This window comes from Athene noctua, chromosome 9 (assembly GCF_965140245.1).
Source record: "Athene noctua chromosome 9, bAthNoc1.hap1.1, whole genome shotgun sequence".
NCBI lineage: Eukaryota > Metazoa > Chordata > Aves > Strigiformes > Strigidae > Athene > Athene noctua.
In genome coordinates this window covers 1,482,987-1,624,084 of record NC_134045.1, presented here as the reverse complement: position 1 = coordinate 1,624,084, position 141,098 = coordinate 1,482,987, and the positions used below count along the sequence as shown (strand labels likewise).

Below are 141,098 nucleotides of genomic sequence, written 5' to 3'. Positions count from 1 at the left end.
GTTGTAAATGGAACAATAAAAATGGCCTAAATGGTTTAGTACGTGGTGTACTGAGCTTCATCCCAGCTGAGAGCTGAAAATGCCAGGTTGAGGGTTAATTCTGAATGCGTTTCTGTGTCGTTTTTTGAAGGAAAGCAAAGTCCCCCTTGAAGATGCTTGTGTATTTGAAGGTAAGTTTCACTCGGGTGCAGGCATTAACACTGGGTCTAGGAGCAGAATCTCCAAATCCGGCCACTTTTGGACTGTAGCCAGCACAAGGGGGCCATGCCCTGAGACAGGCTGGGGTCTGGGGCCAATGCCCATTTCCCAGGTGTGAACGCCTCAATCCCTGATGCTGAAGCGGATGCAATAACCAAGAGCCCCACACCCACCCTTGGGTTTTCACTCAGTGGAATAGAACAGTATGTCTTTGGAGGACGGACCCGTTTTGAAGGTCTTTCTTTTAAGGAAGTGACTTTACGGGGACCCAGGCAGTTGCTGTGAGCAGAAGCTATAAACGTGCCAGTTTTTTTCAGAATCAGCGTCATGTCACTCGGTTAAGAAAGCGCTGGGTGATCTTTATGGACGATTTTTAACTTTTACGTCTTCCTTGAGTATCTGAACCCCGCTCACAGGAGGAATTGTCTGTAGTTTAGGTTATCTTAGCTCTTAGCACTTGCAAAAATCAGCAGTTTGATCTACAGGTGCTGCCATGACCCAGAGAGAGGGACATACCAACTTCAGACGAGATAGTAAGGCTCCCTTTCAGCACGGTGTATCAAGAGAGTCAAGGTTACAAAGCCCTGTAAAATCTCCAGCATTTACCTGTGCGTAGGGGGGATGAAAACGGAAGTAGGGGTCATTCCCAAGTGCTCCCATTTTCACCTCTTAGGCTGCTTCTCCTCTGTGCTGCTAACGGCAGGCAATCTTATCCTGAAAGCAGTAGTTCCTCTCAAAAACTGGACCTTTGGAAGCTGGTCTCTGCTTCTTTCTTGAAACAGAAACTCCAGCCAGCAGTGAAAGAGTCTTGAAGGGAGGAGGTGGTACCTTCTGCAGGCTTGTTGAACCAGCCAAGGCAGTTGCTAGGGGCTTTAGAATGTTACCCTCCAGCGGTTGCCAAGGGCACCTCCAGCGCGTGCCGTTAGCACCATGGCGCTCTGTAACCTGCCCACCTTGAATCCCTTCCTTTTTCTCCCTTGCTCCCCAGTAAAGTCGGGAAAATCGAAGCCTTTCAGAGAGTCTCCCGTTCTGGTGTTTCTTTAACGTCAAAGGGAACAAACCCATTTGGCGGGGCTTAAATAGTGCCCCACTTCTTGCCGTAGGAACTCACAGTGTCTTGGAAACAAATCTTTGATACCACAAAGTATTATTATATGTATTCTTTGTCTCTTTTTTTAACCCAAATCCTTGCACCCAGTGTTTCTCTTACTCTCCCTCCCTCTCTCTTTGGATTGAGAATGTTGCTGTTCCCTGTTAGTACAGGGTTAGCTGTTAGCTGCTTCCACTGTTGGGGTGCAGAGCTGCTTCTTGCTTCTGCGATGTCCACTGGCAGGGCTAAAGCAGAAAGAAGAGCGTACACCTGTGTCCCTAACGAACACCCGTGGTCCCGTTCAGGTCCTAGGCTGCCCCCGCACAAAAAGTAGCGAGGGGGGGGAAATGGAGTTTTAGCGTGGGAACAGGGTGAGGCATCCTGTTCTCCTCAGGCCGTGGGGTCCCATTTACCCCAGTGACTGCCATCCGTGACTGGGAGATGAACGCTTGAGAGCACTGTTAGGGCGAAACCTGGGAACTTAGGAGTAAGAAGTCAAAGCAAGGGCAGAAAGGGAAAGGCTCCACAACCTCCAAAGAGAGGTTAAAGAGTAATAGGATAGAGATGGAGCTCAAGAGAAGGGAGGGAGATAAAAGGCAGAATTCAAGACAGAGACTAGTGGTTCATAGCATAGAAGGAAAATTTGGGAAAGCAGGTGATGGCCATGAACGATGAACTGTCAGTGGGCAGCAGCAGCAGGCACGGGCAGGATGTGTTAACCCTGCCGAGAGCTTTCCACACAGGGCTCTTTGTAGCTGGACAGCTGTGCCTGAAGGAGGCACAGAAGAAGGTACGGTCAGGAAGAATTAACTGCGGATGGTGTTTGCGTGACACGGTTTTGGTAGCGGAGGGGCTACAGGGGCGGCTTCTGTGAGAAGGGGCCAGAAGCTTCCCCCGTGTCCAGCAGAGGCAATGGCAGGCAGCTCCAAGATGGACCCGCTGCCGGCCAGGGCTGAGCCCATCAGTGCCGGTGGGAGCGCCTCTGGGATGACATATTTGAGAAGGGGGGAAAACTGCTGGGCAGCGGCAGCCGGAGAGAGGAGCGAGAATCTGCGAGAGAAACAGCTCTGCAGACACCAGGGTGGGTGTCTTTCCCTTGAGCTGGGCCTCTCGCGCAGCCTGATCCTGTGCTGGGCGTGTCGGCACGTTAAGATGCTAGAAAATGATTTCCTTTGGGCTTTGGCTTGTTGGGGTGGCTTTACAGGGTAGGGTGGTGGGTGCAATTGTCCTTCAGCTAACGTCATACTGAATTCACCTCTCAGGCTCAGAGAGTCTTCCCTGCCATTGCCGCTGTCATCAGGAAACAATGTCTGTGTGTTTACTACAGACAAATCTACATCAGAAGCCTCTAACTCAACAACTTGGTACTACCCTGATACCCCTAGGAGGATACAGGGGAAATGAATCCTTTTGAAAGTCATTTGTGTGTCTTTCTGAAGTAGTGATTGATCGTGGCTCAAAATATTTGACTATGAAGTGTATTGAAGTCATGAAGATACAAAACCAGATGAACCAGGATATTTCTGAGGATTGTACTGATGCTCATAACCACAGCCCAGATATCTCTGTGGATTCCATCTCGTACATTTGCAGGAGGCTGAGTTCGTGCCACTGCCTCTGTTTTAAGTAATTCCCCTTCAGGGGTCTGTTGCCTGGCTGTGGGGTTTTTCTCATACCCAGATAAACTGCACCTGTCACTGACCTCACAGCAAGCCTCATCTGATCTGTGAAATGGCCTGCTCCAAGCCACAGTGTTGTCTGGGGCAGAGGCTGCTCAGGACACAGCGGCCAGTTACAGACCACACAAGGGCAGCCAAGAAACCCAAGGGAAACGAGTTTTTGCATGCAGGTTCCTAGGTCAGGCAGGTGCCGGCTTGACAGATAGCTGTCTCTTGTCATGTATGTCTGTGTTTCCCTACAGCTGCAGGCTGGTGTGTCTCTTCTGTTCCAGTTTGGGGCTGGAAGACTTCACTGAAGCCTGTTACACCTGGTGTGGAGTTAGCCACAAGGAAGCATCACAGCTGCAGGTGATACAGATATTGTGCCACTTTCATTAATAGGCGTTTTTATCCTGAAGTCATGTTCTCGTTCTCTAGTAGTGCTGTTGATATAAAGCCACCCTAATCTAGGAAGAAGCGAGCACAAGCTCTAAGCATACAAAACTCTTACTGACCTGACCACGTCCACTGCAAGGGTCATACCATGTATTTCTGCTGATGGGAAGGCTGGCACTCTTGATGGACTTCATTTAACTACTGTAAGGTGGTGTGTAACACATCTAATTTACAGTATCCACTGCTGTCAGACTCTATATACAGCCGTGTTGTAATCTTGGAAACAAAGTTCTGTTTATTCTCTATCAAATAATTACCTATAAATTTCTTTAAAATGGCTCTTTTGGTGCATGTTCCCATTTTCTCTCACAAGTGTGTGTTTGACTCGGGGAGATTCTAAGCCGATATGAGTCTTTACAGTTGCATTTATTTTAAGTGAAGAATCGATTTTCCTCAGATGAGTTGGACCTTTATTCTAGGAACACAGGAGTGAAGACTTCCAGCATCTGAACATCAGAGCCAGACGGCTGTTGTAAATTGGATGGAGGGGGAAGGAAGGACTGAATACAATAGAGATCTCTGCTTGTGGATTTGTTGTAAATTTGAAATGGAACATGGAAATGGTGGTGTGTACTTATGCCCTACTCAGCCTCTTCTCACGGGTGCTTAAGGTCCAGGCTTCTGCAGTCACTTCTTTGGACCCAAGTCATGTGAGAGAAGTTATGGTGTATGTATGAGTGGAGTCAGAGGTGACTTTTGTGGATGGTTGTGTCAGAAATGAGAAGTAGGAATTCTGCTGGGGTGTCTGAAGAGCTGTTAGGAGGCATGTGCCGAGTGGTGTGATTGGCAAGACTGCTGCAACTCGTCTTCCTCCTTGAGAAGCTGAGGCATCACTAATCTGCAGTGGTTTGTCTCTGCAACAGGCTTCTCAAGTGTGTATGTGAAAGAGAAGGATGGGGTGTTCTTGTGTTGGTGATATTGGAGGGGTTTACATCTCTAAGCCGGTTTTGTTCATGTCAGAAAATAAAAGCACAGCCTTGCTACTCTGCCCCAGGTAAGCCACTCCTCCCTTACGAGGTGGCTGGGTGTGATGAGCAAAAGGGAGGATGGAACTTTCTTGGTAATTTGTGGAAATTACCTGCAGCTTCCTTACTTGGTGTCATTTTCCGTGGGGAAATTATTTGGGAATTACTGCGGTTCACTCGGATCAGTACTTTGTATTTGTGAGTGACTGGAAGCTTGTGTTTCTGAGAAGGGGACAAAACCCCTCTGAGGACAGTTATCGAGCAATTGTACAGATGTGAGGCTTTTTTCTTAACTAGACCACTTAGTGATGGTGCTGTGCTTTGCAGCATGTACTTTCTTCCATTAAAAATTTGTAGCAAGTGTTTAGGGATATTTCTTCTCTTCCTGAAAATAATTGCATTAGAATTCATATTTCTGCGCTACTGCAGTGGCACTACTGTTGTTGCTCCCTATTCCTGTTTGTGGCTTATGGTGGAGGGTGCTGCACAGGCAGGTTGCTATCACTGGTTTGCTGTGTCTCTGCTCTTGGCCGGTCTGTGCTACCCAGTGCAGGTGTGAGCTTCTGCTGCTTCAAATGTGAGAGGAAAGAAAAAAATAAAAGAAGATGCAAAAGATAAAAGCAACTCTACCAGCAGCACGTGTAGGTTTTTTGGGGGCCTTCTATAGCTGATTGAGACCCCTGGCTGTTCCGTGGTAGTGCGTTTCCCATTACATACTTCTAAAGATCAGAAAGGTTTGATTAACAACATATTCATTATATATTTTTCCATTAGCACTGACAGAGCTAGTTCTGCAGATGCACACGAGCCAACTTTCCTCTCCCCCAGATGAAACGACTGGGCGCAGACATCCCCTCCCGTGCTAGGAAGGGGTCTGTGCCTCCTGCCTGCGGGGAAACCCGCCGAGGTGTTGGTGGAACCGACCTCGGGCCGTTGTTGTCTTGTCTCCCGCCGTGGCCCCATCCCAGATCCATGCCCCCGCTCTCTAGGGTGGCTGCGCACCCTCACGGCATTTCGGGGATGTGGGAGCCATGGCCGTCGGGCAGGAGATGGCCCACGGTGCTCTGTGGCCTTTCCCCAGCGCCGGCCGGTGCAAAGAGAAGAGCGTAAGAAATGGATGTCCGCAGAGAGGAGTGACCCGGCCCATGCGGGGCCCTTGTAGCTTTGGAAAATCGGTAGCTATGGGTTTGTAAACTCAGGCTGCTTTTCCTCTTTCCTTTTTTCTTGACTACATGCATGCAAGATGCCTATCGGTAGAAAACTGGATTAGGCAACGTTGTAAATGGGGTCAAACCATTTGATTTGGCTCCAGTCCTGAATTCAAGATTTAGCTGACCCAGCAGGCACACGTGGATCTGAGCAGGGATACCTGAATTTGTCTAGCAGATGTAGGCAGCTGTGCATGCTGTACTGCATGTGTGTCCTGCATCAGCAGGGGACAGTCATTCAAAATTGTTGACATAGTAGGTTAATTTGTAAAAATAATCGTGTGTTATAAAAGCAAACGGAAGAGGCTTTGCCTTTGGAAGGATTAATAATTATAAAGCAGTGGCTGAGTTTTCTGCAGTGAATTGTCTTAGAAGCAAACTAAGCGAGCATGGATAAAGCTTACCCTTCTTGAGTATGCTTGCCCATTACTGAGAAGTGTTTTACATAATTTTAGGAGTATAATTATATCTGTTATTTCCTGGAGTAAACAAGTTCTCAGTAAGACTTTAACAAAAAATCAAAACGGGAAAAGTACTGTATCACTCCAGTCTAGTAATGAATAATAGCGGGGTATTCCTTTGCTCTGTTGTTAAAGGAGTTAATGCTTAGATTCAGTGTTTATTAAAGCAAGTTCCTAGTTGCTTGTTAGACCCTCTGCTTTTCTGGAATGTTTTCATTTCCAAGAGAGTTGCTCCATGTGGAAACAACTGGCTTAATTGCAGGTGGGCCAGAGAATGGCACCCTGTTGCGGAATTGTTGTGTACAAACACTCCTTAGGAAACAAATATAACGGAAATTTAGACTGAAATTGTGCATTGTTTTCCATTCTAATGAAACTTTGTGACATTTGATTTTTTTTTTGATGATATTTTTCCTCTTCTCTGTCAGATCCTGCAGTGCATCTTCTCAGTGGCTTACCTGTTTCTGTGGCATCACTCTGCAATGATTTCTTTGTGTATTTTTATTTCAGAAAAGTCTACACAGAAATATTTACTATATTTCATAGAATACTGCAGTAAAACCCCATGCAGCTCTGTAAATATGCAGCTTTATATATACACTCAACTTAATGTATGCAACACTTAAAAATGTTGCTATTGTTGCTGTGTTACTTATCAGCCCAATAACTCCAGGTGTAGCAGAACAAACTCTTTAATAAAACATTCTCTGCTGCTGTTTTACTTCCACAGCAACAGCTCAACCTGCAAAGATCACCCATCCTGAGCTACCAGCTGGAGACTCTTGCATTTTCAATATACTTGCTATCATTATCTGTTATTCCAGGAGATGACAATTGTGAGAGTGAAGGATTCATTTTCAACCATGAGCATCCTCTGGTGAACTGAGTTGCTGGGGTCATTCTTTGACTCAGACAGAACATTCTATGTGAGACGAGATACAAGTCTCCCTTCACCTCGCTGAGCACGTCAGAAATGTCAAACGGAGCAACCTGTCTCTTTGGAAACAGCCGCCTGTCCCCCGCACAGCTCGGACAGGCCCAGCAGCGGTGGCCCCACTGCGGTGTGCTCAGGGGCTCTGGACACAGCCGCCCCCACGGCAGCGAGTTTTGGTCTCGGCCTGTTCTGGGACCTCAGAACCATTGAGGATCCAGGTACTTGAGTGCAGCTGCAGAGGGGACCGGAAGGGCCCTGCAGTCCTTGGCACTGATGCTCCCACATCTAAGGACCTGGCTTTTGGGGAGAAACTCTGTCTTCGCAGAATCACAGAATCATTCAGGTTGAAAAAACCCCTTGGGGTCATCGAGTCCAGCCCGCAGCCCCACTATGGTGCAAAGTTCTCCCCTGCACCACAGCCCCCAGCGTCTCATCGGAACGACCCTTCAACCCCTCCAGGGATGGTGACTCCAGCCCTGCCCTGGGCAGCCTCTTCCACTGTCTGAGCACTCTATTTGGGAAACCTTTTCTCCAAATGTCCAGTGCAAACCTCCCTGTTGCAGTTGAAAGCCATTCCCTCTTGTTCTGTGGCTCATGACCAGTGAGAAGGGACCAGCACCAGCCTCTGTACAGTGTCCTTTCAGGGAGCTGCAGAGAGTGCTGAGGTCTGCCCTCAGCCTTCTTCTCCTCAAAGTAAACAGTCCCAGCTCCTTCAGTCGCTCCTCACAGGATTTATTCTCCAGGCCCTTCACCAGCTTCGTTGCCCTCCTCTGCGCTCGTTCCAGCACCTCAAGATTTCTCTCATATTGAGGTGCCCAGAACTGGACACAATACTCCAGGTGTGGCCTCACCAAACAGGGTGTCTTCATGCTGTTGTTAATGGTGGCTGTGTATCCATCACTGTGTGAGAAGGGAGCTCTGAGCAGGTGCTGTTGTCCATGGGGCAGCTCTCTGGGCTCCCTGCTAAATGGCACCAACCTGCGCTGGAGCCGTGTCACCACAGCTGCGCTGCCGCTCTTCCTTCTGTCAGGGTAACAGGATCACAGAGGTGTATTTTTCTTCGCTTCAGGTACCCCGTAGCTTTATCCTTCATTGCACTAACTAATTGTATACCCCGGGTATTTCAGTCCTTAGGTGTTTTTCAAACCAGCTTCATTGGGCAGAAAATGCATGCATACTTTCCCTTGGATTATTTAACAAGAAACTGCTGATGTGTGTATAACCTACAAAATGTCATTTCTTGGCACCATCAGGCAGATAACTTCAGATTGCTCTCTTACTGAACCCTCTGCCTTTGTGGTTCCCCAAACCAGTACAGGTAGCTGGATTTTTTTGGATCCTTCCCTGCATGGCTCAGTGGGCTGGGTTACTGCAGAGCAGCATAGGAGCTGGGAGAGTTTCTATTTGTTTCCTTATGTGTGGTCTTGGTTCCATATGCATACAGGGAAATTGGTCCATATCTGGAGACATGATTTTTTTGGAAATAACAAATTTTACTGTCTGTCAAATATCCAGTGGCTCGCACTCATCTTCATAACAGCAAAAAGCTCGGTGTTTGTCTCCCATAGAAGAGGATGATCTTTAAATCTTCAGCACAAAACCCACATAGATAAATAGTTGTTTATTCTTTGAGAAGATTTAAAAAATTATACTAGATAGTAATTTTGAATGAAATCTCCTCTCTGAAATATGGAATTGTTTATAGAAGAATTGATGCAAGCAGTTATGTAGCAGAAAGTGCTGAGTGTGTTCAAGAACCGTATTTGTGGAAACCTGAAAATTGTCTTGAGCAGTCAAATGAGGAAAAGTGTAATTGACCTTAATTTAGAGTGGCTGGGGCCATGCTTGGTTGACAGCAGATCTGATACTGAAATGGGACACTGTTGTGACATCCTTGGATTAAAAGTATGTAGGGGGGGGTGGGGGTGGGGGAGAGGAAAGGAGCATCCGTATTCCCCTTGGAGGAAGCAGGGGGGGAAGCAGGGCACAGGTGGGTACTTTTCCTGAGACAGTGGGAGGCTGATGATGAGCTGGCAGCCTGCAAGGCAGGATGATGAAGCGGAAGCTTAGAGATGAGTGATCCTGGTACACCTCTTTCTTATCCAGACTGACAGCGTCCTGTCATACCACATGCAGTGCAAACCGGTAGCATTTGTGGGATGTTGAACATTGTCCCTAAACCTGCTAAAGTCAGTGGGATCATAAACACTACAGTTCAGTGTTTAAATTAATTAAAAGAGAATCAATAATGACTGGAAATACTCTTCAGAGAATGTCCTGGTGATGTCTCGTCAGAAGGCTGCCAGCATTTTCAGAGGTTAACATACCCACCAGAGCAGTGTGCATGTATGTACGTGCCGGAGTTTTAGATTCCCAGTTGTTGCTTTACGCTTTACGGTGCTACGGAGCTTGGGGTTTTGGAAGAAGTAGACTCCTGCCGTGGGCTTTACAGACCAAATCCTCTCCGAGTGACCTGTAACTAAACACTGTGCAATGTTCTTGCAATCTAATGTATTGTAACCTACCTGACTGTTGTGAAAAGTTTATTTTGCCGTTGTGAATAGCTATGGTAGAGAACTCATTGCTACAGTACACCACAGTGGCTATGTATCTGTATGGATGAGGAGATCTTCTGTAGTCAGGAAAGTAAGTATTCACGATGAACATAACCCCAGGGCCTGGGCAAACAAAAAACCAAAAATTCTGTGGTATATCAAGATGTGGATGAGGGAATCAAAAACGTTCAGGGACAAAAATCATTTGGTCTGCAATTAATAGGGGACCTTGTAAACTTCTCTGTTGTGAAAAATGCAAGACAATTCCATAAGTAAAATGTGCAGTGCATAAATGGTTATGTGATCTCTCGGTGCCCTTCAGTAACTTCTTCAGATATTTGTGCCATTGACCGAGAAGCGCCGTAATGGAAGGACCTAGGAAGAAATCTTCCGTAGGCTTGTCCCTTTTGCTTTGGTATTATTTTTTCTTGGTTTGCTTGATAACCCTCCCTAACTGCTTAAAACAGGAGACTTATTAGTAGACTTGGGGGAACTATTAAGCAATAATTAAACAATTCACGCTTCAAGTGTGAAATTACAGGTCCTTACTGGTGGCACCTCATGGCACATAAAAGCCACTGCTGGCTCTGTCTGCTTTGTCTTGATACAGGAATGTAATGGCATGGTGTCGGCTGGGCAGTCTGCAGGCTGCCTTCCTCCTCTCTGCTCTGTAGACTGACAGGCCGCCTCCTACAGGGACAGGGAGTAGAGGCATCAAAGGAGGAGAGAAACCCTGCACTGAAGTAACCTGTTCTCAGGAATTGTTTCATTGCATTCAGTGGGGCAGAAGTGCTAGAAAAATCTGGGGTTCATGCTTGAGAGCACCAGCAGTAGGTTCTCACACGTGATTTGACTTTGGTTGGGATGACAGACTTGTTCTGTGTTGTACAGATTTCTGTCAGTCTTTGGTAGGTGATGTGTGCCAGAATTACCAGGAGGTGGTTCTCACTACCTTAAATTACATCATTAACACAGGAAAAATGATGGCACTGATCAAAAGCCTCCGAATACAGAAATTATTAGGAACACCCCCCTCTGTGTGTGTGTGTGTAGTTTGTACATTGTGAGCATATCTTTGTCATTGATGAAATGACATCTTTGAACTTTGTTTCTTTAAGCTGTTCTCACATAAAATGAAGTGCTCATGTAAAACGTACATTTCTGTCCTTAATTCTTTATTTTTTTCTCTTCTTACTTGCATTACAAGGTATAGGAACTAGCTAAGCCAACTTTTGTATGGGATTTAAACTTCTGAATTTCAAAAGGGAGACCACATCTCCTGATTTGTTTTAATCACAAGAAATAGTGCTTCTATAACTATGTGAGAGATGGTAGCGTAGCAGAAAAAATTGAATTATTTTACAGTACTGATCACTCTATAAATGTGTTTTGACTACAGTAGCCAAGGGTTTTTTGGCTAACTTTTGACACGCTATAGTTGTTTCTAGAGGTGCTGGGGAGAAGAAAGGAATGTGAAGGGGAAAACAGGAGAGAAGATGAGTGTAGAATGTGAAAATTTGCATACAGGTTAAAAAAGTTGCTTTGCAACAAAAACTCTTTAGAAACTTGCTTTCTTTTAAAACATCCCCCAGTAATTTCTGAAGAGAAAAGGTACAACGAGTAAGCGTTTTCTTCCACTTCTGTGTAAAAGAATAACCCATGACTAACTTCCACAGGAATACAAGTAAAATCTGAGTAGATCTGGACTTCAGAAATTTTGTAGCAACACGGTAGAGCTGTGAGAGGACAGGCTCACCCCACGCTTTTAACACCTCGCCCGCCCACAGCCTGCAGGCAGGCAGAGCCAGAGATGACCAGAACCAAGATGGTCCATATAGTGAGACAGCTGGGCACAGGTGGAATAAGGTTTTCTTTCCCACGTGCATTACCTGTTTTGAAAAACATAAACTCTTCCCTCCTCCTTAATGCTTTCTTTCAGCACTGTCTGCTAGCTACTCACTTGGCCATGTCAAGACAGCTACAACTGTGCTTTTTGGAGCAGTCGGGACGCTGTGTTTTCGGAATGGAAGATTCTGTTATTTTTGTAAAACCTTGTTGGGGGAAACATTATGACATGTCTCCAGTGTAAAAGTTCTCCAAATTACTCTGTCGGTTTGATCACAAGATTTTCTCAAGCCTGGGCTGAGCATCCCTCAAGCCAGGCCACAGTCTGATGTTTTCCCTGCTTGCTCTTTGTGCAACAGCACTAACCACTTGTTGGGTGATGATGTTATCAAGCATGTAGCCAGCAGGCATGAAGGAAGTGTTTACACACCTCTCTCCAGCACTTCTGAGGCCATATTTGTAGCAACGTGTCCAGCTTTGGACTCCTCAGTACCAGAAAACTATTGACGCACTGGAGTGAGTCCAGCCACCGCAATGATGGGGGCAGGGGTGCACGGGACATGAGAAGAGGCTCTGGGAGCTGGGTTTGCTTAGTCTAAAGAGCAGAAAGCTCAGGTGGGGTCTGACAGCTGATTTCAACTACTTAATGAGAGGTTACAGAGAAGACAGAGCCAAGCTCCTCTTGGAGCTGCACAGCGATCACGAGAGGCAATGGACAGAAGCTGCAACATGGAAAATGCCAGTTCGGTTGTAAGAAACTCTTTAACTGTGAGGGAGGTCAAACACTAGAACCAGGGCCTACAGAAGTTGTGGTATGTCCATCACTGCAGGTATTCAGAACTCATCTGGGCAAGTTCATGACCAACTTTATCGAAATATGAAGTTGGATCTAACATCAAAATTGGTCCAACTCTGCAAGATGAAAGGAGATACTGAAACTGCTTAACCAAATGACCGCCAGGAGTCCCTTCCAACCTCAATTAATTCATGCCTCTTCCACAGGCATGTCATTGCTTGCTGTCAGTATTGAAAACTAACAAGCCCGGAGTCTTCCACCTTGACTTGCTTCTGGAGTCTAGGAGAACAAGCCCAAATCTGACATTTCTGCTGATGGTTACAGACAATGCTGTGGCAAATCCAGTTGTGTCTGAAGTAGATGTGATTGTAACAGGGCTGTTGTAGCACCGCTTTGTCTGGAAGCAGTGAGAGCAACATCTTTGTTGCTTCAGTCTCTTTTATGCTGCTGTGTGCAAGTCCTAATGCTATGGTGTCCTAGTATTCTGGAGCAAAACCAAACCTTCATTGATACGAGGGCATGGTGGTTTTTTTCTGTGCAGAAGCCGCTGTTGAGGAAACTCCAGGTCATAGCACTCAGAGTAGCTGTGTTGTCTTGAGGTATGAATATTTTTCTTCATCCCCTGATTTTCCAGATGAGCCAGTTGAATCTCAGTGGTCTCTCATCCTGGTTGCACCTGACAACTAGGGAAACAGTGAACACTGAGGTTGAGCCGTTTAGCCATTTTTTCCCCTCCAGTCTCCAAAGTCCTTAGTTCCTGGACTGAAATGAAATGTGGGTTCCTGCATGCCAAAAGGGGTTGTTTTACCCGGGTTTTGTGGAGGAGGAAAGGAAGAGGTTCTGAATAGGGATTTAAAACACACTCAGAATAGCCGTTGCTTGCAGTAGAGGGAATTGGATGCTTCAGTCATTTTGACCTTAGGAAACAGAGTATGAGGAGGATTTACTCCTGTGTAGAATACTTTTGATTTGTTCACTCTGCATAGATATATAAAGGATATAAAACTGTTCTTAAAACTTTGGTTTGAGGGGTTACAGGGGATAATATGTAATAACTAAATAGATCAGTCTCCCTGGGGACCATTTGCATTAATGAACCACCTGCTACCCTTACCTCCATGAAGTATCATGGGCAGCATCATGCTCTTTCTGTCGTGCAGCAATAATGGGATATCCAGGTGTCTTTGTAACAGGAGCGTATTTGACTCATTTTTGCTTGTTACTTCTCCCTCCCCAGTGACCGCCTCTTGTCTCAGGCAAGCCGGTCCTGTTGGTTATTATCAATGTGACCAGAGGTGGAAGTAACCAAGATGTCTCAGGTCTCCTTGGCAATATGGTGAGCACGGTACAATGACGTGATTCATTCACAGAGCAGGTGAGTGTGGAGTTGTGAATGCTTTGTTTACGTGGCATTGCAGCATCCAGTCACGTACAGCAGGTTGCTGCTACTTGTATTGCCTTAAGCATCTCCTTCTGTTTAAAGAAACCTCCACAAACCCAACAACAACAAAGAAAAACCTTAATTCTTTACTGATTCTTACAAGGTCTGAGGCATCTGGTCATCCCCTTGCCTCGACAGAGAAGTACGCACACTCGCTGTGCTCAGAGAGGATTATCCTAATGAATTTGCCTATCTGCAGTTGTGCTATGCTGTCCTCAAACACTGTTTCCCTTTCCAAGCAGGGCAAGCAGAAGTGAAGGATTCTTACACCCATTTAAACAGGATGGAAGTTAATTCTGATTTCTGGGAAGTTATTTTGACTTTACACTGTCTTACCAAGGAGGGAATCAGTCCCAGTCTCACCGCAGTACAGTGACACAGGGAGATCATTGGTTGTGGCAGGGAAAACTTGTTTGTTTATGCATACTGCGCTGAAGCTTAAACTGTGCTTTGGTTTGGTTCCTTTGGCAGCAGGAGATGCTTAGTTATCAAGGGGGCCGTGGCAGGGGAAGAAGGGCCAAACCTTGCAGTCTTGTCCATGTTGGCTGGTATGAATAGAGGCTGTACCTCCTGGTAGTATCAAATTCAGCTTTTTTGTTTTAGCAAAAGGTTAGTTGGGAAGAATATAGCCTCACACAAGACTTCTCTCTGCAGTGCACAAGAACGACAGACCCAGACTTTTATTAAACAGGAAATAGTTGTCTGTTGAAAAATGTCTTCTGCTTAAACACATGATTCTTTACTACTACTTTATCCTGAGGCTCTCCCTTACCCAGTTTCATCAGTCAGAATGTCTTTTCCAGATGGCAGCTGTTTAATGGTGTGTCAGGTCTTGTGGCTGCAGTGGTCTTTAGTCTTTTAAAGTAAAAGCCAAGTCAGTTACTTAATTCCTTCCTTGTCCCAGGGCATGAATCCTCACAGCATGGCTTTTCTTTAGTAGCAGCTCGCAGGCCAGGTAATAACTGATAGAAATCTCTGATGCGTTTGTCACTCTTGTCTGGGATGCATGTGTTTTCAAGGGGAAGCCATCATATGAATGGCTTAAACTACCATTTTCCTGTTTTCCTTCCCCCACCCTCATCCATTCAGTGTCGTTGGCCCCTCTTTTTGAAAATACTGATAATCAAATTAATAAACCGAGGTAATTAAATCATGAATTCTTTCCCCCAATACCAGCTGTTCTACCAGGTTCTTCTTCCTATAGGTGCTCATAAACAGGCAAAACTTCCTACTATATTAAATATCCATATTGTTGGCAAAAGGCAAAAATCTTGTTGTTTGCTACTACCTGAATATATTAGTCATTAATGAAGAAAGTCAGGTGCTTGCAGGACAGCTGGTGCTCTGCATAGTTCTACTTGCTGGCAGCTATCCCTTTTCTTTCTCTTGATATTGTGCAAAATGAAGTAATGAAAAGGTTAAAGAACATTTCTCAGCACTGAGAAGTGATAAACTAACATTGCAGGAAACTGAGAACAGGATGGAAACTGTAAAGTTTCTCCATGCAGCCTCGTCAATGTCGAATTTCCCCCTCCTCCTCCACCCCCTTGCCATGTTATGTATTTTTTTGAACTATTTGCGTACATAAAGCCTGTTGGTAGACTCCTGTTGCTCTGGGGAGATTTGTGCCTGCTTATAAAAAGCAGGGCAAGCGTGGCTGGTTCTTGGGGATGAAGCGGGTGCAGGAGGGAGTGCTTGCACAGGCATGTCAGCAGCCGTGAGCTGGGGCTGTCCCCTCTCCGTGGGCACAAGCTGGGGCTGTCCCCTCTCCGTGGGCACAAGCTGGCTCCCGTCTGAGCTGGGGAGCTGTGACAGCATGGCTGGCAGCTGCTGAGAGGAGGGATGTCTGCCCTGGCACCCCACCGGAGGAGAGGAAAATGTGTCGGGGAAAGTCAGAGAGGCAAGTTAAGGCCTTTTCCTGAGAAGAGAGAATAGCTGAACTTGTGCGATGTGGATGAGGGAGGCTGGGCGTTTAAAAGGTGTTCAGACTCCTCACAAAGACGATTCAGACTTTCTCAGTTAACCTCACCTGGTCTTGGGGAGGGCTGAGGGGTCAGCAGGGTTGAGTGTTCAGGCCATATCCTCTCTAGCGATGAGCAGGGTCTGGTGATTCCTCCTCTGACTTCGGGCACCCATTTTGAACATCCCTATCCCCCATCTGTAAATTAGTTAGTAATTCCGGTTTCTTCTGTCTAAAATTCTTCGAGTGGGCAGTGGTATTTCGGTGTGTTGCAATTAAACAGCTGAAGAGAGAATGGTGAAACCTGAAAGTGACCTTTTGCTAATGGTCCTCGAGAGTGTTGGAAAGGATTTGTTTGCTTAGACTGTGATCACTCCCTTGTGAGCAGCTTCAACCTAGTGAGTTTAATTTGTCTATAGATGTTATTCTCTTGGCTTTATTTAGTTTGGGTAGAAGATGATGAGGGCGGGGAGAAGCTAGATGGACTACTTCATACCTTTACATCTTCTTGGTTTTTCCCATATGCCAGGGTTTTCCATGCTCTGCAGAGAACATTGAAGTTAAAGTATAAGAAACGGAAGGACAGAGTAAGAGAACTCTGTTTGAAACCTGATTTGACAGAGATTAGAAGGGAGAGGAAATGTGGTTATCTCTTTGTCTATAAATACCTTTTTTAAACCTGTTTACCTGCTGGGATCTTGGATCACATTCCAAATACTCACAGCATTTCTCCACGCCAGGAAAGCGCTGTTATCCCTCTTGTACAGGTAAGGGCTGTATGTTGGACTCTCTGGTCTGTACCACCCAGGCTTGGATTTTTGCACTGAGAGTTGGAGAGCCTTTTCACTTGTGTCTCTTGATTTTAAATGCTCTCAAAAAGGTCAGTAACCCTTTCAGGTAGTCAATTACATGGTTCAAGACAGAGAAGAATTAGACCCAGAAAGCTTGTCTGGACAATTCAACGGTGATTTAACGGAGTGGGGAAGAGGAGAGGCAGGAGGCTGGGCAGTGGATATTCCTCACTTGGCCATGAGCACACAGTATGGTATGGGGATTTGCCATGCTGGTGTGGCAAATGTGATGAAACCCTAATTCCTTCTTCCACTTGGCTCTGCTTTTAGCCTGTGTCCAGCTCAGCTGGGGAGAAACCCCAGGGCTCTTAACACCCCACCTTCATAGCCTAATACTCCACCCTAGGTGGGAATCCAGGCCTGTTGCTTGTGAAGGGTGGAGAGACAGTGTTTGTACTGGAAAACTCAGCAGCTGGCACCCCTGAGTTTCATTCCCAGTGCTGCCCCAAGCTCCTCCAGCTGGTTACTCACTCCTTTTGTACCTGTGGAGGGCCCTGCGCAGAGTAAGGCACTTCTGCTGGGAAGGGAACGTCAGCTCTGGGTTCAAGGAAAAGGGGTAGCATGAACACAGGAGAACCTAACCTGCTTGCTCTTCTCCAGAGAGATGTAAGAGCTTCTAGTAATAGTCCTCTCCTACTGAGATTTGATTTTTTTTTTTTTTCTTGCGTCATTGCCAAGTTTACACTTTAATTCTGTTTAGTAAAAAAGCCCCGTATGTAAACTCAACCTTGGGGACTTCTATGTTGATAACAATGGCTTGTTTGTGTGCATTATGTTTAGCTTCCACTGTAAGGGATGGGGTCAAACAATCTGCAGACAAGGGGATGGATGAGAGAAAGGTCCTGCTTCGTATTAAATTCTGCAGTCAGAGTCAGAACTTTCCGAACTTTCCATTTATAAACTTTGTTGGAAATCTCAGCAGTCCTTAAGACACAGTGAAGCTGAAGACCACAGATTCACTCCGCAGAACCCAGCCGGTGTCTGTTCCTGTTAATGCCTTACCCTTTTTGAGGGTCCTGTGGCAATCAGATATATGCTCAGGTTAGATTATTTATGCCGTATGCTGTTGGACCCTGAAATAACTTTGATTTTATGCATTAAATATATAATCATGTATTAAAGTTCCTAATCAGATAAAAATCTGCAGGAAATTAAGTAGTAAACACTTTATGCACCTTTTTTTCTGTCACAAAAACTTAACAACAAAATGTACCACATCCTCCCTTTTGTAATGACCGTTCTTGCTTGGGGTTTGTTCTTGCAAGGTGTTGATTGCTCTGGCTGTCATCCAGCAAGACTTAAGCATGTAATTTAACTTTAAGGATGTAAGTAGTCCCACTTTATTGAAACCATTAGAGTGATTAAAGGTACGCAGGTGGATAAGTGCTTTGCTGGATGGAAGCCAGAATGCACAGAACCTTCCAAGATCAAATCCTTAATTATTAAATTGATTCAGAGCAGTTCTTGTATCCAAGGCAACAGGGACAATGAGATGGTCATGTATTAAACTCTCTATACATCTCAGAGGAATTTTGTTAGTTAAATTATGCTCAAATATGGGTGGACATGGTCTGCTGTAGTATGTTCTCCTCAAACAGGCAAAATCTGTCTCGATAATAGCGTGCTGGTGAATACAAATGGAGTAAATCAGTCATGCTATAGGTCCTCTATGTAAATGTGTATGGGGTCTTTTTGTTTGCTTACTGACTTAACTCAAAAACCAGTCTTCATATTACCTCTTCTTCCCTCAATCATTAGGTAATTTGTCCGGATGATTAGCAGGTTTTTTTCATCAGATAGATGTTGCTCACCCTCATATGTTATCTGAGAGCTTTTGAAATACGCATTTCTTTTGTCTCTCCTTCGTGGATTTCATTTAAATGGGGAAGAATGTTTTCTAGCTCTTTTATTCCACAATTTCATTTACCTGTTAATATGCTAAACTATTAAGTAGTCCAGAACTCTTAAAATATTGAAAGACGAGTAAAAAACCCTCCCCCTCCTTGTTCTATTTATGTTTAAAGAAGCTCTTGATTCTGGAACCTGTCTCATTATTTTTTTTCAATACCTAAAACTAGGATATCACTAACATCATAGGTCAGACAAACCAGTTCAGACTGAATCAGTTCTTCAGTATTTTCATTCAAAAACTCAGTTGCTTTACAACAGCTGAAACACAGTTTACATCAATGGCTGAGGCACAGAAGAATGCATCCCAGGGTCTTTCATAGGGAAGGAAAGATGGGGGGAAAACTGACGTTTTCCGCAGTCCTGTTTGGTTTTGCATGGTCTTTCCACCATCAGTAAGGTGAAGAATAATCTTGTTTAGGGTGAATACGTTGCAAGAATTTACTGTATCTTCTGAGGTTTCTGTAGTGCCAGGTAGCTGTTGATTTACGTCAGCGATGGGTCATTTGTAATCATACACTATGATCTGTGTTTATTTCCAGTTTGCTTTGATACTGTGTTGTATCTTGTGTGACTACATGTGCTGTAGAAATAGCAGACCTATATTTTTTTTTAAAACTAGTAGTGAAGAGAGCAATCGGTTTCCAGTAAGAATGTCCTTTTGTGTCATTTTGTGATTTTAGGAAACAGAAAAAATGTGAACTTCAGAATACCTCATTTGTGATGCCACCACAGGGGAGTTCACAGTTTGAGAAACCTGGGCATCAGTTAAAACAGTGCAGATAATATCAGACTGTAAGCTTCTGGAAAACTCCAGGTGGTAAAGGTGTGATGAATTATTCATCATGTGAAGATAAGTACAAAGATAAAGCTATTTTTCCATGTTTGTGGTCCTACATCACCCTAATTTTAAATTCATTTTTGGTTTAATAGAATATATTCCTACAGAACTTCTACAAACTGTCTTCACTTTGTAGCATTTACTTTGCAAGTAAACCCTGAAGTCCTCATTCTTCCATGCTTTGCACATGGAGCAATGATTCCTGTCGCTGCAGAGGAAAGGCATTTAACCCACACTGGTGTAAATGGTCAGTGTCATGGACAAGGAGGCTGGTTTCTTGCATCTTCCTCTTTGTGTTGGTTCTGCCTGTTTATTGCAAACTTTAGAAGAATCGTCTCCCGCTTTGAACTGCTGCAAACTTGATTGCACCCAGGTTTCACCAATGAGAGGGGACCATTAGCAAATTTAAGGAGCAGATGCACATAAAGTAGTTCTGCTTGGGGGCTAATGTAAATACAGTTGAATAATATGAAGCAAGTGTGGTGTTCCTTATCTCTAGCAAATCTTGTGATTTGGTCTGGGCTTAAAATGTTTTGTAGATTAGCTGTCAGCTAGAAATATGCTAAAAACCAAAACAACCTCCCACATCATGAATGAAGAGAGCTGTGTTGGTAGAAGTTCTTAAACGGACATAATTATATTGGCAAGGGGAAGGAGGAAAGACCCCTTTGCTATCATCTGGTCCATCTGCGGAGCTGGCAAAAGAATTAGAGGTGTAGATTACACCTGTATAAACTCCCTCTCCCAGTTTGCCAGTAAACTGGATGGGTAAAACTCAATGTTTGTCAGTGTGGGCTCTTCCACAGTTATTTATTATCTGATAAAACCCAGCATGTGATCCTTGCGCAGCGTTTTGCAAGCTGGCAGTGTTAGGACCGTTCTGTCCATAGCTGTGTGTCTCACACCCCAGATCTGTCTGATGCACTGCTGCTATCGCAGGGCAGCAGGATTTTCTCTTGGAAGCCTGGCACAGTGGCCATGGTGCCGATGCCGCCTGCTGCGGTGGGCGGAGGAAGCAAGCAGTCAGTTCAATGTGAATGATAGAGCAAGCTTCAATTCTATTGAAAGAAATCACACCTTATATAAGCACTAACTATAATTATGCACACTAATCATAAATCTATTGGATACCTCTAAAAGGTTACATTATAATATCCCAGCCCCTTGTGGCATTTCAGGTATGTCACAACATCTTCCCTCTTCTGGCCTATTTCCTTCCCAAAGCTGTTTACCATCATAATCAAGGCCGTTCTGTACCTCAGTTTCTCCCTTTGTTAACATAACAGTCCTTGTTAGTGTAACTGTACCCTGAGTTTTTTCCTTTGTTTACCTCAGATAGCTGCAGTCAGCTCCTGCACAGACCCATGGCCTTGTTCTGCAAGCCGTTCTCCAACAATTCCCCCTTCTTCTTTTTGTGCAGGCTGCACAAGCATAAATTTATTAATATTTCTCATTATACAACTATATGCTATTTTAATAATTACTACAATCAATAATACTATTCCTAGTCACTGCAATAAATTGTCAAAGGTACCCTATGAAGTACAAAGCATCCCATACTATCCACATGCAAGGGATATGACTAAATACTACAAAATAAACAGTAAGGAAAATACGGTACTAACATTCAGATCCGCAGTTGCTGGGGAACCCCGAATACAGTGAGAATTCAGAGTGCCCTTCCTCACAAACTGGAAGTCCTATGCGATGGGTCCATCCGTAGGTGAGGCATCCAACATCGCTGCAAGCAGGTCCGGCCTCTAAATCAACTGGCCAAAATAACTGGCACTTTTCTTTGAGCAGAAACATCTGATTTCATCCTCCTGTTGGGTTCCACCTGGAGCCTGGCCAGCACTCCAGGGGGAAACCAAGGGAGTTTCTAAATAAGGTTAAACACTTGAGCTTTTAATTCTTAATATTACTAAACAAAGAAAGTTGAATACACATTCTTACAGCATTTCATCCTTATTAATAACTACATTTTATCTAAACTACATCTTTCACTAGTGACTAGTAAGCCTAGATATTTCATTAAGGAGTTGCAATTACTGTTAGCATTTTCTCTTAAAAGAATTGGCAACTGTAGTGTAGTTTGTCCTGTTGCAGTAGCAAACATTACCCAGACATTCTGCTTAAATGATCAGTCGAAGAGATCACAAACTGTCAGCACAGGGGCACCCACAGCACCCACAGCTGGATCCTGAGTGCTGGCTGCCTCTCACCCTCAGCTGTGGTTGCACACACCTTGCTGGTGACCACTGGAGATGAGACCTGTGGAGACACCAGCATAACCTCTTCCCCAGGTTATTAAAGGAAATGGTCCTTCCCAGTTACCCCTTTCTAGGTTTTTGTTAACACTTGAGCTTTGCTCTGGACTTCTTGTTGATCTGGTATTTGTGATGAAAAACGACACAATATTGGTGGCACCTGTAACACAGGGGAGATGTTTAAAAGGTTTGAAGAGATGGAGTCTGTCTGGTATTCAGGGCAAGAAGAAAATTTTTTAAATTCTTTTTTAAAGAAAATTGGTTTTGTATTGCCCTGGCATTCTGGTGGAAAAAATGCATGTGTTTTTCATCCCACTGAAACAGCAGAGCATATGGCTGACCTGGAACCAAGATCTCTCCCCCCTTTTTGTTTTTGCCAAAGCACTTGTGCTCTTTCTACAATGGCTTGTCCTGTGGGGGAATGCAGTGTACTTGCGATGCTTGTTAGCTATGCGGTGAAGATCTTGTTTTGCTTTCTCTGTAAGTACTCTGGGTGATGTCAGTGAAGGATCTTTTCACAAAATATCAAATAAGCTATGCAGATCATCATGAGTTAGGCCCACAACGGCTGTAAGCAATTTATGGTTCCTAACAGTGTCTGTAAATCTTCTAAAGTCTTAATAACAGTTTTAAGTTGTTGCAGGACAATGCACACAGGTGATTCGGTTCACAAGGTTAGTGTCAGGGGGGGTTTCAGGGTGGGTTGTGCTACAGTGGTGATTAAGACAAATTTGATGCAATTTGAGTTCCTCATTGAGTCATACAGTCATGACCCCAAAATGCAATAGGGGTTTCCAATATAAATGGATGAATATTTGCTACCCAGCTTTCTGGGCCCCTTACATGAATGAGATCCTTGCTTTAAATCGTTACAGCATGACACCAACCCTGAAAAGCATTTGAGTTACCAGGGCTAACAGCCAGTCTGCTCACAGATATTATGATCACATCTGCACCAGTATCTAAAATGTCTGTCAGGTCGACAGATCTTTTAGTTTTAATGAGAGTACATTTTACCAGAAGTTAACCTTGTGTCACATCTAAGTCCAAAAAATATTTAAGGGGTACCTGCTGATCCAAATCCTGAGTAACTGCGGCTTCTTGGTATACTATTAGGGGGAGCCACAGTAAAATTAACAAGTACAGACCATAATTTTGATTTTTCTCTTCATAATCAGCATCTACGACCCCTGGTAAAACAAACAACCCCTGTCAGGTTGCAGATGATTTTTTAACAATATTTTCATTAGGCAGATGGTTCAGAGGTGCACTCTCCCCGCAGAGCATGCACCTAAATTCAAGACAACAATCAACAGAGAATGACTGCCTCCTGCTAGAGGAGGTATTTCACCTGTAACTCTGAGAACACTGAGCCCAAACCAACCGCCGCACCGATGCCCCAGCGGGCGGGCACTAGGACCCTGCAGTTCCTGGCCGGCGCTTCCCTGGGCAGAGAACTCCGCGGCTGCAGCGGCCGCGGCGCGCGCTCGCTCTCGCTCGCTCTCGCTCTCACACACACACACACACACAATCACACAACTACACAAAGGAGCTCCTGACAGTTAATACTGACACAACATAAAGTGACAGCTATCACCAATACGAGGACTCCGTTAAGAGCACTAAGCCTGTGCCGCATCCCCCTGCCGCTTTTGGCGGGGGGTGCCGAGCGCGCAGTGCCGGGCTCAGCCGCAGGCGGCCGCTCCGCGGGGGGGTCGGGGAGGCCCCGGGCCGCCGCCGCCAGCTCCGAATGTTAAGCATGGAGATCCACAGCTCGGTTTTCCAGGTAGAGCACTGTGCCGGCGTGAATGCTGTTTTTCTCTTAAAAGTGTTAGCCAGTTTTTGTGGGGCCAGTCGATATCCCTGAGCCATCGCCTCCAGTACAGCTGTTGTGGTCTGAGTTTTTGCAGCCCGTTCTTATTAATGCTTTCCTCTAAATCTTTAATAACAGAAAAATGCCGTTCCTCCCAACGTGGCTGATGGCCCAGCTCATAGCTCACAGGAGTAAGAATCTTTCTTGCCATGTCCATATTCCGTTGTGCCAAGGTTTTTTCGCCTCACTTTTACCTACGGATCATCCTCAGTTAAGGGAGGACAGAGGACAGATTCTTTTTCAGGATTTACAGTGTCAGGGTCTAAAAGATTATCACACCATTCTGCTTCTTTAAACAATAAATTTGGCTCTTTAAAGTGTCCCTTAGCCTTGCCTAGACTAATCAGCGCAGCTAAGTCTTTTATCAGACCTATTCCTCGCTTTTCTAAAAAGCAAAAAGTTTTTGGGCTACCTCACGTGTAATATTCCTGCCTGGGCAAATTTTCTTAATTTCCTGTCCTGAATCGTGTAGCTTGACGACCTTCTTTAATATCCGATCAAGTAGCTACCGACCAGTGCTGGCTTTTCCTAGGTTTCCCCAAATTCAGCCTTATTCCTGTAATTCCTTGTGTCCTTTCCTGGTTATCCCACTGCGGCCTTTCCGGGGTAGCCCTTCTCGGGTGGCAGTATCTCCTGAAGCAATAATTTGGATCAGCTGCTCCGATGTCAGTCTTACGATCCTGGCGCTTTGGAGATGGCATGCATCTGCTGCTCTTTCTCAGCGATCTTGTCGCCTTCCTGCTCCGAGTCCGTCCGCCGCTTCCCGGGTTCCGCGTTCGGTGCGCCACTTGCGGAGGAAGCAAGCAGCCGATTCAATGTGAATGACAGAGCAAGCTTCAACTTTATTGAAAGAAATCACCCCTTATATAAGCACTCTGCAATAACCATGCATACTACTCGCAAATCTATTGGATACATGTAAAAGGTTACATTATAATATCCCAACGCTTTGTGGCATTTCAGGTATGTAACAACATCCTCTTTCTTCTAACTTGCTTTCTTTCCCAAGGTTGTTTTTTTACCATCAAGGCCATTGTGTACCTCAGTTTCTCTCTTTGTTAACATAACAGTCCTTGTTAGTGTAACTGTACCCTGGGTTTTTTTCCTTTGTTTACCTCAGATAGCTGCAATCAGCTCCTGCACAGACCCATGGCCTTGCTCTCTGCAAGCCGTTCTCCAACACCACGCATCCCTCTGTTTGTTTTTGAGCGATCCAGACCCCTTTTATTGTTCGGTCCATCGTTTTCTCAAAACACTTCCACACAGAGCTTAACATCATTAAAAGATTACAATGACAATCAAAACTGTGATTCCATATAAAACCAAACCGTTTAACCATCTAGTAATTGGTAACCTTTTAGCCGAATCATTATTAAATACTCTTCCTTCTTCAAGATGTAAACTCATTGTGTAAGCATCACTACAAAACCAAGTGTCATTTACCGGTACTGCTGAAGGAGTCATATTTTGCTATCCTAGCTAGACTGTCTGATTATACCAACCATGTGTCAGAGCTGTATAAGGCCGATGCCTCCCAGATCTCCCCTTTCTTGGTTTTGTGGTGGCACCTGCAAGGCTTGTTTGAGAGCTGTATCAATCAGGGCTTAGACAAACTTCAAAACATAGCGTACTTAGAATAATTCCACAGAAGGCTAAAAGAATATAGCAGTTACAATTATTAGTTAAAAAGAGTAGGCTAATTTCACTACCCATAATTAAGGGTTATGACTAAATACTACAAAAAATAAACAGTAAGGAAAATACAGAGTAGCACACTTAAATATTAGGTGTACTAACATTCAGATCCGCAATTGCTAGGGAACCCCGAATGCAGTGAGAATTCAGAGTGCCCTTCCTCACAAACTGGAAGTCCTACGTGATGCGTCCATCCGTAGGTGAGGCATCCAACATCGCTGCAAGCAGGTCCGGCCTCTAAATCAACTGGCCAAAATAACTGGCAACTTTCTTTGAGCGGAAACATCTGATTTCATCCTCCTGTTGGGTTCCACCCAGAGCCTGGCCAGCACTCCAGGGGGAAAACCAAGGGAGTTTCTAATAAGGTTAAACACCTGAGTTCTTAATATTGCTAAACAAAGAAAGTTGAATACACACATTCTTACAGCATTTCATCCTTATTAATAACTATATTTCATCTAAACTACATCTTTCACTAGTGACTAGTAAGCCTATATATCTCATTAAGGAGTTGCAATTACTGTTAGCATTTTCTCTTAAAAAAATTGGCAACTGTAGTGTCTGTTATGTAGCAAACATTACCCAGACATTCTGCTTAAATGATCAGTCGAAGAGATTGCAAACAGTTGGTACAGGGGCACCCACAGCACCCACAGCTGGATCCTGAGTGCTGGCTGCCTCTCACCCTCAGGTGTGGTTGCACACACCTTGTCAGTAATCACCAGGGACTGTGACCTGTGGAGACACAAGCATAACCTCTTCCCCAGGTTATTAAAGGAAATGGTCCTTCGCAGTTACCCCTTTCTAGGTTTTTGTTACCACTTGAGCTTTGCTCTGGACTTCTTGTTGATCTGGTATCTGTGATGAGAAATGACACAATATTGGTGGCACCTGTGAGACAGAGGAATGTTTAAAAGGTTCATGACATATAATGCCTTATTTAGCCTTTCGTGAGGTGTAGATTGATACTGTGCATCTCCCCTTTTTTGTTGTTCTAACAGATGCTTTAGCTTTAGTGAGAGTACATTTTACTAGTAGTCAATCATGTCACTTTCTGAGCCCAAAATATTTAAGGAATAGCTGCTGATCCAAATCCTGAGTAATTGCGGCTTTTCGGCATACTATTAGGGGGAGCTGCAGTAAAGTAAGCAAGCTGAACAATTTTTGACCCTTTTGTTACAGAACACAGGGGTTCAGCCCATAATTCTGATTTTCCTCTTCATAACCAGCATCTACGACCCATGTAAGATTGTAGATGACCTTTTGACAATATTTCCGTCAGGCAGATGGTTCAGAGGTGCACTCTCCCCGCAGAGCACGCACCTAAATTCAAGACAACAGTTAACACAGAATGACTGCCTCCTGCTAGAGGAGGTATTTTACCTGGAACACTGAGAACACTGAGCCCGAACAGACAGCAGCACCGATGACTCTCTGCAGCTGGGTCGCGTCTCACACACACGGAACAATCACAACCACACCAAGAGGCCCCTGACACTTATTACTGACACACATAAAATGACAAGTACTACAATCTTGAGAACATCATTAAGAATATTTAAAGCCGTTGCTGCATGACAGCGTCAGCACCTTCTCTGTGGAAAAACTGCCGCTTTAGTCGGGGGTGGGGGGGGCCGAGTGCGCGGTGCCGGGCTGGGCCGCAGGCGGTCACTCCGCGGCGGGGGGGCTCGGGGGAGCCCCGGGCCGCCTCCACCAACTCCATACTGCGCCCCGACCGCTGCCGGACCCCGCGGACTCCTCCGATGCCGCCTCATTCTCCTTCCTGAGGGCATCAGGTGCCCTTCTGGTGTGCTCAGCTCTGGCCGCGCAGCTCTCGGTTCAGGCCCCGCTGCCCGCCGCGGACCTGGCGGCGTGACTGGCAAAGTAAACAGGTTTTTTCCTGAGCTAACGCGACGGGAGCCGCTAGGGGCGCAGGCATCGGGGGCGGATTGTCAGAATGAGATGCCGCTGCGATCCCTAAAGTCTCTCGGATTTGTTTCCAGAGTGTGCTGTAGCTGCTCACTTCTTTTGCTGACCTTCCTCCATCACTGATCGAATCCCAAAGCTGTTTCCCTATAGATTCCCAAGTAGATACAAGTCCCTTTTCTAGGCTCCACCTTAAACCTTCCAGAGTGAATACTTTCCCCCTCATAGAGAGGACACACTGGAGGAGTTTCACCACTGCCTGTTCGTCCTTGGCAAGGTAGCCCCATTGCTCCCCAGCTGCCGCCTTTCGTGGGTCTGTTATCTTCAATCTCTCCCTCTGTCTCTCCCTTTTAAAGTTAGAGTGTGCTGCTTCTCACCTTCAGACACCGGGGCAGTGTCTGGATATGTCGACCGGCTTTCTCCCCCTCAGATTGCACTCCGACGAGTCCTCCTCAGTGAAGACTTTGTGCCAATCCTGAGGCCCCCACCCAGGGACGCCACTCGCGGGAGAGCTGAGCACGCACACGACCAATGGGATCAAGCAATGCCCGTTTATTACAACTAAGAAAGCCCTTTTATAATGTTCTCCCGCACACGTGAGTAACATGCAGTACAAGTCCTCAAGATTGGACAGTTAACTTAGCCCGCGCTTTAAACCTTCTTATGATTGGATAAAAGGTGCCACATCAGCCGTGCCAGGCTGCCTGCCCTGTGGAACCTCCTCTTCTGTCCCAACCCCTGCCGGGGGTTGTTTGTCTCGTCGAGTTTCTCCCCCCTCATTCGGGGTCACATCCTTATCGCATTCTTGCTCGGCTGAGGCTCTTACCAGTCTTGTTCTCATACAGGATTGCTCACATGGCCATTCTCTCACAGAAAGCCCTCTAGAATCCCAACAGTACCTGGTATTCCTGGAAACTGACAGCAGTCCAGGAGGCTCTCTAGGTCTTAAAATAGAATAGAATCGTTACAATAGGTGGTACTTGCAAAGTAAGTCCAACAAACATGACTTCTTTTAAGTGCACTCAATTATTCTCCGCTGGATGGTATGAAATCTATTTATTCATACAAGATATTTTATAAATTGAAACATATTTAATGTAGTAATTCTATGTATCTGATGCAATTAATTAAAAAAAAATCCACACCTTTCAGATAACTCGGCAACATACTTGTTTTGTCCACATAGCTGAATAACTTGGCATGCCAAGGGCTATCTAGTTGTTCTGGAGTGTAAAGGAAGACTCGTTACTATAGGTTTTGTGGGTCTAGAATCAAAGCTTCAGTTACAAAACTTGTATCCTTTTCAGTAACAAGCACCTTTTGTTTGACATACTCTTTTCTCGAGGAATCATTCACCCTTTCTAAACCTCCAAAATAGTAAGAAATACAAAGTGATTTTTATTTCCAGCTCAGTACAGTAACTGCCCTAACTGTAATGCTTGGATCCACTACTCTTGGATCACACTGTTGTGAGCGCCCAATTTTCACTCATCTTTAGAGTCAAAGTTTTTGTATTTAGCTTACGTCTGCCTTGGGTGGGTATGCTTTGTGGTAGAGTACAGTAGAATAACTGTTGTGGCTGTAGTAAGCTAGACTATTCAGTTCATCTCCCTTTGAGTCCAGTGCCATGTGTCTCAGACTGTGGCTTGTGCTGACTGCATAGCGCAACCCAGGGATCAATAAAACACCGCAGGAAATAAACACATTTCTACTAACAGCTGTAGTTAAATATACAGGCAAATGAGTACAACGTTTTTCTGACAGATCCAAAGGTGAGAATGATACCCAGTTTCCCACTGTAATTCAAACACAACAGAATAAATGTGATTGTGTGACCAAAGCTTTTTAACAGGAGTTCACTGGAGGACAGGGACTACTGAGGTCTTGATCAGACAAGAAAGGCCCCGTATCTCTCCTTATGACCATCACAAAAAGCTTCAAGATTCCTTTGATAAAAGTATTTCTGAGCCTCAGTGTGGACCCACTCTCAGTGAAAGCATTTTGTTCTTAGCTTCTATCCTGTTCAGCATACGCTTTTGTTTCAGCTTACTTGTATGCCTTTCATCAACTAATTGAGGGAATCTAGTTAGAATAGGTTGATACTTGGAAGTTAGTTTGCTTGAGCAGGTTGAACTAGATGACCTCAACCAATTTCTTCCAACATGAATTACCTTGTGATACTAACTTTGGTGAAAGAAATCATGGCCCAGTCATCTTATCAGACAGCTCCGATTATTACTTATGCAGTCATTTGCAAGAACAAAAATAGGAACTGTTGCTATTAAAAAAAATCCCAGCAACAAATTGCATTTACTTTCTTCAGTAACATCTGAATGTAAATCACATACAGTTAACTATGCTGACTGAAACCTCTCTCACTGAAAATTAATTCTGAGACCAAAATTCTAACCCAGTTATGTTTTAACTCTGCTAACACAAAAAAAAAAAAAAAAGTGTACAAATGGTAGTTGCTTTGTTACCCCTTACCCACATTTGGCAGTTTGGTTTTAAATCTAGACTTGACAGCTAACAGCATGCTAGAAACAGACCTAACTCGTTAAAATATTATTCAGAAACTTTCACAGCTGCTATGACAGCAGAGAAACACCCAGAAGTCATCTAACCCAACATATTATTTAGTTCAATTTAGAGATGTTACCATCTGCACAGCACTGTTTCTGTTCTACACAGCACTGTTTCTGTTCTACATAGATATGTGCCAAATTCAGCCACACGTCAGTGATATCTGCTGTTGCCTCTCTCACTTGGGCAAAAACTTCATGAGCTTCACAGAAATATCCTTTATGTGCCAAGACAGCTCCTAAGGGGAGAGTAATATTTACAGTGTAAGCTTCCAGGTTCATGTACTATGTACTCTTACCAAAGAAAACAAAATATTGACTGAATGAAGTTCCCCATTAAAAACTAAGTGGCATAAATTGCACATGAAAGCCATTTTTTCCTGTGCTCCACTACATAGCATTCAGGCCCTGCAGAAACAATTCTGTACTAAAGCATGAAACATAAGAATATCATCACCTCTGAAGGAAAATTAGTCTAATATTCACGTATGCCATTAGCAGCATACACATTCGTTGGATCACTTCTGAGTACTTGTGTGTAGATCTCTAATGCACCATCTTGATGACGCTTCTCCCGCAGAATGAAGTACCTCAGTTGATCCCTCATGTCTATAATGGGGTATTAAAAGATCTACCCAGAAGTTTGACAGCCTACAAGATGCCAAACAGGCATCAAGGAAAGGCTCTGAGTAGCTAAGAGCCTGCAAAAGGTAAATAAATAAAACCACACACAGGGCAGACAGACGCCCATTACCTTTTCTCTGTCCCTTGTGGGTTGATGTAGCGTCTGGAACCAGATGTTGCCAAGAGCCAGCATGGCGTAAGTATCATTTTGTGTGGAGGGCTGTTTCAATATCATTTCAAATTCCTTCTGTACTGGACTCCATTCTTGTTTAGCCAGATGAAAATTGCCAATGAGAGACCAAGCATCTGGATGGTCCTAAATAAAAATGCAATTTGCAAAAGTATTATTTTCCCTTGCAAGGTTACTTTTTCAAGAATTAAATGCTGTTTTCTTAACTAGAATTTTAGAAAAGAACAACAAAACACACAGACAGCAGATTGCAGTAGTTTTTTCTTCTTCCCCTAGTTTATGTGAACAAAATCAAAACGTAACAAAATGAAAACAAAATTTGAAGGTAGTATTTCAAGTGTTTTAACTGTAAACACTTAAAGGGTTACAAACCAGATTTCTCCAAAGTACTTCTTTAAACCACTCAGAAGCCTCATAAAAATTCCCTTTATCCCTAGCCATAGCTCCCAAGCGCAAGTAGCCTAAAAATAGAAATGGAAAAGAAAATAAAAATCAGGAAACAGGTTAAAGTTATCTCAAACAAAGAAAATATTGGCCATGCATGAATTTCAAAAGCAGTCTTTTTCTTGGTGTGCCAAGGACAGCAAACGTCGAGACACCATTCATACCCTATTCACCATGAGACACACCCTGTGAAGAGGAATGTCCATCCTCAGTGTTGATACAGAAATCGTAGATTTCTGACAGTTAAAGTAATGTGAATGTTTTTCATTAGTTTCATAACTTAAAGACGACTGAGAAACCTCAAAGAATGGAGGAACTCTCTCTTATCACTTTAAACGGCTCTCCCATCTCCACAGTCTTTAGGAAGAGTATCAGTCAGCAGGCAACAACAGAAAACAAACAGGGAAAAGGCTGTAGATGAGGCTGGGGCATGCTGTGTGCTGCAGCTTGCTGAGCAAGGGCTACCACCCTGCCTTTGCAGAAGATACCACAGGTCAGCTACTTGAGGGCAAGAGGAAAAGCAATGTTTTGCGGAGAAATCACTCTATAACTTCTGGAGTTATAAAGTGGGTATGTTTATTCAGCGCTGGGCGCATGGCGGATCGCTCCACCACCAGCATGCACACCGTTTGCAGCTCCCGTCCGGCTCATACGTTACAGAACAGTGCATGTTCATAGAACGCCTGTACATATACAGAGTCTACCCCGCCCCCCCTCGCTTCTCATGGCAATCAGGTCTCCTCCCCTTGCGCCTGCGCAGTGAGCTCCTTTGGCCTTGTTCGGTGGTCGCAGATTTACGGGCGAGGGTCACATAGATGAAGTATCTCCTCTTCCTCGCTGATGAACTTTTCACCTCATCGTTCTGCGCAGTCTCAGTTGTTTCCCTGGGCCCTGGCCAAACCGCCAGGTCACTTTGTGCTAGAATCCAGGATGATTTGTTGCTGGAACATACAACCCAACATACAAGACCATAAGAAACTTCTCTTTGGGCTAGGGGATAGTCGCCTAGCAACATTATCAGCACCTGGTATGTCTTTTGTGAACAGTCCCATACGCCTCCCCTTGTTTTTGTGCAGGCCTTGCACCATCAATTTAAGATTGTTTAGACTCCCCGTCTCAGCAGAATTGAGGAAGAAAACCAGGATGTGCCATAGAAGCTGTGCTAACACCCTCAACAGCTCTTCTTCCCTGGAGGAGGGCCAAGGTCCAAGATAAAATGATTCTCCCAGAGGGTCTCTACTTCCACCCACACAGGCAGGGTTGCAAAGCCTGGGTGTATCAAGTGGATGGCCTTGATTGCACCCGAGGGCTGAGGTACTAAGGCTTTGTTAGGGGTGGGGCACAAGTAAGCAAAGGCATGCAAGTCTAGATAAGCTAATTTTGCTAGATTTTTGGAGTACAGTATGATTTACCAAGAATTAGAAGGCTTAAAGCTGAATATTAGACTATAAGGATGATGCAGGCCTTCAAAAAAGGAAAAGGTAGGGAAATAGCATGTAGGTAAGCCCCAAAACTACTCTGAAAAGAAGCAAAGACAGATACAAGGTGACCTGAAGACACTGTAAATGGGAAGAATTTTTGATATTAAAAGGAGGACTGTGAAACTAAAGTACCAAATGTTTCTTACGATGAGCGTAATTGGGATGGTCTCTTAAAATGTTTTTATAGAGATTTTCTGCTTCATGAAATTCAGACATCGCCTCATAGATTCTGGCAAGGTTATAGTTCGCTGTTACAGTGATAGCGTTGTAATAATGCTCATCATGTTCAGCTTCTGCTTTTGCACGATCCAGCAATGCCAAAAAGTATTTCTAAAGTATAAAAAGAAAAAAGGAATAAAGCACTCCAGAATATTCTTAAAGGCAACCTTCTAGGTGATCAAGAAACTCAGTTCAAACTTTGAGTAGTTACATACCTTTGCTTCTCCTAGGTTTCCCAGCCTGAAGTGCAGGGGTTGCAGGGAGGATCTGAGATTCCTAGGGGTCCCAGGGGTACCTGTCCTCCCCCTGCAGGTGCTGCTGCCCCAGGGGTACCCCGAGAGCCTCAGCCCCGACCCCCTCCAGTACCAGTGCTGGGACGCCGTGGGGGTGGGGGACGGTGCCTCCACATCACTGGGGCCACCCTCACCTGGGTGCTGCAGGGTGAGTTCCCCCAATCCCAAACCCCCCCTTTTCACCCCAAAATGGCCCTTGGTCTCCAGATCGATGTTTGACCACCGAATTCCCCAGTTTTACGCCAGAATTTCTGTTTAACCTGATTCGCGGAAACAGACTACAACTCAGAGAGATTTATAAAGCACCGGTCTGCCGCCGGGGTGCAAGGGGATTTCTCCACAAAGCTTGCACCATAACAGCACATTTTACCTGAAACTTATGGAGTGTGGATATCCATATTCATTGGGTTACATAACACAAACATCCGTATGCATAAGTGAGGCTGGGTGAGGTCTAGAGGCTGGTGTCAGCAGCTGATGTTCTCTTTGCACCTGCCCGTTGCCTCCTGGTGGGCGTCTCTGGGGGTCTGTTGGAGGAAGGCTCACAGTCCTTCTCACCTTGTACTTTTCCCCGGAGCATGCGCAGATTCTCTTGACCATTTTCTTGAATAATTAGTGTTTTCCAGCTGGTTTATTCATTCTGTCTTAACTAAGAGAACCAGTGGGACTTCTGTCGTCCGTACATGGCTATCTTTACTCATTGCCAGGACCCGACAAGTTAGAGCACTCCTGTTCCCCAAGGACAAAACCGTAATATTTTGCTGAACACAGCAGTTCTTGGTAGATTTTCACAGTTTTGATGGACACAGTAGTCCTTGGGAAAATTCAGGGCAAGCAAGATTCTTAGTAATATTCAAAAATACTATAAGTAATGCTATAACTTGCTATAAGTAAATAAACTGCTAAGCATTGTGCTATAAGTAAATAAGTCTCAAAGCAAGTAATCATTTCTCTGTATCCATTGAGCCAACTTTATTCCCTTCTTTCTCAGAAGAAAACAAGTACAAACCCTGCTTGGATTAGAGAGGATTATGAGCTGCCTGTTTGGGAGTTCATGATTGGGACTTCATGATGATGCAGCTGGGTAAGTGATCTCACTGCAGTTATTTGGTAGGAAACCTTTTGACAGCATCTAAAAGGCATTGAGTGTTGCAGTCAGTTCCTTCGCTGAACGCTGGAGTTCTTCCTTCATGGGTTAAAACGGGGGAAGGGAACGCTCTCATGGATGGTGTAAGGTGTCTGTGCCAGCACTGCCCTCCTCGCCCTGGGGCCTCACTGCAGCCCTTGTCTTTGCCTTTGCTGCAGCTCCGTGTCCCCTGCAAGACACCAGCTGTGCCCAGTTACTCTGTGGGTTTGATCTGGTGAGTGCAGCGCTTGATGCCAGGACCGATGTTTCTGATGTGCCTGTGTCACCCCCAGGGCTCTGGTCCTGGTGTCCAGAAGCTGGCAGTGCCTGTGCTGGGGCTTTGTGATCTCCTCTCCACGCCCTGGGCTGCCCCACATGTGTCCTCTTGGAGTCAGAAACGCAGGCAGCCAGCAGAGAGCCAAGTGTGACCTGGGAATGATGGCTTCAAGCTGAGCTTACTGGTGACAGCTGGATATTGTGCAGGAAAGCAGAGGGAGGTCATGGGGCAGGGAGAGTGTTGGCAAGGGAAGAGGGACTTGTGGGTCCCTGAGGGAGCAGAGGTGGCTATGTCCCAGCCCAGGAATGGAGAGGGGGCAGCGATATAAACCCCATAGCTCCTCCGAGTGCATGGTCCTGAGCATGGCGGGTGGTGTGAATTTCAGCTCCTGGGCTCTCTTTTTGAAAGCGTGGGTGTTCCCTGGGGGCGATGGCTGATGCTTCATTTTGTGGCTGGCTTGAAAGTCTTCTTGGAACCGATGAGGCCGGTGATTGCGAAGGAGCCTGGAGGAGACTTGGTCCTCCTGCACTTCCCTGTCTCAGCTGCACCCATGTACCTGGGCAGGGAGCTCCATGAGAGAGGGGTCTATCTGAGGACTTTTCCATCTCCAGGCATGGTGAGGCCCAGGAGTGGGTCAGAGAGTGGAACGGGGTCAGCGAGGGACTGTCTGTAGCCGCTGCTGCGAGCCGGGGTGACGCATCCGGGGCTGCGGCTGTGCTGGAGCCGGGCGGTGTGCTGGAGGCGGTCTCAGGGCCTGCTGGCTGTGCTCACTGCGGGCTTTGGGCACTGAGCATCCCTGTGCCCTCTGCCCCCATGTCACAGAGCTGCCCCCCCAGCCCCCACCCCCCATCCCTGCCGTTGCCATGGTGGTGTTGGGGCTGGCTGTGATGCCCAGTTGCCCTGGCAACGGGGGCAACAGCCAGTCTGGCAGTGGGGATACCAGCCAGTCTGGCAGTGGGGATCCTCCCGTGAGTGTGTCCCCACAGCCCCCGCGGAGTGAGAGAGGTGAGGGATGCTGCGGGGCGGTGTCTGCGTCCCCTCCACGGCCAAAAGCCGGAGGGTGGCTCTGGGTGCCGGTGCTGCCCGGGTGGCTCAGCTGCGGGCGGGGCGGCTTGGGAGCTTGGCGGAGCAGGGACCGGGGCTGCGGGGGAGCTCGGGGAGGCACTGACACCCCCTGCCCCACGCCGCGGGGCTGGGGTCATCCCTTGTGCGAGAGGGGGGTACCTGGGGCAGGGGAGTGCCCGGGGCAGGGGCCCTCGGTCCTGCATTTGAAATCCGTAGGTGATTTTCTGAGCAGCAGCTCCTGCGTACATCCAGGGAAAGGACCGGTGGGCTTGGCAGTGCTGGGTCTACAGCTGCCCTCGATGATCTTAAAGGTCTTTTCCAGCTTAAACGGTTCTTTGAACTGTGGTCCGGATGCCAGAAAAAGAGTAAATAAAAAGGGAGATGCAAAGTTGCCAAGCCAGAATAGCAGAGATCGGATGCTGGGAAGGGGAAAATGGGACTGTAAAGACTTAAGGCAGGAGCCACAGCAGTAAATGATAGTATGTGGAGCTGGGGACTCTCCATCAGGCTCCTGGAAGGGACCCTTGGTGCATCTCACTGTCAGCTGACAGCTGAAGTTCATGAAAACAAATAGTTGTGGCTCTTGGGACTGCACCCACAGCTAAAGTCTGTTTTGGCTCAGGGAGTTTTTTTATGGAGTTTGACTTCTATGAATCTTAACTCTGCCACTTACATATGGTCTAATCACGAAACAGTGTGAGGCAGCCTTATGTTCTCCACTTAGGAAGGATGCCACAGCCTGGAGACACAGGTGTATCCTTTGGGTCTGCCGTGAATGGGATTCTGGATTTTTAAAGTCTCACTGTTACTCCTTCCAGATTTTCCTAGTCGTGGCCACTGGCAAGATTCATCAGTCCATGGGATCCCCCAAAATGGCTGATGGACTCCAGAGAAAGGCGGCAGTACGCTGTTATCCGAAGCTGGTCAGAGAGGCAGAGCGGCGTGTGCCTGTAAGTACCTGCTGGGGGCCGGGTAGGAGCTGGGCTAAGGCTCCTTAGGGAAGCTGCCCCTGCCCCTCCTCTGCCTTCCCCTCGCGTTGTCAGGGCGCTGTGGAGCCAGGCACCACTCCCCACCTCTTTGCTGCCGTACTTCTGTTGGAGGGGGCTGTCATGGTGCAGGGGGGGTGGGCTGTATTGCTTCAGGGAAAGTCCAGGGTCTTGCCTGAAGGTGCCAGTGGAGCCGAGATAAAGGAATGTACTGGGCCTTGCACGGGAACAGCTGAAGCACAAATGTGCTGCCTTCCGTCCTCTTTGCTGTGTGGGCAGTAACATCTCCTGTCACAGGGGCATACCTGCCAGTGCTGCCCTGGCCACACCGCTGGGCTGCTGGGCATGTGGTGGGCTGCTCAAACCGCCTGGAGTCTTGAGAGGACACGGCTGTCCCAGATAGAATAGCTTCCAAAAGAGTTGTTTTATGGCATCTCGTGTCCTGTGTGGAGCACTGATGCAGCCCTGCAAACAGCAGTGGGGATTCAGGGCGATTCCTCCTTGCCACCCACAACTGTCCCGTTTGCTGGCTGGAGCTCCCTTCACTGGAGGTGACCCAGTGCTGAGGCTCTGTCAAGGAGACATCTCTGTATCCTCCTGTGGAGGGGTCTGTGAGGCCAGAACAGAGAGGAAGCAAGTGCTGATGGAAAAGAAATAACTAAAACTTGGACCCATCCCTCTCCACCTCTGTCTTGGCACAACACTGCTCTTCTGCTTTCCTCTGACTCACCCAGCAGTGCCATCTCCACCTGCGAGTTGGTGTGAGCACTGTGCAAGGGTGGAGTTAGGGGATTTCTGATAACTCCTCCCCGCTCTCTTCAAAGGTCTCTGGCTCAATCCAGCAAAACTCAAGAGGGGACAAATACCCAAAAAGCAGAAATCCCCAAACATGTCACATCACCTCATGAAGGAGATGCTAAAGGGACAGAGCCACTTGCTTGGAGCGTGTGTATTCAGCTCTATATCATTAACTTACTGATGTTAAATATTTCAGCAGGTAGTTTACAGGACTTCCAGGACTATCCTAGTGGCTGTGATCACAAATTATTGATCAGTGGTACTTGAACACAAAAATCCTTCCTGCAGAAAAGAAAAAAAAGTAAATCCTTTCTGCTGGTGTTTTGCATTTCAGCTGACTCCCTCTGCCTTCCTGAAGGAGATGTCTCTTACCACCCAGCAGAGGCTGGCCAGCACCCGGGAGATGAGGCGGCCCCGGATTACCCAGCTTCTAGACATGGGAGAAGCCTCCCATCACAAGGTAACCTTTTCCTGCCCTTTTCCGTGCTGTTTGATGTGACATTTGAAGAGGGTGTGTGTTTGTGACAGGCGTGCCTCTGGCTCATCTGAATACCTCAGCGCCTAGGGCCTGTTGTCTTTTCAAACTGCTGGTGGTGGTGGAGTTCCTTCTGCTGGGGAAAGGTAGAACGTTTTTCCTTGGTGAGAGGTTGGAAGTCCTGATCTGTGCTAAATCAATATAAATAACCTCTGCTGAAGTTGGTGGGTTTTGCTGGAGTTTAGCTGATACTGGGGGAAGGCAGGGGCAGGCCACAAGGGCCCGAGCTTCCCATTTTCCATCCTCCTGGCGAAATAGCCACCTCGTGCTTTGGTGTAGTCACTGTCAAATGCTTGGGGTCATGGGACTCCTTTGACGGTGGCAGCATTGGCCTTTGAAGGCTGAGGGCCTATAGTGATTACTTGTTTTGCTTTGTTAAAAAGATTTAACAAAACCAAGTGCATTAATGTTTTGGGTTGGAACAATGTGTGGGACCTTTACAGGGTGTGAGATTTTGCAGGCTGCCAGATATACAGATATCTCCTGTAAATTCTTGGGTTTTGCTTGCTCCATGAGTGCTGGTGGCTCTTCAGGAAGGGCTCTGGAGCTGTGTGACCACGTCAGCACAGGGCTCTGCTGGCAGTAAGCGCTGCCTTGCCTTCTGGAGAAGGAAACCTGGAGGAACACCTACCAAAAGAGCTTCTTAGCTTGAGCCTGCTTAGTGTGGTCCAGAAACTTTTGATCAGCTCAGAACAGAGGTGGGGGGCTGTTTCCCTAGCGTGAGCTGTGCGGATGTACTCACCGAGAGACTGTACTCCACTGGAGATCGGTGTAGGATTCTGTCGTGAATCTTTCTGCCAGCAGCTGACCCTCCTCTCACCGCTCTGTCTTGCCTCTCCAGTTCTCAGCAGTTGACCTGGACCAGAGCTTGTTTCAGCCTTTTCCTTCAGAGGTGGTATTTCAGAACTACGTCCCCTTCGAGGTCTATGAAGTGCCACTGATTCTGAGGAACACTGACAAGGTAAGTGCTGGGATGCAGAGGTTTAACACTGTGCTGGGAGAGCCGTGTAATTCCTGTGGTTTACAGCGTAACAAGTTATCTGCTGCAGCACGACACATCCAGAATAACATGTCTCACCACCTTTATTTTGCAAGACGGTGGAAGTCTTCCCATGCTGGGAATCCTCCCCCTGATTTTGGCCACGCATTGGTGGTATCTAACGCAAAGGAGCTTTTCTAGTCAGCGTCCTTCCCCTTGAAAGCCCTGCATTGATGGGGATGTTGGGGGTTGTACAGTTGTTACCTTCTCTCCTGCTTTCCCTCGAGTGAGCACCATGTGCTGGTGGCTCCCTGGTTAGTCTCGGTTTCTGGCAGGGCACCTCTGCCTCTCGCAGCCTGTTCAGCTGCCTCTGTGCAGCTCGCTGTCAAAGCCCAGGGCTTGAGCCTTCTCCACTTCATGCTGGAGGAGGTTATGGTTAGTGGCATTAGCACTCCAGGAAGGGTGTTTTGAAGCAGCAGGGGAAACGGACTGATCCAGCAGAAGCGGTGGGAGGCCTTCCAGCGTCACTTTAGGCTCCTGCTAAGCTTAATGCAGTTCTGCTCAGTTTTCTCTTAGCAGCGTGTCTCTCTGCTTTCCCTTTGGAGAACCGCAGCACATCCAGAGTAATATTCTCTTGAAGGTCTCCACCTTTACTTGAAAAAATTGTGATCATTTTGAGATTTCCCAGAAAAGTTGAGAAGGGAGAAGTTGAAAAATGTCAGCCATGTTGTTGCACTATAAGGAGGAAAATTTGAATTTCAGCAGGGGAAATGTTTGCTTGAATGAGGCACGTTCCAAGAGCAGCTAGTGGGAAAAGACAGGAGAGAGGAAAGGAGCTGAGTGGGAAAGTGCTCTGGGAGAGAGCATCGTACACACAAGGGTTTCTCTTGACACGTAAGAGTAAGTGTGCTGGAAGCAGAGAAAGTTCCGAAAAAGAAAGGTGTAATTAAAGATACTGTTCTGTAATGAAGAAGAAGATGTGTATGTGAGAGGAGGGCAAGATGGGCAGATGGAAGTGTACGTGAGAGCACGTGAATTAATCCCCCTCCAAATCTACCGGTCTTGTTGGAAAAAAAACAAGGGGACAAAAAAATCTGTCAGGGCATGTTGCAGGTGGGGGAACAGCAAGAGAAGTCAAAGTATATTCTGAGGTAACGGGTTTTGACAGGGACATGGTTGAAAATGGAAGACCGTTTGGCAAAGACAGTTTCAGGGTGGTCCCTCAGTTATTCCTGGAGAGTCCTGCCCCATTCCTGGCCTGGTTTAGCTTGGGAGTACTGGAAAGAGCAGCGTGGGTGCCCCTGTCCAAGGGACACCCTTCATGGGGTCCACACTGATTCTGGGCACTCTTTGCTGTAGGTATCCTCTTTCCTAGTTTAAATGTGCCTCAGTTTCTCTTGGTTCCTATGGCTCTGCTTTGTTCCCATTAAGTTTTTGGGCTTCAGCTGCTCCGTTATCCAGATGGCACTTCAAAATATTTGTCGTTGCCAAGTACCAGCCAACAGGCAAACAGTCAATTTGCTCTGTTCATGCTTCCTCAAGTGGAAAACAACATCTGCATCCGCATTTCTGCTATTCCCAGTAAAAGATAATAAACTTGTGCAGCTGTACCTTGTGATTTGTATGCTGTGTAAAGGGGAGGCAATGTGTGAGCTGTTGATTTTTTCCAAAAGGAATTAGTTTTGAAGCTAGTAAGTCCTCAGCCATTGGACAGCTCTGGTGGAAAAGCAAGATCAGCTTTAAGGGAAATCCTTGGCATATTGAAGTACACAAACATAGAGATGATAATCCCAAGAGAGGTGCTTATATTCTAATTTTGTTGGCTTTTGGTGATGTCCAGCAACACTGTACTCTGTCTCAAAGTTTTCTCACCAGTTTCACAGATCCCTCCAAATCACGCTGACCTGTACTGCATGGTCGCCTGAGGTTGTCTGATCCATAAAAATCCAGCTAACAGCAAAGTGTATATTCCAGATAGAGGCTCTGTAGTCATTCAAATAGAGAAGTGCTCTGCTGTATAGTTACTGCTCTTCCCTGTGTGTTGTAAAATTGCTTTTCTGTCTTCAGGCTGCTCCTCACCACTCTCAGCGATGTTCTCGGTGGCTTTTGCTGAAGGTCTTAGCTCATCTCCCAAGGGTCTTGGTGACCAAAATGTTTGTCTGCAGTGTAAAATGTTCTCCTGGGTCTTGCTGTCCCAGGGCACTGCTGGGAGCAAAGGGTGTTTGGAGACGTCAGGACTGCCTTGGCCATGGGTTATCGGGCTCGAGCGGGTGGTGAAGAATGAACCTCCATTTTGCCCAGGCCTCACATGGGTTATTTATCAGTGAAGCTGCTTGTCAGTCAAAATTGCCTGTTTTAGACTTTCTGAGATGAGATTTGGTGCTCAGGCGTTGACATCAGTGTGCTAGAAAACACCTCTTTGCTGTGTCTGTGCTTGTGGTATCCCAGAGGGCAGAAACCTGCAGCAGGGTACCTGCCTGGACTCCTGGGTGTGGGGAGGAGTGCCCAGAAATCTGCCTTGCCTGCACTGGCAGCTGCCTGGCTACAGGCACCAGGCAGCAAGAGCCTCCAGAGAGCCGAGAGTGGCTTTTAACAAAGAAACCACACCGTGAGTCAGTGCTGGTCACGTATCTCAAGGCAGAAAATGCCTCTGAAGGCCATAATTGATAGGCCCAGCCTGGGGGGCTGTGTGGCTTTCCATCATTTTGGCAAGTTGACCGCTCTCATCTTCTGCATCAGCCTTTCCTTGTAGTGTATTTTGCTTCTCCCTTGCTTCTTTACAGCCCGCTCTAAGTTCCCTTAAGCCATCTCCTTGTTTCTTGTCTCGTTGTCTTCCTATGTTCCTCCTTTTGCTCTCCAGGTTTCCTTTTATTCCCAGTAAGGCCACAGTGTCTGTGGTCTCCTCTTGCTAGTCTGCCTGCGTGACTGTAGCAGTGCAGCTTGACTGCCCCACTCAAACCCAGTATGTTAGAAGTGAATTTCTTCCTCCCCCCAGTATAGCAGGTACTGTTTTGCCTTTGGGTATTTCATCCCCCTCCAGAGGCGTGACTGCTTGGGTGTGTGCAGGCAGAAGCCCGCAGGTTCTTTGGGCTGGTTGATATGCTATTGTGCCCTGGCAGAATGGATTCCATCCCGGTGTATTCCTCTGTAAGGAACTGAAGGCATTGATGCCTCAAACATTCATCGACACAGAAAACCTCCAGGACCAGCTGTGGCCTTTGGATTAGTCTAAGGAATGTCACCTGAGGGAGCGGGAGTGTATGGAAGGCTGCACCCCCCCACTCCCTTGTAGTTGTGTTGACAAATGCCTTATGTGGACCTCAGAGGGGGGGAAACTGAGTGAAACCAAAAGTTTCCCCTCGAGCACCAAGACCGCTCATCACTGGCTGCACTGTGTAAGCCCGGTACTGTGTGGCTCCATTGTGTCAGCCAGACACCATGCTGGCCTTGCTAACGGCCTCGTGCTGTCGCCATTGAAGAGGCGGCAAGGCCTGACAAGAGGTGAGCATTTCTGCCCCAGAAGCAGAAGTGTGCTAACCAGCTGGTAAGATGAACTGAAAAGGGGACAGAAACTTTGTTGCATCTGCACCCACCAGCCAAGATGATCGGACCTGAGACAGTGCTGGATCCAGGGGTGCTGATCCGGATTGCTCTCCCTCTCCGTCTCCCTCTCCCTTTGTAAGACACCACATTGCTTATTATCCTTTTCCAAGTTTAAATTGTTTTCTACCGCAAGTAAAACATTTTAACCGGTCGCTTGGTGTCGTTTCACCTTAATTTAACCCAAGGGGATCACAGAACTGTTGCGACTCTCTGGGCTTCCAGTCTGGGTTGTGACAACCTCAAGAGTTAGAAGTGCTTTGGAAAAGTGGTTAAGGAGGGATGTCCCCAGGGCACGGCCAGGTATTTTCTCCTCATGTGTCCGTATGAGTGGCAAAATCATAGTTTCCTGTCTTCCCTGCAGGTTCCTCGGCTGGTGAAGGTTGTCTTGGAGCCGTCGCCTTACTTCAAGTTGACCAGCCCCAGTGGTGTGTGCTGTAAAGTAGCACCTGGCATGCGCTCAACTTTCCGCATCCTGTTCACCCCGGAGGAGAACAAGGTGAGGCTGGAGGTCCAGAGAGGTTGGTGCCTTCAGTGTAAGCTGAACCTGCTGGGCTGGATTCAGAACAGGGCATCTGCTGTGGGTTTTGAGGACTGTCCTGGTTCCAGTGGGGTTGTCCTGGATCTAGAACCAGGGGAAACTCCTTCCCCATGGGGAAGATTATGCTCTCATAGGCTGGAGGCTCTTACATGTTTCAGATCACTTTTGTCCTTCAGTGATGGAACATTTAATGTCATGTCTGCTGGTTTGAGAGATAAGAGAGTCTGCCGTCTGTAGTGGGGCGGCCTCCCGAGGTGTTGGTTTCTGGTATCTGTCCACTGCTGTGTGATTATGGGTTTGCTCCACTAACGGTAGATACAGAGGTGTGTTTAAAAGTGACTTGTTACTTGGAGGACCTAAAGTGAGCCTGATCAGAGTGAGGACTGCCACCCGTGGAAACTGGAGTCACCTTAATTCCTCGCGTGTTGGCCACGGTAGCGAGACAGTAGAACATTATGTCTGAAGTCATGACGGATTTTACGCACTGGTTATAGCCCACAGCCTGCTGTGGGGTCTGCTCCAGGCTGTGGTCGGGCAGTCTGCAGCTGGTCTGTTAGGATGCTGTTAGCTGCTGCAGCAGGGACTGACGGGCTGTGCTTTCCCTCCCTGCGCTTCCTTGAGTGTTCCTGAGGGAAGATGCATGTGGAACTATAGGAAAACGGCAGGGTGGGGTATTGATGTTTGACCATCTCATCCCAACAGTAGGGGTTTAATTATTGTGGAAAATACTAGAGGAACAAACAGATCTAGAGAGCTTTTCTGTTTCCCATCGGGCAGCCACTTCCCTGCCTCACCCTGGACTGGAGCAAAGATGGTGCTTTTCCATCCCCTCTGTTTTCAAGCCTTGCAGCTGGGCTTCCCTGAGGACACTTGTCTGTCTGCGATGCAGCTGGGAGGCTGGGGCAGAGGGAGCGCTGTGCAGGTGGCAGGGAGCCAGCCTGGCACAGGCACACTGAGCTCTAGATGTCCCTAACTCGGCAGGAGGTTGTTGGGCTGCAGGTGGCTTTGAGACATCTGCCTGAACGAGCACATAGGGGAATAAACGGGCAGGTACAAGCTGCAGGCAGACACGTTACCCAGAGCCTGCGCTGTGGCCGTCACGCGTGTTACTGTGGCTGCTCTGTCAGCTGGCACCTCTTCCATGCCAAACACGCCGTGCCTTTGCTTAGAGGTTTGCACATCAGTGCTGTGGCCCTGGCAGGTCTGATTCTCAGTGCTGTGATGTGAAGGGTCAATGCTGTTATCTGGAGGCTTGTTAGTGCAGAAGAATTTAATACCTGGCATGGACAGGAGGAAGCACTGCAGGGAAACAAGGACAGGCATGCTGAGTCCTTTCACCACCGTCCTGCTACCTCTTAGCACTGTCCTTCGCATGGCTTTGTTGGAGAGACGAGGCTAGGGGACAGCTTTGAGTCAGCAGATGTTTCTGCACCGGGCCAGCGGTGCAAGAACTCTTTGGGCCTACCTGCTTTTCATCTTTCACTTGCTACTTAGATATAATTTAACACTTTGTCCTATCCTCAAACGGCACGGATATAGAAAACTGAAGAGAAAATGCCCTGTGGTCCCTAGCTCCCCATGCTTGTGTAAGAATGTGTTCCTTTGGAGGGATGAGAAATTATTTCACATCATTAGGGTTAAAATTTTGTTGTCCTAGGGCAGTTCTCCAAACTACTCAAGTGACACAAGAGCTTAATCTCATTGAGGTAGGCTTTGCAAAGTACACCGGTGCCTTCAAACTCTGATTTATTCATATTAATTAGTGTACTTTTGGGAGGTGGCAGAGGTATATTGGTGCCCGTGAAGGGCAAAGTGCTGCTCTTCGAGTTTAGAGAGGCAGCAGAGCAACACGTGAACATCACCACAAGTGGGGTGAGAGAACCCTCAGAACCCCCATGTCCAATACTTTGTCCCTTGTCTTGCCCTTGAACTGGCGAGTGTATGGAGCAGGGAGCTCTGCCAGCAGAGCTTCAGCGACACTCCGGTGGTTTCTGGTGCACTGGGGGTTGTGCAGGGCATGGGGAGAGGGATGCCTGCTGCTCAGTGAGGAGCACGTGGGGATTTATACAGCTGAATCAGAATTTTGTACAAATTGAGCATTTTGTCTCGTACTTGATGGAGTGTGGGGCCAGCGATGCACCAGAGTGCCGTAGCTCAGCTAGAAACGCGTCAACAGTGCAGTCAGGAGGTGCACGGCACCTTGAAAACCCCTCAGCAAAGAGGCTTTGGGAAATGGTTCTGCAGAGCCGCCTGCATTGGGCTGGCAGTGGCTTGCACGCAGAACACCTGTGTGTTAGTTGTGGAAGGCTGACGAGCGCTGCCTTTGAAGAGGCTCTGCCCCTCTGCTGCTCCATCACCTGCAGGGAGGGTGGATAACCCCGTGAGCTGGGACGCAGGTACAAACCCCTCTGCCAGGGCTGGGCACTCCTGCTGTGGAGTTGGTTTGAATCTGTTCTTCCCTGGGGTAAGTCTGACTTCAGCAAAGTCACTCCTGATTCGAGGGAGTAAAATTGTGGCTAAGCCCTAAATAAAAGGACCACGTGAGTTGTTAGTGGCTGAAATGCCACGTGCCATATAGCGCTTGCTTGAAAAATGAGCAATTTCCTATTGTCTTGCAGTCATTTGGGAATGTGCCACAGGATGGGACTGTCAGAAGGTAAATAAAGAGCTGGCATGTCTCTGTTTATTGGCACTCTCCTTAGAAATAAGAAATATTAATTTTTCTGTGGGTCAGCATTTCCAGGTAGTTACTCTTGCTGCTTCTGTTGTACACATTTCGGGTTTAGGGCTTCAGCTGCACGGTGTGGCTGTTCTCGTGCCACCCTGTGTTCGGGTGTCCTTGCGTTATGGTCTGACAGTCTCTGCCTAATTGGAAACCATCGTGGAACTGACTGGCAATAGACAGAAATACCTACCTTTGTGTGTGTCCTTTGGCTTATTAATAGATTATCTTAAAGGAAGAAGGAAGCAAGAAGCATATGAATACATAGCACAGCTTATTCTGTTTTGTCCTCTCGCTCTTTTTGCTGTAGCAATACAATATATTCAAGCAATACACGTTCAGTCTGTAAGGTTTGCCAAATTCACTACTGTTGCTCAGTGGAGACTGAATTAATGCTCGTTAATGTAAATTATGACAGGCTGATGAGTTATTGCATTACTGAAATCAGAATTCAGTCGGGCGCTGTTAGATGTTTGGTAGCACACTGAAGCTATTCCAAGTATCCTTTTAAGATGACTTTTGAGGGGAGGAAAGGGGCAGAAAATCAAGGCAAATGGCCCTGTGCAAAATGAACCTGGAGCCAAGTGACCGATTTCAAAGCCTGCTGTGAATTGGTGGCTGAGGAAGGCAGGAGAAGGGCCACCCTTTCTCATGGGAAGCTGTCTTCATCCTCCAGTCTCTCCTCTCTTAATGGCCCTTCTTTTCCAGCCTTTATGATATCCTGGTTTCAGCCGGGAGCTTTCCCTGCTTGACTTGCTACGTTACTTTGTGCTACAAGGATCTCTTCTTCGCAGTTGTCTGATGCAATGAGTTCAGTGAGGTATTTAGGGTTGGTTTCACAGCAAAACCGCCCCCTGCGTTTGCTGGTGTGCTGGGCAGTGAAGGTTGCTGTCACTGTGACAGTAATTAACGTTAACCTGAGCTTGCAAAGAGCCTGAACTGACACCTCTGAGACACAAGCAGTTCTTTAATTTCACTGGGTGAAATTCAAATGCCAGTGGTGATACTTCAGAGGCCTGAGCTTGTAACTTATTGCTTCTCGAAGGTGAATAGGAGAAGAGGAACCATCGTACAGTGACAGGTGTTTTCCTTGAAACTGGGAGAGGAGTTGTATGAAGGATGAAGTTGTATTTTCATGAAAATCTGTAGACTGAAGCTGGTGGGTCTAAAAAGAAACTTTAAAGTGTGGAAGCGATGCAACCCCTCTCTCACCCAGGCATGTTTGTTTAGAAACCTGGATTGAAACCGTCTAAGGGTTTGCAGTTGCAAAGTAAAACAAGGCTGTGAATTGGTTCCAGCTGTACCCGTAGACTGTAAGTAAATGCCTAGCAGAGCTGGTAAGGCAGGGCAGTGCTGCAGTGGAGATCTGCAGCCCCCATCTCCTCCCACGGGAGGGTTATTCAGCTTGCAGATGCTCACAGGACTGTGGGTCCACAGCGGCCTGCACAGCCAGCTTCTGCCTGGCACCCCTCTTCCCTTGGCTTTCCCCCGGTTTGGCCTGAGGCTTTGTTCAGCTTGGTGCAAGGTCCCATTCTGGTGGGTCACGGAGCGTGGCTGAAGGTCAGGGCACTCTGAAGAGCTGAGTCCAGCCTTGTACAGGATGCAGCGTCCCAGGGCGTCCCTGGAGAGGGGGCTCGGCACGCAACGTGCCTGTGCGTGAATGGCGAGAGGCAGTTTGCTCTCTCAAGATCATGGTTGTCTCTGAGGCCAAATCCTTGTTGCTTTAGCCTTGCCTTCATGTACCTGAGATTAGGCACAGGAAGAACTCTTAAAGTCTAGTGTAGAGCTGGAATAGGCTGCCGAGGGCAGGGGTGGAATTGTTAGTGCTTTTAAGTACTTGTCAGACATCTTGCAGGAGTAGATTGGGTGTAGAGCTGAGCCAGTTCTGCGGTTGGGAGATGGATCAGATAGCTTTTTAAGGGTGTGTGACCCCAGCCTTGTCCCTATATTGCTCTGGGAAAGGGTAGGAATTACACACTTACCCTAAACTCACCTGACATTAAAACAATTCCCATGTCCAGCTTGTTAAATATTTCACCAAAGACTGAGTGTTGGTCGTGCACGTGGCAAAGTCCTTTTGAAAAGGCACCTGAGCATCCCCTCCCTGGCCAGCATCATTGAGGTCACTGTGTTGCTGGGATTGGAGTTAGTACTGTGGCACAGTGGGTGCTTAGTGGAGCCTTTGATCATCTGCGGTGGGGATGATCACGGGTTCTTGTTACTGCTGTAATCCCTTCCATGAAATTGCTCTATGTTGGTGCCTCTGAATCAAAGTATCAGAAAATTTCGTCAGGTTCTGCCAGCTTGCTGTGAAAGCAGGTGAATCCATGGGATTGTTTCTTCTTTGCAAGTTAGCAGCCTTGTTCAAGTCACACTAAAGGAATGAAAGGTCCCTAAGGTAAAAAGCCCTTTGACGTTACTGGATGCTACTGTTAGAGTCATAGAAAACAGCAGTTTTTCTTCTGCCATGGGATGGTACAAAATGCACTGTGCTGAGATTGTTTCTTTCCCTGCAGGATTATTTCCACCAGCTCACCTGCATCACAGAACGGGAAAAGTTTATTGTGCCAATCCGAGCTGTAGGTGCCCGAGCTATCCTGGACTTCCCTGACCAGCTGAGCTTCTCCATCTGTCCAGTCAAGTACAGCTCCCAGAAAACTCTGCTGGTTCGCAACGTGGGTAACCGGGAGGCTCGCTACCGCATCAGCACTGAGAGGTAAAGGAGCTTGTCTTCTTTGTGCAAAACACTGTTGCATGATAACACGGTTGGTAACAACAAGGAACCAGAGCATCTGAGCTGCTGTGTTGTGGCTGTAGCTGGAAACGGGCAGGACACGTGGGTTTTGCTGTTGCTTATAGTGTTTTAAGTATGATGGAACCTGTGATAAAAGTCTGCGTGCTGCAGCGAGGTTTTGTACTGCAGTGGTGTCTCCAACAGAGCATCTCTCAAGATGGATTCTGTTAGATAGAAAGAGCACATGAAGGAAGGCAGCCTGGCTGCCCTTGGGCTGTGTAAGATGCTGCGTGGCAGGCGACAGCTCTAGGAGCTCGGTTCCTGTAGACCGAACACAGTGTTAAGAGATGGGCAAGCTGTGAGCTGGTGAGAGAGACATTTACAAATTTACCAGCAGCTGTGTCTTTATATGCAAGTGCCATTAGAGATCGTAGATCAAAGCAATTGGTATTGAGGCCCTGACACAGGCCAGGAACTTTGTTTTCCAGTGGGTTTGGTCTGGTCCGTGGGACCAAATATTAAGTAGAATGAGCTTTTAGGTGGAGATGAGCAGACACTGGCTTAAAAACTGCACCACAGCCCCAAAGCAGCGTGCTAATGAGGGCACAGGCAAAAGATGCAGCAAGTGTCTGGTGCATGGGTTGGGGGCCTTTTCTTCTAGAGCTTTATCTCTCCCAGATTTCCTGGAGAGTGCTCGAATCTGTAAGTATCCAGCTTGCAACCTCCTGATCCCGAGTGCCTTCTGAAGTGGTTCCATACCAGTGTCGGCCAAAGACACCCATGCTCCGGGAGCTGCGAGCACGTGGTGTTCCGGTGGTCCCGAACCAAATGCCTGACATGAGCTGTGTGGTGGACAGCCTGTCCTGCTCCTTCTGGTCTCAGAAGACAGCCCCCGGTTTCCCAGTTGGCTGAATGGGAGAGGGTGATGCAGCTGCAGGGAAACTGGTTCAGTTGGCTGGTAATTCGTGGTGAGTTGCTTGGTCCCGGAGGCCTTGGTGTAGGAGCTGAGGTCAAGAATGCAGCAAAGACCAGCGGTCTGACTTGGTGCACCTGAGCTGCTTCAACTTCTTCTCCAGGAAAACAGGGCTCAAAAGGCCAGTCTTTACTTTTCTCTTGTGAAACATGAGGGTTCAAGAGGAGCTTCCACCAAACCCTGGCAAGGCTATTTAAGCAGGCTTCTAGGATGCTGTTTAAGGAGGCTGCTTCTTTTCCCTGTGGAAACACGTAGGCGGGAACTTGTAAATCACTGCACAGTTTTCCTCTGGGATTTCCAGATCTAGCTGTTGCCACCAAAATAAATACTCAGTAAAATCTCAGTAATCATCTTTTTGCAATGGACTCTCCAACTCTCCTATTGAGTGATACAGCACGTCGAGTCCTCCTTGATACGGATTTTAAGAGTTTCTGAGCTTGAGCAAATATTTCCGCCCAGATTTGCAATAAAGAAATGGGAAGCATTGCAAATGTTTTATTTCAAACTACACACAAAAAAATTCTGAACAACTGGACTGCATGTGTACAGGGATGGGAAGCTGATATGATTTCCCTTGTCAGCTGAGGGCATCTGCCATCTCTTCCATTTCATGATAAACTTTTGAAAGCTGCTTTGAAATTTCAAACAGATGATTTATATCTTTGAATATAAGTAGCATTTTATTCTAATTAAGTTGCCCTGACTTTCATTCAGATTTCTTTTTAAATACTCTTAAAAGAGTATTTAAAAATACATGCTTGCATGTGAGAGGAGGAGGAGGAGGAGGAGGAGGATTAGTGGAGTAGAAGGGAGTGAGAGATCTGTCTAAGCTTATCGATCCATCAAGTGACCTCTGTGTCCTTTATTCTCTATCTAAACAATTTAAACTTGTGTTTTCTGGCCTGAGCATATTCAGGCTCTTGCCCATTCACAAGTCAGCTGCAGATGTCACCATTTCCTAGTCCATCGTGCTGCTCATACCACGTTTCCTCGCAGCTTTTCTCTGGATTTCCTTCTCTGTGGCATCAAGCATAACCTGTCTGCCTTCACCTTCCGTGCATTTTTCAGCCCATCTCCAGTCCTAACCTTTCCCCTCAGCTCTTGCATCTGGTCACTTCGTGATGACTTTCCCTGCCTGTTACTCATTTATCTAAAGGCTTTGATGTTTTCTGTTGTGCATTTCCCTCCAGGGAAGAGCTCTTAAGTGAAGCCATGGGGCCAATTCAGCATCCTTCTGCTGTTCCCGTTTGGAGCTCTCCCTTGCATGGTTTCTACCAGAAGCATGGCCGCATATTTGATCACTTTTCATGGAGGGAGAAAACCACCACAGCCCTCCCCGTTATGCAGTCTGGCTTCGTGCTCTCCTCCCTCTGCATGTCCATACCCAGCTCTTAGCTGCATAGCATGGTAATAAAAAGTAATAATAGTATAAATAGAGAAAGTCTCTTCCTGTTGTCTCATTGTTAAGGCAGGATAACGAGTTTCTGCTTCATGACATTCACAGAGATAAATGTCATCCCAGTACATCCGAGTTGAAAAGGGTTTCTGGAAGCAGATCTCAGTGCAGCACTGCCTTCTCCTGACATTGCTGACGTTGTGCTGTGCCATGCTATGGGGCTAGAGGGGATCAGTCTGAGATAAGATCCATTTAGGAATGTCCCCACCAAGCTCTGAAGGTTCAGGAAATTATCCTGCGAGGCACAGTGCCTCGAGCCCCCTTGTATCCCTCCCTGTAGTACCCATATGCTACATGGAGGCGTGAGACTGGCGAGTTCCCATAGGACGTGCAAAGACCATCCAAGGACATGAAAATTGAGCCTAGGTGCAGTGAAAGAGGGAAATACAGACCTTGCGTGATGCTGACAGGATTTTTTAGCACAGAGATGGAGTCTTGGATGCTTTGACTGTAGCAGGCTGGGTTTACTGGAAAAGATATATTGCTTGAGTTTGGTTGTTATACCGTTACTATAAAATAATATATGCCAAGATGAAACTACCTTTTTTTTTTTTTTTTTTTTTTTTTCCCTGCAATAGATCTTAGTAGACAGAAGAGGCAATTCAATCACCAGTAATTTTACTGTCTTCCTTGGGTTTGGAGGTAGCTTGTAATGAAATCTATTTTCCCAAACTCAAATGATTTTATAAGGCCCCAGTAGACCAAAGAAAGGTTGGCTGCAGGAGATAAACATGCCACGGCACTTGAAGTATATTGCGGCCTCCTTGCACACTGCGTGTGCCAAAGGTGTGGTTCAGGAGAACAGGCAGCATGGTAGTTTGAGAGCCTGGGCCACAGAACTGCCAGCTTTATTCACTTGTCAGTCGTATTTCTCAGTTCTGTCAGGAGTATTTGGCCTTTGGTATCATCACGGGATGCCCAGCTGTCAAGATGGGGAGCTGTTGCCTGGTGAAAGTAAGCAAGATGTAAATGCCAAAACATATCATGATGAAATTCCTTACGAATCTAGTGTTGCTTTCTTTCTGAAGGGCAATAACAGGCAAGATCTCGGCAAGTACTGATGGGCAGGTCTCTCCTAAGTTGGTGTGGCTAGATATGTTTACACAAGCTGCATAAGGGACTGCAAGGTGCCATTGGGAGATCTGGACGTGTGAAAGTCTAGATGTCGTACAACAAAGCAAACCTACAAATGGACATAGTTACAAAGCATGTCAGAAGAAAACGAGCTATTAAAAAGCCTCCAAACCTTATCTTTTCTGTCTTTCAGGAGCAGTGGTGATTCATTAAAAGGGTAGATCTAACAGGATGCAAATTATCCCAAAGAACAGCTCACATTTAATGGGTAAAAAGCCAATGTCTATCCCGCTAGTGCCATCTCTCAGCAGTGGTTTTCATTTGGCTGTGACAGTGTGTCAGGGATGTCTCCTTAGCATCTCATCTGTAGGCTGCAGACAACAGCTTAGTGATGGTGACTGAAATTCAGGGGAGTTAAGTTAAACCATGGAGCTTGCATCTTTGGGTCTTGGAGAACCAGGTCCATGTGAGGGGTAATGAGCTCCCACTACAGCAGGAAGAGTTGTCTCATGGGTACGGCGTGGGGTAGGATGTAGGACAGGCAGTATCTGATTTGTGCTCCATTTCTCAGCCCTGAGAACCGAGTCCTGAACTTGGCTGGATCCTCCTTTCACAATTTGAAAAGATGAAGGTATTTTCGGGAGGGTTATTCCCATCCATCTGAGGGCAGGAGTATGTAGACATGGGGAAGGAGCAGGAAGGTGATAGGATGGGAGGTAGTGCTGAAGTGTTGCCCAGGATCCCCCTTAACTGGCAGCTTTTCTGTTCTGGCAACATTTCTGAAAGGAAAACAAAAAACAAAACCAAAAAAACTCCAAAATCTCTGCCTTTCCCACACCAGGCAATGATCCCACCCAAGCCCTGGCAGAGACCTGCAGCAGTCCTGTCAGTGACCATCAGTGCGGGTGCAGGACCGTGTAGAACAGCCCGGTTCTGAGGCTGGTGGTGCCTTGTCTTTCCTCCTCTCTCCAGAGTCTCAGGCCCAGCACACAAACATTGCAGGCCCCGTGCTTCGGTGGCAATGCTCCCGTGGTTGTAATGGGAGCAGGTCAGGCCCCTAATTGCAGTGACATCTCCTTAATGAGCAGAAACTCCAGCAATTTCATCAGCTGTCACTACTTACATGAACAAAGTTCAGCTTGCGCATGGCTCCAGTTGTTCTCAGTATTTTTGTGTGTGTTGCATTCTCTAATCATGGTACAACTCTCCAGAGCATGTTTTTAAGGTGACAAATTGACCACCAGCAAAGCACTAAAAGCAATAACTTCGTTTTCTAAGTGGGGCTGTAGAAGAGCCAGGAAGCCCAGCTGCAGAAGCGTGTTACACCTGGCTTGTCCCTTTGCATTAAAGCACTGAGGTTTGTGTCTGTCAGCCAAGAGCCGTTTACCTGGTGACAAATCATAATTGCTCATATTAAATCCAAAGTACCCCAACACATTTTCATAATTCTTTCCAGTGCATTGCACAGAACTTGCCTGGTGGGCCAAGCAAACAGTTACCGAGCTTGGATGACAACCCCGAGTCCCAGATTGCAGTGCTTGTGAATACACAGAAAAACCCCTGTTAAACCCGCCTTGATGTGCTCCTGGTAATGGCACTTCATGTAGCCGGGGGTTTAACGGTTCAGGCTGTACAAGGGATCCTCCTGCCGTGTCTTGTTTCCACGTCCTTGTATCGCTCTAATCCGCGTTTGCACTTATTCAGCTTTTTCTGATTGTTCCTTTTCTTAGAGCAGCTTTCACTGTAATGCTGACGAAATGCACCCTTTCTTAGGCTAAACTAGGATGTTTTCAAGGTAAAAAAATGAATTCTGCAAATTAAATCATATTTATTCTCTGGTCTTCAGAAAGACACTTATTCTCCCTCCTGTCTGATTGCTAGGCTGCAGTCTCACTGGGACAGGTAGTGCCCTGACATTTGCATCTCCTGAGGTGGAGTTTATAGGTGGCAGGAAAAGAGAGATTCCTGCGGAAGTCAGTGTCAGGTTGTGCAGGCAGATCGCTCTCACCCTCTCTGTGCTCCTCAGAACCCATCCTCTGGCTGTATTGCCAGCAGTCGGACTCCTGAGCCTCCCTGCAGAGATGGGGATGCAGAGTATGGGGGAGGTGAGGTCGTTTGACACCACAGGATGTTCGGAGAGCCGAATCTCTTCAGAAGTGAGAGTCTGTAGCACCATTTCTGATCCTCTATGTTCTGTTTTTTCTGCTAGCTGTGGTTTGTTTGCTTCCTGCTTGCCCAATGAGCTGAAGTGGAGTAGGCTGCAAAAGGAGTATAGTCCCCGGATCGCCCACAGTAGCCCTGATGTGTCTCTTTCTCTGCGTTGCAGCCCCTTCTCTGTGGATCCCTCCATCGGGACTCTTGGGATTGGTGATGCCGTGCAAGTGACAGTGGAGTTTCACCCGCTGAAGACCGGGGATCATTCCGGTTCCCTGGTAGTTCACTATGACACAGGTAAGTGCTGGGCACTGCGTGGTGCACGCTCTCTGCATCCTTCAGAACAGAGCCCCTTCTAGGCAGAATAACGTTAAACTTGCTTTGCAAACTACTTCTAAAAGTTTTTCTTTCAAAACCTCTGCACGTCTCCGTGCTTAGAAGGGAGCAGTTAAAGGGCAAAGGCTGAGCCTGTTCTGTGTGTCCTGTGTGGCTGTGTGCTGGTCCATCCCTGCTGTCAGCACGGTGTTCTCCCCCCAGCACGCCCCATGACAGTCATCTACCATCATTGCCCGATGTCGCAGCCACCTTAATTCCCTCTCCAGGTGTACCTCCCCTGTCCTTTACCTCGGGGAAAAAGTGACAAATAGTGTCACTTTAAGAGTAGGTGGGAAAAACTCAAGAAAAGGTGTGATGTTAAAAGGCTTCTGTCTGCCTTGGTTCAGCAGAGGTATCTCGTGATGCTGTTCAAGACACTTCTTCAGTTGCCTGAACGCATTTGGTGTGCATTTTCTCTTGCCTGAAAGAGAGGTTTGTTTTGTCCCTGTTCCTGAACTTCATTCCTGGGAAGTGTCATGTCCTCACCTAGGTGCGACTGCGATGCTTTAGCCCAGCAATGAGCGTTTTATTGTCTTGAGTTTGTAGAAGTTCTGTAAATTCTCTTATATCTTCCAAATGCTCTTTGCAGCCTTCTGAGTTATCACAGCTTTGTTTAATATTTTTCAGTCAATGACACATTCACAGAAAATTTATGCTCAGAGAAGCTCGTTGGTTTGGGTAACACTTTCTTGACAGAACAACTGACATTTCAGAGAACGACAAAAGGTGCCTCATTTGTATGCGTTTAGGGAACCTATAGGATAAACTTCAGAGGGATAGATCTTTTCCTGGGTTGGATGAGGGCTAACAGGGCGGTGGGGTTTATACCATGTGAAATGGAAAGTGCAATTGAAGAATCCAGGGCCGGGATCTTCACAGCTTGCTTGGAAAACCTGAGCCTTGTTCTTAACACCTGATCCCTCCATGGGTAATCTTTGCCAAAGTGCTTTTCATGGACAGGCCACAGGGACCAAACTATCTGCTGGCTCTGGGGTGGGCAACCTCCCCGTAACATGGTGCAGCTGCCTGGGAGATGAAGGCAGGATTTGTTCCTGCCTGTCAATACGGCGCTGCAGTTATTTTTTAATAAACCACAGACTGAGAAGGAGAGCAAGGAATAATTAAGGGATTATTTCTCACACTTTGCAGCATACAAAGAAGTAAAAGGCTGCTGAGATTAATTGCTGAAGTGAAACCAAAGCGTTTAATCAGTCTTAAAAGCCGCTTGTTTTAGGCGTAGACCGTGTTACCCAGCCTGGCGGGGAGAGCCCTGGCTGCTTTGTCCTGCGCTGTCAGACTCCCTGCGACTCGCATACAAAAAGCAGCTGGGCTGCTCTTTCAGAGCTGCCAACAGACTGTTTCTTATGAAGCGGAGGCACTAAGAGCAAAATATCAGTGTAGGGTGTTGGGAGGCGTTTTCCTTGCTTTACTCTGTGTCTGTATTGACTTGCTCACAAGTGGCAGTAGTTCTCAGTGAATCCCACTGGTTTTAGTGTGACTGATGCAGGATCAGGTGCGTGTTGCCTGGCTTTAATTTTAATTCAAATCTGTCCCTAGCATTGCTTAAGGAGACACGAAGCTCTTCCCTTTGCCTGCTATTTGGCTGATTAAAATTGTGCCTCCTTTACACTGTCCTGGTTAGGAGTGCAGGTGCTGTCCCCTGGACAGGCTGTCCGCGTGGTGGTAATTGTGTTGCTACAAACTTTACAGGTGACTGTGAAGAAAATGTCTTTGCTGCTAAGAGCATAATGATTTACAGTGAAAATTTGATCTTCACTGCTTTACATGTCCCAACTCCTCCATTTCCCCCATGTACATGGGTCTGGGTGTGAAAAAGCCCAGCTCATACTCCATCTGGGAACGTAAACGTGTTGGGATGCTGAATCCTTTTCCTTGGCTGAGCAGGCTTACTTCAGTAATGAGGCCACCCATGCAGGGGCTTGGCGGTGTGTTAGTGGTCCCTGTACACATGCAGGACACTCATGAAATCCCAGCCCTGGCTGTTTATTGCTGTTTGAGGCTGAACAAGTAATGGTAGCGTGGACGTGCCAGCACCTCTGAACATCTCAGCTACCACGAGGATAAAGCATCTGAGAAAACACTGCCTTGTTGTGATAGTCATCTGTGGTTTGGCCTTGGAGAAAGCAACTACCTTTGCAGAGCTCTGTTCTCTTTCCTCTAAGAACCCCCTTTCGACCAAGGGTCTTGTCATCTGTCTTGCAAGGCTGGCATTGCAGTCACTGAGTTCTAGGAACTCGTTTGAAAGTGAAATGAAAATCCTATTGATTTAGTCTGTAGACCAAGTCTTTTCCTTCCTCTTTTTTCTCCTTTGTAAATTCACTGATGCATGTGGACAGGCAGCAGGGTTTAACTGAGGTTTAGCCCTTGTTGTGCTGCATTTTCTGTTCCTGAGATCACTCAGACAAGTTGCTGAGTGTTCTCAATTTGAACTGACTTCAGCCGAAATGGAGGAGGCTCAGTACTTGCCTGAGCAAACTCCCTACCTCGGTACATACTTGACTCGTCCCTGTATTGTGCAGGATACCAGGGTGGGAATACTAAAACCATTTTCTGGCTTTAATCTTAGTCTTGTGCCAGTGTTTACAGGGGCTCTGGTGCTTCTGTGAGTAGCGTTAAGCTACTGTTGAGCTAAATTCATGGCAACAGACGGTGAGCTTCTGACGCCCACCGCTGTGTGCCACTGCCACTCCAGTCTGCAGCTGTTCATCTTCATGCACTTCTCCGTTCCTTCCACACCAGGAAGATTTACGGTAGCTGCTTACAGGTGCTAAGAGGTGGGGAAATCTTCCGCTTCCTAAGCAACAGCCCCTTTTGAATCCAAAGCTTCCCTGTAGTGCACTAACTGCTGTAATTCTTTTTTATTTTGTGTTTAGTGCTGGCAGATGGTTAGAAACTGACATTATTCTGTGAGTTTTTAAAGAAGATCTTGTTTCCCGTGTTAGATCCTAAGGTGTAAGCCAGACTGATGCTGTACAAGAGGCTTCTCTAGATTTTCCTTGGGCTATGAGGCATTAAAAAACTTTGCAAGGGGATTTTTCTTTCCGCCTGTCGTAGGTGGTGAGTGCATGTTGTGCTTTTTTTTCCTTCTCTTGTGAGAATTCCCAGCAGTATGGCTGGTTTCTGTCAGACTTTTATGTTCTCGTACATCTGCTTCAAAGTGAGTGGAGGGAGTCGTGTATTGTAGGCAAAAAAGGTGTAAATAGGAGTTTGTGCAATTATATGTTGACTTTGCATCTTAACAGTAGCAGCACTGCAACAGACCGAGGGTTGGTAACTAATACTTTATACAGCCGATTGGTTATATGCTCTTATAGTTCAAATCACTTAGATTGATGGGTGAGTCTAGTTGGTCTCCAGAGTCTTTGTTTCTATCAAAACAGGTAATAGGTAACAACTGTTTCCTGTCTTTGTTTCCCCTTTCCTAGAGCTGCTTGTAATAATGAATTTTTCTCATGCTGTTTTTGGTAAGGTTGTTCTGCTCCTTGCAGAGTATGGCCCCTCTCCAGGGCCTTGTGTTTCAGGAGAGCTGATTTGTCACTTTGAGGGTAGATGAAGGGGAATGAAGTTTGTGCTTCATTTGCTTGAGGTTTCTTTGCACAGCTTTGTAGCTCCACAACTACATAACACCCCTCTGAAGAAAACCCCTGCTCCAGCAACCCATGGAGCTGACTGCGTGAGCACAGACTAGGGTGTATGTACTAGGAGGGTGGCTTGGAAGTTAGAAATCTCCTTCTGGCTGTTTTGTTCATCCTCAGGCATGCACAGAAACAGACATCTGCGTGACGCTGCATCCCCCATTTTTAGCACATGAAAGATTTCTGGAAGAATGTGGTTTTCATCTCTCTGCAGGTCATCCTTGACCACAGCTTGTCTACTCTTATCATCAGTGGAAATCACTGACGTGTTCTAAGTGTCATTACCGGTGGAGGTGTTTCAGGACAGAACTGAACATTCATTAGCCTCCTTTCCTTGTGGATCGATCAGCATCTGCTGAGAAGCAGAAGCACAGCTTGAAGGGTGACTGATTTATTAGGTGGTCTATTGAGCATGTCTTTGCCAGGCAATCAGAATGAAAGTTCCTGCACCATTTTCCCCATGGCCAAAAGCAATGTTTCAGCCAGTCGGGTACCCCAGCGTGTCGTTACTGTGGTAGCAATAACGATTAAAAATAGCCCGCGGCATCCTGGGTACGCGGCAGTGGTCTTCCATCCTCTGACGGTTTCATCGTCCTTTTCAAAACATTCTGCAAAGCTCCTTCATGCTGGGCAGGACAAAGCCTCCGTGCTGGCTTCTGGATATTCCTGTGCCGGAGTATTTCATCCTGGAACCAGGCAAACAGTTCTTGCTAAGCACAGTGCAGAGGGGTGCTGGGGAATGCGGTGGGTGCTCGGTCACAGAAGGATGCACAGCGGGAGCCTGACTGCAGGGAGATGGCTCAGCGTGCAGGAGAGCTGTCTGAAGAGCCTGCAGCCTGTCCTGTGGAGCACTGCTGCCTGGTCACTGCTTTCCACCTCCCTTTTCATCCCCATCTGTTGTCTTATGGCTCCTTGCAGGGCCTCTGGGGTAGAGACCCTCTGCTTTCACTGTGCTGCGTGGGCTCAGTGGGTGCTTTGCTGAGGCCAGGGCCACACTGGGGACTGGCCGTTACAGCAACAACTGTGGGCACGGTCATGAGGAGGATGCTCTGAGCTTTGTTGTAGCCTGGGAGTGGTTCTTTAGAGACACCTGTGTTGCCAGCAGCAGTTATTTAGTGGTGAGGTTTATAAAGGAGGTCTGGAGTAAATAACGTGATGGTTTAATGACGTCTGAAGGCAGCTCCTGAACACCGCCGCGGAGAAGCACTTGCAAATGACTGTCGCTGCTCCATGCTTTGCTCTGGGGCTGGAGATACAGGCGTGGGGACGGACAGACGCCTTTCTCAGGCCGGCGGAGAATCGGCGCATCCTGTAGGTGAAGCCATCAGCTTCCCAAGAGCGAAACAGCTCAGAGGAGTGCTCCTGACTCTGATCTGGTGGTAGCTCTGTGGGAGACGCAGCAAAAAGCACGTGGTGGGGCGGCTGGATCAGGCTGTAGGTGACTTCTCCAGCTTTCCAGAGATCGCTCGGCCTGGTGAGGTGACTCGCTTCTCCGGCAGTGAAGTGGTAACGGAGACCTCTGCACGCTGCTTGAAAAACAAGAATATGCCGGCAGTGGAGGCAGCTGGGTATGATAGCAGGAGCAAAAGAATTACTTCTCATAGGTCGATATGGGGGTACAGTCACATCCTTTTGAGTGAAGAGCTCTCCTTTCATTGCTTGCTTGTATTTTCGGTGAAAAAGCAGCAGCAGGAAGGCACTGTCTTCTGACAGACTGGGCAAATGAAATTACACTTGCTTTCCATGCTACCTAAATATTCCAAATGTGACTGTCATTCACTTCTAAAAGATTTACAATCCAAATTCAGAGAGAGAATCTCAGAGAGAAACCCAGGGATAGAGGAAGAATATGTCGTGGTGAAGACAAAATGCATCAGGGTGCTGTTTTGTTTCTCTTCAGTCTAATCGACCTGGCTACCAGCTTCCTAATGTTTAGAGCAGTAATCAATGAAGGAAAGTACCAGCTCTTGGATACTAGGAATGTGTTCTTCGTCAAACCTGAAATTTGTTTCGAAATCTTGTTCAAGGGCTTGCTCATCTATCCTTTCTGTTTAAGATCAGTTTGTACTGCTCTGAAAATTACTCCCTCTTGTACCAGGATGCTTGTGTAGTATTAGAAGAATTCAGAAAGATGCTTTAGCTCTTCTGTAAATTCTCTCTTTGTCTGTTTTCCTGCAGAACAGGAGTCCCACAGATTTCTCACTTAAAGATAGTGAAAAGTTATCGTGGTGTGCTGATACCTGTGTCTGTAGCCATGTGGATGGATGCTGGGATAAAACACAGAGGTGTTTCTGCTGTGTCAAAGAGCACCACTCAGGAGTGCACAACCCGAAGCATCTGCTCTGCTGCTCTGTAAAAAGTCTAGCGTTTAATTTCAAGTTCAGGCATTGCTTTGTTCAGGTTGCAGAGTGAAAGCTGTGTCCTGCCACCTGTAGGAAATGTATCAGAAGCATGTAAGAATGAGAGAGTTGACAGTCTGCAATAAGATCACGTTGTGTAAATAATGATAGGGCAGACACATCTAGATTCAGTAGATGCGCTTTCATGGCAGCCAAGCATCCCAAACCACACACCATGGACACTGCCCTGCCAAGTGAAATGCCTAGTGCTATGTCGCTGTTACAGTACAGAGGCGTTTATTGAAAAACAGCCAAGAGTCTTAAATGAAACGTCACATCTGATTTGACACCCAAGACATGAAGCCTGCAGCCGCCCGTGGCCGACCCTGGCCGGTCCGCTCTCCGTGTCAGCTCATGGGCCTGGCAGACAGATCCGTGGCTTCCTCCTGACTCGCTGGCAGCTGTGCGCACTCTCCTGGACCCGGCGATTTGTGGGTGTCTGTATTCAGCACGATGCCAAATGCTCTCTGTGGTAGAAGGTGCTCCGGCAAACCCTCCAGCCTTCAGAAGAGTCCTCGGTGCCTGCAGCCAGGAGCGCAAGGGTGACTGCATCCCCAGCAACTCCCCGCGAGAGCAGCAGTAGGGGATGTTTAGCAAATTGTGTAGAAACAGGCGGTGCACATGCTTTCTCCCTCGCGGGCTCTGGAGTTAGCATTTTTCTGTGCTGGAGGCTTTATTCTCATCTCTGTTGAATAGCTTCTGATGCCTTTATCTTCTAAGAATTTGTCTGGTTTCTCCCTGGATTTGCAGCTGTTAGCCTCTACAGCCTCCTGTGGCAGTGTGTTCCAAAGGAAGGAATACTCCCTGGAAAAGGACTGCCACTTTTGTGTAATTTCTGTCTAATAACATTATTTCAGGCCCTCAGGTTCCTGTTTTATGACAAATAGTGACAATTTTTTCCTTATTCACGTTTCCCAGGCCATCCATGCTTTTACAAACCTCTCCCATCTATTGCCCATATGATTTCTAGGATGAGGAGTCATAGTCAATCTTCTTATAAAAGCTGCTTCATACTTTAAATTGTTCTTTCTGTCCTTCTCTATTTAGCTTGAGATGCTTCAGCTTTTTTTTTTGAGATCAGAACTATACCCAGTATTTCGAGATGCACGTGGCCATGGGTTTAGGCAGGGAGACGATGATAATTTTCATGGTGTTTATTTTGCAGTAGTTTGTCATCTTGATCGTTGTAGAGCGCTGGCTCGTGTTTCCATAAACCCAAGCTCGAGGCACTGTGCATGTCTCCCATTTCTTGGCTCCTGGCTCCTTTGCTTGCCAATATATGCCAAGGATTCAGTGGAGGGAGAGGCAGTGCTCATAAAGCATACCCGCCTCTGTAACTCTCCTGAACATCAGTCATTTCTGTATGCCAAGCTGTCCATTATAGAAAGCAGATTGTCAAGTCACTGTAAACATTGCTGCTGTCCTTGCAGCATAACTCTCATCTCTGACCACAAATCCCTACCACTCCATACTCCCTTAAGAGCGGAGAAATTGAGGCTATACAGGCATGAAGGCTGGGTTCTCTGTGTGTGGAGATGAGTGAATGACTCTGGAGAACTAGTGTTTTAAGGGTGAGTCAATCCCCAGTGCCCCCCCAAAAGAGGGGGCTCCTTTTTTTTTTTTTTTTTTTTCCCTGGAATGAGTGTGATTCTGCTGTGTTGTGTCTGGCTTAGGATTTCAGGAGTGCACCCAGCACACATCCAGCGCTCTCCCTGTGTTGTTGCACAGTAGCGCTTTAAAGGCAGGTCCGTTGGCTGGCTGCCTTGCTGTGACCTGTGCAGGGAGGAGGAGGCTCTGCCTTTGCAGAGGGATGCTCTCCAGGCTATGGCCAGGCTGCTGCACTTGTCCGTTGGGGCTGGCTCTGAGGCTTTAAGCACCACTCCACAGAAATGCCGTTTCTGGAGAGCATGTCTGATGTTTGCTGTTTGAGTCTCACCTGGGAAACACTTGCCTGCAAGAGGAAGAGTGAGCTTGGTACAGAAGTTTGATCTCAGTTGACTGCCAGGAGTTACTTGGCTGGGAAGAAGGAAGGTTTGAAAACTCTGGAAAGGAGGGAGCCTTTGGGAGTCTGTTTGGGAGGGTGACGTGCTGGCAGGTCCTCCAGCAAGGCCCCAGTCGTTGGTCAGTTGGTGTGCACAGCCAGGGACACTCTCCTCTTCAGCGGGCTCTGAGGTGGCAAGCAAAGATGCCCTCGCTCTGGTCGTTGAGTGGCTTGGGAAGACGCAGCGTAGACTTGCAGACTCGGGCATAAGCAGCAGGGTCCCGGCTGAGGAAATGGGCTTGCAGGGCTGTAATGGGCAGGTCGGGGTGGGCCATGCTCCACCAGTCTCGTCTTGACACGTGTTCACAAACCCACAGCAAGTGAGGGCGCTGCTTCTGCAACACAGTGAAGCTCTCTTCTGTGTCCCATCCTGCCCTGGGCTGTCACTTGTTCCTCCAAACCTCCCTTTCCTGCCTGCGTGCCCCCAGGCATCTTTGGGTGTCAGCAACAAGGGATCAGGAGAGACACAACGCTGGGCAAGCCCTGACTGAGGTGGGACTCCTCGGAGTCACCTGAACGACTTGGATGCAGAATTCTCTATGACTCGAGTGGGATGGCAACCCAAAGGCCACCTGGGCACATCGGAAAAATCTCACTGTAAATACTGTCACCTTGGGGATAGATCTCTACAAATGCACCCAGAAATAAGGTGCTGATGGTGGTGCCATCCTCATTCTGTACACGGGTAGCTGTCAGGTTGTGATGAATGTGCTGATCTGTGGAACTGCCAATACAGCTAAAAGCTGTAAGAGTTTCTTCTGTTACTGGTGGTTTGCTTTGTTCCTCGTACTTCCATCAGCAAGTGAGATGAGCAAAGACTCCCCTGTGCTTTTTTCCAGGTGAAGATATTCACACGAGCCTCTCTGGAGCAGCTGTAGATGTCAACATCGGTCTGGCCAGGAGCTCCCTGACAGTTGAGAAGACTTACCTCACACTGTCAAACCACAGATCTGTAGTCATTCACAATCGGAGTGAAATCAAGGTTCACTTCCAGTGGAAGGCTTTTTCAACTCAGGAAGAGGAGGATCATCAGAGGCTGAGGTTCGTTTGAAAGATTCATTTCAGTAAGATACACTGCCCAAGGGTAAAACTAACATGTGGCCTCAAGAGGTGTGGTGCATTGAATGGTTTAGGACAAGTAAACCATGTATGGCATCAGGTTAGGTGTCCCTGGGCTTTAGGGTAATGGAGCTCAGTGCCTCGCATTCCAGCTCCATCCATAGTCCAGTTGAGGATGGTGTTTTGTGGAGGAAAGGTTGATTGCAGTGACTGGATTCCCTCAGAGAGCAAATTTGCATTTTAGGGAGCCCCAAACCACTGATATCCAGAGACCCCTGGGTTATGGGGGGTCCATGAGGCTGAGGAAAGTGTCAGCACTCGTTCCCTGGGACTGCACTGAGTAGCAGCACTTAACATAGCTGCAGGTAGCATAACTGTTGTGATATTCACTGCAGCTTCTTCCACTCCAGCTTTGGTAAGGTGGCAGGCTCCTTCTCCAGGAATGTGCAGGGTCAGGTGCTGTGTTGGCCCAGCAAGTTGAGGCTGTCCTGCTGTAGGATGTTGAATTGCCTTGCACTGTCCCGGTTTCCAGCACAACAAGGTATTTCTACCCTTCCTCAGAGACTGGGGAGATTTTGGAGGTGAAGGGTTCCGCAGGGAAGGCAGGGCAGCACGGGACAGAGCGCGTTTGGGCTGCAGCAGCCTGTGTCTTCATGGTGCTGAGAGATGGGGCAGGTTCTTCCAAGGGTGTCTGTGGTGAAGCTTTGAAATTCCCCTTTCAGGCAGCAGAGACACACTTATAGCCCGGGGGGATGAACTGGAAATGACACTTAAAAGTTTGGGTGATTAAGGGAATCCTTGTGGGACTTTCCAGACTTGCATGGATGTAGGTGTATAGGAGTTAGCTCACAGCTAATCAGGAAAGTGCCTTAAACTGGAGCACTTTTTAAAGGCTTCTGAGCCAATAAAGTTCAACATAATTAGGTCAGAAATGCCTTGAAGGCCAAAACTAGTTTTCCACTGTTCTCTATTTTTAATTACACAGTGTGTGACTTCCATGCAAGCTCAATGTGTTAAAAGAAAACCTCATTGCCTTCTCTGGGCCCTTGCCTGGACCCTTCCTTTACCGCTCTCTCCTCACCTGCCTGTCTCAGATTGGACCCTGAGTGATCCTCTTTCCCCTCAGAAGCAACCGGGCTTCCCCACAGTTCACTTCAACCTGATTCATTTCCAATTACATTTGATCTCATGCCGGTTTATGTCCTGAGTCTGACCAGGACGTTCTGTTCTTCCTCCTTGCAATCCCAGGGATGGTCATAGCTCCAAGGCCACTGTCCTGCTGCCAGAGAAGCCTTAGAGATCTCAGAGCAGAGAGGACTTTTTCCATGAGAGGAGGCAGTGCAGGACCCTGCTCTGGGCTGTGACCCCAGAAGACCTGGATCCTTAGGTGGTGTATCCAGGGGTTTGCTGTGTGTCCCTCCTGCAGGACTTTCTGGGATGTAATGGTGGAATTATTGTCCGCTGATGGAGGCTGAGTTGGGGGTTGCTCATCGGTGGCGGGAAGCCCTCCTCACGCGCAGGGCTGTAGGTCAGCCGTGGAGAAACATTCCCCACTGCACTCCAGGGGGGGCGAGCCAAAGCAAGTACTTTTGGTGCTGGTGCCAGCCTTTGCCCCAGGCTCTGTCTGTGTACAGCTGGTAACATCCGTGAGCGTATTTCCGTTGGAACTGTATTTGAATTTAGCTGGGTGATGATTGCTATCCTGGTTTTACTACATTGCCTCGATCTGCTGCTACACATGGAGCCTTCCACTCATCCCCCCAGAGTTGTCACCTGCTGGTTCTTCATGGCCGGGGACTGGAGTGTGCAGAGGGGACAGCGATGTGCCAGCTAGGAAGCAACTGCTCTGTAGCAGTGCTCCCTTATCTCTTGGTTGTGATCTTTAAACTCTAGAATGATTTCTGCTACAGCTGCCAAGTAAGGGAGAGATGAACTGCATCAAAGCCCTACAGAGATGGCCAAAAAGAGGAAAAAGATAAGGTGGTTCAAGGCCAGACGTAAGGGTTTGGATTCAGAGATGCTGGTCCAGACTTCTTTAGTGGGTGATGCCAGGAAAAGTGCCTTCCCCTCTCAGGGCCTCTGTTTCCATGCACATATAGACATTGGTCTCACCGAAGTGATGCAATGCCTGAATTCATTGGTTTGCTTTTACAGTGCTCTGGGATCCTCTGGTGAGGAGTGGTATAGGGCACAGAGAGCACATTTAGCTTGCTTACCCCTGCAGGTCCAAAGGGGAAGGAAAAAGGAGTGATGCCAGTAGCCTGCAGCTGAAACCCAGCTGCGTCTCCCCTTGCCAGGGAAGCCCTGCAGTGGGTGCTCCTTCATCTTGATCTGGCTCCCCCAGGCAGCTCTGTGGTAGGAAAAGCCAGTTGGGGTGGTCGGTGGATTCTCCATCAGTTGTGGCAGAGGCTTTGAGCCAGGAGGCTCTCGAGGGCTGCTGGCTTTCAGAAACCTCTTCTGAGCTTGTAAGCGTGGAGTAAACCTGCGTGCCGTGGTGGCGGCCAGCAAGTGATAATCTGACCCGTGGGGCACCCCGTGGCTTGGGGTCAGCCCCTCGCTGAGCTGCCGCTGATCCTCCCCGAGCGCTTTGCTGCCCCTGCGCTCACACGAGTCTCTGCAAATATGTTGCTCATTAAATGATCTGCTTGGTTTGTCTCTCCCCGTGGCTGCAGGCTGCAGAGGCGGAAAGAGGTCAAGATGGATCGTTGTCTGAGGGAGTGCAGGGTGGACTCTGCTCTTGGAGAACGCCTTCCCCTTCTCTCCCGCCCCTTCCATAACCAGCGGGCAAAGGTGCAAGGAGACTCCATGCTTTTCTCCGACGATGTGTTCAGCCTTGAGCCAATGGTAAGTGATAGCTGAGAACCTCCCTTCCTTCTCCTCCCTGGCTGAGGTCACTTGGCAGGTCCCTGTGTCAGCTGGCTTGATGGGCCAAGAGATAACACCAGGTTTCTAGGGAGGCTGCGAGAGCTTGTTGGAAAAAGCATCTCTGTGGGCTCCTGGCAGAGCGAGAGGCTGCCTAAAGCTGAGCTCTGCTGCAAGGGCTATAAATTAAGGGCGCTTGGTAAGTGTCCTTACACTGTTGAGAGCTATCGATAACGATGAGTAAGGGCACAGCTTACACATAGTGTGTGGGGATTAACAAAGGACATTAGAGCGCTCTCAGTTCACATATTGACCTGAGGAATGAAATGGTCCTCTGTGGAAAGGAGGCCAAGTTCAACCCAAGTGTGATCACAGACATACCAATCTCTTCATATAACCTGGATGGATACCACGGCTCAATCTCCCTTCCAGTGTCATCTGTGAGCCTGGACACAAGGCTGGCAGGTTTAAACGGACTTCCTGAGTTTCATGGCGCATAGGTACAGACTTTTTATTGCCTCTTCTGTTTATGCAAGCAAAACCCCATATCCTGCAATCGGCCAGATCCCTGGTTCTGAGTATTTGCATGGTCTGAGATGAAGAATGCCCACTGTCCGAGCAATGTAAAATCCCTTTTCGTCTTGGAGTAAATCCTAGGATAATCTCAACCTCTTCTTCCTTTTAAAATAGGTGAAACTAATTTTTTTTTTTTTTTTTTTTTTCAAGGAAGGGGATCATCTCCTCTTCTTAGTTGTTCCTATATCCCATATAAGGCTGAGAGCCACCAATGTTGGCACAGCGGCAGTTTCACACCACTGTAGCTGACAGCAGCATGATGTGACCAAGAGATTGTGTCGGAGCAGTGGGAATGTTGTAGAGAGAGGGAGCTGATCAGCTGAGCATTAAGACCAGCCTGTGGTGTGTCAGAGCTGATTTTGGAGTGTGCCTCAGGGCTCCTGCTGCTTTACAGTCAGACTGTCTCTACAAGTAGCTTAACCTGCTCTTAAGCTCCTGAATGCTTTGAGGTGAGGTCCAGAAGTCTGGCTGCCCACAGCGCCGAGTCCTGGCGCTCCATGTAGTGACATAGGGACATAAAGTGTAGCCTGGCCTCAAGTCTCGAGGGGAAACCTTTCCTGAATGGAATGTTACACAGGTTGCTCTAGGACTGACTATAAGTGGGCTACCACATGAGTCTCTCCCCTTCTGTTTTGTCCAGCATTATCAACCTTTTGATTTCCATGAATCCCATTATTGATGGAACAATCAATTTCACATTCACTTTTGCTCATGCCTGTCTTTCCCCCTGGCATATGGGTGTCTTTACATCAAATGGTAGTAAGCATTTTCTACTTTTATTAAATGTAGAATCTAAAACTCCACTGCTGCTGGCTTCCACAACCTTCTTTGCGGTGACAGCCCTGTAACTTTTAGCCTGGACAGACACCCTTCGTGCACTGCCATGTAAAATCTGCTGGAGAGGCCCCCCAGAGATGGGACCTTATGTCAGTGGACCGTTAGCGGCCAGTATTTTCAGGTGCTGCAATCTGTAGAAGCTGCAGCAGGTCACCAGTCTGTATAGGGTTTACTCGCTGATGGAAATAACAGAAAAGAGGAGGTGTGATTTTGGAATTACCATGTGGATGAGAACATTCTGAGCAGTTGCACAAGCCAATGGGAAACAAGCTGATACGCAGCTCTGACTTTCTGAGCGCATCTCAAATTTGGTTTATTTTTGCATCTACACATGAGGCAGGTGTGATAGAGGCCCAGGTGGCTCCCAAGGGACAAAGTCCTTGCTGTTTGCTGCATCCTCCCTGCCCCAGCTTGTCTGTAAGTCCCATTGGAGACCTGTGGGAGCTGACTCCTTGGAAATGGCAACCAGAGGAGAGGGAGGACGAGGACTTACTGCTACACTGACCTTGACAAGTCCTCACTGTCCTGTCCTTGCCTGGTAGTGACTCCTCAGTGTCACATGTGAACTCTGGGCTGATGGAGGTGGTCGACAACATGTCCAGGTTACGAAGGTGCTCCTGTTGTTGATCCAGAGGTTGGGCCAGGAGGTGACAGTGGTGTTTGTTGCTGCAAACCTGCACCTCAGCTGGGGAACCAAGCCGGTCCCCATCCGCATGAGAAGCTACTGCAGAGCACTTTGTTTTTTGGCGGAAGGCACCATCTCCAGTGGGAGCTGTGGTCCATCCCACAGTTCCCTGTGGGCTCTGTTATTTATGGAAAGAGGCAGATGTTAGCTTTGGCACTGCCTTTCTCCTAAGTGCCCTGAGCTGAGAGGATGCACTTTGAGTGTCATTTTAGTACTTCTGTTGCCAGCTCTGTCTATTTTTTCTTTGACTGCTTTGAGTGTGATTTCCTTCCATGGATTGCCTTCCCCCTCTGCAAAGCAAAGCAGGTGATTTGACCAGCAGTTGGTGGTGCCTGGCTTTTCAAGACCAGCTTTTTCTGACTCCGACTGGTGGAGATCTAGCAGATCCTCATTATTTAGGGGCTGAGGGAGGAGAGATAGGATCTGCCATGTATTTACGGTTGGGCTCTTGCAGAGAGATCACTTGTGTAGCTGTGAGTCCCGGGTGCCATCCCCTCCTGTATCACCGTGCTTTATGCTGTAGCAAAGCCAGGGTAGGACAGCAGGAGTGGTGGTGCTGTACCATCGTACATCCACCGTCTGTATTTTATGCCACCTGCCAGTTGCAGCCTGTCTGAGGCCAGAAGTGTTTCAGCCAGAAGTGTTGCAATACCATGTTCACAGCACTGCATAGTTTTACATCTGTCCTGGTTACCATCCACGGTGGCTCTCCATGCTCTGACTCCACTGCCATCCTATAGAGAACACGTCGCCCAGGCACGGGGCTGGCTCCTGAGGTGCCCCGAGGCTCGGACGCGTGTAGCAGTAGCCTGCAAGGGTGGGTAATGTAGCGTTTCCTTTCAAGCAGCAGTTCTTTTTTCCCCTGTGGGGTAGCAGGAATGCAAGGAACCTCTTCAACAGCCCATTTTAATTTCCCAGGAGAAATAACTCACAGTATTTTCTGTGAGTTATTTCACAGTTCTTCCCTCTGTTCTGTTGACTCTGAGCAGGCTGTGCCTTAGGGAATTATTTGCAGCTGCAGCCCAATAACTCCCCATGTCATAGCTCTTCAGTTGTTGTGGGGGCTGTCCTTTGAGCTATAAGGGCTAATTCGATGGGAAGTATTATAGTTACTTAATATTTATGCTGCAGGAGTGCCAGAGGCTCCACTCCGTTCAAGGCTCTTCTGGACAAAGCAGCGAGGATACCCAGCAGCATGCAGAATCAAAGCCTCGCTTTGCTGATAGAAAAAGAACTCTGTTCGTCTCCTTCTATAAGCTGATATTTTCCTTCCTTTGTCGAGTGTTATTACAGTTGTCAGAGGTGCCTCTATTTATGTCAACAAACACACAAGGAACATTTGTAATGCTAGGGGTTCAGGGGATGTAAGTGGTGTCTCACTTGCAAGAAGTGAGAGCCTTTAGAAACCAGGCATGCCTCCGAAACTGTGCGACAAGGCTCCCTGGGACTGAACGCCAGTGCCAGGACTCTCTGGGTGAGAAGCAGAGAGAGAAGACCCCGAGGAAGCAGCAGAGAGCTGCAGACACACTGGTAGCATGGCCCAGACTTAAATCCCTGAGCAAGAGCATGACACGGAAAAGAGCCTGTTGGTTGAAAGAGGTGTGGAGCTGTAAGCAAATCCCATCTCTTCTTCTCTGAGCCTGTGTTCAGGGACACAGGAGCGTGTGCACCTCGCAGAGAGAAACAGGATGCTTCTGTCTCTCACCTCCTTTCCCAGATCATCCGTCAGCTGGAGGAGCCTGCGTGCTGGCTGGCTGCTCACGGCTCGGGGCAGAAGCAGCCGCCAGCGGGCAGGAGCCTGTTCTTCTTCTATCCCCAGGCAGGAGGGCTCGTTCTGCTTGGTGCTGCGTGCCCCACTCACCGCAGTACGTTAAATACTTAGGGGCATGTACAGGTGAAGGGTATAAGAGGCAGCACCTTAGTAACTAAGAATGGGAAATTCTCTTTGATTTGTTAAATCTCTCCTGACCTGAGTAAAAGTCGTCATGTAGCCATAGTGCTACAGAGATACATGGGAAGGTTTGGAGGCGAGAGGGACCTTTTTCTTAACATGACTGGCATCTCTGGAGAAATCCTACTGGATTCACTGGAGCGTGAGCCAGTTTGGTGGCTTCATTATAGCCCTAATTTAACAAAATGCCTCTACCAGATGCCAGTAAAGGTAAGAGACTTAGAAAGTTCTTTTGAAGCTGCTTCCAAACCCCCCTAAATTTTGTTGATAACTGTTGCTTGTTCCCTGCTCTTCACTGATGCTCTACATAAAGGCTACAGGGCTGTGGTTGAAAACAAGAAATGTGACATTTGAAGCTAAGTGGTTTGCTGTCTTCTTCTGTTTCAGGAGGGAGATATCTGGCCAAATTCTTCGGCTGAAGTTAACGTGATCTTTAGACCCCGAGAAGCCAGAGTCTATCAACAAACGGTCTACTGCGACATCTCAGGTACGGCTCCTTTCTCCTGCTTCTGTTCCCCACCGTGGAGGCGCAAGTAGTCTTGCAGCCCCCTCGGTTCTCGTGTAGCTGGCAGGAAGGGTCAGTGGTCAGCAGGGTGCTGGCACGTGCCCACTGCCCCTGCGGTTTCCAGGTGGTCTCCTGTCCAAGGCCAGCCCTCAGGATGTGTGGCTACAAGCCTGGGTCACTGATCCCAGAACAACCAAGGCAGTGAAGGGTTAAGTTCTCATGCCGTGGGTTTGCCAGCATTTGCTCTGCTGCCAGGTGCCCGTAGAGGCCAAAGAGCTCCAGAGCTAAGCTTCAGTGGGCGAGCACCACGTCCCTGTAGACCATTTGCCTCCAGGAGGAGTCTTTATTACACGGATGCATCATCAGACTCCTGAGGCGGTAGGAGCTGAGTTACAAATGTGCTTCCAGAGCCTGGATCCCCTCTCACTACCCCGACACTGCCAGACCTTGGGTGGCTGAGCCCTGCTGAGCGCGGGCTGTCTGCAGAAGGACACCTCTGGCCAGCACGTGAGAATTGTCACCTTGTGGCTCTGAGTCTGTGGCGCCTCCGGGTACGTTGCACAGGGCTTGCTGTGCTCAGCGGGGTGAGCGCCCTCCCTGGAAATCAGAGTCCGAGCAGTCTGCTAGGCAAGCTTTATGCTCATCCTGTCTGACAGAAGTGCCATCGCGTCTTTTGCTGGGAGCAGTTATCTCTGGCCCACGTGAGCTGCACCTTCTGTGCCCTGGGAGAGGTGATGGCTTTGCTGTGCTAGCCTGGGGCAGGGAGTGCCTGCAGCAGGCTGCGGGGTTCGGGTGACCTCGTCCTTCCTCTCTGTCTCTGCGTGGTGCTGCTTAAGGTGTTTTTCAAGACTGGGAGAGCGCTGTCAAGCTTCCATCCAGGGAACGTGATGGTTTTTCCCCGTCTGAGAGGAAGAGGTGCGAGGCCCGTGGTCCTCCAGCAGCCAGGTGCCTGTTCTGGAGTGTGCTGAAGTCACTAACCCAGCTGCTTTGTCGCTTTCCTTACTGCCCTAAGCTGAGGGATACAAATGTCATGAAACAGCTTTTTATTTATACTGTAATTGTGCAGGGTTTACTTGGCAAGTGCCCCCTACAGTCATTACCCAGGGCTTGTGTTCACAAAGTGTCTTCCTGCCTCCCAGCTGCAGCTGCTAGAGCTGTGGAAGGAAAGGATCGATTTAAAAAGTTGCGCCTGAGGGATTCCTCGCTCAGTGCTGTGCTTCTGGCTCTGGGATTTTTGCTCTTGTGATGGGGGTGTCCATCATTTTGCTGAAGGCATCTCCAGGGGTTGTGCCAGGAGAGCGTTTTTGTTGCAGAGAAATAGGAAGACTACTTACATGCAACCCTTGAGCTGGTCTGAGAGTTACAGGAAACAGAGATGAGCAAACGATCTGTTTAGAAAGAGAAGCCTGCTCTTGAAAAGGTCCTGATGGACCCTTGGGAGAACTGAACTCCCCCACTGGCTCCTTGGAAGAGAACCTCAAGGAGGTCATTGAAATGATGCACCTAGCCCCCTTCCTTACAAACCAGAGCTGACCCCCTGTATTATCAGGGTGGAAACTGTCCCAGAGTCAAGGCCCCTGAGTGCAAGAAGAGTTTAAAAAGAGAACAGTGATCTTTAACTAGAGAGTCAGTTAACTTTGCTTCTTGATTCCTCTAAGAAGCGTGACTGCCTTCCTCATGCACTTGCATGCCAGTCACAACGCCTTTGGAGGAAGGTTTGCAGAGGGTGTGTGTCCCTTGCTGGGAACGCTTGGGAGCTTTTCCCAGTGCAGCCCCATGAGTTGTGCAGCTGGATCTCATGCCCCTCTGGAAAGGGGCTTTGCTGGCCTCCACTTTTTTGCAGGTGCCTCCTTGAATTGCCAAGCAGATGCTTCTGCATGCAGTGATTTACAGAACTAATCAGCACTGTGCAACTTGCCAAGCTGGCAGTTAAGAAGTGGTTTGAAATTTGCCCTCGTCAAATATTGAATCTCAAAATGAACTTTCTTAGTTATTCATGCAAATAAAGCTGTGGCTCTTGAGGGCTGGAAGGAAGCACATGGTGGGGGCTCTGACACCTAAAATTCAGTTTTAGGTTTGTCCGCACACAGAACTGAGCTGGGTTACACCTTGCAAGACCCTTTCTTAAGCCACTCCTGCAGGGAGCAGCAGAATCCCACGTGATGATCAGTCCCTTAGCTTCTGACAGAACTGTCCTGCATCATGTAACACTATTGATGTGGTCAGATGAGAATCATGTTCAAAACCAGTCACAAGGGACGGGGACAGTCTGTGAGCAAGCAACTGAGTGTCAGAAAGCAGCAGAAGTTAAGGACTTTGGCAGCAGAGCCCCGTGCTGTTGGGCCACCTAGACCCCTGTTTATTTGGAAGCGAGGCAGCAGCGCCACCCTGTGCACCCTGTGACCCGCCGCTGCGTTATTCCTGCTGAGATCCCAGTGCTCGCTCCACAGCACCAGGGGTGGGTTTGGGACTGAGGACAAGGCTGTAGCCCCTCCATGCCCTTGGCCTGTGTGCTCGGGGACGTGTTACGGTGGGAGCGTCCCAGGGCCACAGCCCAGCTGTAGCCAGGCCTTGGGCAAAGGCTGGATGCTCCTGGAAGCCGCAGCGAGCAGGAGGACTTACTCTCTCTTTTTCCCTCTCAGCTCTCCTGAATGCTGCCTGCAGTTGAGTCTGCTCCTCCTCCTTTGGGAAAAGCCCGCTCTGCGGTTCACCTGGAAGGAGGAAGAGCAACATTTCTGGGATTTCCTAAAGTTTTAAGTTCAGCGTAGGGGTAGAAGAAAGGATGGTTTCCAGAGACCACCTGGAGAGGGTGAGGGCCTACTGCAGAAGGGGAAGAACCGCCACTGATTTTTTGATTGCAGTGGCCAGGGAGTGTGTGTCTCAGCATGATCATGGACAAAAGCTTGTCACTTGGAAATCTTTGCCATTACCTAAGAGCTTTGATTATTTAGACCTAGAGTTTTTAATGAAAATTAAGCCACATGTGCTGCAAGGTGGAGTGATCTTCTGACAGGTAGCACCCAGTACTGCCTCTCTTATGGTGTCTGGGAAATAGAAATACACAGCCTTCCAATTAATGCCTGAGCTGTGCAACCTGTCATGTCTGCTGTCAGCTGGGCTTTGTCTGGAACCACTTAAAAAATGTTGAATTCGACAAAAGCTCCCACGCTCTTCCTTTCTGGCTTGGACATTATCAAAGGTCCTCATTCCATGGTTGCAAGATGAGAAAGTCAGCAATCACTGAAAGGGCTGTTCCCAGGGAGAGTTTTTTCAAGTTGTGATCGAGTCACTGTGTTGTCCCACCTGGGCCGCTCTTTGCAATAGGAAGTAGTTTTGGACATTCTGGAACAACTATGCAGCAGATTAAAAAAAAAAAAAAAATCAACCTTCAATCCCTAATTTTTAATGAATGGTGAGCATTACACAAAAGGAGAGAGGAATATTTCTGCACAAAAGCTACACTGAAGGTTAGATACAACTTCTGGGCCTTTCTTTTCCCCTTGTGCTACTTGCTTTCTGTGCAGAGTAGGATGGGATGGCAGGGAGACCCAAGCCCAAATTGGAGCCAGGGTTCAGGCACTTGAGGCTGCTGCAGTGGTTCAGAACAGCCTTCGGACTGCAGGATCCCACCCTGTCATCTTAGCATCTTCTTATGGAAGAAAATGATCATCTTAGAGTTTAGCTATAAGCCTTGCCGTCTCGGTTCCCTTTGCAGCAAGGGCTGTGTGTATTAGCAGTATGTTCATGGCTTCTCTGACCTCAGCAGTGAGGTTTTCCATACCTGTTCAGCATGCCTCAGGTAAGGTGTCTTTACAAAGCTGAGCTCTCGGTATCATGGTGGGCACAGGCGAGTGCTGCTCTCTGGAGATCACAAAGCCCTGTCGTATTTAGGTGCCGCTGCAGGAGGTGAGCCCTGGAGCCCCGGGCACGGAGCTGTGTGTCAGTGCTGAGATGCTCTGCCTGCTCTAGGCAGCTGTCAGACGTGCACAGCGCCGTTAGCAGGGAGCTTCGCCTTGCCTGGGCTCGTACTTGTCGGCTCCTGTGCTCTTGTCTCCGATTGCATCAGTACAGATGGCATATTTTTATCTTCAGTTCTGTTTCATGAGCTTTGTGCCTTCACTGAATGGATTTCAGAGCTCATCTAAGAACATGGGAAGAAATTCAGATTGTGTTTTAAACTCAGCATCGCTAACTGATGGCTAAATGAGAAACCAGCCCGAGGGGTTGGTTAGAAATTAGAAGCCAGCCCCAAGGCATATCTCCTGAGGGCAGGGAAGAGTCCTGTGTCTCCTCCTGGAGCACCTAGAGCTGTTCCCATCCAGGCCAGAGTCAGGGAGGAGCACTGAGGCAGCCTGGACAGTCCGGGATAACAGAGGCAATTACTGTACTGAAGTGGAAATCTCTCCGCAGGCCGCGAGACCAGGCTGCCCCTGCGCATCAAAGGGAAAGGCATAGGGCCTCGGCTCCGCTTCAGCTGTGAGCAGCTGGACATCGGGAAGGTGTTTGTTGGATTAAACCACAGCTATGAGGTGAGTAGTCGGGATTCCGAGGGGCTGGGGGGGATCCTGATGGCTCCCGGGGCAGCAGTGAGCCTCGTGGGCCTGTGGGATTTCTGGCAACTCGGGTCATTGTCAGCAGGGACTGTTTGACATACTAGTCAAGTCTGGGGGCTTTCCCAGAATCTGGATACTTCTGATGGGATCTGAAAGGTGCCTATGCTGTTTGTGAAGTCTTAATCCCTGCTTTTTGGCAACCTTCCTTGGGGATCAGCTGGGAGGCTTCATGTGAAAAAATACCCCCTTGACAGATGAAAGCAACACTGGGACAAAAAGATAAATATTCAGAGGCTTTTGTTTCAGCCCTGGATGCAATGCACCTTTGTACTCGGGCTGTTAAAAAGCAGCTGGAACAAATGTACTGAGTTTGAACTCCAGGCCATTGCAGCCAGCTTTCGGGTCAGTGCGTGCTGCCGGTCCTGGGAGCTGGAGGAAATCTGTCCAGCCTCTGGCTCAGAGCTGGGTCTGGCCGCGGAACTGGGAGTGCTTCCCCTTGCTGACCAGTCTCTTGCCACTCTTCAGATTTGCTGCATCTCTATGAAGAGCAAAGCATTTCTGGAGATGAGGCAAAGGAACTTTCTACGTATTTGCCTCCCCTGCCAATGGTGTCTTCTGCAAAAAAATGAGATAGGGCAACTGAAAGAGGTAGGAAATGAGGCAATACTTTCAAAAGCTTGACTGGGCAGGGAAGGATGCATTAAGGTGTTTTCTTACCAAAATATTGTGCTCTCTATGCATTTTTAATGGTGATACTTTATTGATTATCTTTTTATTATTTTCATTACTTGAGAAAATGTGACTGAGTAGATGATACTGCTAGTGCTGTGCTGACTGAAGGTAAACCTCAGCTCAGCACAGGATCCCTGAGTGCAATTTGTAACTGAGGTGTAAAAGACGTGAGAGGAGAGAGTAGTTTCCAGGTTACCCTTGCAGAGCTTGAATACGTGAATATCTTTAACAGCAGCTGCAAAATTAAAAAATGCTTCTGTCTCAATTTTTCTACCACGTTTTACAAGGACAAAACTTAGGGAAAAGAAATCCAAAGCAGATAGTTAATTCCATGGAAATGGCAGGATTTGACCCTGCAGCAATCAGAAACTTTACTGCTTTGCTTTGGGTGGGTGTGTTGGTGACTGGCAGCAGCTGTGGGCATTGCTCGCCCAACGTGAGAAGAGCTGAATCTCAACAAGTGCTGCGGGGTTATGTCACTTGTTTGAGGCAGTAGATCTCTCGAGTGTTCAACAAAATACGGCTTAGTTTTAAATTTGTAGTTTATTCTGATAATGGTAAAGTCTTAGGTGGTAGCTGGGAATGTTTAGGAAAGAGAAATTCTTTGGAGTAGACGGAGCTGCTGTGCACCGCACGCTCATCCTTTCCTGACACGTCTGTTTGAGCAAAGACTAAGAAAGTATCCCATTAAAGACAAAATAAGAATCCTAAATGACATACCATAGGAGAGTTGAGGAGTGCTTCTGAAGTTGGTGATAGTGCTGCCCTGAGGTGTCTTCTACCTGCAGTAAACTTGTTGGCTGCAATGTGTTGTGCCCTCGGCAGGATCGAACTCGTCGGGAGCAGAATCAGCTGTGTGATGATTCACTAGTAAAGCTGCAGCTGCCCTTTGCTGCTCTTAGGGACAGGTCTGAATCGGCTTGGTGATGCTGAGCAGCTCCTCTGCGCTGCAAGTCAAAGTGGGCTGCTCTGTGTCAGTGGAATAAACCCCGAGTGACTGTGTCTATGAAGCTGTCACTGCTTTGCATGAAAAACCCAAAGGCAGAACTTGTCCTGTTGCATTTTCTTTGGCTTCTGCCAAGCAGCAGGACACAGCATCTTCTGCATTTTACAGATGTTAATTGGTTAATCAGAAAACAAATCAGCTTTCTGTAAGAAAGGAAGATTCCTTATGTATTTCCCTTTTGCTTTCTTGCTGCTGCAGGTGGTCCTGTTTAACAAAGGAGCCATTGATGCTGCCTTCAACTTGGTCCCTCCAGCTACAGCTCTGGGCTCCTGCTTCACCTTCCTCCCCCAGGAGGGCATCATTTCTCCAGACGGGCTCCAGGTCGTCCGGATCTCCTTCAGTTCCACCGTCCTGGGGAAGTTCACAGAAGAATTCAGCTTCAGTGTGACTGGATCCCCTGAGCCTGTGACCTTGACGATCAGGTGAGGAGGGTTATAGGAGCTTGGTGTATGCATCTGTAGCTGTTGGGTAATCATCTCCCACCTACCTCATTTTAGGATGAAACAGAGAAAAAAAGGTGTTGTCTAAGGTCTTAGTCTTGGCTTGGATCCTAGCATCCTCACGCTAAGAGTCAAGGCTTTTTAACCTTACTCCAGTCTGAACATTGCAGTTGCAGCAGCAAATGAAGCGTAATTATCTGCGAGAGGAAATCGTAGAATTGTAGAATAGTTTGTGTTGGAAGGGACCTTTAAAGATCATTTAGTCCAACGCCTCTGCAATGCGCAGGGACATCATCATCTCGATCAGGTTGTTCAGAGCCCCGTCCAGGCTGACCTTGGATGTTTCCAGGGATAGGGCATCTACCACTGCTCTGGGCACCCTGTGCCAGTGTCTCACCACCCTCACTGTAAAAATTTTTTCTTTTATATCTAGTCTGAGTCTTCCCTCTTTAAGTTTGAAACCATTACCCCTTGTCCTATCGTGACAGGCCCTACTAAAAACCCAGTCAAAATCTTTCTTACCAGCCCCCCTGAAGTACTGGAAGGCCACAGTAAGGTCTCCCTGGAGCCTTCTCCAGGCTGAACAACCCCAACTCTCTGGGCCTGTCCTCGCAGGAAAGGCGTGCCATCCCTCTGATCACTCTGGTGGCTTCCTCTGGGCCCGCTCCAACAGGTCCATGTCTTCCGTGTGCTGAGGAGCCCAGAGCTGGACACAGCCCTGCAGGGGGGTCTCACCAGAGTGGAGCAGAGGGGCAGGATCAGCTCCCTCGAGCTGCTGCCACCTGTGACCATGCCTCCTGTGCCCGTTTATCTTTCAAAGTCTTGGGTTCCTCTGGGAAGCAGCTTTGCCTTCATGGTTTGGGCGGGTGGCTCTGTGACTTTGCAGGACGCTGTTTGCACAGAATTTGGCAGCAGCAGGTTCCAACACGTGTCTGTGTGAGAGCCCCGGGGCTTTAAGTGACTACCTGTGCTGGAAAACAATTTGCCTGGAGGCTGTACAGGAAAGGTGTGGAGATGCCTGCTGCCCAGTCCGGGTACCCAGGAGCTGGAGTGACTCCTTCCTACAGGTAGCTCATTCCCCCTTGGGCCACGTCAGACAGCGGGATGGCATCAGCTTTGGGCAGTAGCTGGTCTGGGCCACCCCCCTGAACACACAGCAAGGCCAGCAGGGCTTTGGGGATGGGCCAGCCTGGGTGGCTGCAGCCAGAGGCAGTGTTTTTAAAATCCTCTGTTAATAATCCATCCCAAATGGGTAGCAGCAGCCTCAGCATCACCTCTCATGCTCATGGGTTGGGACAGGCTGTCCTCTTGTGCAGCCAGCGCTGTGGTGGTGCCTCCTCTCTGCAGCCAGAGCAGTGCTGACGGGGCAGACGGGGAGCTCTGCGGCTGGTGCCAGGGCAAGAGATAATCCTCACCAAGCAAAAGGGAGAAGGGGGAAAAAAGCTGATGATAGGAGAGGCAAAGCTCACTTGTCAGGACCGCAGCAGCATGCAAACTTGTCCCAGCTGGTCTTTAACCGCGGGCTGGTGGGATGACGTGGTGTAGGCAGGAAAGCTGGTGCTGGGAGCCCTGGAGCTGTGGGGCTGGCTGTGCCTCCTCGGCAACCAGCCTCCTGGGCTGCTGCTGCTGGGAGGCTCTAGACGAAGGCAGTAAAGCAATGGGAGGACTCTGCGGTCGACTTTACCAATAAAATGAGGGAAATGGATAAAAAAGAACAGAAAGGTTATTACTTTGCAAGAGAAGAGTGGTGAATAGGTCTGTTGAGCTCAGTAAAGAAAGAATTACATTGGCTTTGTGTTTGGAGGGAAAGTGCTGCTTTTTTTTGGAAATCAAAAGGGAACATTTCACAATCAAATAATTTATTCTCCTCTGTTCCTCCCCCAAACTGGTCACAGGGTGTTATTGCATGAGCAGCTTTCTCCTTGAGCAAGGGCAGGTTTTGCTGGTAAGGATGCATTTATCCCTTGGATACTGCTTGGACAGCGCCCGCTGCCTCTGCCTCACAGTGGCCTTGCTCCTGGGGAAGGAAGGAAGGAGCTGTCAGAGGGACGGTTGTGTTTTGGCTTCCCCACAGCCAAATGAAGTGGTCCTTTTTTGCCCAGTGATGCCCTGACTCTCAGTGCCCATCATGCCCTCCCCTTCTCCGTGGCCACTCTCTGCCCTGTTTGGCCAGCACTGCCCTGGGCTCAGTGTAGACCTTCTGTCTCAGTGAAAGAGGATTGCTGGTCCTTTTTTATTTATTTCTTCCCCATCCTTGTACTCCTCCTCCCTGGATGGTGGCTCCTATGCAGCCCATCTGATGGCAGCCCAGCACACCCGCCTGCTCCCATGCAGCTGTCCCTCAGCAGCAATTCCCATTGCAGTCCTCTCCTCCCTGAGATGGCATCTGCCTCCTTGAGCTCTGTCTTGCTTTTCAAGGATCCCTCTCCAGCCTTTCTGTCATTCTCCAGCCCCACAGCTCAAACTGTTTGTTTTCAAATGCCCTTGAGATGTCCACCCACCAGGTCCAGCTGAGCCTCCCTCTTCGGAAGGTTTTGTGCACTGGATTTCATCCTCCATGGAGAAAAGCTTCTGGTTCTTTTGAACAGAGGAAAGCTGGCTGGTGGGACACTGGGATGCAAAGGAAGGAACGGGGATGAGAGTTCAAGCAGTTCCATTCCCACCTTGTGTTGTTATTCTTCCTGCTCTGCCAGGACCCTGATCTCCCTTCACACATGCATTACTTAATGCTACTGTAAAACACAGTTTTTGTCAAAACCACTGCCTATTCCCCCCTTCTCTTGCAAGCTGTACTGTTACCAGCTCTGGGTTGGCTCCTTGCCTGAGCCTTCTGGGCAGTCATTCCAGTTTAACTTCCCAGAGCACAGATTCGGTGCACTCAGGAGAAGGGGCAGTCATTTCCCCACTTGCCTGGCAAGGCTCATCCTTGGCAGTTTCCTTATGTCATCCCCAGTCGTGGCTGGTTTGGAGGTATTTTTCCATCGTCTCCTGGCAAATGCTGTGATGGAAAGCATATCTGCTCCCTTTGCTCCGTCTGGAATAAGCTGTTAGGGCTTGGGAGGTCAAGTCTGGTTATGTGAGGTCCCTGGAGAGGGAACTTCACCATCAGCAGGGGTTTGGTACCAGGCTTATTCTTAGGAGCTGATTCAACTGCAAGAATCTAGAAGTAGCGTTGGATTGAAACTCCTGAAAGTCAGTTTTTGAGTGCTCTTTGACTATGCGGTCAGAAGGTGTCAAGACCATAGGTGATTACTCGTTACATGGAAACCAACCTTACAAGGTGCTGGATGCTTGTTTCCTTGGTGCTTGGAAAGGGATGCTGGAAATGGGACAGCAGGGATGGACGCAGGTCCCTCCCGCGGGCTGCTGGGGTCTGTTCATGTGAGTAAAGTGAGAAGGCACTGTTCACTGTGGCCCTTGATTTTTAACTGAGGCAGAGCTGGCATTGATTGTCATCAACCATGAAGTCAATTAATGTTTGTTGTGCAGCTTCGAGTATGGATTTCAGTGGATGTGAGTGAGTTTTGGAGTTTGGAGCCTGTCTGCTGAGTTGAGGGACGGGCGAGGTGGTGCCCTTGGGTGTGTCAGCTGGTGCACTGGTGACAAGCTGATACTTCCCTCCAAGATCGAACTGTCCTCTGCGTAGAACTGTTGCTGCTCTTCTCAATGGATGTTTGGGGCTCCCCTGGATTCATGTGTCCTGCATGTGTAATGATTGTGTGCATCAGGTCTTCTGAGAAAGGTGTTCATATACTCCATGGAAACACCAGTTCCAGCTAAGAAATACCAAAGCAGGGAACCCGTAGCTGGGAAGGCTCGTTACAGTGAGTCCCCTGTTGTGTGGACACCTCTGTCCATCACATCACGGGTGGGGAAACCGAGGCACAGAGCCATCACTTGTTCCAGGACCTTCCTGGGGCCAGCAGCAGCGTGGGGGCACACCCTGCCGCGGTGCCCTGAGCCTCAGCAGCAGCTGTCGGGTGCTGACCACTTTGCTTTGGCTGCCTGCTGTCCACATGGGTGCTGTGCTGAGCACGGGGGTGACAGGTTGATTTGAAACCCACCTTGGTTCTGAGAGCAGCTTTTACCCACCCGAGCGGTACGGAAAGCTGAGCGCTTTGCCATTCTCTCTAACCGAGCCAACATCTCCTCTGCCTGTCTTTGTCCTTGCAGGGGCTGCGTCATTGGACCGACTTTTCATTTCGACGTCCCTGCCCTCCACTTCGGTGATGTCTCCTTCGGTGAGTGTGCCCTGGGCTTGGGCCACAGGTTGAGAGCTCTGGGAATTACCAAAATGGAGCATTTTAACATAAGACCATCTGTCACTTGTGCTCCTCCATAGCAGCCTTCAGGGTGTTAAAGCCAGGGCTGCTGGTTGCCGAGGCAGTCCTGTGCCATCGTGAGATCAGTAGGACCAAAGGGATAGAAAGTCAGTATTTTTTGGTGTCCTTGTAGTCTGTTCAGCCCCAACCTCTCAATCCTTGACAGCAGAATGACTGTGAAAGTCCTTGTCCCAGAGGGCCCAGGGGATGGGCCTGCAGCAGAAGGGAGTTCAAGGCACGTACTGGCCTGTAGCTGCTCTGGGTCAATGTTCCTGTGGCAAGGCAGGGATACCATTTACCCCCCTGACCTTTAGTGCCAGATGTTAATTAGCGCTGTGAGGGCCCCTCGTTGTCACCCACCAGGTAACATGCCCAAGCAGTAGCTCTGAATCAGGCACTGATGTCCTCGGACCACGGGCTCCTCCTTCCCCACCACAGGCCCAGCTCTGCTGACAGAGCCTGGGGCTGAGCATCCAGAGCGTCCCCGTTGAAATGCAGCTTCTGGTTCTCCATCTCAGGCTCACAAAAGGCTTTTGACTGAGATGATCGACAGTTTAAATGTGAAATCCATTGTGGATTGATTGAAGGGCCATTATCATTCTGTGCCCAGGATGCCTCTGTGTTTTCATGCTGTTCATGGACTTTTTAAGAAGACTCATTGCCTTTCCTGAGCTGCTTCTCCCCTCCCTTCATCACCACTCTGCCACTTATTTCCTTTTGAATAAAACAAGAAGAAACACACCAGACAGAAATGTGGAGGTGTAACAGGAGATTCATCCTCCCTAATGTAATTTCATTAATAAGGGCTTTTCAGCTGAAGGCAGCTATTGTATTGTGCTGCTGACTGTTGACCTGCATCTGGCGACTTTGGTCTCATTTGGAACTGTGAAGTCTGTGTTTGTCCTTTTTGTGCCCCTCCTGCCTCCCTGCTGGAGTAACTGCTGGAGGTGGGCAGTGGTCACTGTGGTTGGACATGGAGAACCCCCCCGCTGTGGCTGCAGTTGGTTTTCCTCCCCGTCTGTATTCAAACGACGCTTGGTGAGCAGGCCACGGGAGATGTCTCCTTCTCGCAGAGCTGGCCAGCCGAGCCAGATGTCCAGGCCAGAGCAGGCTGTGGGCTGATGTCCTGTCTCTGCAGAACACCCCCCCAGGTGTGGCTGTGTCACTGCTTTTCCATGAGGGAAGGCGAGTATCACAGCTCAAGTGATGCCGACCTGTGCAGGGCAGTGTGCAGTGTGGAAGCCGTGTCCCGTTTGTTAGGTGGGGTGGAACATGGCTCCTGCTGATTTCTGAGCAAGCATCAGGTTTGCCTCCAGTGCGGGGCCGTGAGTTGTCACGTGCTCGGTCTGGTAGCCCCAGACAGGAGATGCCTTAAGGGTCCTGCCTCGAGAAACTGCGTTAGAGTGCTTTGCGTCATGCTGTCGTTCCCAGTTTCATCCTTCCTTCCTTTTACTGCAGCTTCTCCTCGATGACAATACCCTGCTTTTATATACTGAAAACTGTGGGAGTGTTCCCAGAGTCAACAGGGCATTGAATTTTGAGAATAAATGGTCTGTCTGGATGGACACTTGTAAGTGAGAACTAATTGGTGCAGGTTTGGGAGCAGGTGAGAGAGCTCCTCACAGCTAGAGAGAGAGAAACTTGTGGGGTTCAGCATCGCCAAGAGTGGCCATTTCCAAGGAAGGAATCTCTGCGATCAGCGTAAAAGGGAGCTTAAGTGACAATTAATTCCTTGCGTAACTTCTCAGTTAGCTGTACTTCAGATTGAAAAGAGCTAAACTCCAAGCCCGGTTTTATCGTAACAGGCTATTCACATCAGGAATCATGGGACAGTTGGTGCATAAATTCATATTTGTGTCATTTTCCTAGGCTTTCCTCACACCTTGTCGTGTCGCCTCACTAACACCTCCTTGGTGCCCCTCACCTTCAACCTTCGCATTCTTGGGGACGGCTTGGGAGAGCCCAGTGTCAGCAGTCTTGCTCAGATGACAGACAACACTCACCTGCTCCAGAGAAAGGGAGCCCAGCGTCAACTCAGGCCAAGAGAATTCAGCATAAAGCCCCGCAGAGGGACCATCCGCCCCCTGGGATTCCTGGATATCCAGGTATGGGAAGAAGCGGGTGGAGCTGGAGCTCCACTGAGGGATGGGAGGGCTTTAGCACCGCTAGCTCTGAGCGTAACGCGGGGAGGATATCTGCACTGGTGTTGGGCTTTTGTTAGCTGGGTTACTCTGGGGCTTTTCTGGAGGACCACTGCTTTGTTCCCAGAATGGTCAGCTGAAGATCATGTCCCATATGGTCAAGTGCAGAAGCCATTATCTGTTTCTGAGAGCTGCTTGGAGCAGTTTCTTTGATTTAAAGTGGGCAAAGGAAGGGTGAGGACAGAAGGTGGCTGTTAAAAAGAGAGATGTCATTGTATAAAGCACTTTCCTTTTCTTCCCAATCTTATTTGTCCTCTCCTGATGAGCAGAATGAGTTGTATTCACTGCCGTGATCTCCAGTGGGGACTGAAAAATCTCTGGCAGCCATGAACTGCACAGCACCTGCTGGGCTGCATTTTGCCCTCAGCTTCCCAGTGTAAAGATGAATCTGTTGAATTCAACAGATTGCCTCTGCATTTATGCTGTTGTAGTTGAGATTAAAAATTAGTCTTTTAATTTTAATACAGTGGGGAGTAGAGCATTAATCTAATAGTGGTTACATGTGCCCTGGTAAGTGCAAGGTGTATTTAACAAAGCAGATATGTCAGAAGACTTTTGTTACTCCCAGCAACTGTGCTCTGCACATGGACCAGCAGAAGAGTTAGGGCAAAATCCTCCCTTTCCTGCCCATGGAACGAGAACCGGAGGACAGCACAGGTGCACGATGGCTTTTGGGAGTGATGAAGTGTTCGGTGCTCTTCTCTTCCACCAGGTCACCCTGTGCTCCAACACTCTGCAGAGCTACGAGCTGGCTCTGGTGGTGGACGTGTGCGGTGTTGGCAGGGCGGTGTCGGCGCTGCTCCTCACAGCCAGGTATCGATGTTTTCCTTGCAGCTCGTCGTCTCTCCTCGTGCATCCAGCACCACGCTGCCTTGCACGTGGTTTGCTGGATCCATCTCCCAGTGACAAGTGTTGCTTAATGACGTAGTTCTGCCCAGCCAGATGTGAGATGGGCAGTGTTCTGAAAGCAGCACCTGCGCTCCACGGACAGGCGTGGCCCTGAGCCTTTTTCTAAAGGGAACAGTAATTCTATTCATTATTGGCCTGGGTTTTGGTGCTTGAGGTGTAATAAATTTCCAAAGGGCCATCTTTCCTCCTTCCTGCAAGTGGCGGACTTGTGCTGGGTTGCAGCCAAAATACAACGTCCATTTGGGCCGCAGTGAGCAGCCTGCTGAGAGCTGGTGTCTGGGTCACTTAACGAAGGCGCATGGGAATGGGAAAGGGGCTTATGGCAGGACTGGTGAGGGGAAGCTCAAAGCAAGATCTTATGAAGGGGAAAGTAGTCCTTGATGTGGAAGGTGAGCTCAGATTTCTCTGCTTCCCTCTGGTTCTTTTGAGCATTAATGTTCTCAGACTTAAGCCAGAAGTTGTTCTTGCTGCAGGCAGATTCAGCCCTGTTGTGCTGCGGTGGGTGTCGGTTTAATTCCAAGAGGGATGAGTTCACTGTGCTGTTCCCTCTCCCAGGCAGAGTCATCCAGTCAGTGCCTGGGCTGCAGTTTTGTAAAACAAGTGCAAATGGGGACAGAGAGTGCACGGAGCCGTGGGGTGCAGGAGCTGGGAGAGGGTGATCCCCCACTGCCTGAGGCAGGGGGTGGCTTGTGCCCTCCATCGCCGGGCAAAGGGCTGAGTTCTCAGGCAGGGCAACAGCGGTGTGGGAGAGGAGGCAGTCGTTCTCACTGACACACTGGGGTCTTGTGCCCTTTGAGCCTTGGTGAGCACTCGGGGGGAAGGCTGCCCCAGAGCTCACGCCTTGCCGGGACTGTTGGGAGGGTCCTTGCAAGCCTCCTGGGGCAAAGAGCGGGCAGAGCTGATCAGAGAGCTCTGGCACAGGGCACCGTGCGCTGCCCGGGCACCTGGCAGCCTCTGCGAGGCCGAGTCCCGGGGTTTGCCCCAGCTTTACAGGCGGTGGTGGAGTCAGAAGCAGTTAAAGGCCATTTATCGCTGTAGGGGTATTAAGTGTCTATTTGACAAATGTGCTACGCTCTGTTTCATGCTACTTGGGGAGTAAACGAACTCCACATTCTCTCGTATCTCTAATTCCCTTTCGGTCCTCTCTTTGCCTAGATGCGTGGTTCCTGCGCTGCGAGTGCTCAACCCTGTCATGATGTTCGGACGGTGCTTCCTAAAATTCCCTTACCAGCAGATGCTGACCCTTGTGAATGACAGCGATCTCCCAGGCTGCTACAGGGTTCTTCCTCAGGTTTGGCATTGCATCCGCCTCCTGCCCTCAGACGTTACCAAGGGTTTATTAGGGAAAAAAAGGGTTTTGGATAAGGCCTTGCTGGTTTATATTGAAACCTAAAGGTTGCTGAGAAAAGGAAGCTACCTGAATATAAACTTCAGGAAGCAGTTTAAACTTTTTAGGAAGCAGTTTATATTCTAGTCTTTGGGGTGCTTTCATGCAGGAGAACTTAGAGGGTTGTGAAAAGCTTCTGCAAGGAGGCTGCCAGCACAGGAGTGGGTGTGGGTGCAGCAGGTTTTGGACCCTCTGAGGATGCTAAGCCCATACAAGTCTTGTATCTTGCTTTGTACCTTTCTGCTTTCTCCTAGGGGTTTTTGAAAATGTGTGTGAATTGCCATTGTGGTAGATGTTGAGGAGTTCAAAGTTTCCCCCAAGGTCACTCCTGTGTGTTGCGTTTGACTCTGTCCCTTACAGGAACACAAGGAGGACGCTTCTGTGTGGTACTCCAGCCCCGTGCCGTGGGGGATTGTCCAGCCTCGCAGCTCGGTGGAGGTCCCGTTGACGCTGGAGGCCCAGGTGACAGGAGAGCAGGACACTGTTGCTCATGTTGCAGTGTTTGGGAGTGACGGACCCCCTCTGGTGAGTTCTGGGGGACGTGGGCCTTGGTGCGACTCCTCTTGGTGGGGTGTGAAGCCTCAGGCAGGGTTGCTAACTCCGGGGATCCTTCCCGGGAAAACAAGAACTTGTAATATATGCTGGTGTGGACAAGGAAAGAAGGGGTTTGTGGCATACGCAACAGCTAATGTCTGTGAAACAAAGAGCTTCACAGTCAGAATTATGACTGTTCAGCAGGGATTCTTTATTCGCAGCGCTGGGCAGCGCTGGGGATCGCTCCACCACAAGTGCCGCAGCTACTAGCAAAGCTCTCTGACTAATATACAGAGTTCATTTACGTAGTAAATGAGCGTGCATTGTAAAAATAGACTGAGGGTCTTCTCCCCCCTGGTGGTCCACATCGTCTTCCTCACACTGCCCGCTGGCTGAACTTGAGGTTTCCCATGTCCATGCATGGTCATGGAGTGACCTCACCATCCTTCAGCTCCTGTTTGTTCCGAGGGGGTTGGTGTAAACCCGCTCCCAGTCGCTTTTCGTGACACTGGCGTCTTCTCAGGCGCTTGTCTTGCGTTCTTAGGTCCCTGTTATCAGGGATGTACTCAGGGAGGTTACCAGGCTGTCTAAGGCCTGTTTTGTCTCCACTAGGCAAGGGTTTACAGGTTTCAAGATGTTTTACAAGTGGGTGAGATGTCAGAGGGTAGTTAGGAAAAGAGTATAAATGAAATAGTATACATTGCAGTACAATACAGGAAAAATAAAAGCTAGTGAAACACAAGTGATGGTTAACGTTAAAACTGAGCATCCTACTTTACTGGTTCCTATCCATTAACAAGGTCAGGAGGTCTTGTAATCTCAAGTATACTTGCAGCCACTCCCCTTCACCTAGAGAAGAGGAAGGATGGTATCATCCCAGGTGGTAATCTAAGTGTCTGACACAGCATTTAATTACAGCTAGGTCAGACAGGATAAGAAGGCCAGTCTGAAGCCCAGAACAACCCCTGGGTCTCGTACTCTGCTGTGCGATTAGATGAAGAGCTCTGGTGCTTCGTTAGGCCTTTTGTTCAGGAGCACACAGGGACATCCCTGAATCCTGCTAACGCAAGCGCTGTGTAAGAGGCCGTGCTGAAAGTCAGGCCCGTCACGTCTGAGAAACACCCGTCATAGCTCTTTGCTGAGAGCCCCAGCCAAAGACTCATGAGTCTCCACGCCGCTTGCACCTGGAGCACGGAGACTTTTTTTTTTCTGCCAAGCTTGGAAATGGATGAGGCAAAGCATTCCTGGACTAAAGCTTCCTGAAGGCTGATGTTCACAGTCAGGCATACACAACAGCAGCAATGACCACGAAATGTAGGCAAGAGAATGTTGTCTGTAGTGTCCTGGCTTCATTTAGCTGAAATCAAGATCAAATACAGTTAATTAAGGTTTAATTTAAAAGGATATCAACTTTTGAAGCAGCTGTTTTAAAATGTCTTCTCATCTCTGAGGATGAAAGAGGATGTCGGAGGGCTCCTGTGAGCCTTAAGCTTTCTGTAACAGAAAGAAAGGCTGACATTTTGGAAGTAGTTACAGGGATTTAAACTTTTAATGAAACAAGTGGAAATGATGCTGCTAAATCTCCTGAATGCCTCCTGAATGTTTTTACTGATGTGAGGAGGTGGTTTAGCAAAGGGATCCACATTCCTTCCCCAGTAGTCTGTGACAGTTCTTCAAGAACAGAACTTTTGGGTCTCAGACTGTCAAAAGGAAAAAATACTGCTTGTATTATTAATAATTAATGCCCATTATCCGTATAATACCAGGAATAGACGTAAGTGCAAATCAGAGCAACTAACTTGTGTGATCTCTACTCTGAAGGGCCTGCTTTGCCTCTGGCTGGTGCTGGCTTTCACAGGCGTAGCTTTGGGACTAAAGCCACTGTCCCAGTGTGCTGTGCAGCAGCAGGAGTCAGGGAGGGTGCTCTGGGGCAAGACTGAGCAGTAGAAGGAGTGGGAGCAGGCACAAGGTAGAGGAAGGAGAGTTACCAGTGCGGAGGAGGTGTGAAAAAGCAAGCATGGGAAACAGGGTTTCTTTATCCCCTGATAACGGGAGCTTGTGTCTTTCAGATGGGATCAGTCCAGGTCCCACACTGGCTCCAGGCCTTTGGTTTCAGTTTTACAACACTGAAAACTTCAAACAGCCGTAATTATCCCCCAGTCTAGGAGTACCCTTAGAGCCGTTTAATCATTTTAAACTTTCTCTCTTCTTTTTTTTGATCTTTCCTACCTGCTTTCTGGAGCAGAAAATCCATCTAGTGAGCACTGGAGAAGGACCAGTTGTCTACGTGCATCCAAGCAAAATAAATTTTGGCAGTATCCAAGTTCTGCAAGATGCCTCCCGAACTCTCCACCTCTCCAATCAGAGTGTCATCCCTGCATCCTTCAGGGCAACGATGGTAAGTGTCTGTGGAGCTATTTTCCAACAAAAATGACTGACAAGCAACCTGTGACTTAATTATTATATGCAACATTTGCATATCACTAGATGATTGAGAAAGCAATGTATTCCATCACAATGCAGCAAGAGGAGCCTGGTCTGGGGGCAGTTTTAGCTGGGGGACCCCTGAGTAAAACAGAAAATTTGCATAGATGCTTGAGCAGAAATGAGTCTGGATCAGTGTTGCAAGTTCTCCCTTTATTTTGTGGAAGGTATTTAGCTCTAAGACTCATGTGTTTGGAGCTCTGAGACCAAGAGAACGCCGTGGCCCTTTGCTCCTGAAAGGGCATGGGTTTCCACACGGTTTCCCTGTTAGATCTGCATTTGCTTTGTGCCGAACTGCTGGTAATGACAGAGACTAGGGTGTGAGGTCTGGCCTCAAACTGCTCGCAGTGAGGTGAGTTTCACACCTGCTGGGTGTCAAACCAGCTGGGTTGTTGCACAAGAACATAGTGTAATGGTGGTGTACCTACGGTGGAGTCCGTCGCGTTGCAGAGCACCTCTGGAGACTGGCTGCAGAGAAAGGCTCTTTAATCCTGGAGGCTGCGTAGGGTGAGAAGCTGCACGGCCCAGGGAGGGTGGGTTGCTCCTGGCAGGGGGAGCAGGGCTGATGCAGCCAGCACGGGCTCGTGCGCTGAGGCCAGGTGGGGTGTGCTCCCCACTGGAGGGGGATCTGTGAGGGGCTTGAAAGCAGGGTTCGGAGGGGGTTTGTTCTTCTCCGTGCCAGGTGGGTCAGACTCCTGGGGCTGGTTAGCCCAGGCCTGGCACTGTGGACTGGGTGTTGTGGATGGAGCATCAGGCAGTGTGTGAGAGTACAGGCTCAGCCTCCTGGGCCGAGGACGGGGCTGAATTTCCCTCACGCGGCTTTTCCAGCTGTTTGGGGGATAAATGTAACCTCAAAGTGGGGGATTCCCAGGGCATCTTGCTTTGATTCCACAATGAAAACCTGCTTTCCATCTCTGCAGAGAGCAAGCCACCTGGGGTGGGTGGTGCTGGTGTGTGAAGGACGGGGTTTGCGTGCTCATAGCAGGCCCTGACCCGCAGAGCTGCTCCGGCACTGCTGTCCGGCCTCACGCCTGCCCTCCCTCCCCGGGCAGCCTGTGTGTCCCGGGAGGCTCGCAGGGTGTCTCTGCCTCTGCATTGCCTCAGGGCCCTAAGGCGTGGGGCTGGGCAATGAGTCCTATCCTGCTTCACTGCCATCTCTGCAAATATTGTGGCTAATCAATAAATAGAACAATAATAGCAGGGGGGTCAGGGATGGTTTCTTGCCCTGCAGTAAGGGTGGGCTCTGCTGCTCCGTAGTCCCCCCCGCTGACCCCACAGGCTTGACTTACCCCACCGTGAGCATCTCGGCTTCTCAGGACAGCTGCTGCTCTCACGGAGGTGTTCAAGGGAGCAGGTCCTGAGAACCTGCTCGATCAGTCGTTTCAGCAAGGGCTCTTCAGACTCTTCATCCCCCCGATGCTGAGCTCCAGGGGAGCAGCACTGCGGCAGGCGAGGTGTGCTCCAGCTGCTCCCTGCCCGCAGCAGCTGCCTCCTTTGGTGCTGCTTTGCTGCCTCAGTTGAAGTTTCGCCCTTTGCTGCTGCCTTAGGCTGCCTGGCCGTTTATTGAGGGGAAGAAGAGAGGACTGAATAATTTTGGAGATAAGATCTGAGATGCAGTCAGGTGCCAGGGTGAACTGCACACGTACCTCTGAGAGCAGAGGCAGTCCCTTAGCCTTGCTGGTGGGTGACTTGGGCATCCTGCATCCAGTTGTGCCCCTGAGCCCAAGTCTTGTGTTCTCTAAGACAGAAAAGCTGCTGCTTTGATTTCCTGCCCGGAGATTGCTGCAGGACGGTGAGCTGTGATTTCCCTGTCTCCTGTTTGATGGCTGATCTCGAAACCGTGGCTGTTTGCAGTTAGGCTTAGAGATCACGGTCCCTGCTCAAAGGAAGGAGCTATGATTGACATTTTCACAGCAGCATTGCATCAGCAATGTTACAGCACGCTGACTGTCAGCTCAACAAACAGAACAAGATTAAATAAAGGGACAGCAACAGGGCAAGTATAAGTTTAGTATCTTGTTCGAAACAGGAAAGGAAAATGCTGTAATGCAGATGGCCATGGTGCCACCTTGGTGGTGGTATCAACCATCACATGCAAATTGCTGTTCCTGTCAAGTCAAGATTTCTTCTTGCTCTATGGGAGAAAAGAGCATTATCTGAGCAAGGCAAGATGCTTTTTTTGTGGGTAACAGTGCTGTGCCCTTCAAATGATATCTGTAATGCTATTTAGAAATGAGTGTTGAATTAACTTTCCAGGATATGGGCAACACTGGCCCTGAATATGGGGTCTCTTCCAAGGTGAGCAGAACTTTTGAAGATAAGATGCTGTCCTGGTTCAGCTAGGATAGGGTTAAGTTTTCCCCAGCAGAGAGGGGGAAGGGATCTCCAGCCAGGTTATTCATACCATGCTGACCTCAGGTCCAGGCGCGGGAGCACGGGAATTCTTTTTCCTTTGTGGCTTTGGTGACGGGGAGCACGGGGCTGTCTGTAACCATTGCGGTATTTCTCTGTATATCTTTTGTCTTGTTTACTGTTATTACTGTTTATTGTTGTTATCATAGCTACTGTTGTTGTTCAGATTGTTTATTACACTGCTGTATTAAATTTCTTCTTATCTCAACCCGGGGTTTGTGCCCTACTTGTATCCGAGGGTGGGGGAGTGACAACAGCAACGTGGTCTCCGGTCCCGGCAGGGCCTAAACCAACACAGCCTTTTTGGCGCACCAACGTGGGGCACAAGAGGGTTGAAATAAGAATCAAAAAGGGACAGACCCTGACCAGAGTGTGCTAGAGCAATCTGTTGGGTGCAGTTTTTCTGTTTGTATTTGTACGGTTTGATAAGACAATGTTTGCAATGCTGGCCCACTTGCTTGCGTGGTGGAGCTGGATTATTCCTTATATCCACTGTGTGTTCTCAGTGCTGGTGTTTGTTATCAGTGGAAAATGTGTAAAGGGTCTTATTTTGCTGTACTGGCTCCTGACTGCTTATAATGTGTTTGTATCGCTGGGGGGGGGGCGGGCCAGTACCTGTTTGCCGTTTGGGCTTTTTTTAGGGGTCTCACCCCCTCTGTGGGTGAGCCAGGGGAAGAGATCCTCTCGGTTTTTGAGAGTTTCAATTATCCTTGGAGCCTGCAGGGCAGTGTGATTGCAGCACAATGCTTTCTGAATGCCTGCCAGATCTTGTTTTGGGCCATGCGGCGCTTCTCTAACAATAGCAGTGCCTGGAAACCTGCCCCGAGGTCAGATAATAGTGAGTGGCAAGGGGTGTGGGAAAAGATGGGCGAAGGCCTGAGTCGGTGGGCACCCCCAATGCTTTGGAATTTCACTCCCAAACAAATGCAGAACCCTGAGAAGCTGATGGAGTGCTTAGAAAGGGTGTGTTACCAAGCTGGCAAAACCCAGGAGACACAAATCGCTGCAATGTGTTGGGGACTTGCCCATGCCTACCGTGTCCTCTTTAATACCACCCACTGCCCTCAGGGGGGAGAAAAGGCTACAGAACCTGAGAGTGAAGTTACTGGTACAGTATCCGGGCCGGGGGAACAGGCAGAAGCAGTATCAGTCGCCTCCACCAGCACAGCGACTGGGCCAGAGAGCCAGGCAGTGCCAGTGTCAGTCGCCCCGATACAGAAAACAAAATATACCAGAATGTCGGCTGGCAAAGTGGGGGATGGGGATGAGCCAGGCCCAGCACGGGAACAGAGGCACAGGCTTAACTCTTTCCAGAGCTGTCTCACCAGAGCCTCATGGTGCTCCAAAAGCTCACCTTTTAGTTTAGGTTTTAAAGGCCATGTTTTGCTAATGCAGCAGTACCAATTTGCTGATTTCCAGCCAGTTTGGTCTTGCCAGAGCTGGAGGGAACCATTCATTGTAGCCACCTGTGCCTGGAAACACACGGCATCAGTCATGAGCAGGGGTCATGGCCAGGAGCGTCAGTCTTGCCCTGGTGACAGGTTGTACCAAAACCTGAGGAAGGTGGAAGGCTGCGTCCCTCCCAGTGTCGCACAGGCTTAGGTCCAGCAGGCTTAAGTCCAGAGCATGTGGCTCTTAGAAAGGGGAGCAGAGGTGTGGAGGAGACCTTGGAAAAGGTGCCTGAAACCTGGCCACAGGGGGCAGTTTGGTTTTTATCACGTTAGGTATCTTATATGAGTTCATGCCCTTTCAGAATTGCTGTTTTTTAGTAATGGAAGAAATTGTTATCCTGCTTGTCTAGGGAAATTAAACTTGTCGTATCATGCTGTACCTGTTGGCTAAATGAATTAAAGAAGAGTAGAATCTTCAAGGCAATTATGCTCCTAAAAGCAAGAGTGACTCAGGAGGGTGCTTTTCCCAAAGGAAAAGCAGGAGGAGTTTGGTTATCAAACCAGGTGGCCCTGATCTCCCCAGCCCAGCGAGGAAGCGCAGATGGGTTCTGGAGGGGTGAGCTCTGGACCAGGGACACAAATGGAGACAAGTTTAGTTAGCTCGCTCAGCAGTCTGCTATTGGCTGAACCAAGCTTGACAAGTTAGGCTCTGTTGTCAGTGGCAGTGAGTGCCACACTACTTTAGTTTTTTTAGAGGCTCTGCCTTTTGATTTCACAAAACATCCCCTTGATGGTGCTCTGGGGCAGAGGCTAAACCAAAGTGGTCCCCATCCGTGCTTTTGCCGAGGAGATGCTGGTGCTGAGGTGCCAGGAGGTGGCTGGTGGTTGGTGGGAGCATCCAGCCAGCCTCGTGCCCTGACCTCCACCTCCTGCTGGGGCTCGGGGCCGTCTGGGGCTCTCTTCTGCCACTGGCAGTTTGTGCGGATAAAGAGTAGCTTTGAAATGAAGAACGCAGGGTCCCCCACCTCAGGACCGCTGAAACACCCGGGAGGAGGCTCTGTGCACAACTGATGTGGGACGGGGTTTTATTTCCCCTTCATGGGCAGCCTCCGTGAGGAGCTATGGGTCGGCTGACAAAGGTGTGAATGCTCCCTTGCTAGGGCTGTGGCTTGGTAAAGTACAGCTGCATTTTAATACTGAGTTCTGCTTCCTCTTTCACTTGTGCAAGGCCAGAATGACCAGATCCCTTAATTAACTAGCTTTATGCAGCTTCTAGAGAACTGAGTGTGGTGGCTCCTCAGTCGTCCCTTAGGGCATCCATCCCATCCCAGCCATCAATGCCATTCCATCCATCCATCCATCCATCCATCCATCCATCCATCTCTTAGATGCACAGTGGTGTCTTATATCCAAATTCTGGCAGCTCTTATTCGCAGTGGAAATCTGTCCTGGGAGAAGCTAATGATCTCAGCATTGAGCTTCTTGAATAAGTGATTGATCCCCACCCTTGCCCAGCACTCAGGGACTCTGTGCAAGCTCCTGCAGGGACAGAAATAGCCACTGTTTTTGTCTATCCAGTGCACAGGGCTGCTGGGTTGTGTTCTGGAGCATTCAAGGATAAGCGAGTAGCAGGGACGTTATCAGAAGTTAGATCGTGGTCTTCAAAGTGGGGGGAATTTTTAGCGTGGCTCCAAGAGATTCCTTGTCTCTGGGACGCAGCCTGGATCCACGTAGGCAGAAGCTGACCTGGAAGCCTGAGTGAGTCTGGCCCGGCAGAGCCTTTTGGTCCCGGCAGGTCTCCTGTTCAGTGGTGCACTGTGCTGCCCCGTGCTGCCCCTTGGACCCACACCAAATGCTAACGGAAAGAATGAGGACACGATGCCATTCCTGCTCCTCTGGAGTGGGCTGTTGGCCCTGGCTCACCCTGGGAAATTCAAAGTCTGGCTCCATCGAGACAGCCTGTCATTATTCCTCAGTCATAGTTTCTTGGGTACAATTTACTGCCTGGCTTGTTGCCAAGCTTTGATAAATGAGCTTTGCCAGATAGCAGACATGCAGATTCACCTCTGGGGTGGAGCTATCAGGTCTCCTTTTCCAGTGAGCTACCATGAATCAGAGGGCAAAGAAAAGCTAACAGCCACCGGCTTGGTGTGAACGCCTTGGCTGGGTAGCCCTCGGCTGGTGGCAGCGCAGTGGATCCTCTGAGGCTAGTGATGGGCTGCGCACGGGATGCAGGGGCAGCAGAGGAGGGGTGGTGGGATCCTGTGTGAGGCCCCAGAGTTTACCCTGTGCCAACAACCTTCCTTCATCCCATTCTCATCTTGCTTTTTTAAAGACTTTCTTTTGCAGCTCTAGAGGACAAATTAAATGGAGCAGAGTTGATTGATTTTGCCAGCACTTGGAATAATGTTGATGCCTTTGGCATGCTCCACCTGGGACGCAGGTGTGCAGACCCGACCTGCTCTCCATGCAGGGCACAGCCAGCCTAAGGAGCTATCCTAGCTGGGGCATCCTACACACGCTGCTGGGACGCTGCCTGCTCAGCAAGTTTTTGCTTCCCTGGCCGCAGAAAGTCTTACCCTTGCTAGCAGAGGTTGCTTTGGGGGGTTATTTAAAATGCTTCCCAAGACTTCAAAGTGCTGCTTGGTTTTCTGACAGTCTTCTCCCTTGGGCTGGCTGGTGTCCTGTTAGAGTTGAGTGCTGCCAGCCTGACGGATGGAAACTCGAGCTAACCTCACCTGGATCGAGCATTTGCTTGGATCATGTCAGGCCTCCAAGCACACTGTTGCTTTCCATTAAAAAATAAAAAAGGCGGGGGGAAACCTCTTCTCTTACAATACTGCAGGGTTTTGGGTGAGCAGTGCCTGTCACCCCAAACACAGCACTGAAGTGTGGGGTGCAGGCACCACCACCACCGTGATGGACACTTGGAAGCTGTACATCTGCCTCCCTGTGCATTTCCCGCTGGCCAGGGAGCACGGTGTGTGTTTCCTCTCTGCAGGCTTGCTCCCTGGGAGCGTGGTTTTGGAGGGGCTGGGGTCCAGCACCTTCACTGCCCCAACTGTGGAGGGAAGTCCATGAGAAACCAGAGGGAAGAGAGTGCTTGGAAGCTCGGGCCATGCCTACAGGGCACGTGCCTTCCAGTTTGCTTTCTGCTTATTGCTTTACTGCCCTGCTGTGAACATTTATAGCTGAATTTTCCAAAGCAGAGGGCACTGGGGCACCTCACTGCAGCTGGTGATCAGTGGGAACCGAGTGCTTCAGTTCTTCGGGGGCTGTTGAGAAGCACTGAGTAGCTCTTGGGAAAGAAGACGTTGGTGTCAGGGTTTTGAGCAGCCGGTTTTGCAGAGTTACTCTTCAGGCTCTCAGCAGTATCCCCCAGCCGTGTGGCTGCTGCAGTGGGATTTGAGCAGTCCTGGCTTCCTCTGGCCTTGAGCCTTTATGCCAGCCCAGCCACCATTGTCAGGAAGCCAGGAGAGGTGAAGTAGCTTCCCTTGGCGTGCGCTCCAAAAGAGAGACTGGAGGAGGAATAACCTCCTCCTGAGGATGAGCATCCCTTGGGTTGGGCAACACTGGGTTAATGAAGTGAGTCTGTTAAAGGAAGGTAAAATACAGGTTGTAGAAGCTCCTGCATAGTTGTTGTTTCCAGCTTGGATTTAGGGAAATGGAGCCTCTCTGGTTTTTATCCTCATATCTTCAGCCCTTCCTTTTCCTGCACCCCACAAGAGCCCAGGGTCCGTGGTTTCCATGCTAAGTTAGTGTTTGGCTTGTCTTACAGGCTCGTGAATGCTCGTGCTGGAGGATTGAACCCAGTGAAGGAGTGATTCCTCCTGAGACAGAGGTGTCAGTAGCTGTCATAGCAAGCTTGGATGACACGGAGAAATTCAAGGACGAGGTGAACCTGTTCATCGAGAACAGCCACACCTACGTGATCCCCGTCCGGGCTGTTGGCATTGGCACCACAATTGTCACCGACAAACCCTTTGCTCCGGAGCTCAACTTGGGACCCCACTTCAGGTAGGGTATCTCTCAGCTTCTGCTGTGGGCTCAGCAAGGGGCAGTTTTGCTGTAGTCCTTCAGGCTGGTTGTTCTTCAGCGCTCAAGGTCCTGGCTCTGTTTTCCTGAAGCCCCAGGGCTTCCTTCTGTGGCCATTTGAAAGTTGTTAGATACCCTCAAAAGCCACCAAAATGGAAACCAGTTGTTAAATTGTCACTGACTTGTCTTTAGTTATAATACATCTATTTCCTCACTTGAACAAAAAGAGATTTGGAGGAAAACAGCAGGTCCTGGAAGCCTCTGGGTGGAAGATGCTACATTACAAGTATAAACACATTTCCCTTTGCAATCATGTTGACTGTTTTTCCCTTCCCTGTGGAGTATCATCTCGCAACAGCGGAACGCCTTGGTGGTAGCTTGTTAGCAGGTCCTTGACTAAATTAATGGTGCTGTTTTGTTTGCCCTCTGCCCAGCGGTCCTGAGGAGCAGCAGAATTTCTTTGCCCCCTGTCATCCCTCATTTGCTCGCCTTCCCCGTCTCCCCTGCCGGGCTGCTCTTCATCAGACGTAGTCGCTCTTCCCTCGTCTCTCCCACCGGCTTTCCTCGGCGTCACCGCCGCAGCGGAGCCTGAGGCGCGGGCAGGCGAGGGCGGCACTGGACCAGCTCTGGAAGGGAGAGGAGGAGAAGTCCACTGAGTTTGGGCAGGATAAATGGAAGGTGTTAATTAAAGAGCTTGGCTCAAAGGAGGGGGTTCACTGGTCCTAACGCGTCTATCTGACCAGGCCTGTTCCTGTAAATGGGAGAAAAATAAGCCTTTTCAAAGTGCTGCCTGCTTTGTGTTGGACACCTCTTAGGATGAGAATAATAGTCTTTTTGAGGTGCCTGTTATTTTCCCTGGCTGCAGAGTGTCCACAGCGGTCCAATCCCTAAATTTGGGGGTAGAAAAAGCAGGTTGATCCTACTCTTTAGGATAGATTTTGGGGGGTTAAATATGCATGCACAAGCCACCCACATACGCAGGGACATTGCAGGGGGTTGGTGCTTGTCCAGCGTGTCCTGTGCTCTGTGCAGCCACAGACTGGCTACCCAACGGAGTGGGCGATGTCAGTGTGATTTGTGTCATGGTCCTCTGCCCCCCTTCACGTCTTGCTCTGCAGACTCTGGAGTTGTTGCCTTTGCTGTCGGCTGCAGAGCTGCCCCAGGTGAGCTGAGACGGGACCCAGGTAACATCTCAGATGAGTTGGGCTTTCCCAGAGCCACAGATTCTGCATCCACCCAGAGCTTCTCCAGGCTTTCGTCTGTGCTGTCCACCACAGAAACCATTTCACACTAAGCTTGTACGCATCATGTTTTAACAGTCTGTTTCAGCGGCTGGTTTGTTCTATACTCTCAGGTCTGTGCATTTAGCTGCCTGGGGCAGGCATGCATTTTGTAAGCCGTGTATTCTGTCCTTTTCAGAAAACCAGTAACTGTTCCAGGAACAATTCACGTCCTGGTCATGCTCAGATTTATAGAGGGTAAAATAATTACTCCAGACGAGCCTGCAGTTAGTGTTTCCTTACATGAAGAAATCAATTTCCATTGAGTATTCATTTTGGTTTATATCTAGCTCTAGTTATTAATCTCTCATCGTTGCTCCATCCCCTCAGCAGCCAGACCTGGTCTTGCTGCCATGTTTGATTTGGGGAAACTTCTGTTGATCCTGTGTTCTCACAGTGCATTTATCTTCCTAAACCACAGCACCAGCTGCACTGTTCAGGCAAAGGACGATGTGTTGGGGGTGATGAGGTTGGATGCTCCCTAAGGGACTGGGGGTGCCAGGGCAGGGGCCCCGCCAGCAAGGCAAGGGGTGCCCAGGTCACCGGAGGGTCTCTAGGCTGGTGATGCTCTGTCTGCAGCAGCTGAGATGATGATCTTCATGCAGCTCTTCCTTGCTGTACGCAAACAGAGCAGCTGCTGGATGCTGATAAACTTAGGGGCAACCAAGGTCTGGCTTTTGCTGAAGCTTTGAGCTAGGTCAGCCTTTTTGGAGGTGCTTTTATTGCTGAGTGTGCAGTCGGGTAATGCCATCAGGGTGCTGAAGCCGGGTGACCGCTGGGAGATAGCAGCTCCCGTGACTTTTTCCATCTCTTTTCCCTTCCAGCCTGGATCCCTGCTGTTACCGCTTCAAGATAACAAACAAAGGACGGCGCACCCGTTGGCTCTACTGGTCAACAGCAGGTTCTGGCTCGTTTCGCCGGCGTCATCGTGTCCCTGCTGTCAGCACCACCGAGGGCCAAGGTTCCTCCCAGAGCCCCAGACCTGCCCGCCCTGGGTTTAAGGTTCAGCCACTGAGGGTGGAGCTGATGCCGGGCAAGACTACAGAGATGGTGCTGGAATGCTTCTCCAGCACTCCTCAGGTGAGGTCCCCGCCGAGGGCTGAGCCTTCCCCATCAGGAGCAAGTGCTTTCAAGAAACTGTTCTAACAGCACAAGCTACCATGGCAGCACCAGCTTTCCTTGCTGGCCACTGTCAGTTCCTAAGGGTTTTTCATGTTTCCATGGCTACTGTAAACCCAACCTGCTGATACCAAAACAGACAGACTGAAGGAGATATTGCTACTTCAGGGGCAAATGGCAGGTTACAAGGTGTCATGTGCTGAGGCAGAAAGGAAGGGCAGAGAAAATAAGTTACGCTTAGACTAGGAGCACAGGCAGAAAGTAAATAACAAAGTGCAAAGTAATGTATTTGGGGGAAGCAGTGAGTAAAACAAAACACCTGTGAAGGGAGGGAGTGTCTGGGAGTAGCATCATTTTTCCTCTGTAGACAAGCATGGGCAGAGGGCTTGTCTAGCACTGAGTCCTGGAGCAGAAAAATGAACACAGTGTGTCAGCTGTAGCGATCGGGTGATGTTCATCCACGTGGGAAACTGTTTGCAGGGATTGTTACAATTGACAGCTTGACTTTGTCAGTATTTCCATAACGGCTCACCTCAGTCTCTCAGCCAGTCCCGGGGTGCCAAGGGCAGCCAGGTCTCGCAGCACCCTTGGATGGCAGCTCAGGGGGAGAGTTCAGCAGGGTCACGGGGTGTTCTCCTCCCTGGACTCTTTATTTCCAGGGGAAATCCTACTCTGCGGAGAAACTTCCAGCTAACCCTGGTGTGCATTCCCTCTCTCCAAGACTGCTGGGCACAGATGTTTAGGCGAATGTGGAATAAATCTGCATCAAGCTCCTGCTGATACTTGTGTTTTGAAAGGTGTTTTAAAGGGCTGCCTTGGTAGGTAGCTTGACGAATACTTGATTACTCACCTAACTGACTGCAATGGGACTGTCCCTGTGCAGTTCGGAGCCCAAAGGTTTTGTTGAAGCAGGGAAAAGAAAGGAAATAAAGTGATCAGGGTGCTGGAGAGGCTGTCCTGCCGGGAAAGCTGAAAGAGGATCTGTGAGCTGAGCTGTGGCTGCCTGGCTCCTGCAGTCAAAGCCAAGACCCTGGGAGTGGGCTTTCCACCTTCCTCGGGTCTTGAGAACTTAATACTCTTGAGGTTGGTCAGAAGCCCAACTCCCTGCATCGCACATGCAGCACAGATGGTTTTGAGTCTGTAGGCTTTGAGGAGGAGTTGTGGTGTTGTAGCAGAGGGAAGAGTGAGAAATGAAGGGAGGATTTTGGAGAACTGAAACCATGAGAAATCAGGAAAAAGTCTTAAGAGCATCCAGCTTAAGCAGAGGGTTTTCATGTAAACTGCAAGACCTCTCTTTCCTGGGGAGGTTTCTTTTAAAACCAGCTCTAGGAGGGCACAGTACCTGCTAGGAATGAGTGGCCCCCTCTTTACCTGAAGGCAGTCTGCCTATTTGGGTTTTTCCTATGGATCCTGTCCTCTAAGCTTCCAAGGGAGGGTTTGCTAGCATTGGCCCTTCTGTCACCTGTTTCCCTTAATATAGTTGCATTTTTAAAAATTTTTTTTTAATAAGTTCCTACAGCTTTCTGTAAGTATTATGCCTGGCAGTGGGACAAATCAAAACAGTAATAATTTGGGGCAGGGACTATTACAGTTGTAGCAGCACATGACTCACAAGGGCTTTTTGTGGATAGTGGGGTGTGGCATTACGGACGTTTGAGAGCAGAATAAATGGGATGCAGCATAAAAAGAAAAGGGGGCTGTTGAGGAGCCCAGTGGCTGTAACTTGATGGCGGTAACAGGGTCTGTGGTTGGGTGGGCAGCAAATACAGTGCGTTTTGGGGACGCCCTGCTGGGCCCCGCTGGGTGACGGGTGACTCCTCCGTGCAGGTGGTGAAGGAGCGGCTGCTGTGCCACGCCGTCGTGGGGAGCAAGGCAGAGAAGGCTCCGATAATGGAAGTGGATGTCACCTGCGAGTTCATCGCTCCCATCCTGCAAATGTCCTCCAGGGAAATCACTTTCCGGGTGGAGAAGGTAAGTCTCTGGATTTCATCCTGGCACTGAAGAGCATGGCTGGTGACTGAAAGCCTGGTGGGGCGTGTGCTTGTGTTCGAAGGAGGGAGTTAAATGGCTTCTCCAAGTCTCTGGGGCTTTGACTATTGAGCTGAGCGGGACCAAGATTTTGCCATTAACACTGAGATCAATATTTCGCCCCTCTGGGATCGGGAGCAGTCCCACCAGCTGTATTCTGCCTTTTTGATGTGGAGACAGAGTTGAGCTGCTGAGCCAAGGGCACAGGGCGAGATGTGTGGGACCCACGAGAACAGCGTGGGCTTTGCACAGCCACCTCGTGTGCTGGGGCTGAGGTGGGCGAGCAGAGTGCTGCAGCTGAGCGATACTAAACCCCCTCCTCACCCTTCCTGAGGGGCTTCGTAAAGTAAGCGAGGGTGTTTTCAGAGATGGGACTGGTTTTTAACTTCACCCAAGTAAAACAGAGAGAACAGCTGCTCTGCCGAGGGGGATCATGGCTACTTCTAGAGAGACACCAGTTCCTGTACTCGGGGTGAAGGGAGGCTTCTGGGGATCCTCCAAGGCACGGTGATGTCTGAACACCGATCCTGTAGGGAAGCTGAGAAGAACTGAGATTCCTGTCAGCTCTTCAGGCTGATGAGAAAAACCTGTCATTTTGTCTGTTTGCCTTCTCTGCTCTTGGCATGGATGGTAGCTCTTTGCAATTCCCCAAGCTTCACCTTCTTCAAAGGACCCGCAGACATCCTTCAGCTGCAGTGATGATAATGCCAGCGCAAAGCAGGTGCCCCTTAGCCTCTGGATCCTGACTCCTGCATCACCTTTCCCTCTCCCTTGAGGTGTCTGAAAAAGAGAAGATACTTCATTATTTAGTTTCTGTGTTTTCAGGCCTCTCCTCTGGTTCCCAGGCTTCCAGAGAAGCACAAAATCCTGTGAGGAGGCAGTTCAGGTTTAATTAGAAGCTTTTCAGCTGTCCCTGATGTCTGCCTGTGGTCTGCTTGATGCCATGTGCTCGGATTTGTTGAGTGTTATGACACTGCAGCTGTTTGATGTCAATACATCCAGAACAAGTTTCCCAAACACTGTCTAGTTTATATAAACCATGCAGGAAGCCCAGAGCAATGCATAAACAGGAAGAAATAGCTTAGGCAGAGCCGAGCTTTGAGGCTACAGACAGCTTGTCACTGGAGCAGGGGCAGCAGGACACCCGTTGCAGCGCCACTGTTGAGGTTTCTCCTGGCTGTATGTGCCTGTAGATGCTCAAAGCCAACCTTAGGCTGCTGCAGGCTCTCCACTGTGGGCCAAATCCTGCTCGCTTTTCTCCTCTGAGCAGCATCACTGCTCTTATGAGGCTACTAGAGCTGACAAGGTTGTAAGAAATGACTATGTGAGTGAAAATCATCTTGTGCCATTCTTCTCAAGAGGATAGAAAATGGAGACAAGTGCTCTGGGTTCACTTTCTGCTATTGGTCTTGTTCATGCAGCTGCCTCCTCTCAGGGTCCTATTCCCTCCTCTGTGTGCCAGAGTGTTTCCCTGTCCCCGGGGGATGCTGTGGTTTCTAAACATGAAAGGATCTGATATACTTAGAGAAAAACCACCTAGAAGGATAGAAACTAACAAAAATAGTGAATAGAGGTGTATGCACTTCTGGGGTTGAAAAACTTGAAATGCATCAGAAAGGGAAGGAGTTTCGTGGCTACTTCATGTTGTTTTTTCCCCTTGTGTCCTGTTTCTGTAGCAACCTGGTGATGTCCTAACTCTGCAGCACCAGCCTCTTTCTTTAAGAAACGCCTCCGCCCTGCCACTCAGCGTCGTCCTGGCCTTAGAGCAGCCCTTCTTAATCTGTGACGCGGAGCGGCAGCCCCTCTCTGCAGACGCTCAGGTGAGCAGCCGTGGGCCCTCCCGCTGTGGGGTTTGAAGAGGGGGGGTGTGGTGGTACGTTTCTGTTGGGAGGTCCTCTAGCAGAGAAGTTTATTCTTTAGACTCAGCAGTAGACTGGCCTGAACTAAGTCAGATTTGAAGCAAGCTGCTGAAGGAAACGAAATATCATCTGAACTGGGGAAATACATCCTGGCTCTAAGACGTGAGGAGAGGGGAGCAGGCAGCTAGGCCTGGGCAAGCCGTGTATAACGGTGTCTCTTGGAAGTCACTGAGCTCTCCAGCAGCCATTCTCAGATACCCTCCAGAGCAGCTGGCTTTCCTCAGGGGCAGCCCTGCCTCCAGGAAGGCTGAGGAGGCTCCTCCAGCCGCTGCCTGGCCCCTGCCCTGTTGTTGGAGGAAGGGGCTGGACATGGGCTCTGTTAAACGTTGTAGGCACGGCCACTGCTTCTGTGCTGTGCCAGTGACTAGCCCCTGCAAGGGCGAGGCTGCAGTGCCATGCTGCTTGTGCTGGGAGGGAAAAGCAGTTCCTCTAGAGCTGGGGCAAAAGGCCCTGGTGTGCCAAATGCTGATTTAGTGTGTATTTAGCACATCGCTCCTGGGGGTCCCGAATTCAGCAGTAGAATATTTATTTTCCTCGTGTATTGATGCAGAGCACAGGGACATGGGCCTGAGATAGTCTCAGACAGAGCGTGGTGGGGCTTGCAGTCAGGCACACACTGTGAAGAAAACACAGGATGAACTGAGAAGCCTACGCTGGGGTCACACATTGAACATTTCCACGTTTCGTGCTTCCAGACCTTGGGACTTCATCACACTGGTGATTAATACTCTTCATTTCCTTGCAGCCCATGAAGCTGGAGATAGGGGAGGAACTTCTTCTCTCCATCAGATTTAACCCTGCTTATAAAGAGGATTTGTGTAGCCGGGTAGTGGAGAAGGTTCTGAAGATACAGTTTCTGGAGCATCCTCATGAGGAGCAGGTCACCGTTCGGGGAGAAGTCTGCTTCCCAAATCTCCATATCCAGCCCACGGCCCTGGACTTTGGCTGCATCTTGAATGACACCAAAGATGTGCGTTACATCGAGATGACCAACTGCAGCCCGCTTCTTGTCCAGTACAACTGGTCCTTCCTGATGGACAGCCGCGTGAGCCAGATGAGGTATGTGCCCCTTTGCTCTCTCCTTGAAGCTCTTCTCCTTCCTTGTGTCCTGTTTGTGCTTTGCAAAGACCAAGGCTGTTTCCTTGTGGTGTGACAAATTGCTTTCACCTTTCCCTGGGGGAGTAACACCTCCCAGCCGTGGTCGGGCTTAGGTGCTCAGGGAATAAGTGATCTCCACCAGTCTGACGCTGGGAAGGAGACAACGTTCTCCAGCCAAGCTGGGGCTGTGAGATGCTACCAACACTTCCTGCATTGTCCATAACCTAGAGTCCTGCTTTATTTCTGGAGCTACAAACCCATACCTAGGCACTGGGACAAGCAGATGTATGATTTTTCTTCCCTGCCAACCCTATGTGTTGTCATTTTACACTAAGAACCTACACAGTCTCTTGCTGCTGCTTTACTGTAGCCCCCATACTGGTTCCCCTGGGAAGGAAGGCTGGTGTTGGAAAGCTGCTTTCTCAGACCTTTGTGGCCTGAGGCGAACACCACACTGGTGAAGTGAGTTTTCATCGTTAAACTGCACCATCACATTCCCCAAACAGCCATTTAGTGTCTTACAGGGAAAGGGCAGGTTCTGCTGCAGCTGTGGGTGCAGCTGTAGGCGTTGGTGGGAGCACTTGTCTGAACGTCCTGGGAAGCAGGGCCAGCCAGCGCTGGGCTGTGGTTTACAAGCCCAAGAGCAATCTTGCAGTTGTGCTGGAGCACATTTATAAACACATCTCTAGCAGTTCCTCCCGCTGTGGCCTCTCTGCTTAGTCAAAAGTCTAGTCTGGGCAGTTTTAATTACAGTAGCAAATGTTTTTTCCATAACGCCCTAGGAAACCCAGCAAAGTTAACCATTGTGTGTTGAAGTGCTGCCATTACAAATAATAGAGATCATCAATAATCAGGTTTGTTTAGAGAATTGGGATCTGGCTCAGAGGAGACAACCTACTGGGAACTGGAGATTAGCTGTGGCGATGAGGAGAGCTTGGGGGAGAAGACCTGGGCACGGGGGTAGCCTGTTCACAGCCGGATCTTACCGAGTAACAACCAGTCTTTAGTGTGGCCCTTCTTGATGCATGGCACCTACCAGAACAGACCCTAAAATGCAGAGGAAAGCCCACAGAAGCAGGTGGAGGGAGGTGGGCAGGGAAGGAGGAGCAGAGCTGTAAGCCCAGCCTGGAGGCCCCTGTCATCTCCTGCTAAATTAGATTAGGGTTTAATTGCAAGCTAGAATGAAAATCTAATTTTGATGATAGACCAATGCATATAGTTTATAATAAGAGAGAAGCAAGCACGTTACAGCAAAGCCTGTGTAGAATTAATTCTTCTGGGGCCACTTGCTGGCCAGTTGCCTGTCTATCTTTACTCTTTTCTTTCTTTAGAACCAATTTAAGGTTTTGGAAATGTGAACGCTGAATCAGCTTTCAGCTTTTAATTGACCCGTCTCCACCTAAACTGGCTTTGGACCTGAGCCTGCAGGTGCTTGTTCTTCCAGGGGATGCTGGGTCACCCAACTCTGCTGAGTCAGTAGCAGTTGAGGGTCCTGAGCATCTGGCAGGAGAGCAGCCTCTGCTCCGAAGGGCTTGGCATAGCCCCTTCACTGACTCGTTAGCACTGGGGATGTTGTGGCAGCTCCCTTTTCTGCTCTGTATGTTAATTAAGCAGAAATGTACTTTCTGTGGGTCCCTCAGCAGACACCATGTGATTCTCCATGGCAGAGCTGGAAATGAAGATGGTCTCCAAGCTATTGACACCTCAAGTTGCTCATTAAGAGCCTGGCAGAAGGGCAGCATGTCAGATATTATTTCTGGTCCACATTAAGAACTGTTAATATTCTAAATTATCAGATCAAACTCACCCAGTCTGACAGCAAGGGAATCAAACACCAGGTCTCATGAAGGTGAGATCAATAGAGTTTAACCATCCATCCATCTGACCTTGCTGGAGCCCATCATCAGAGACTCCCACCATCGATCAGACACACACGTTTATTTTGGCCAGGAGAGAACAATGTTCCTCTGCCTGGACAAGACTGTGTGCTTAGATCTTTTTTGCTTCAAATTGTTCAACCTATTTTTCCTACTTACCCTTTGATCACTGCTGCTACTTTGAGCAGAGCAATCATATAAGCAACACAGTCCAACCATTGCTGTGTGGTGGGACGTGCCCAACTCACGCCAACCCATGGCCCTTCTCTGGCACTGCTGAGCCATCAATCTCTCATGGTGACTCTTCTTCTAGACCTCTACGTGGTTAGAGACAGACTGAGAATACGTTCTCCTCACCCCTTGGGCCTTTGATAGCTCAAAGCTGAGTTAAGCCTTTGCACCACGATGTTTTCTGCGGCGTTGGAATGGGTCACCAGAGTCACCCAGCAGGAGACTGTAGGTCTGGAGTCAAATTCAGAGATTTCATCATACTTCCTACCTTAAAGGTTTCTTTATGAAAGACTGATTTGTCCCCCTTTCTAAGGGCAGTATCTGGCTCCTCAGCTTTGTTTGGGTTTCCCATCAAAGGGAAGACATTAAATCTCAAAGGATATAGAAGGATTTTCTTTGAGACCTGTGACAAAGGCTGCCAAAGCCTCATCGCCAAACTTCGCTGTTCTCTGGAGTTTTCATCCTCTATTAAGGACCCGTGCCTTGTCATTTACTTTGAGCATTGCTGTTCCTGCATCACCTCTTTGTCCCCTTCATGCAAGACACGTTTCCTCCCTGGGACAGAGCTGACACACACCGAGCAGTCCGTGTGCCAGGATGGATCAGCAGGGAGCTCTGCCCCTCTGTGGCACCTGTCCAACCCCCTCTGTGTATTGATCTGGCGTGTCTGGGGAGTGGGAACTTCTTAGCTACAAATCCAGTGTAATGAATTGCCAGTAGATTCTTTGGGGAAAGGGTTTGTTGAGCTAAACATGTAGAAAATCACTCTTTCTTTTCCATCCAGGATTTTCTCGGCCAATGTGTTTTGAACCAACCAGGAGCCTTTCTCCTCCCAAGTGGGTTTTCCTACAGCATTAGTAACTTCTCATTCCTCGCTCTCTCTCCTTCCATCTCAGCCTTGTTACTGACCAGAAACCCCCAACTCTCTGTTACATTTGATGGGGTTTCTGCTTTGTTGTTTTTGTAACAAGGAAGAAATGGAAAATGCAGGCAGTGAACAACAGTGCAAGGTACAAATCTGACAGCAGTCCCCTGTCAGCCAGCGGAGGGGAGAGGGAGCAGCAGCAGCAGCAGCCTGTCCATCCGGAATGCACCCATCCACTGTGCCCCTGGTCTGGGGAGTCTCAGATGGGTGGCAGTAGAGCATACCCCCTCCTCATCCCCCCGGTGCCATCAGCTCCTCGGGGCAGTACGTTTTGGGCTTTGGAAGCCCCATGGGTGCTACTTTTCCTGCTTAAAGCCAATGTTTTGGTCCACAGTGCTTTCTTTGCCAAGGTTTTCTTTGGCCACAGCCACCAGCTCCATGTGCTCTAGGAGCCACTCCATGCTGTGACAGGCTCTGTTAAATGCGCGTGTTATAAAAAAATCATCTCTTATCCGCCTGATCCATCTCCTCATCCCTGAAAACAGCCACAGTGTGAAGACCCGCTGTTGCTACTGCCCTTGTAGCAGCGCAGGAGCGTTGATTCATAGAATATCTCAAGTTGGAAGGGACCCATAAGAATCACCAAGTTCAACTCCCTGATCCTTGCAGGACCACATAAAACGAAATCATATGACTAAGAGCATTGTCCAGGTGATCCTTGAACTCTGACAGGTTGCCACGCTGCTCGCAGAAGCAGGTGGGTTGCTTTGCCAGCTCAGAGAACAAGTAGCAATTGGGTTAAGGCAGAATGGACCCCGTGTTCACACAGCCCAGGTGAGGACTTTGGGATGTCGGGGATGTATCACCATCAGTCTGTGTCTCCTGACTTGGACAGGGAGGCAGCCAGGGGCAAAGAGAGGGCAAACCTTCAGCTCTCTACAGCACAGCAGCCTGGGGAGGACTTCAGGTCCCAGGGAGATTTAATGGGGCTCTGCAAAGAGTGGGGCAGCGCAAAGAGATGCCCACCCCAGAGTTAATGGTGTAGGCTGGTGCCGGAAGGATTGGTTTATTTCCCACCATCCGCTTCTTGTAGCAGGAGGCAGGAGTCCCGGGGGGTTGGGCACCCCAAGGGTCCTTCTGGGCCAGCTGTGACATGTCATGCATTTTTGAGAGTGCCTGACTCAATTAATGCCGCCTTTTCAGCTGCTCTGCCCTCAGGAGAGTCATCTTTCTGTCTGTGTGAAACCCTTCCAACTGTGAGCTTGCTTTGCTTGCTTCCTCTTCGGTGGGACCTGTCACCTCTCCCTCACCCGCTTGCCTCCATCACCCCACAGCTGTCCCCAGCTGTCCCGGTGTCACCTGGACCAGGCCAATCCTGTCTGCTCGTCCCTTGCCCTGGCCCCAGGAGCTCAGTGGGGCCATTGGCCTGTGAGCACGCTTCCTGGGAGTATTTCTGCCTTGCTCTTGGTAAAGCAGGGGGTAATGATGTTGTGCTGTGGGAGTGACCTTTAGTAACTCAGCAGTGGCGTTAACTCACCTTTTACACAAGGCGAAAGCCATGCACAGCCTTAGATCTGTGATTTCTGCTGGTGCCACAAGCCCTGCTCCTTCTGGACAGGGGATGGGTGGCGGTGCTGGCGTACTCAGCGGGGTGGAGCTTCAGCATCTGAGTGATCTGGGGATGTGATCCTAGGAAGTACATGAAACTGGAGCTTGTTTTGGTTTGCTTCTTCTTCTGCCTTAGTTATCGTTGCTGCTTTACCTTCTCCTGTCTTTCCCCGCGGTGACCCGCTGCAGAGCCCCGTTGGGAGGGTGTGCTGTGGCTTTGCTGCCCACCCCGGGCGTGCTGGGCAGCCTGCACCAGTGCGGGCCAGTGGAGGCACCTCCTGGGGTTCAGCAGATGCTGTCAAGATGAGCGGGGACATTTCCTTCTAGGTGAGGACTTCAGGACATGGGCCGTCATTGTATCTCACTCCTTTTCCTCGCTCAGCTCTTGGCACCGTGGAGAGACTGTGATGCAAGCTGGTGGGCAGAGGGGCCGTGGTTGGCTTTTCCTGTGGTGCAGCTGTGAGCCCCTGTGCTCTGGAGGGTGCTTGGCCGGGGGTTGCAAGGTCTTTTTGTACTGCCGTTGGGTGCAGCGAGGCACCCAGAGCACATGGGTGCCTGAGCAGAGCCCAGGTACCTGCTGGTCCTCAACCTCCAGGATGCCCCAGGTCAGGCTTGAGCTGCTTTTTGGCTTCCTTTAGGGTGAAACTGGCCTGCCAAGCCCGCCCAGCCTGGCCTCTACCACCTCAGACTGTCCTGTTCACCCTTTTCACAAACTTGTTGAGATCCAGCTTCGGCCTCCTGCAGCCTTTCCCTAAGGAGAGGACATTGAGAATCTCTCTCTTCCCAGGGCTGGGAGCCTCCTGCTTGCCTTTCTAATCACCCAGGAGCTGGTTATGCTCAACCACTTCTGCTCCCCCCTGCTTCCTAGTATTCTTAACCCTTGCAGCCATAGCCTTTGTGTTTCCGAGCTCTAGCGCTTGTCCCCATGAAGGCATCCTGAAACGGTGAGTGTCCAGATCCCTGCCACAAAGACGGCTGGAGCACATCCCTCCTCCTTTGCTATCAGTCACGGGAGTCAATGCAGTCGTCTGTTGGCAGAGCTGATTTTTGAAGCAGCTGGTACAATTGTAATGGGTGCCGATTACTTTAAATAGCATCTGCAAAATACAGCTGTCAGGGCTTGTTTCATTTTGAACAAAGACTACAGTTACATTTATTGTTAGAGCTGCTGATTTGTTCAGAGGGACCTCTGGCCAGAGTCTGATTGAGAAGCATTTTTCTATCTGATAGAGAGTCAGGAGCTCACCTGATGCTTATAAATTGCCTGGCTGACGTGCAAAGCATGAGGAAGGAGAGGACTTACTGGGTCATGTTTTACCATCTGTAAAAAGCAGTGTAAGTCAAAATAATTCCAGTAAAGTCAGTGGAGACTCTTCCAGGGCTGTGACCTGTCAAGAGAGGGAAGTACTGCTGCCTCAGGGTGATCTCCACAAAGAGCTGCTGTGCCTGCAGTGCCAGTGGTGGCTGGCCCTGGTCCAGCTTCGGTTGAACCAAAGTGCCTGAGGAGCTTTAGTGCCTCTCCCCTGCAAAACTGGACCAGCCACATCTCATGGAAATACTCTGGGAGAGGCATGAGCCCTGTCACATGGAGCTTGAGGGGCCTCAGGCCCTCCTCTGACTCTTCTCATCTAAAGTGATGGAATGGCCAAGGTCTGTGGGCTTCAGCAGGAGCCAAGGAATTTTGTGCATCCAAAAATCAAATCCTGTGGTTCCTGCTTCAAGGTGCTGGCGAGCTTTGGTTGCTGCCCCGGGAACGTGAGACACTTCAGTTCTGCTGCATCCATTCCCACACAATTTCTGCTTTCAAACAAGAAATCAAAATTCTCCCTCATCTCTCAAAACTGACACGTTTTTGACTTGGATAAGTAAGTGGCTGTTGAAATTGCGTATGAACTTTGAGTTAATTAATACTTGGTCACAGTGGGACTGCTCGCTGGATTTAGATGAATGCCAAATCCAGCTTAATCCCTTGCAGCGAGTGCAAGGCAGGAGTTGGAGGTGTCGGGTCTCACCGCAGCAATGTTGCTTCTCTTCTCTGTCTCTCCGCTGCCTGGTCTGGATTTCAGTGGGTGGTTCAGTAAATACGCAAACCTTAGCTCAGCAGGGGAATTTATCCCAGCAAAGAAATAGGCTTCAGGGCCATTTGGATGAAATGCTGTTCAGAAGTCACTCTTGATGAGGGCAAACCCTCGCCACTGCCTTCCTCAGCTGCTGGCCAGCTGGCCCAGCTCAAGCCCAGTGTTCCCACATGGTGCACTGGGAAGGCTTTTGGTTTGCGCCTGTATTATATTATTTTGTTTTCAGCTGAAAACACCCTTGAGCTGTCTGTAGCTGGCTCCAAAGTGCCTTTTTAATATGCATCTGATGGCCTGAAGGAGAAATAAAAGTGCACTGTAGGGGCCTGTAGGCTGTTCGGGTGCCTCATGGGCATGCGGTCTCGGGTGCTTTTCCCTGTGATGAGCTGAGAAGAGCTCGTGCTTTGTTGGGAGGCTCGTTTTAACCCAGTGCCGTGGCTAGTGGGGGCACCAGCGGGTGGTCCTTGGGGGCCTGGGCAAGGATGCTCCACACGTGGGTGCCATGCACTAGGGAAGCAGTCTCAGCACTGTTAAAACTCTTGCATTTCATGCAAAGGGGCGGTGGCTTCTGGCTCCTGTCCCCGGTGCTGGCCGGGCTGTGGGAGCTGGGGCACTCCTCTTGCAGCGCTGCAGGGTTGGGGGGACGGTCCTCATGTTGCTGGCTCTCGCACAGCCTCAGGCGGCCGGGTCATGTCGTCCTGTGTGAATCTTCACGTGTAGTTTGCAGAAGCAGTGTGATTTCTAGCTCCTCTATTCTGGGGGGCGGGTGTGGGAAGCTGTGGCCCTAGCAGGCTCAGAAACCAAGAGACAGTCTGAGATATTTTCTTTCAACATCTCTGAGGCTGGGGACAGTGGGTGACACAAGGCTGTCCTGGCCTTAGCAGGAAGGACTCCTCTCCCCCTGGTGTCAATCTGCCCTTCGCTGCCATTAAATCCCCACTGTTAACTCCTGGATGCATTTTGTCTCACCTGAGGGGTGGCCAGGTTGGGTGAGATGGACCTGGAGGGCTTAACCCCTTGCTTTCAGCCCCTCCAGCTCCAGGCTGACCTGCTTATGTCAGGAGGCTCCGTCTCTCAGCTCCACAGTGCTGATGGAGGCATGTCCACAGCCCTTCGGCCCCTCTGGTTTGGGATGGGTCCTCTCTGCAGGTGGAGGAGCTGCTCTCTGCTCCTGGCCTTCCTCCCTGCATTCACAGCCTTGGCCAGGAGGTGCTGGAGGGGAAGAGCTGCCTAAAGCTTGGGCTGATGCTGAGCATCTTCCCCTTTCTTCTCTGTTTTGAAGACAACCCCCTTCAGCACCAGGAAGATTTCTTGTCCCAGGGGTCAGCTTTCTATTGCACCTTGGGTTCCTCCCTCCCTTTCTTTTCATGTTACATTTCTTATTGTTCATTCACTGGAAAAAGTCCCTCTCCGTGCTTTGTGCTTCTCCACAGCAGGACTCACTAATCACATCATCTCCCAGCACCAGGTCCCAGAGGCTTCTGCTTTAGAGTGAAAAATACTGTTGTCTAGGCACCACGATCCCATGAGGTGGCCTCAAGCCATACTATACAACTGAGGGTAATTTCGTAAGTGATCATGGATTTTGCATCTCGGGGGTTTACCTCTCCTCAGGAGCTGTTCTTAACCTGCAGTATTTATCACAAGCAGCTCTGAGAGCCGCGCTTTCATTGCCTGGCTAGGAGGAGTCACAGCTAGCAGTTTTGGGACAATCACCATGACAATGGCCAGAGCCATGCGCTGAACTGGTGCATGGACTGGTGTGTAGCTGGAGGGCTTCGAGTGCTCCTGGCCCTGGATGTGTCTGCCCCTGCGCCGGGGGCATCTCCCTGTCACCAGGGACAGGCAGCGTTCGGCTGCAGGCTGCCCGGAGGCACCGTTGTTGCAGATGAGCTGGATTGATTTCATCCTGAGGCAGATGCCCAAGTTAGTGGCTGCTGGAGGTGTTGAGCAGGTGGGTCACCCCTCAGGGCACCCCAATACTTGTTAAGGCGCCTCGGCTGAGAGGAGCGAAGGTTGCACTGGCGGGACTGGAGATGGGCGATGCTCTGCAGGGGCAAGCGCGCGCCTTCGTCCCCTCCAGCCCTGCTTTGCTCTTCCACGTGGACGGTGCCGAGGTGGCCTTTGGGGTCCCCCATGGGGTCCCAGTAGCAGGCAGAGGGGGGCTGGGGGGGGTGACGGCACTGCTGCTCATCGGTCCCTGCTTGGGGCAGCTCGCCTGGGCAGAGCCTTGTTCTTGCATGTGGCTGCAGGAAGGACAAGTCAGGTGGGATCTCTCGGGGGTTGTGAGGAGCGGAGCCTCTAATCCAGAAATGGAAACCAGCCTTTAATGATAAGCTGCAAAGCCAGAGACAAATACTCATTTGGGAGCACGTCGTTAAAGGCCCTGAGTTCCCGGCTGGGAATGAAGCACCCACAGTGCTGTGAAAGACGGGGCTCGTTTGCCCCCGGGAACACTTGCAGATAGGCGTGGTGACAGGCAGGCACGGTTCCAGCGTGTCCCTCCATGGGGCACTGGAAGGATGAACAGTTACCGTGAGCACCTGCTGCGATTTGAAACAGGGAATGTAGTCTGAGTCACTGGGACTGTTTGAAAATGTTAAACCATACACTTTCTACTGACACGTGTTGGTCAGACTATCAACTCAGTTCTGTCAGTAGGATGAGCTGTGGAACTGCTTTGCTGAACCATTTGCCAAATTGGTCCTCAAATGGTTTGTGTGTAGAAGCTGCTGGGGAGGTGATCATGCCACATCGGTTACAGCCTTGTTTCAGCAGAGCTGCTGCCCTTTGAGCGCGAGGTGCGGCTGGAGCCGTTGTGTCGCAACCAGGGCATGCCGGTGGCACAGCAGGGAGCTGCGCCTTGTCACCGGCGTGTGCCGTGTATTGATTACAAATGCCCAAAGCTCCCTTCCCCGGAGCACCGATCGCTGCTGCTTCGGCGCTCCTCAGGGATCAACGGGCTGTTCAGCCGTGTCTCTGCCCGGAGTTGCTCAGCAGGTCTTTCCACGCTGCCCCGCGTGTGTGGGGTGTCCCGTGCCGGGCTCCGTGGGTGCCCCGCACGGCGCTGGGCTCTGTCGGGGTTAGGGCACAGCAGGCTCCGGGCTCTATCCCTGCTCCTGCCTTACGTGCTTGGAGAAAGCCTCGGGCGTTGCTGCTTGCTTGTGCTGACCTGCAGCTGCGAGTGGTGTCAGGGGAAATATTCCGGGTTAGCACCTGGTGGAGCTGCAGAAGTTCTCGCCTTGGCCCTCTGGGTGGGGGAGGCCCAGTCTGCAGCTGTGGGTGCTTTCAGGAGGGCACTGGTGGCTCTGCACTGGCTTGTTGCTCTCCGGATCTGCCCCTTTGTGTCTCAGGCTCACCTTTTTGCACAGTCTGTGTGTCTCTTCCTTTCCTGCTGTGATTTTTACCTCCCTACAAGGCTTTCACCCGTGTCCTCTTCCATTTCTCCTTGCAACCAGTTGCCAGCTGCCTGCACCGCCGCTACACCAGCGTCATCCCTAGGCAGCCCCGTATGCTGACCTGCTCCATCCTGGTTTGGGAGCTGCTGGCTCAGACCCGTTACTGAATTCACACCACCAGTGCCCAGCCGGGGGCCGCATCCTGCCGAGGAGCTGCTCGTGCAGGCTTCCCTCCCTCCCACTGCAGGTCCACAATCAAAGTCATGTTATTTTCCAGGTTCAGCCCTCCGGTACCGAAATTTTTCACCAAACCCCAACCACCAAAGGAGGAGGGAGCCTGGTTGGAGCGCTCGGTGTCTGCAGGGAGCAGCTGCAGGGATGGAGGTGTGGAGGAGCCAGCTGAAGCCCTGGGAGCCACAGGGGATCCTGCCCAAGAGCCAGCAGATGCAGATGACTCCCTGGAAGCAAAGGTAGATTTTCTTGTACACCTACCGCTTGCGTTGCCTCCCCCAGCTTGCCACCGAAAAGCCGTGCTTGTGCCAATCCCCCTTTTAGCTGCCCTGCTCTCGTGTGCCCTGAGGGTGGGCTGGGCAGCAGGGCCAGCGGCTGGACATGGGGCTTCTGGGGAGGGAGAAATCGGGTAGTTTTGCTTGGAGAAGCCCACTGAGATCCTACAGACCTATGCTGAGTTTGGGGTTTTTTAGCTCGTTTTTACACTGTAAAATGAGCCTTTTATCTGCATCATGATGTGAAGGCTTCCAGTTTCCTTCCTGTATCAAGCTGTGCCAAGTACTGTGATCTCCAGGTACCACCTTCTCACCGCCAGCTGGAGCTGCATGTTTTTATGTCTCTGCCTTCACCCGAGACCTGCAGTATCGCAGGGATGGCCACAGAGCCATCTTTGATAAAATGAGACTTTTCAAGGTCATTGTCTCTTCCTCCTGGCATGAAAAATGGCCTTTGGTCTGCTGACCTTCCTGGTGAACCTCGGTGCTTTGGAGCTTGACGTCCGTGCTAGTGGGAACTGGCGCCTTGTTCTGCATCGTGTGGGACAGAGGCTGCTCCTGGGGCAATAAAAGAGGATGCGAGAAAGCATGGGAAGTTCTGAAAGCACTGGCGTTGACATTAAGGTCAAGGAGAGGGGTTGCACCTGCTCACATCCAAACTTCGGTCATTTTAACATTATAACGGCACATTTTTTCTGGATCAGGAGAAATGATACCCCGTAGACGTAAAGAATAGCGTGGCTGTATGTTTTTGGATAGAAGCGTGGAATCTTCTTTATTTCCTGCTTTGTTGCAACGTATGCAGAAACAAACCAGAGAAAATCCAGTAGGTGTGGCTAAGTAGGATCCAAAAGGCTTCAAAGGATACGCCTGGATTGCAGCTTCCCCTTCTGCTTGTGTGACTGTGTCAAGGCAATACCCACATAACCTCCCTGGGGAGGTGGGAGACCATAGGCCTAGGAAAGATGCGGGTTAGAATCTTTGGGAATAGGTGATTGGCAAAGCTTTGCTAGGCTTGAAAATGTGGAGACGAGAGAAAGAGCATTGAATCTTCTGATTCTGAGCTTCATCTACCGGGGAGATGTAGCCTCTGATTAGGTGTAAAGATGTCCCATAAAAATTCTTGCAGATTCTGCTGATGCCAAGGCCCCAGCACAAAGCACTTCTTCACGTTACTGAAGAAGCAGGTATTGCCACACTTCAAAAGCACTCACAAAGCCCTCGCTTATTAAATAGGGGATGAGGTTCCTTTTGAAACATGGCACCGCTGAGGTCAAACACCAGCTCTCAGCTGCTGGGAGACAGAAGAATATCTCTGCCACCTTCTTCAGGAAGGTGTCATTCAAGAGAGTGACCTGGGGGAGATCCTCAGCTCTCCAGCACTGATGGGTGCGCGAGATGAAACCTAAGCACTCTCTGAAATGGGATACTTGTGCCAAGCCCTTATTTTCCTGGTTTGATACTTCTCGCTTGCAGCTGTGCTCCTGCTTTTGTCCTGAAGAACCTAACCTGTCGAGGCATGGGGTTCTGGGCACGTTCCCTGGGCAGGAGTGAGCGAAGCTGGTCTGGCACAAGGGTGCAAAATGCCCTTGAGGTCTCTGCCAGGACTGAGGGCTGGCTGCACTCAGCTTCCCCATGCACGCTTGTGCGTAGGAAGCGCAGGCGGAGCCCGTGTCTCACCTGTGGGTGGGCTTGGACCCACTCAATGGTTGGCACGGACATACCCGTACTTGATTTGCACCCAGGTCCCATCTCAGCTGCTCCTGGCTGGGTGAGGTGGCGGAGCCTGCAGCAGAGTGCTCTCGCCCAGACCAGCCAGGTGCTCGCTGCAGCCCATGGTGCTTGTTTTGCAGGTGCTGCCATCCCCTGCTGAGGAGCTGGAAGGGGCTGTGGAGACACAGGGCCTGGTGGGGATCAACAGACTGATGCAGTCTGTGGAGGCAGAGCCCGTCAGCTTGGGAATGGAGGAGGTAAGTGGGAATCCATCTTGTGCCACGTTTCCAGTGTGGCAAGCAGTTCTGTAGCTCCCCTCCCCACTGGTGGCCCTCGATGCTGCTCGCAGAGTGGCCTCGCGTCCCTCCAGGCCCATCGCACAGCACTGCTGAAGCAACCGGTCACTGGAGAGGCCACGCAGGACGTGTCGTAGGGCTGACCTGTGCAGCAGCTATGGAGGGCATTCTTCATCTTGTTGCTAATCAAGTGGTCAACAGGAAATTTCTGCAGTAGCTTTTGCTGTAGCATCTTGAGAGCGCGCAGCATGCGAATCGGAGAGAGTGAAAAACATCAGATGAGCTGGGCTGGAGTCCTCCCCCCAGCTCTGAGAGCTTTCACCTCTGAATACTGTGTTTTGCTTAGGGCAGTAAAAGGTGCTTTTAAAGGCAAGTTCTGCAGTGGAGAGAATTTCTTGCTGCCAGGCGACATCCCAAATTACTTTTAATATGTAGTGTATTAATTAATGAGGGAGCATGGGAGAAGGTTTTTCCCGTGGCCCCTCCACTGCTAAGTGGAATGGGTACAGGATGAGATTAGGATGATTTTGCCTGTGTTTGAGGAAGAGCCCCCTCCAGCCACGTCTGTACTTTGCTCCAAGCCGTGGCTGCTCTTCTGCATCAATTTCCATGCTTGACATCTTGATCTCTCCTCGCCTACCTCCAGGTTTTCGATGTCCTGCCGCTTTGCGGTGTGCTGCAGCCAGGCAAGAGCCAGTGGGTCATGTTCACCTTCTTTGGCCACACAAATATCGTCGCCCACGTCACGGCGCTGTGCAGGGTGGAAGGAGGCCCGACCTATGAGATCGCGCTGAGCGGGGAGGCTTCACTCATCAACTACCTCCTAGACGTCACGGAGATCGACTGCGGGCTGCAGGTACCGCACGCTTCTCTTGGCAGAGGTCCTTGCCGTGAAACCATCACCGGCGTGTTGCTGCCACCTAGGGCTGGGGCTCTCTCCCCTTCCCAACTACTTTGTTGGCTCTATGGCTTGGAAGTACAACCTTGGAGTGATATGTGCTGCATCCAAGCTGGTTTTTGATGACCATGTCCGTCCCCCTCCAGCTGGGAATTCCTCCTCCTCAAGGTAACTAACGCCGCCTCCTGGGGCAGGCAGGGTCCCAGTGGTGATCTCCAGAGGGACGTGCCCCAAGACGTCCATCTGCTGATCCGCTCCTAAAGCCTGAGGTCCCAGGAGGGGCTCTCTTTTAATGTTCTTGATTAATCAGCAAAATAAACCAGGGAGGAAGTTAACTTGGGCTTCCCAGTCACTGTAGCTGGAGAGAATGTCCTAGAATAATCCCCACTTCTTTTCAGTCAAAAACCCCACAGATATTTCCAGCTGTTGGCCCTGTCTCCCATTTTGCTGTCACTACAGGTGCTTTTTCTTCTGCAGTGTCTTGATGCCACCTCCTTTGTCCCAGCTGGGTGTGAGATGACACACCATGAGGTGCAGAGAGCTTGTCTCCTCTTTGCTTTCCTGATGACTGATCTCTGTGGTTGGCATTGCCCCTCTGCGTGCCACCATCAGTGTCTGTTCCTGCGTAGGGCTAAGGGGTGCCCTGTGGCGGTGGCTTACCCAGGTTAACCAGGGAGACTCAAGTACCCGTATGTCCTCTGCCTCTGCTTTTCTCCTGCGTTGAGTTCATTTGCACACATCCCAGTGAAAGCAGAAGGAGGTTCCCAGTATCAGGCCTGTGCCTTCATCTTGCCACTCCTCTGTCCTCTCTTCAGCTGTTTAACAAAGTCACCGAAGCAGAGGTCACCCTGCAGAACAGAGGGAAGATGGGCTTCAACTACGTGGTGCTAAGTCCCGGCGTGGGGACCGCAGAGAGCCCCCTGCCCGGCGTGCCCCTGGTCCTGCCCAGCACGGTGAGTACGGAGGTGGCGCCTGGACCCTGGCTGTGGGTCAGGCTGCCCAGGAGGGGGTTGTGGGGGAAAAACACAAAATTAAAAAAAAGAAAGCAACCCACAAAAGCAGACAGGAGAGACAGGGCTGTAAGCAGCTGCTGCTGGGGGGCAGGGGTGGTCCAGCAAGCGCGGTCCTAACGGCCCCCCTTCACGGCCTTTGCCAGCGGGTGACCCTGCCATCACACAGCAGCCACTGGCTGGAGGCACCAGCGCTTTGGTGGCTCTGGGGACCCCAACTGCTGAGCGCTCCGGCTGTGCGGGCACCGGGGCCGCGCTGTGCCGGCTCTCCTGGGGGTCACCGTGCCCAGGCTGTGTGATCGGACAGGGCTTAGCCCTTGTCCCTGCCTGTAGCACACCCTGCCAGGCCCCTGCCAGCACTGAGCGGGACTTAAATCCTCTCTCACTTGGGCATGAAGCTGCTTTGGCAGAATTGTAGCAGCCCCTGTGCCGGTCCCCCACTCCCCCAGCTTTGCTGCTCTGCAGGAGCTCTGTGGGGCAGTGAGGGGGCCAGGCAGGAGCAGGGCTGGAACAGTGAGGAGTTTGCAGCATCCCACCGTCCGAACTTCTCAGTCCTGCGTGGCTGTCTTTGGGCTGGAGCAGCATTCCTGTCTAGTCCCTTTTTGCAGTGGGAAGAGGAAGCCAAACAGCATTCACATTTCCTCATGCCTGTCTCCTACAAGGGGTGACACACTGATGCCCTCTTCCTGCCAGCTTCCCAAGACCCAGCTCTGCTTGGCCCCGCGCAGTCGGTCGCTTTAACAGCCCCGCCGGTGCTGGCAGCTTGGCAGGGCTGGCTTTAGCTGCAGCTGTGTTCTGCGCTGCACCAGGGGCTCAGGGCACCAAGTGGCAGGATCTGTCCCGCTCAGCACCTTCTCCCTGCAGCCTGAAGGGGAGCGGGGAGCCGAGGGTCCAGCTCAGCGTGCAGAGGGCGAGCCGAGGGAAGCTGCGGCTGTGTCCCGTCACCCAGGGCTGTGTTGCTGTCCGCTTGCATTTGCTCTCAGCCTGGCTGGCGTGAGCCTAGCCTGGGGCTGGGGCAGCCTTTCTGGAAGCCCGGAGAGGAGGTGCCCTTCCTGGCAACGCCTTCCCCAGATCTCATCCTAGTCTCTGCTCCTGCCTTTCCAGAGATGCATGTTTGCAGGTCACCGTGAGTCTGGATAGGCTCACGCACCCCGGTGTAACCGCATAGGCAGGAGGTGTTTGGCTGGATCATTGTAAGGGGTCAGGCCCTTCAACACCAGCCTGGGAACCGCTGGTGTGCTGTGGCAGGAGCTGCTGGCCATGCCGAGAGTGTGGGCACTTCCCTTATTTTGTATAGTGGCTGCTAAAAGAGCTTTTATTTCTTCAGTCTGGCTCTTGCTAGCAGAGGGTAAACACCATTAGGGGCAGAGCTGTGCTCATGCTGAGCAGGGGGTGGTCTGTGGGTCTGTCCTGGGGGAATGCATCCCTACGGGCCTTCCGAAGGACCTGGTGTAGGAGACCTCAGCTTCTGTGATTCTATGAAAGCTAGAAGGTGATGCTGTCTGATACTTTGTTATGTACGAGAACCTGCCTTCTCTTCTCGGCATGTCTGTCGTCTGAGCCATCCCTCCACCAAACCCTCTCTGGTGCATTCCCTCCCTCTTCTCCCACACCCTGCAGGGTTACGTTGGACCTGGCAAGGAGCAAGTCCTGAAAGTCTACTACCTGCCAGGAGTGCCTGGAGCCTTCCGCAGGACTTTCCAGATCCAAGTGGGTCACCTGGAGCCCGAAGAAATCTCCGTGAAGGGAGAGGGGAGCTTTCCCAGGATCTACTTGGACCTGCCCAGGAACATCAAAGGTGAGCACGGCCTGTCTGCTCCCCAGGAGGGGCCCCTGTTTCTCCCCCATGTCAGATGCCCGTAGGGCAGCTCAAACTGCCTCCACCAAGCCTGGAGGTTTCAGGGCTGTCAGACCAACACTCAACCCCCGGTTGCTTCCTGAAGCTCTGGCAGATGAGCCCGTATGGGCTTTGCCCCAGGAACCATCCTGCAGAGCTTTCCAGCATGTGTCGGAGTCCTGGGAAGGTGATGGCTAGACAGAAATGCTCTGGAAAGCTGAGCACAGGCTGGCAGGGATTTTGGCAGGGTTGGATTTGCAGCACATTGCAGGGGATGAGATGCTCCCATGTGGGGAGGAAGATGAGTGGGAATGAACATCAGGGTTGATAGAGGAGAAGCAGCATGGACTTTCCATACATTGCTTGGGGAGGGTGTTTCTGGGAGAGGCCAGAGTCGGGGGAGTGGGGCTTCCCAGCTTTGAGGGGAATGGCTCTGTGCCCCGCTTCTATTTGTGGATGTTTTCTTCCTTCAGGAAATGAAAAATATGAGAAGGTCCTCAAGGAGGTGATAGAAAAGATAGAAGAAGATGGCCAGAGAGAGGAAGCAGCAGCTCTGGGGGCGGCTGTGGCTGCGGAGCCACCCCCAGATCCCTTGGACGCCGTGGTGAGAATGGCTGCTGCCCCGTTTGACGCGTGCCACCCTCCCCCGGTGTCACTGGGTCCCCTGCAGCCCGCAGCAGGCTTCCCGGGGCCCTGCTGGCACTTGGGACCTCCCTGCCCACACCTGCCCATGATCCTGCACAGCTCAGCAGTGCCCCCGGGGCTGCCCCAGGGAGAGATCCTGAAGACCCTGCTCAAGTGATGAAATTTATGGCACTTCGTGATGGGATGTAGGTCATCACTGGGGGATTTGCTGCTCACAACCCAAGCCCTGCCAGGTTTACAGAGCTTAATAGCAGCAGCCTGACTGTGCTCTGGGACTGTGCTGCCAGTGCTGATCTCTAAGAGACAGCAGCTTTATCGTGGCTCCCTTTACAAGAGAGCTCTTGTCCAAGCTGCTTTGGCACTGGCTGGGGGCAGGCAAAGACTTGGAGCTCTGGAAGGTTCCTGGCTTGTCTGTCTGGCCAGATCAGCTTTTGTAACAGTGACTGGGCAGGCGAAGTTGCTGGAGTTCGTTGCCCTTGAGATGAGGCCCTGACTGAGAGAGCAGGAGGTGTCACAGACACTGAGCAGCGAGACAGAAGGACCCCATCACCCCTCCAGCACGAGCAGGGGGGAGCCTTGGGAAGGACCGTTGCTAACCAGCCGCTGCCTTTCCTTCCCTCAGCTGGACCCTGGGCTGCAGATGCAGATGGAGCAGCTGCTGATGGAAGAACACGCCCTGGAGCAGCAGAAAGCTCTCACCTCTGGTCCCCCAGAGGCCACTGCCTTTGACCAGCGGGCTCGTCAGAGGCTTCTCAAGTTAGTAGGGGCTCCCGTACCCTGTCTCCAGGTGCCCCGAGGGTAACACCCAGCAGTGCACCCCTGCTCCTGAGAGCTGGGGGTAGTGGGGACTCCAGAAAGGGTCTGATCCTGGCGGCTTTGCCGTGCTCCCTGTGAGCAGCTGAGTGTCCTCACTGCCACAGAGCCACCCTGAGCTTTGGAGGTGCTCAGCTCCCCACAGGCGCTGGGTCCTGCTCTTAGGGCTGAGGGGGCCAGTGCAGAGCATCAAGCCCTTCCAGACAGCACCAGCACCGTCCCTGCTGACCAGATCTGAAAGAGGCAACTCAAATCTTTGTTCCGGCTAACAGACCACACTGAGCAAAAAGAGTAGGGAACCGCAGAGGCTGACACACCCTTGACAAATCAGGTGGCTCGGATGCTGGTGGGACTGCAGGGCTTACCTTGGTATCTTCCCTCTGCTCCTCCATGAGGAGGCATGGGCACGGTAGCCTCCAGTTCAGGAAGATGCTCTGCAAAACAGATCACGTAGGTGCTTTGCCGAGTGAGATTGCTCTGGGAAAGGCCCCTCCCATGAATCTTGCAGGTGTTGATTACTACATTTGTCCGTGCTGCTTTGGGGACAGATCTGGTTGCAGAGCAGTGAAGATTTCCTGTGCAGGCGAATCCCATGACAAGGTCCTGAAGCACTTTCAGGCTGGGGCTGCACATGGGGCATAGCAGTTTCACTGAGACCAGTGGAGGTCCACTGGACTTACCTACAGTGGCTTCCCGTAGCAGAGGAGCTGTGATAAATGATAATTCATTTTAAACTAATTTTATTTTAAGGCCCCACTGGTAGCTGATAAAACCTAGGTCCTATGCTCCTCGTGACTTACCAAAGTCTCATTACCAGGTGGTCAGGCCTTGGATTTCATGGTCTTGAGTTGAGTTTTTACAACAGTGAATCCAGAAATATTTTATTTGCATCTTCCATGCTCTTGGAAATGCAGCCAGGCTGTGGTTTAAGGACTGTCCTTACTCCTCCTTTCAGAGCTGAGCTGCCCGAGTACCTCCTGGACTTTGGGTACGTGATTCTCGGTAACACCCCCACGCACGTCGTGAGGATCACCAACACCGGGCAGTTCCCTGTGTCCTTCTGCGCTGACAGACAGGTCCTGCATGGCACAGGTAACCAGTGCTGGAGAGCCTTCACGTGGGCTCGAAGGAGCTGTCTCTGACAGTTTAGCTTAAGCCACTGGACATGGGGAGGTTTTTTGAGTGCTTGTATGTGTAACTCTCTCCTCCTTGGGACCTGCTGCCTGGTGCTTTAGAGCCTGAGTTCTCCGGGCCAGCAGCACTCAGAGACCCGGCCCGCCCGGGCCTGCCCTAACGCTTCCCTTCCGGGGCTGGGTGGGCTGATCACCTTGGTCACCTCTCAGCATCTTCTGCTCTTGGCTACCATGAGCATCATCTGATGGGCACTCCATGAGCTTGTGTTGCAAACAGATGGACCCTTTGTGGTTTGGAAGTGCTTTGTTTAAAGTTCATCATGCCATAGCACTTCTGTTCAGCCTTTAGTGAGGAGACAGCCTGTGAGGTCCTCTGTTGTATCAAAACAGGCTTCGAAACAGGCCGTGACGTAAGGCTGCAGCACCAGCAAACGGTGCCTCGCCGTGTCTGAAGGGTGATCAGGTGCCTCCTCTAAATCGTTTTTCAGAGAGCACCATGGCACGGGGGAATCTTAGTTGGAAATTCTCCTTTGGAGAGGTCTGTGCATCCTTTCCTGGGATCCCTAGTGAAGGAATGGCTGGAGCTCCTCAACTGAGATGTTTCCTTTTTACCATGTGGGTCTTGGATTCTGGCTGTGAAAACCCTTTCTCCTTGTGCGGTGACAAGGGAGAAGGAGTGGCAGTCTTCTCCACAGGTACAAAGGGGAACTTCACAGAGCTGCCAGCCAGGACATACGGCCTTAACATGCTTGTGACACGTTCATGTCGATTGTGTATCTCAGCTGCTTTATTTTCATCTGTTCAAGGTTTCAGTGTGGAGCTGGACCACGTGAAGCACCTGCCCTGCCGCGAGAGCAAGACATTTGAAGTGCGCTTTGACCCACAGAGTGCCAACCTGCCGCTGGGAGAGGTGGACGTGCTCCTGCCCATCAAGGTACCTGCGGCGTGCTTCCTCGCCCCACTGTGCCCGTGCACCTCTCGGGGCAGGTTGGGGACAGCAGTAGATGTCACTGTGGCTCTCAGCTGGATGCTCTGTCCTTCCCTAGGTAGCAGGAGGCCCCACGTTCCACGTCCACCTCCGTGCCAGCGTGGCCATGCCAGCCCTCTGCGTCTCCAGGGACAGGCTGGAGTTCTCCACTCTCCAGTGTGGGCAGTGCCAGGAGGAAACCATCCAGCTCCACAATCAGCTCCAGGTCCCCTGTAACTGGCTCATCACTATAAATGAGCCTGTTAAGAAGGTAAAGCACAGACCATGTGTAACACGTACCTTCTCGGCTGGGTTTTCTTTGCCTCTCTTGCCCTTTCTGCCCCTGTGGCTGCGTGAGCACTTGGGCTGCGGCTCGTCTGAGGAAGCTTTGGAGGTACAGAACAAGGCTGGCTCACCTGGACCTGGGCATTAGCTGGTGCTTCACTTCTCTGCCACCTTCCCCCGCTCCTCCTCTTCTGAGGACGGTGCCTCCCCATCTGCCTGCCCTGCCGACATGTTCTCCCTCCAGTTCAGGCCAGGGGTGGCCTCGGCTGGTTTGGCTGTGGGTGCCCTCAGCACCGTGACGGTGTCTCAGAGCACTGTGGGAACCGAGGGTCTGTCCTCGCAGACTGAGGAGACCTCACACAATTGTTTTCTGTGCTCAGGTGGACAAGCATTGGCCAGCGGGGGTGCGTCAGAAGGTGCCCCAGAAGCTGAAAGCCCAGCCGTGTGTCTTCGAGGCGCTGCCCTCGGCTGGAACCCTCGCTCCGGGACAGCGATGCAACGTCCGAGTGAGGTTTTCGCCCACAGAAGAGGTGAGATGGGCGAGTGTCACCCCCAGGAGGTCTGGCAGGACAGTGTGGTAACGAGAGCCCAGCACGGGGAGGAGGAGACGGCGTCTGCCTCCACAGAGAGCTTTCTGCAAGCCCTGTACCCACTGTGCCTCAGTTTCCCCTGCAGCACACTCTTCTGAGAGGTGCTTTGAAATCCCCCTGGGGAGCTTGCTCAGAGAGCATCAGGGCACGCTGGGCTGGCTGCCTCTTGGTGCATGGGGGGAAATCTGCCTGTTTGCCCTCGTCTCCCCCTTGCAGGCGCCTGTTTGAGGCTGCAGCGCCCTGGTGCAGAGCAGCTGGCGCGCTCACAGGGGATAACCCTGCAAGGGCCAGTCTAGGCAAGTCCTGCTGCTGGTACCAGCAGGCAAAACAGCCACCGGGCACCTTCCTGGGCACGGCAGGACAGTCACCTGGAGTGGTTGCTGCCAGCAGTCCCTGTGGCTCTGGCTCAGCCTGCCTGCGCGTTCCCAGGCACTCTGGGAGTCAGCTGCAATGACGGGGCGTTCCCAAAGGCAGTTTGCCTGTGGCCACCGTGGCTTGGAAACTGGCAGTGGGTAACAGGATGGACACAGGTGCTTCCGTGCCTGGGAACAGTCCCAGGGATGTTTTAATTGCTGTAGAGGTGTAACCATCTTCTTGAGCAGAGAAGTCGACCCTTATTTCTAGCCAGTGAGAGCTCACCTGCCTCATTCATCGAGCTGATGTTTGCCTGATGCAGCAGTGCCAGGACTGTGTCTGGGAAACGTAACCCTGAGGACCTTTCTCATGAGCATCACACTCCCTTGTGACTAGGTGAAAACATCTGATAGTGCATTTTAGATTCATCTGACACCAAAATAGCCAGTTAGACTTCACATTAGGATTCATCCCAGTTCCTCAGAGCCAGCATGCAGATGCTGTAGCCCCTGCTGGAAGTAAGCATCTGTTTTCCATTCCCTTAGAGGTACTGGTGACACCCCTGCCCTGGGGAAAGAGTTGAATTTGCGGCCCTGTCACTTGGGACTTCATGGAGGAGCTTTCTGTGCCTCTCTCTTTTCAGAAGTCCTACAGAAGTGAGATGAAGATTACTGTTTGCCAGAGCAGCCAGAACCTCCAGCTGCAGGTCTCGGGGCGTGGGCTGGAGCCACGGCTGGAGTTCAGCCCCCCAGTGCTCGAGCTGGGACCGTTGCTGCCGCACAGCCGTGGAGCAGAGGGGACGGTGGTGGTGGAGAACCCATGCGAGTTCCCCATCGAGTTTTACTCGCTGGAGTTCGACCAGCAGTACCTTGCTGAGGAGCAGGTGAGAGGGAAGCTCTGGTCCCCATGTGCACGCTCCCGTAGCTTCACAGTGCTCCAGCATTCCCGGGTTCGTGCCAGGGAGATGGAGACAGTCCCCAGGGCAAAGCCTGGTGGCATTTCAGGGTTAGCCAGCTCTGCTGGCAGACTGTGGAGGGGCTTGGATAGTCCGTGTTGTTAGAAACACGTCCTGCATGTGTCTTCTCTTCCCTACATGCACAGATCCTGCAGATGCTTAAAGATTATGACTGCCGTAACACCTTATTGCTGCCTCCACGTGCCCCGGGTGAGAAGCTGCCCCCAGAGGTGCTGGAGTACTATCAGGAGCAGAAGAGGCTGCAGGATGAGGAGTCCAAGACTGGGGAACCAGCAGGCCAGGACAACGGTGAGGGTTTGGCATTGGCTGTCCTGAGCGTGGACACAGCGGGGAGTCCAGCCCGCACACCCCGAGCTCTCCACGGGAAGCCCAGGCTTTCAGCAGCCACCCATTCCCCAGCTTGGTGGAGGAATTCCAGCGTGAAAGTCTGTGCCTTGTAACACGCAGACTTTGAAAATGTCCAGTCTCTGTCAGATCAAGGAAGAAAGTCCTCTGCTGGGATCATTCACGCTGTCTCATCCCAGAGCTCATTCGTTTTCTCCTCCGTGTTTGATGAAAGCCAGTCCAACGAGGTGGACTCTAAATCTGAACACAGAGGAGAGGGAAGGTGTTGAGAAAAGACAGGGGCTGGGTATTGTTGCAGACAGGACAGGGACAAGTGAGAGGCCAGAGAGGTTCTCCCCAGTTTTTCCAAATGAGCACCTTTTTGCCCCAGGAGCTGCTGGGATCAGGGTGATGCTGTTCCCTTTCCTAGGCAGGGCAGCGCGCTCTCTGTCCTGCGTGACACTGCAAGCCGAGATGGCTTTTGGTGATCTCCTAAGGGCAAAGGTGGGAGCTCTTTGCAAATGTGTTATGATGAATTCAGAGCCCAGCTACATCTCCTGGAGTAATATTCCTAAAGCATCCAGCTTTTGGATAATCGCTCAATGTGCAAATGGAGCCTCTCCCTTGGGACAGTGTAAAATGCCTGGTTCTGCCTGTCCGCCCCTTACTCAGCAGGACCTGGGACCACGTTGACAGGTGACGGGACATTTGGCCCAGTCCTGTTAGGTATTGCCAAAGGCTTGTTCTTTCCTCTTTCTGCCAGCCCATTTCCTATACTCTGAAGAGGCACCTTGACCACCATCTAGGGCAGACCCTGATCTGCACAAGCCTAAAGGAGGGGCATGGTGAGATGTGGTGTTGGTTTCAGCAGAGTCTTCTCTCCCAGGATCTGAGGGGATGGGGAGGATGATCAGGGTCATAGGTAGGCAGGAGGCTGACTTTTCTATCTGGTTCCGCACAGCAGAGCATGGGCAGAGCGTCACCAGCAGCAGGGCGGCCTCGGGAGAAGTGACCGACAGCCCTGTGCATAGGGCCATCGCCCGCCACCTTGGCATCGATATCTCTGCAGAGGGGCGCGCGGCCCGAGACCGCAGAGGGATCGTCGTCATCGTCCATGGGGCACCCCTGACAGGTAGGTGAGCCGAGCCCGTGGCTGCAAGGAATGCGGGGGGAGCAGGAGAGACACGTCCTGGTGGGCCGTGCTGCTTGATTGACCACTTGAAGCGAAGCGAGGTAAGCCACAGCCCTGCTGGTACATGAAATGGTCCCAGGCCTTCACCAGCTGGGGCAAGTGCTGTGGCTCACCCCGTGTCCACAGAGCCAGGCTATCCTCCCCCCACACAGGGTGGCCGTGTCCCCGTTGCTTGGTGGGAGCACGGTGCCTAGTGCCCAGGTTGCCTCCTGGGCGTGGTCCCTCGCCCACACTGACCCCCAGCCTGTGCCCAGACGTTGCCTGAGGCAGCGCCGGCCAGCGCAGGGGTGGCGGGACCGGGCTCGAAACAATGTCCTGGCCCAGGGTTGAGGTCCCCACGAGGGACAAAGCGCTCAGCTGGGTGTGAGGTGGAGGTGATCCGCCTGGCTCTAGAGGACAACGCTTCCAGCCGTGCTCAGCTCCCTCCCTCGTGGTCTCCCCTAAAGGGGCACTTGATTTCCCACTGTCCTTGAAACGTTGAAATCCTGTCTGGGGACTTTCTAGAGCCTGTCCCTGAAAACGCTTCACGTGCAAGTGTCACCAAGCAGTCTTCCTCTCTCTCAAGGAAAGACAGCGGCAGCGGTTGCCCTGTCCAAATACTACGGCGCTGCCTGCTTGTCCATCGACGCCGTGGTGACAGAAGCCATCTCGGACAGGAGCAGCTCGGCAGGGCTGCGCGCCCAGGAGCTGTGCATCGGGGCTGCCATCGAGCAGAGCTGCAAGGAGGCAGAGGGTGCCGGTAAGGAGACACGCTGGACCCAGAGCAGCGCTTCAGAAACCCACCCTGACCGTCCACTTCTGCTTGCTCCAGAGAGGGAGTCTGACAGCCCTTGGGTCTCTTAGGGAACATGGGTGCAGCGTGCAGAAATGCAAAGCCATTTCATAAAGCATTTCATGTTATTAAAGAAAATAATCTCTGTTTTAAGGGCTCAGACAGGGGCACTTTTACTGCCTCTGGGCTTCTCAGCACACACTCCTTTTCCTAGGAGTGGTGAAGCACACCTGAATTTTTCTCAGGGTTTTTTTACATTTCCTCAAAGCTGAATCCAGCTGACTCCTCGTGGCCATCAGGCAGAACTGATGCCCACTTGAACAAGGAAGAAGCCCTCTGAAGCTGCTCATGAAGCACTAGACAACTGACTTTGAGTGTGGCTTCAGAAACATGAGAGGAAGGGAAGAATAACCTCCCAGAGTTTCAGATGAGACTCTTCTCCAGAGGTTTCCCTATACACGCTGTCAGGTCACACAGCTCGTGCATGTGGTGCCATTCTCCACCTGAGACCAGAGACTTTTAGAAAACCTGGTTGGGCAGTTGGTGCCCCGAGCTCTGCAGGGTGAGGCCAGACCCTGGTTCTGGTGGGGGAAGTTTTGCATTGCTCAGCTTTGAACCTGGTTGGGTTGGGAGCTGGCGGAAGGAAGAAGGGTCTGGGCCCCAGGTGGGGTTAGCCCATGCGGAGGATTTGGCTCCAGTGGAGATGGGGATGCAGCTGGGGCAGGGCTGCATGTTACCGTCTCCACGTGAGAGTGCAGGATGGGCGCAAGGTACAGAAATGATACTCCTGGAGGATGGAGCCTCGGCTTGATCCATAGGGGAGCTACTGTGCGGCGTCACCTGCGTGCACATTTGTGAGGAGGGATGCGGAGCTGTGCCTTAAAAACTCTCTGGCTTTAAAATCCAGTATCAGGTGGTGTGCTTTACCATGCTAAAAAGAGAAGCAGGGCAGGAGCTGCTTCTGGAGATGGGTGCTGCTAGTGCCCGGCAGGCTGGGGGACGAGGGCCGTGTCCCTGCCAGGGCGCAGGGCTGTGCCCGTTGGGGTGGAAGGTGCCTGCTTGCTCCCCACTGAGCGTCTGTCCCCTCCGCAGGTCACAACGCAGATGAGTCCCTCGGCAAGCAGTTCCACGCCAAGGCCAAGCGCAGCCTAGAGACGAGCCGGTCCAGCTCTGTGGACAAAGTCAGCCGGCAGTCCGTCAGCTCCCAAGGCCAGGTGAGTGCTGCGGCAGGCGAGAAGAGGGATGGCCCCACAGCCCAATCCCAGAAGCAGCATCTGATGGATCTGACGGGCTCCCAGGTGAAGCACGGCCTGCACTGGTTGATGCCTGGGACCTTTCTGTTGCCTCTGAGAAGTGAAGGGGGTGCTTCCAGTGGAGGTTCTGTGTCACCCAGAGCCTGGTGCAGGGGTCTGTAGTGCAGAGAGCCAGCTGGGCAGGCTGGGCATGGCTCGGGCTGGGAATGAAACCCTGGCAGAAACACTCTACGGCATCTCAGCCGTTTGTTGGCAAAGTGCAGTCCTGGCTAATGTGGCTGCAGCCGTGGGCAAAGCTGCTGGATGCTGCGCTGGGGGCTTGCGAGCTTGGGTCTCTGCTGGCCACGCACGCACCCTCCAGCGTGCTCCCCCGGAGCTGCTGGCCTGCAGTTTTGTTCTAGTCTCCTGCTAGTGAGAAACCCCAGCTCCAAGCCCAGCAGTTGGAATTGTTTGGGGGTTTCCAAAGCGGTTGATTTTTCTGGTGGTGTTCGACATTGCAAGGCTCATCAAGTTCTCACCTCTCTCCCCTTCCCTGCTTTCCTGCGCAGCGATCGCTGAGCATCGGTGGCAGCACATCAGAAGAGCTGGGCTTTAGGAGCTGCGTGCTGCCCGAGGACCTGCTGGTGGCCATCCTCTCTGACAGGCTGCAGGTACGTGGGGTGGGGGCATTCTTGCTAGGGAGAGACAGGCAGCGAGGTACAATTCAGAGAGGAGGAGGAGGGCTGTGCCTGCTCTTGGAGGAGTCCTGGGCTGCGTGCAGGGATCCATGGGTGAAGCTGCAGATGCCATGAGCTGGCAGAGCGCGGGGGAAGATCAGAGCTTGTCTGAGCTGCTGCACTTGGAACTGTGATGGCTGGTGATCTCTGACGACAGGCTTTAGTGACTGGCTGAGAGCCCAATGCGTGCGACAGCTGACTTTCTCTTCCTTTTTGGCTTTATCTGCAGCTGAGCGACTGCTACCAGGGAGTGGTGTTTGATGGCCTGGAGACCCTCTATGCACGCAGCACGGCGTCTGCTCTCCTCTGCCTGCTCAGAGCTGTCAGAAATCGGCCTTACATCTATTTTGTGAACCTGTTCCAGGATTATGCTTCCTGGAAAGCCAGGGAGATGGCCGCAAAAGAGCAGGAAGGTGAGACTCTTCGTCTCCGTAACTCTGACATGTTCTCTCTCAAGCCTTCAACCTTACCCGTGTGTATCTGGGTTACCAGCAGAACTTGTAAGAGGGGTTTTTATTAATCCTTCCACCTTCTGCCTCGGTGTAGCCAGCACTCAGCTCACAGTTGCTTAAAATACAGCAATGCTGAGGCTGACCTCAGTCTCTAACATTAAAGCTTGGGCACAAGTGTAAGCTGCTGTGGCTCAATAACTAACCACCGGCCAGCCGTCCACGGCGCTGGGGCGTGTGAGCCAGGCAAGGCACGGGAACTCACTGAGCAGCGATAGTTTGGGGGCTTGTCTGAATTTTGAAGCGGGGATGTGAGCTCGCCAGTATCTCCTGGCAGGATGATAGGCTGGGTCGGGACAGAGTTGTGAATCCTGGCAGCTCACCCAGAGCAGCAAGCTCTGCTTGCAGGCACTGACGGTTTCTCCTCTGGTCTGTGCTGAAGGACGGGAGCGGGAAGAAGCTGCCAGGAGGGAGAAAGCACGCCTCTGGGAGATGGACGAGGACGAGTATGATGCCCTCACCGAGGAGGAGAAAATTCAGTTTGATAACAGTATACTGCAAGTCAAGCGTGAGAGGAAGAAGAGGTCTGTAAGCCTTCTATGGGTGTCTCCCCAGGATAGTGTCCCCAAAGGGTTTCCCTGCTCCGGAGACCTTGGTTGAGCTCAGAGGGGTTACCAAGGCCAAAAGCATTAATTACCAGCAGCACAAGGACTGCCAGTTCCACCTCCCTGGTTCCCAGCAGAGGAGGCACCTTCCTCCGGTGAGATGAGAACATCCTCTCTCCGCTTTAGTGGTGAGCCCTTCGGCTTGGACACAGGCTGCAGGGAGCTGGGCTCTGTGCTTGCCTTGCCACTGTGCTTACAGGTGTCTCTAGTTAATGATGTTCATTCTCATCTTCTTCATCGCCCTTCTTCTCCAAACCAGAGGGGTTGTGGTGTGGGTTGGTGTGAGGCACAGCTGTGCTGGCTTGGTTTAGATCCCAGTCCTGGTGCAGGTGAGGCCCTTGCACTGCTGAGCTCCCAGGGTTTTCCTTTACTGAGTGACACCAGCCATAAAGCTGGTTTCTCCTAGGCTCAGCTTCAGCTGCAGCAGCAGGTGAGCCTGGGGGAAGCTCTGATCCAGCAAAGCAGCCCTGTTCAGGAGGATACACAGGATAAGCTTATGGCTCTCTTAACTCCTGCCTGAAACTTGGGGAGGGACTTGCTTAAAGCGAGCCTGTGTGTCAGCACTTCTTTCAGCCCCAGCTGAAGTTTGTTTCCCTGGATCAGCCAGTCTTTGGCAGCATTGCTGGAGGTGTCCAGGTGGACCTCACTGGAGAAGTAGTGCAATTTAGGCCTTGTGACAGCAAAGCCTAGATTTGGCTGGCCCTGGAGGTCCCCTCCCGCCTTCCCTCACTTTGGATGTCCCAGCCTCCCCAGGTTGAGGGAAGTCCACAGAGCTGGTCTAACGGTTGTGCCTGGCCTGAGGGTCAGTGAATGAAGTGCGGGACCAGCTGGGATTGCAACGAGCCCAGATTTCTGGCAGTGACTCTTGGGGATGTTTTGTTTGTCTTGCTGAAGGGAGATGGAGCGGCTGGCTCAAGAGCTTGAGGAAAAGCACCGGTGGGAGCTAGAACACTTGAGGGAGGAAGAAGATCTGAAGAAGTCATCTAAGTGGGCCAAGAGAAAGCCTGGGAAAGATAGTGCTGCAAGGAAGAAAAGCCAGCCTGGAGTCGGGCAGGTGGGTGGTTGTGTTTATAGAGATGAGTAAAAGCCCTGGGGCCCCTCCTGCTGAGCCGAACCATTCCTGGCGCAGCCAGCAGCCACCCGCAGTGCTGGGGATGAGCACCTGGCCGTCGGTAACACACGGGGCTGTGCTGGGAGACAGCAGCCAGTGTTTGATCCTGCTGCTGCTTCGCCAGGGCTATTTTTGGCTGGGTTTGTTGGGTAGAGCTGCTCTTCTAGGGTCATGCTGCCTTTGAGTCATGGCTTCACATAACTCCGAGCCCTAGATAGTTTTAGTCCAGCATTTGTCCCCGTTCTGCATGTGACTTACACCTCTGAGCCGTGACCCGCCTGGGATGTGGTGTCTTTTGCTACCTGTCTGGCAGGAGATACCACCAGGCCCTCTAGGTATTCATTAGCAGCCAGGCTTCCCAAAGTGTCAGCCAGACACAGGGATGGATGTTCAGCACACCAGAAACGTGCCCGGAGGACTGCACAGGAGTAAGGAGGTGTCTTAAGTTTGGGTCGGGGAAGCTGTTCCATTTCTCAGCTGGTTTGCAGGACTCCTCATCAGTCTGACGCTGGGGAGTTTAGTTTCAGTTGAGCTCAACTGGGTACCAGCTGCGCTCTGAACTGGGATTTGTAGAGCACCTAGCACAAGCCTCAGATGAGACATGGGGTGCTATTGCAAAGATCGCCGCTGTCCTACAGCATTTGAGTTGGTGCTTGGAAATGCTCACCGCTTTTTCCTGCTCGTCCTGCCCAGAATACGAACGCATCCACCAGAAACACCAGAGCATCCGTTGGCAACCTGTCCGAAGTCACCGAGGGGGGAGAGAGGAAGGGATCTGCAAAGGAGCACCCGGACTCTCTTGCAAGTGACAAGGAAGATAAGAAAAAGCAGAGCGAGGCTCCCCTGGCAGATGTCTGCCCAGCAGAGGTTGTACAACCTGCGGACCCAGAACAGGGGGAAACCAAAACCGAGGCGCAGAGTGACAGCGAGAACTTGGCCCTGAGGTTTAAGATCTACGAGGCATCGCAGAAGGATGTCACACATATTTTGTCATCCTGGGACAGGGCTCAGGGTATCCTGCTGTCCCCTCTGAACCAGGAGGTGGTACAGCAGCAAGTCCAAGGCCAGCGCCGTTGCAGGAGCCAAAAGGACAGAGAGAAGGAGCACCAGGAGAGGCTGGAGAAGGAGCATCTGGAAAAACTGAAGGCTCTTGAGGACTCCAAGTTATCTGGGCTGGAAGGGGAAGGTGCAGAAGGGTCATCCAGAGGCCAGGACGTCGGGGTGCCCTGCCTGGACATCCAGGTGCTGAGCTCTGCAGATGTGACGAGGGCGATCCTGGAGAGTGGCAAGCTGCCAGCGGCAGAGCAGGTAAAGCCCTGTGAGGCTCAGATGCTGAGCCTGCCGTGGTCTGGGTCCTGGTGCATTGTGTCCCGCCAGGTGACAACAGCACAGAGCCTTGTCTGGGCCACTGATGATGTTCCACGATGGCTTCACAGCAGCCACGTGGCTGGGGAAGTTCTTGCCATCCCTCAGGTCGGGGGGAAGAGGGGGGGCTCTCATCCTCTCTGTTCAGAGAGTTTCCCAGTCTGGAAATCATTCACAGTGGTCCCAGGGCAGGGCAGCTCCTGGTCATTGTTTCCTTCAGCCGAGTCACTCAGATTTCTCTCTAGGTCCCACTTGTAGGTCCTGGCACTGCTCTGGAGCCTGCCCACCCCGCTGGGCATAAAAAATCACTGTACTCCATCTACATAAAAAAAACCATTGCCAAAAGCTCAGTGTCTTTCAGGGAGTGTGAGGATGAAGGCGACGGGAGCATAAACAGGGTTTTCTCTTATGCTTTAGATCCTGGATGACTTGGGACTGGGTCCCTCGGGGCCTCCCATTCCACCTACGGCTTTCTACTCCGTGATCCGCTACCCGGAGAAGCGGATGGTCCCTGCAGCAGGAGAAGCCCTCGAGCACTTCGCCTTTGTCGTGCCTGAAGGTGCCACTGCAGAAGAAGAAAAGAAGAACACCAGAAGTCTGTTGGATGTGCCTGCAGTGGAGGTGCCAGGGCAGGGTCCAGGCTGGATGGGGGCATGGGCGGTGGGTGGGATGGAAAAGGATCACTGTGGAAGGGCAGCGAAGACATGACAGGGCTCCATGTCTGCAGGCATCCCTCCTGTCTGTCTGAAAGAGACAGCTCTGCTTGAAATATGGGGCAGTTCTGTAAGATGAGAGGAAAAAAAAATCAGCTAAACCCTTCAACTTCCCTTGAGGAGAGGGTCCTGGGCAAGGAGGGGTGTTGTAGGCATAACAAAGTCCCATACGGAAGACCAAATCCATGGGCAGAGGTGGTTGGTGGTTTATTCTCTCTCCCGTCTGTTAACAAACCTGCAGCTTTCTCTCTGGGATGGGGGCGTCTCAGGGCAGGTCTCACCTCTCTCCCTTTCCTCTCTGCCTTGGTGTGAAGGTGTCAGAGGAGCAGGTCACGCCAAGCAGGGGCCAGTCGGGGAAGGAGAAAGCCGCGGGCAGGCCGGAGGCTGTGAGGAGGAAACGGAGCTCCAGCCGGGCGAGGTCTCCAGGCAGGAGAGGTCTCCAGGCGCCGGGCACGGGAGCACCCACGCAGCGCCCCGGGGCACACCAAAGCGACATGGACACGGTCCCATCCCCGGGGAGATCCGTCAGGTGAGCCGTGAGGGAGGAGGTGATCCCTCTGCTTCACGTCCATCTTGCCAGCGGGGTCCATCGTCCCCAGCCCCGCAGGGACCCTCTGCCAGGGCCTCCATGGGGGGATGGCGAGTCCATGAGCCGCCTCCTTCTCTCGTTTGCTCGTTATCAATGTCTGAAGCCTCCTCTTTCATTGCCAGGCTGAGCAGCTGCCGGTGGATAGTGCCTGCCCACGGCGAGGTAGAACTGAGGGTCCAGTTCAGCTCCACGGTGCCGGGGCAGTTTGATCAGACGCTGCATTTTGAGGTGCTGGGGACGAACCAACAGTACCAGGTGCACTGCAGGGGTACCTGCCTGTATCCCACCATCAGCCAGGACCCCCACGGTAAGGCTGGGGCATGGGAGCCTCCCACACTGCTCCTCCCTGAACTCAGAGCCAGGGCTGCCCCTTGTGCCCCAGCGACCTTCTGGCTCGGGCAGAGCATGCTGCCTGAGCCGCCCAGTGTCTCTTCCCGTGCTTGGAGCTGGGAACCAGTACTGGTACTATGGGAGACCTGGGCTGGTCTGAGGGATCAGAATGTAAGTTTGATACTGACTTTGAGCAGATAACCACGTACCCTTAAGAGACTTGAAAGTCCCGAGAAGAGCTGAGAAGATCAAGGAACTGCCAGACCGGAACTGCCTGACCGCAAGGAGAGGAAGGTCATCGAGGCTGCAACAGAGAAGAGGGCATCCAGCCGTGAACTGTTAGTCTCCACCAAAACCAGTCACACATGAACACAAACGCTTCATAAAGTCGTTAAAAGGCTTGTTGGAACAATAAAGTAGCCGTTTTGCACAATTCGGTGTTTGTCGTGTCTGTCTCAACAACGACAAATGGTGACCCCGATGTGATCCCAACACCGAGGAAGTAAATAACGGCGGCAGGAAGAGCTGCGGAGATGGAGCCCAGTCAAGCGCAGCGGCGGGGAGAGCTGCACAGTCCCGACAACCTTTTGGAATTTGACACCGTCCAGGTGAGTGGCTGGGAACAAAGCGATGGGTGCCATCCTTTCTAAGGAGGAGGGTATGATTCTGACAATGTGGAAGTTGGTGCTTCAGCGCAGGGGAGTCAAATTGGATGATGTAGCGCTCCAAAAAATGTTGTCGTGAATCAAAGCGCAAGGGTATGAAGCTGGCACTGCCACTGCATTTAGTGTGAGCAAATGGGAAGAACTGGGACAGAAACTGCTGGAGTGTGCCTCTCGCGGTAATAAGAATGCAGCCGACCTCCTTACAACCTGGAGGTTTTTAAAAGAGACTTTAAAAGACTTTAAGGCGGAGAAAGCAAGCTCAGGGGAAACACCTTATAATCCAGGGGTGTCCTCGGGCCGGGTCCTGGTGGCGAGAGGTCAAGATAAGGACCTAGCGGGGGGAGCCCGTCCCAAACGTAGACGTGGTTGAGGGCGAGGGGATTGTGTGAGGACTCTGATGAGGAAGCACAAGATGAGTTGTTTCCTCCACAAAGACCGAATGAGCAGAAAGCCCCTCAGGCAGTGCCCCCTCCACCTCCCATCGTGGAGCCCTCTGCTGCCACCTCCCTCTGACGAGGGGAAAGCCCTGCGCACTTTGCTTATCTGGTGCAAAAGGAATGGGGTCCCTGCTGATGCACGGTCTGCTTTTGATCTCGAAACATGGAAAGGGGCAGGGAGCGCCTTATTCGATGCGGCCGTAAGGAAGAACACCATCGCTGTGTCATCTTCAACTGCATGGCGACTGGTACAGGAATTCCTGAAACAGTTAAAAACTGATCGGGCTGTGGCGGCAGCTGCATGGCATGGAGCCAAGGACGTTATCCAGGGAGGGAGGGGTGGGGCGAGGGGTTTTTAACTGTGGTAACATAATGCTTTTCACTGTCCCACTGTGTCTGTTAAGCATTGTTAGTGTTTGAATTCAGGTGCTATTCCTGTTTTCTTCCCCTAACAAGTCTGTCTTTTGCCCTGACTCATGGGTGCTCGAGCCACCCCTCTCTGTCATTATCTCCATTCCTGAGCTCTTTGCTTCATTTCTCCTTCCCAGCTCTGCGGGGAAGGGGTGAGTGAGCGGCTGTGTGATGCGCAGTTGCCCTCTGGGCTCAAACCAGGGCAAAATTTAAGGATGGTGTCCACCTAAACAGGCCAGGAAGTGAAAATCCCCCAGGAGCTATGGCGATTTGATGTAACGTTTTTAAATGTTTGGAAATGGCCCGGGACATGGTGTTCGATTTGTCGAGATTTGTAACACTGGTGTAACAGGGGGTTTGTGCAGCGTGAGCGTATCGAGTCCCAGACGGCTTCGTCCTGCTCTCAAAGCTAAAGAAGAATTTTTCTGCTTCCATGGGAGCAGATGGATTTTTGAGAGCTCTTTCTAGTTCGTTAACCGTGAGTCTGGGAACTAATGTTCTGATTCAACATCTCCACCCAGAGTCATGGGGGGTTCCTCATGCAGTGGGTGAAGCGGTGGAGGGTCAGATCTACACACGGGTCAGGGGCTGCATTGGCCCCCCGCCTCCCGCTGCAGGGATGAGCCCAGGCAGAGGCGCTGTGAAACGAACATCGAACCTTTAATGAGCTAAGAGAGAGAGAGCCGGGAGAGAGCTGGGGCTGGGGCTGGAGCGGGCGGGCGCAGGCTGCGTGCGACGGGGATCCGGCTCCACGTCTTCTCTGCCTGCCTGTCGGAAGGGGTCGGGGGGCGGCGGCACTCTGTCCGTGGTGTCCCTCAGGTTCTGGCTCGCTTGCCGGGCACGTGGTCGGCATCGGATGCTCTCCGCTTGCTGCTGCCTGCTGCTGCCTGCCGCCACGCTGTGCCTGTCCGGCTTCGCCTCCCGCGGGGTTTTGGAGCGTTTTCCCACCCATTGCTCCACCATCTTCCTCCTCTTGGGTGGGATGTTGTCCCGCAAGGATTTTTCTTGCTTTTTGATGTTTAAGACTCCTTTAAGGAGCTGCTGGACTATGAGATCTGTAATTTTTTGGTTTCTGCTGTCATTTAAATCAACCACCTTAATTTCACATTCCATTTTTTAATTTTTTATTTCTAAAAGCATTGTGTACAAGTAGGAGCAAAATACTGACCATGGCTGAGTCCTAAATCTATTTGTAGCTGTGACCTAATCAAAGCAGAAGACCCAAGCTCCTAGAAGTGGCTCCTCTTCCTCCCTCCTGCCACCACCCCAGGGCATATTCTCTGCAAACAAAGTCATACCTCGGTAAATGAAAGGGCTGCTGTGCATTGGCTACGCTCCCCTCCTCCCATTCACGGAGGTGATGTCGGATTACTTAGTTGAGAAAAAACTGCCAGCACTGGCCATTATCTGCTGAGGCAATTTAAATTAAGCCCAGGATATTGCCACGAAAGATTGTGCCTCCCTTGTTCCTGCCTAGGTTTCTGCAAACTGCCCTGTCTGTAGTGAGACAAGAATGTTCTCAGTGGAATGGTAAATCACCTGTCGTGGTAGTTCGGGCAGAAACTGAATGCTTACATTCCAGAACACACTTTTATAGTACTGATTGTACTCTCCTGTTGGTAGACTCAATAGAAAAATAAAATCTGACAACTATTTCAAGTTTAATAAGAAGTAACAGAATGGTAGAAATGGGAATTAAATCTTACTGGAGTTCAGTCATCTAATATCCAGCACAGGTTTGTCTTTTAATATGCATTAATATCACCCCTCAAAAAATTATTCCCAAATCGTAGCAGCAGCTATACCAGCAAAGTTAAAGCCAGCAAGTTTTGGTTCTCCATCAGATTCAATAAAATAAGATAGGAGGTGTGAAATTCAGTATCGAGATAGAGAAATCAAATAACAAAGACAATCTCATTTATCCAACAACATGAGTAGAGGGCTTGGGCCTTAGGTGATATTCAGTCAAAACAGCATTCCATGACACCCTGCCTTTTTTTTTCTTTTTTTTAATCTTTTTCCTTAAGCAGGAGCTTTGTCTCTCTGCAATCCAAAAATATTCCAGCTGCAGTAGTCCTGTGTTGAGGTAGGGGTATTAGCTGTCTTTTTCTATCTGCCAATCCGCAGAGGTGTGGCGCTCAGATCACAGCTAATCCATGCAGGAGATTATGACCTTCGCGGGAACAAAAGCACAGACGCCAATATGGTGGTTGCTTCTTGTTCGATTTATTAACTGCACAGTTGCTTTATATATGCCTTCCCGTACATCGCGAGATCTTTACTTCCCTATTCTTTCTGTACATCGTGAGATCTTCCGAGCGCCTCTCCCTACACTTCCCCCTCCCCATGCTATATAGCTATATTTGTAATAATTGAAGACTTGTTGTTCTATTTCTTCATGTGCAAGGGTGAGTTTTTTGGTGTTGGTTTTTTCGTTGTTGGTTTTTTTGGTGTTGGGTTTTTTTTCCATTCTTTCTCTGTATTAACCACAGCTGCTGCATGCTTCTCTGTAGTGCTTGCCCATATGTTGGGTTTGGGCGAGATGGTTCATCTAGCAGAAGATCCAAGTAGCCAAAAGCCACAGAAAATCCGCAAAAACTTTAAGAAGAAATGGTTATTTCAGCTTTTATACATCGGGCAGGTATCCATTTAATTAAACCATCTTTTTCCACTGCTGCATACCCACGCCCAAACACTCTCAGTGACCAGCCTAATTCCCACTCCCGGTTCCTTGACCTGAACCAAAGGATAATTTTTTGTCTCCTGGGTTGGCATAAAGTGTTTCCACAGGGGAAGTGTGGACTCGCCGCCTCTACAAAATGATTTAAAGCATAAAGGGCGCGGGACAATAAAGTCTGTTGCCGGTCTATGGGTATTGTCCCCTTATGACCTTCCCCCTCCCCAAGCTGTTGTAGTTTGGATTTTAGGGTGCGATGCGCACGTTCCACTATTGCTTGCTCTTGACTGCTGTAAGGAAGGCCGTGTACTAACTTGACGTCCCATAATGCACACCATTCTTTCGTACGTCTCGCGATGAAACAAGGGCCGTTATCTGTTTTAATCTCTTGTGGCTTCCCTAATAAGGCGATGACGCCCTCCCAGTGAGCAATAATGTGTCTGGCTGTTTGTCTGCAAGCCATCGTGGCTAATATTGTAGAACTCAAGGTGTGAATGGTTACCATGAGGTATTTATTTGGTTTTAATAGGTCAAATTCTGTTATGTCAGTTTGCCATATCTGACTGGGGGAGATACCCCTTGGATTGACACCTGCTTCCCACAGTGGGCCCTTTTGACAGTAGGGACAAAGTGCCACTATGTTTTTTGCTTGTGACAGAGAAATATGACATGTTTTTGCTAAAGCTTTTGCTCCGAGGTGTAGAAAGGCATGTAAATGCTTTGCAGCATCTAGTGACTATACACCCCAAGCCACCTGGTCAGCCTTATGATTGCC

General features: G+C 50.1%; 1 protein-coding gene across 1 annotated transcript; it reads left to right on the top strand.

Annotated features, from left to right (window-relative positions):
- The first annotated feature begins 34,642 nt into the window (after positions 1 to 34,642).
- Positions 34,643 to 140,817, top strand: LOC141963908 (hydrocephalus-inducing protein homolog). The gene is given in 51 exon segments (XM_074913644.1): positions 34,643 to 34,780; positions 36,048 to 36,179; positions 37,348 to 37,473; positions 38,390 to 38,509; positions 42,492 to 42,626; positions 47,907 to 48,106; positions 53,954 to 54,078; positions 63,092 to 63,293; positions 63,794 to 63,811; positions 65,984 to 66,155; positions 70,610 to 70,709; positions 75,138 to 75,256; positions 77,217 to 77,440; positions 81,632 to 81,699; positions 83,650 to 83,885; positions 84,694 to 84,794; positions 86,046 to 86,181; positions 86,638 to 86,802; positions 89,057 to 89,209; positions 96,877 to 97,115; positions 99,238 to 99,493; positions 101,360 to 101,503; positions 103,237 to 103,380; positions 104,225 to 104,538; positions 114,909 to 115,101; positions 116,991 to 117,107; positions 117,793 to 118,002; positions 118,860 to 118,997; positions 120,675 to 120,852; positions 121,365 to 121,495; positions 122,159 to 122,292; positions 123,305 to 123,441; positions 124,289 to 124,416; positions 124,529 to 124,720; positions 125,115 to 125,264; positions 126,322 to 126,561; positions 126,780 to 126,948; positions 127,102 to 127,261; positions 127,263 to 127,285; positions 127,943 to 128,110; positions 128,736 to 128,909; positions 130,035 to 130,250; positions 130,697 to 130,845; positions 131,141 to 131,324; positions 131,803 to 131,944; positions 132,920 to 133,079; positions 133,830 to 134,444; positions 134,919 to 135,122; positions 135,529 to 135,743; positions 135,926 to 136,110; positions 140,783 to 140,817. Coding segments are annotated over 51 exon segments (8,514 nt in total).
- Positions 140,818 to 141,098: the final 281 nt, after the last annotated feature.